Source organism: Trichosurus vulpecula, chromosome 6 (genome assembly GCF_011100635.1).
Source record: "Trichosurus vulpecula isolate mTriVul1 chromosome 6, mTriVul1.pri, whole genome shotgun sequence".
In the NCBI taxonomy this organism is placed as follows: domain Eukaryota; kingdom Metazoa; phylum Chordata; class Mammalia; order Diprotodontia; family Phalangeridae; genus Trichosurus; species Trichosurus vulpecula.
Window position 1 is genome coordinate 220,506,621 of NC_050578.1, and position 101,795 is coordinate 220,608,415.

General features: G+C 39.7%; 2 protein-coding genes across 5 annotated transcripts; both read right to left on the minus strand.

The window, feature by feature from the left end:
* Positions 1-24,652: 24,652 nt before the first annotated feature.
* Positions 24,653-56,739, minus strand: LOC118853366 (L-lactate dehydrogenase A chain-like). 3 transcript variants are annotated; one of them, XM_036763386.1, is made up of 8 exons: positions 56,631-56,739; positions 55,414-55,550; positions 43,320-43,437; positions 39,174-39,347; positions 35,593-35,766; positions 32,527-32,644; positions 30,833-30,956; positions 24,653-24,933 (listed from the first exon to the last, which is right to left on the minus strand). In XM_036763386.1, exons 1-8 carry the CDS (start codon positions 56,722-56,724, stop codon positions 24,769-24,771), a joined length of 1,104 nt encoding a protein of 367 aa, XP_036619281.1. In that variant the 5' UTR covers positions 56,725-56,739; the 3' UTR covers positions 24,653-24,768. The 3 variants fall into 3 exon arrangements, with proteins under 3 accessions (XP_036619281.1, XP_036619279.1, XP_036619280.1); XM_036763384.1 differs by having other exon boundaries at positions 55,414-55,548; positions 56,561-56,651; XM_036763385.1 differs by having other exon boundaries at positions 55,414-55,548; positions 56,567-56,644.
* A 3,110-nt stretch (positions 56,740-59,849) lies between these two features.
* Positions 59,850-72,326, minus strand: LDHA (lactate dehydrogenase A). 2 transcript variants are annotated; one of them, XM_036763433.1, is made up of 8 exons: positions 72,252-72,326; positions 68,664-68,816; positions 66,138-66,255; positions 65,028-65,201; positions 64,381-64,554; positions 63,070-63,187; positions 62,330-62,453; positions 59,850-60,619 (listed from the first exon to the last, which is right to left on the minus strand). In XM_036763433.1, the coding sequence occupies exons 2-8, from the start codon at positions 68,790-68,792 to the stop codon at positions 60,455-60,457; spliced, it is 1,002 nt and encodes a 333-aa protein (XP_036619328.1). In that variant the 5' UTR covers positions 68,793-68,816; positions 72,252-72,326; the 3' UTR covers positions 59,850-60,454. The 2 variants fall into 2 exon arrangements, with proteins under 2 accessions (XP_036619328.1, XP_036619329.1); XM_036763434.1 differs by having other exon boundaries at positions 72,240-72,309.
* Between the last annotated feature and the right edge of the window lie 29,469 nt (positions 72,327-101,795).

Genomic DNA, 101,795 nt, shown 5'->3' on the forward strand with positions numbered 1-101,795 from the left:
CTAACTTTTTAAATTCCAAGTTCCATGATCTTTCACCTACACGGTTACCTAAGAGATAATGCAAAAAGAATTAAATACCTATTAGCACATAGTCTATCTTGGTTTATGTTCACAAATACTTAGATTACAAAGTTGATGTTATTATAAAGAAGACTAATAATGCCGGGGGGGCGGAGCCAAGATGGTGGCTGGAAAGCAGGGACTAGTGTGAGCTCCTCATCAAGTCCCTCCAAAAACCTATAAAAATGGCTCTGAACCAGTTCTAGAACTGCAGAACCCACAAAACAGCAGAGGGAAGCAGGGCTTCCCCAGGACAGCCTGAATGGTCTCTGGGTGAGGTCTGTCCCGCACGGAGCCGGGAGCAGAGTGGAGCAGAGTGGAGCAGAGCCCAGCGTGAGCGGCGTGGACCAACCAGACCAGGAGCCGGGTGGAGCGTGCCCTAGCGCCCTGAATCAGTGAACTGCAGCAGTTATCAGACTTCTCAACCCACAAACACCAAAGACAACAGAGAAGCTTAGTGCGAAAAGCTAATGGGAACAGGGTGATAGAGTTCACAGTTCGGCTACCCCGTCCTGGGGGCAGTGGAGATGGGGCACCTACAGAACTACAGCTGCAGTTGCTTCCGGCCCCAGGCCCACCTGGTAAGAGGAATTAAGTGGGGGATCAGAGCAGGAGTGAAAAGCCTGCTGAAGATCTAAGTCCAGTCCGGGTTGGGGGTTCTTGGGGAAGGAGGAGTGCTGGTGTGGCAGAGCTGGCTCATCCCCCCAAGCTTGGAACATAGTTCTCTAAACTCTACAAGCAGTCATAACCCACTGAAAAACTCAAGGGTCAAGTTAGCTGACTGGGAATATGGCCAGGCAGCGAAAACACACCCAGGTTCAGTCTCAGACTTTGGATTCTTTCTTTGGTGACAAAGAAGACCAAAACATACAGACAGAAGAAGTTAAAGTCAAAGAGCCTACAACAAAAGCCTCCAAGAAAAACATGAACTGCTCTCAGGCCACGGAAGAGCTCAAAAAGGATTTGGAAAAGCAAGTTAGAGAAGTAGAGGAAAAATTGGGAAGAGAAATGAGAAGGATGCGAGAAAACCATGAAAAATAAGTCAATGACTTGCTAAAGGAGACCCAAAAAGATGCTGAAAAATATACTGAAGAAAACAACACTTTAAAAAATAGACTAACTCAAATGGCAAAAGAGCTCCAAAAAGCCAATGAGAAGAATGCCTTGAAAGGCAGAATTAGCCAAATGGAAAAAGAGGTCCAAAAGACCACTGAAGAAAATACTACCTTAAAAATTAGATTGGAGCAAGTGCAAGCTAGTGACTTGATGAGAAATCAAGATATTATAAAACAGAACCAAAGGAATGAAAAAAACAGAAGACAATGTGAAATATCTCATTGGAAAAACCACTGACCTGGAAAATAGATCCAGGAGAGAGAATTTAAAAATTATTGGACTACCTGAAAGCCATGATCAAAAAAAGAGCCTAGATATCATCTTTCAAGAAATTATCAAGGAGAACTGCCCTGATATTCTAGAGCCACAGGGCAAAATAGAAATTGAAAGAATCCATCGATCGCCTCCTCAAATAGATCCCAAAAAGAACTCTCCTAGGAATATTGTCGCCAAATTCCAGAGCTCCCAAATCAAGGCGAAAATACTGCAAGCAGCCAGAAAGAAACAATTTGAGTATTGTGGAAACACAATCAGAATAACCAAATATGTGGCAGCTTCTACATTAAGAGATCGAAGGGTTTGGAATATAATATTCTGGAGGTCAATGGAGCTAGGATTAAAACCAAGAATCACCTACCCAGCAAAACTGAGTATCGTGCTCCAAGGCAAAATATGGATTTTCAATAAAATAGAGGACTTTCAAGTTTTCTCAGTGAAAAGACCAGAGCTGAACAGAAAATTTGACTTTCAAACACAAGAATCAAGAGAAGCATGAAAAGGCAATCAAGAAAAAGAACAAGAAAAAGAAATTGCAAGGGACTTACTAAAGTTGAACTGTTTTGTTTACATTCCTACATGGAAAGATGATGTGTATGATTCATGAGACCTCAGTATTAGGGTAGCTGAAGGGAATATGCATGCATATATATATATATATATATATGCATATATATACATATATATGCATATATATATACGTGTGTGTGTATGTATACACACATATATATGTTTATGTATATATGTATAAGTGAATGTTTATGTATGTATATATGTATATGTGTGTGTATATATATATATAGAGAGAGAGAGAGGGCAGAGGGTGAGTTGAAGATGAAGGGAAGATATCTAAAAGAAATAAAATCAAATTAAGGGATGAGAGAGGAATATATTGAGAGAGGAAGATAGGGAGAGATAGAATGGGGTAAATTATTTCGCATAAAAGTGGCAAGAAAAAGCAGTTCTGTAGGAAGAGAAGAAAGGCAGGTGAGGGGGGAATGAGTGAATCTTCCTCTCATCAGATCTGACCTGAGGAGGGAATACCATACATACTCAATTGGGTATCTTACCCCACAGGAAAGAAGAAGGAAGAAGATAAAAAAAAGGGGGGGATGATAGAAGGGAGGGCAGATGGGGGTGGAGGTAATCAAAAACAAACACTTTCGAGAGGGGACAGGGTCAAGGGAGAAAATTGGATAAAGGGGGATACGTTAGGAAGGAGCAAAATATAGTCTTTCACAACATGAGTATTGTGGAAGGGTTTTGCATAATGATACACGTGTGGCCTATGCTGAATTGCTTGACTTCTTAGGGAGGGTGGGTGGGAAGGGAAGAGGGGAGAGAATTTGGAACTCCAAGTTTTAAAAACAGATGTTCAAAAACAAAAAAACAAAAAAAGTTTTTGCATGCAACTAGAAAACAAGATACACAGGCAATGGGGCATAGAAATTTATCTTGCCCTACAAGAAAGGAAGGGAAAAGGGAATGGGAGGGGAGTGGGGTGACAGAAGGGAGGGCTGACTGGGGAACAGGGCAACCAGAATATACGCTATCTTGGAGTTGGGGGGAGGGTAGAAATGGGGAGAAAATTTGTAATTCAAACTGTTGTGAAAATCAATGCTGAAAACTAAATATATTAAATAAATTTAAAAAAAATTAAGAAGACTAATGATGAAAGCTGCCCAATAGTAAAATAAATGGTCTCTAGAGTTAGCAAGTTTCCTGTCATAGTATTTAAATAACATAAATGATAATCTGAGAAATAGTGTGGAATGGTGGATTCCTTGGAGTTAAAAAGACCTGGGGTTCAACTTCTTCCTCTAATGCACACTATGTGACCATAAGTAGTAATTCACTCAACATCTAAATAAAAATTTTTGCCATGAACCTCCTCTGGCAGTTTGGTAAAGTCTATGGACCCCTTCTCAAAATGATGTTTTTAAATGCATAAAATTGTATTGTTAATGTATTTTTGCTTAATGGGAAGATCTTTCCCATCCATTAATAGGCCCATGTGACCTGTTTAAGTCACATGGAACTCCAAGTCACATGAGTCTGTGATGGGAGGAGCTTGCTGACTGGGTAGAGCAGAACTGAAAGGAAATTGGTCAGAGCAGTTAGAGCTGCGGAAGAAAGAAGAAGCAGGCAAATTAGCTGTGCTGTGCATTTTTGTTTATGGGAAGGCCCCAGCAGGGCAGAAGGCTCTGGGATGGTGGTGCTCCCTGCAGTAAATGTGTATAAACTTCTTTGTTGCTTTGATGGATTGGGTTTTCTGGTGTTGGGATTTGGCTTTCTGGTGTTTGAATAAATGTTTTGGTTCTGTCTTCAATAGACAGTCTGTTATGTTTTGCGATTCAGAACTACGCCACTATGTTCACAGTTGCCTATTGATAATCACCATCAGCATTGTGAATATTGCATTAGTGACAGAAAAAATACATAGGATTTCAAGGGAAACTAATTATATTGAAATACATACACATATATATGCATATATATATGAAGTTCATATACACACATATATACATAAGAATGTGTGTGTAAAAAGTTCACAGACCCTAAGCTAGGAACCCCTCAAGCTCCAGGAAATTCTCTAAAATGATGTATTACAGGTGAGTTACTAAAGTGCATCACTGAAAGAAGTTTCCTACATTAATGAAAACACAGGTCCAGAACCCAACATCCTCTCATCTGCAACCCATGTCTTCTATCAAAGATCCTATAAAAGGGACTTCTTACTAGTGAGAGGCTAAAAGATCACCTCTAAAGCTGCTTCTAAGAGTCTGTGATTCTATAACCAGGATATCTCTACCTTTAGTAAGGACAATAACCCCTAGTAAGTCATAAGCTGCAATAATAAGCATTCAATTATAAACCTCTAATTTATTTTTTTTATTGTAAAATAAAGCACTTTAAACTTAAAACTGGAAAACAGTCAAGTAGCTGTAAGAGGTTTATGGATGTCCTCAGTGCTTTGTTGGGCTACTTTCACTGCTGAAAATACTGTATAAAGCTTGAGTTACACTACAATAAGGGAACTATTCTCAAAACCTTGAGAAAAACTTATACATCATAGCTAAATATTGGAAATCAGCTTTAACTCTTGCATAAGGAGACTCACAGAATACTGGAACCAGAAGTGACCGCCTAGTCCAAACTCCTAATTTTACAGATAAGGAAACTGAGGCCCAGAATGGTTAGTGACTTGCTCAAGATCACAGAGACAACAAATGACAAAATTTCCCCTTTTATGTGTTGTCTTAATTAGCAATGAAAATAATAATGATATTACATATTATTGATTAGTAAGACTGTGAACAAAAAATAGGAGAAAACAACAGATACCATAACCCTCATTCACATACTGATTGAGTGGATGCATGATGGGATTTGGGAAGGTAGAATGAGGGAGATGAAGAGCAGGCTTTGCTATATGAAGAAGAAAAAAACTATTGGCAACTGATGGCAGCTGCTGTCAGCCACCACCTATTTGGATTTTGCAATATAGTTTAAACCAGAAATGAAATTTACACACTTTTAGTCTTGACTAATTTCTGGAATGGAATCCACTGTATGAAGAGCTTGAAGTATTACCTGTAAATATTCTATTCCTATGCACAGAAGTCTATAGCCCAAGCAGTGTAGAGTTTAATACTGATTTACTGGCTTAAAAGAGGATTATATTCTAACATGAGGTGAGCAACCAGTAGGGTCCCAAGTTTCTCCAATGGAGCTAAGCAATGCTGGCAGGTATAACTAGGTAATGAGGTACAACTTAGAAACCTAAAGTTTATCAAAGACTTGGAGGAAAAGAGAAGACCAGGAAACAAAAAGCCTGCAGAAGTGAAAAGGAAAAAGACAAAACAGATGAAGTTCAAAGGGGTCAAGTACTACTCAGCTAGTACCCATGTAACAGGCTATATAACAGTTCTAACATGCCAGTTTCTTGAGTTTTCATTTGTGTATGAATTCCAATTCAGACTTATTCTATTAGAGCTTTACAATTCTGGCTTCCTTATTCTAGGATCTGATTTACTCTTATTAAAATATAGATGGCACATGCCATGCCAACTGAACCAGCCCCTGTAGGGGAGACCTTATTGCTGGGAGAAGAGTCTTCCTTAATGAGATTCTCCATCAGCTTATCCTTGACAGACCACCATCTTGGAAACCTGGCAAAGTGGAAAAAATAACACCTCACTCTGGTATGCTTAATTTCACAATCATCAAGATATACACAAAGCACCAGATTCTCTAGGTGCTTCTAAGTGGCAATTCACAGATAACAAATTTCATAATTGGTTTTACACCCGACCCAAAATGAGAAGGTTGATCTGCATGACCCACTAAGGTCCCTTCCAGCTCCAAATGTGCAATCCTGTTCTATCTATCCATAAAATGCTGGTAGGGGGCAAATGAAAAGAGAAGGTAAGAAAAAGCTGAAGGTAAATTTGCATTCACATTGTGCTTTAAAGTTTGCAAAACATTTTACAACGATTATCTCATTTTTGCATAGTAATTTAAGTATTGTTATCCTCTTTTTACAGATAATTTACCTCAGGTTCTCTTGATTCCAAGTCAGGAGCGCCCCCCCCCCCCCCATGAAGTCCACTTCACTTTACAAATGAGGATACTGTGGACCCACAGGCTAGGTAACTCTTAAGCAGGCAGCCTGGGCCCTGAGTGCAAATGCAGACCTCCTCCCCTACACCAGGCTAAGGAAAGCTCGGGGTACCAAGGAGGTCCAAGGAGGCTTCCGGAAAGCCAACCTAGGGGAGACTCGGGCCCCGGAAGCGCCCTCCCGCACACCCACTGCCCATGGGCGAGGCTCGGGGCCTCCTCGCTCCGGGGTACCCATTCCTTCTCTGAGGCCAGAGGCCCTGCGACTCTCACAGGAGAGCTCCCCACCCTGTAAGGGCTCAGAGCTGTGCCTGGGCAAGTGAGGACGACACCCCTGCAGCCCACCCTTCTCCTCACACAGAGGGCCCCCAAAAAACCACCACAAGGTTATCTTCTCAGGGAGGCACAAGCTAAGCAAGGCGGGAACAACCCCAAGAACCACTGATTTCCACCGGCACCGCTGACCCCGCCCTTACGAGCTCCTGCGACAGTAGCTCCAGTGCTCACGTGTTCAGGGAAGGGGGCGGAGCCAAGGAAGGGACATGTGGGGGCTACGTGTAGGCCTCGTGAGTCAGCCGCATTTGAGGGAAAGTTTTGAGTCCCAAAAATGACCCTGAGTCATCACAAGGGGCCCTACTCAAGAAATCACTGGATCAGGAGGCCGTCCTTATGATTATAAAATTAATATATATTTATTTAGACGTAGTTATTCTTACATATGTATCATCTATTATATATATACAACAGAATTATGTAATTATAAAATTCTTATGATTCAAAATGCTTTTATTAAACATCTATTAAGTGCTAGGCATTTATGATAATTTTTAGAGGTGGACCTTTGATTTCATTGACTTAGGGAGCTCTTGGTGATAAAGCTCACCCTGCCAACCCAAATCAGCATCTCTTCTCCAATTTCGAGTCTTAGAGGGCACTGAGGGGTTAAATGACTTGCCAGCCAATCAGGAGTAGGACTTTAACCCTGGTCTGGCTCTTAAAAAAAAAAAAGTTCCTGCCCTCAGGACGCTTACTTTCTACTTTCCATGATAAAAATGTCCAGGACAATTAAGGAAACCAGTTTATGATAACTTCAGCATGTACAAAAATTATTCTGTTTTAAAACCAACCTCCATCATTTAAAGATTTCCTGCCAATACAGGGAATTCTGCTGTTTAACCGCATTTCCCAAAGGAACAAACCTGACCTTTTACCAACTCTTGTAGCCCCAAGGCTTACATACTGCCCCATTTCCAGTTCTATAGGTAAGCCTAGAAAGCTATAAAAAGCCAGCTATACCCTAAGAAGCTAATCTACTGCCAGCCTGAGCGGTGTTTCCCGGGACACTCATAAATTTATTTTTCAGTCTGTCTACTCTTTTTTTCAGTCCCAGTCTTGCAGACATGATGGTGGGTAAGATTCTCCATGAGCTCTCAAAGAACCTAGGCGGGTAAACCCCAACAACCTAAGTCTTGTCTCCAGGCCCTGTGCAGATTGAAATGATCTGTGGGGCTTTTACTGGCATAACTTTTGAGAATCTCAGTTTCCGCCTCATGCCATGGTGAGGCATCAAAGTAGGGTTAGGGCTTTTGTGCAGGATTATTATTATATTTCATGTAATTAGGTCCAATAGAGACATTCGCTTGTTGCAAAGCTCATCTACCTGTTGATTGACTTGTCAACCAAAATCAGTGTTTGCATAGAAAGCTTCTTTTTGTACTATAAATCAGAATTTGATGAGGAGAAAAAAGTGAATCTTCTCTCCTCTCCCCCTCCTAACTGCTGTCCATAACCCCTGCCCTCCCACAGCTACACCTGTACTACTTTTGATAGGGCAGAAAAAGAAAAAGGTAAAATATAAGTAATATGAGAAAGAGCTGAAAAGCAATAAAATGCTACATTTAATAGAAAATATCGTGTCTGTTAGAAACATACTCACACTGTCTAGGAATAAGCAAGATTCATTGGGAAGTCAGGAACATTTTAATTATAATTTACATTTATTCCCCCTGAATAAATGGGTACCTCCCCTGAAGAGAGTACAGGAGAAAGTACAAAGGACTCAGATGGACGCCAGTCCTTTAATAGACCCTCACCTCAAATCTCCCACCAGGCTCTTCGTTAGCCAGATACAACCCCCTGACTGCCTACATCATGCCCTCCTCAAATGGCTCATTTAAGCATGCTCTGACCTTTCACCCGACTGACCTGAGGCCTGGTTTCTGCTAAAGCTGAGGTGGGGGAGGGGGAAAAGTACACTTTCAATTCTGTGGAAACAAAACTCCTCCTTCTATTTCGTACAATGTCTATCACACCAGTTTAAGAAGTCTACATGTGAAAGACAGAAATATAATGGTTTACCTTTTGACCTTTTCCTCCTCAGAGACCAAAAACATGGCAATATTTGAATGCCCACAAGTTCCTAGTGCATTTAGATGCAAAAGGCTATGCTGAGCAAGAAACAAGAAAAATAAAGTTTTAAAAGGAATGCTTAATTGCATTGATTTGTTTTCTGAAGGTGGATATCATGGAGTGTGAATGCAAATTAAAGCATACTTTTCTAAACTTCATTTTTCTTGTTTCTTTTTTTTTGTCTGTTTCACGACATAATATGGAAATGTTTTGCATGACTGCAAATGTATAATCTATATCAAATTACTTGCCTTCTCAAGGAGGTAGGGAGAGAAAAGAAAGAGGGAAGGAATTTGGAGGACCCCAAAATTTAAAAAAAGAATGTTAATGTTTTTACATGTAACTGGGGAAAAAAGAAAATATTAATTTAAAAAAAAATTGTGCTTAGCAAAAAAAAAAAAAAATACTGAAGTGAAATCACTGAAGCTCCAGGGCTTTGGTATTCACTCTCACATGCTTATTCTCAGGGACTCTACTGCCACACTTCCTTATTTTCAATGGGGAAAAAAAAGTGCACCTACTTTGAACACATTCTGCAAATTTACAGTTTCCAATATCTAGATAGCTACTATTTATAATTTTAAGTAAAGTTCCATTTATTCCTATGCTCACTAGTGTTTTTAATAGGAATGGGTGCTATATTTTGACAAAAGCTTTTTCTGCATCTATTGAAATAATTATGATTTTTGTTGATTTTGTTATTGATATGGTCAATTATACTGATAGTTTTGCTAATATTGAACTAGCCCTGCATTTCTGGTATAAATCCTACCTTATCATAGTTTATGATCTTAGTGATATGCTGCTGTAATCTCTTTGCTAGTATTTTATTTAAAATTTTTGCATCAATATTCATTAGGGAAATTGGTCTGTAGTTTTCTTCTCTGTTTTAGCTCTTCCTAGTTTAAGTCGTTAATCCTGAAAGTTTGGTTAAAAGAGGCAAACAAGCTAGGTGATAGAAAAATCCATACTGTTTATTATTTTCCCTTAAAGCATAGCAGAGCTAGCTTACTTGTATGTACAAGGAGTCAGAGCGTAAGTTCTGACTGTCTGAACAAAGAAATGAGAAGACTTATATATGTTATTTTTAGCAGACTCAGCAAGCCTGTGTTACCTCACTTTTGTGATCCCCATGTACATTTAACCATGATACAAGAAGAGGATTTTTCCTTAACGGAATGGACAATAGTCAGGATAGTTGACAAAGTGTTAATTGGAATTACAACCCAGGATCTCTGTGTTTAATTTGCCATTAACATTCCACAACATAGTATATGTCCATAAAATATTAAGATAAGAAAAAGTCACATAATTTAAGATAGTTCCTCGGGGCTAAAGGTCTCATCCTTAATGGCCATAGGCAGAAGGAATAAATGTTCTTAAATCAGCCCCATCTGAGTTTGTTGACATAAGATAGAGGTATTCTGAGTTTACTCAGAAAACAAAGAGACCGTTAGGATCAGGATCAGGCTTTTCTTCTGGTTAATCAGTTCAGACTCTGAGTCTTATTGAAATTACAAAAATGATATAAAATGGTATCAAATGTTCCGCAAAGTGTTAGTACCATATCTCTGTCCTAAAAGGAATTTGGTAGGACTCCTTCTTTGCCTATTTTTCCAAATAGTATAGTATTGGAATTGTTCTTTGAATGTTCGAATTCATTTGTGAGCTGCTCTGGCCCTGGGGATTTTTTTCTTAGAAGTTCATTGATGGCTTTTTCAATTTATTTTCCCAAGATGGAGTTATTTAAGTATTCTGTTTCCTCTTCTTTTAATCTGAGCAATTTATCTTTTTGTAAATTTTCATAAATTTTGCTTATATTGTCAGATTTATTGGCATTTAATTGGGCAAAATATTTTCTAATAATTGCTTTAATTTCCTCTTCATTTGGTAAACTCTTCCTTTTTATTTCTGATACTGGATATTTGGTTTTCTTTTTTTAATCAAATTAACCAGTGGTTTATCTTTTTTTTTTTTAAATAAAACCAGCTTAGTTTTATTTGTTTAATGGTTTTCTTACTTTCAATTTTATTAGTCTCTCCTTTGATTTTCAATTTGGTGTTTAATTGGGGATTTTTAATTTGTTCTTTTTCTGTTTTTTTTTTAAATTATATGCCCAATTCATTGAACTGCTCTTTCTCTGTCTCATTGATGTAAGCCAGGGCTGTCCAATCTTAGGTTTTTATTGAAATGATAAACAATATATTTTGATTTGCCATTTTAGTGAGAGCTCTGTGGTAGCTAGGCTTCCTTTACTAAAGCATTTATGTAAATTTCCATGTTCATAGGTGGGCCACATAATTGCACTGCAGGCTGCATTTTGGACAGCCCTGCTCTAATACATGGTCAAATTTTGTACAAGTGCCATATGTTGATGAGAAAGAGGTATATTCTTTTCTTTTTCCATTCAGTTTTCTCCACAGGTCTATCATATCTAACTTTTTAAAATTCTATTCACTTCCTTAGCTTTTCGTTCATTTTGTGGTTAGATTCATCTAGTTCTGAAAGGCAAAAGTTGAGGTCCCCCACTAGTATAGTTTTACTGTCTATTTCCTCCTCTAACTCACTGTAATGGTGAGCAAAGTGGGACTTTTTGCTGTTTTTTCTTTTGGAGTGCTTCTTAGCACTAAGGCAACCAAATGCCTTCGATTGAGCCTTGCCTTTGTTTGCAGGAAGGCCCGCCCTTTTACTGATTCGGTCATGAGAGGCATGAAGCCATCAAGAGGTATGAAGCCCTTGAGAGGTATGAAGCACTCTGACCCTGAAAAAGGGTATATATACTCTGAGGTTAGCATTTTGTCTGGGGCACACTCATTGGAAGAGTGTTGGTGTGGTCACTCTGGGTAGCCATTAAAGTAACCCACAGCTTTGAAAACTCAGATGTTGGTGCTTCTGTGGTAACTATGTATGTATTGCTATGGTCAGACAGAAACTTGTTTGTTGATCTGTTTATATAATTTCTGCTTGTAATTTCTGTTTGTATTCTCTCTGAAGTTCAGAGTGCTGACTTTTCCCCCTGAACTAAGTGAATGATATACGTATGTTTAATTAAAGTAAGATTGTTAAACCCTTAAAGTTGCTTTCCTTAGAAAAGCAGATCAAAGAACCTGTGCTAGCAGCCCTCCTGTGTGCTGGTGGTTATTGGCCTTACACAGCCATAGTAGCGGCAAGCAGCATTGTTATACTCAACTCCTTTTAAGAATTTGGATGCTATACCACTTGGTATATATATGTTAGTATTGATATTACTTCATTGCTTGTGATACTTTTTAGCAAGATGTGGTTTCCTTCCTTATCTCTTTTAATTAGATCTATTTTTGCTTTTGCTTTGTCCGAGATCATGATTGCTACCCCTGCTTTTTACTTCAGCTGAAGCATAATAGATTCTGCTCCCGCACCTTACCTTTATTCCTTGCTTCAAGTATGTTTCTTGTAAACAAAATATTGTAGGATTCTGGTTTTTAATCCTTTCTTATTTGCTTCCATTTCATGGGTGAGTTCATCCCATTCATATTCACAGTTATGATTACTGTATTTCCCTCCATCCTATTTTTCTTCTTGTTTATCCTTCTCTCTCCCGTTACCCTTTCCCTCATCACCAGTGTTTTGCTTCTGACCACTGCCTCCTACAATCTATCCTCCCTTCTGTCAGTCCACCCTCTTTTCTTAACCCTCTCCCCCCTACTTCACTAAGATGGATTTCTATACCCAACTGATTGTGTATATTATTCCCTCTTTGAGCCAATTTCAATGAGAGTAAGGTTCAAGCAATGGCCACTGGCCCCCCTCCCATCTTCTCTTCCACTATAATAGGTCTTTTGTGCCTCTTCATGTGAGATAATTTACTTCATTTTACCTCCTCCTTCCTTCTGCTATCAGTGTAATCCTCTTTTTTTTCCTTTTTTTTTATATCATCCCATCAAAGTCACCTTATACTCATACCCTCTATGTATACTCCTTCTAACTACATTTGGTGATGCAGTTCTCAAGAGTTACAAGTATCATCTTCCTGTTTAGGAATGCAAAGTTTAGCCTTGTTGAATCCCTTATTCTCTTTCCTTTTTAACTTTTTAGGCTTCTCTTGAGTCTTTCATTTGAAGATAAAATTTTTGTTCAGCTGTAACATTTAAAATGTTCAAGAGACATAGTTTCTGGGTAATTTAATCATTTTATTAATGAGACTATCATGTTTATTAATAAAAAGATGTTAGTAACACTCCTGAATGCCAAAGACCCTTCATAGTGGTGGGCTCAGTTTATATGCCCTTGGAAGAACGGATGTTCCTGAGGATGGCAATCAACTCCGATTGGTTAACAGTTAATGAGAGAATGAATATTACAATGATGGGCTGGGCTAGATTCCAATGACGGTGTTAAGGGTATGTGACTTGGATGACAAAAGTCTCAGTGGTCAAAGAGACTTATAGATTTCCATATCACCTGACAAAAGGGAGAATTAACATTTTCCCATACCTGAGTAAACAAAATGATCAGAAATCTTACCATTAGCCCAAACTTTTTCTTTTACTAAATGATTAGATCTTGGCCTAGGTAAATGTTTGAGGGATTTGCCACACTAGTTGATTTTTGGATGAGGAAGTAGAAAAGAGAAAAAACCTTGGTCCTGATTCAATAATTAGTTATTCACACAAGAGACAAATAATTTCTCTCACAGCTCTGGTCTTTTGGGTGAGGCCCAACCCAAACTAGTTAATGAGCAGATGTCTTGGAGGCTAGGAGTGATCACATTACTCAGCCATACCTTTCAGAGACTGGCCTTTTCAGGAGTAGGGTCTTGACAAAGATTGAAGGAAAAAAGATGGATCACAAATTAATAATTGGTTACTAATATAATTAACATATAAATTTCCCTCAATGGTCCAAATAAAGTCTTTTAGGAAAATTATGCAGAAAAGCCTGAAGTAATGTTAAATGCATGTTTTCACCCAGGCCAATATTAGTTTGACTGCCCCAAGAAGAGTTGGCTCAGCCCGTTTTACATACCCTCACACCTAGTCTGTGCCTGTTGCCTTCTGTGTATTTGAGCAGGAAAGGACATCTTTCAGTTCTGGCAGAACTGCACCAGATTGGAAAGAGGCTCCATAAACCACACAGGCGAGGAAGAAGATATATCCCCATGCACTGAGGCCAGAGGGGCCTGGAGTGGAGGAGCAAACCTTTATTTTCCCCTTTTGATGGGACCCGCACATCAGACCTCTAATTTAGGTACCCCACCAAAAGTGGGAGGGGCCTCTATTAACTCACTATGGGCTCATTTTTGAGTCCTTCATTTTTTATTGTGTAAATAAAACCTATTTTATGTTTGATACCTCACTAGAAAATCACTTTCTAACAAGTCACTGTTATAATTATAACAATATAGTCACAATTATAACATTTCTAGACAATAGACAAAATTTCACAAAATGATAAACCATAGTAACAGAATTCAGGTTCAAAGTTTAGTTCACAATTTGTTTCATCAAACAATAATCACTTAACCTTTGGCACAGCAAACACAGTAATTCAGCAGCAGAGGCAGGCACGAGAATAGTTCCGCTTAGCAGCAGAGCCATCCGCCCAACACAGACATCACACACAGAAATGAACTTTGTGAGGCCAGGCTTAGAGAGAGAAAGGACATTAAAGGCTGCAGTTCCTGAGATTTGAGTTGCCTTGACCAATGTGTTTCCCACATGGATGCCTCACAACCCATAATGCTTTTAAGTTTTTGCATCCCATCTACCCTTTTACGGGTAGAATGTTGTATAATTATCGGTGTTGCTTTGCCTTTTGAGTAAGTGCCTTTGCTAAGAGTTAATTGAGTTGGCTGGTTGAATTGTTATTAGGAAGCACACTAGTTGGGGGCTCATAAGCTATAGCTCTAGGAATAGGTACCCACAGGGTTACCCCTTGAGCCCTAAGAGTAAAAGCAACCATGTTCTAGGAAACCAACCTGCTTAGTGTAGGCACAAGGCAAAGACATGAGCCCAGAGAGAGGGAGGAATCCCTTTACATATACATATAAAAATTAGTAGATATTCAAAAGTGAAATATTTTGACATCTGAATGAAATTAGTCTGTATATTTATTAAAGGTCCCTATGGGGGATGGTGAGTTGGCCTGTTCACCTCTACAGGAATAGCTCAGCAAATAGGGTAGCTCCTGCAATAAGGTTGATCCATGAAAGAAATTTTGAGCAAACTATTTTAACTGTTTCAATTGCCATCTCATGGCATACATGAATACAGTATGACTCTAAGAGAACGGTGGGACAAACAGGATGTTAAAATCAGTCCTTAGGTTCCTCTGAGCTCCTTACTCCATATCCCACATAAGCATCGCTGAGTACAGAAAAATCACTGAAACTCTGTCAACATACAACAATGAATAAATGGCTGATTTTATAAGTAAGATTTTTTTCCCTACCTCTGTATTTCCATTATTGTGGACTCAGGGATACATGGTGATATTGGAAGTTACAAAAAAGCATTTGGTTGTTAGGAGAATTTACTGTAAGAGGAGGAAGAGAGGCAATGTTGTAACAACATTAAACTGTTCTGTCAGGTCTGAATCCAAAAATAACAGACTGACCTTTCTTAGCTATGTTGGAAAAAGACACCGTCAACCCTATCTGATCCTGGGTAAAGGTCAGAGATCTTTTTGGAAGTTGATGTATACATTATAATTTCATAATATTCAAGGGACATAGTACTCAGGCCTGTAGTCCAACAGGTGGACAAAAGGGAATAAGCAAAGTAACAAAGGAAATGGTTCAATGAGGTCCTACCACTGCTTCTGCAGGGTTGTCCCTCCATCATTCCCAGAAATCTACATCTGCCTAGAACTAGTTTCAATTTCTGAGGAGGAGTCAGGATGGCAGAGAGTAGGAGGAAGAAATAATCCTAGCTTCCCCATCAAATTTCTAAAGATCTAAAAAATGTGACAGGCCAAATTTTGATCAGGAAAAGTCAAATAAAATTCGTAGTGAGTCATTTTCAGCCCAAAGTGGCTTAGGGAGACAGACAAGTAAGTCTGCAGACACTGGAGACAGGGTCTGGCCAGAAGACCAGGAATGTGTGCCAGTGCCCAGGGACCGAAAGACAGCTGAGACTGTGTACCAGCATAGGAAGCACTGGGACAAGAATAGATCCTGGGGGATCCCTGAACTAGGGCAAGGTTCTCTACTATCTTGGATACATGCCAAGGGAAGACAGCAAAAATGTTGTAGTCAAATTGATAAATGGCTATCCCCATATCCTTAAACATATAATCATCAATTATGATAATTTTTTGATTCTTCCTCTGACCCTTACTGGATGATATCTCACTTTATATCTTTTATTAACTGTACGGATCATTCTCTGAAGGATAAGCGACAGCTCCCTCCTTAGAGCTTCTAGCTTCCTTTCTTCAGGAAGATCCTCAAATTGTTTTTTTAGCTACATGTGTACAGCTGTCCTTTTCTTTCTGCTTCTCCTCTAGAACACTTCCACCCTCCAACCTCCTGACAGGGGCCAAAATTTCCCTGTCCCCTCCTCAAATCCCTTTCCTTTCCACTGAAACCTCACTTCTTTATCCTTTAGGACTATTTCATTTCCCTAGTATCCTGGGGTTTGGAGACATGCCCCTAGAGTCCCTTCACTCCCTTTTTCAGGAAGACTAGGCTACATTTGGAATATAGATAAGGCACTGAGCTGTGACAGAAATATGAAATACACCAGGTGCTAATCATTTCAGAATTTCTATTATTCTCAATACTGGTTGACCTTTCAGCCTTGAAAACAAAAACAAACCTCCTGGAGGCAAAGTCAAGACAGTGGAGTAAGAGTCAGGATGCCCAGTTCACCCAGCACATCTCTTCCACAAAAATCTAGAAAACATGCCAAACTGAATTCTGATCAGGAAGGCCAAGAAAAAGTAATAGTGAGTCATATACTAGTCCAGGGTGGCTTAAAAAGGCAGATGGGGAGAAGCTGAGATGACACATCCTACCTCCTCATTGAAACACTAGCCAATCAGAGGAAGATACACCTATGTTAACCATCAGTATGGTAGTTGACCTTGATGTCATCTTTTGCCCTCATTGAAGGCATCTGACAACACTGCTGAAAACATGCTAAAAAGCACGGGAGCAAGTGTATAGCCTTGCTCCACTCCGTTGGTGACTGGGAAAGTGTGAGAGAGAGCATCATCCATTATCCAGAATCCACTCAAGCATGCCATCATGAAACTGTCATACAATACTGATGAACTTCCCCGGGCAATCAAACTTCACCATGACCTTCCACACGCCCTCGTGACTGGCAGGATCAAAGCCTCGGTTAAATTGACCAACATTGTGTATAGACCTCTGTTCTACTCCTGGCATTTCTCTTAGAGTTGTTTGTCAGCCAGCAAACACCATAATAACCATTCCTTGACCCTTTCTGAAGCCACTGGCTCTCAATTAAATGGCTGTCTTGCAGGTGAATGATCAGCCAACTAAGGAGCACTCTGGCAAGAATTTTGCCAGCAATGACTAAGAGAGAGTCTCCCCTGTCGTTGTCACAGAACAAGCTATTTCCTTTCCCTTTATATAGATGGATAATGTCTTGATCTACTAGGGGATAGCCTTCTCTTGCCATATAACCTGGAAGATTTGGTTCAGCTTTTGTGTGAGCAGTGGACGTCCTACCCTGTAGATCTCTGCTGGAATGAAATCAGCACCAACTGCTTTGCCATACAAGAAGAGCCTAATGGCATTCAAAACCTCTTCTTCCATTAGAAAAAGACGTATTGACTTCGACCAAAGGTACACAGTCAGTGGCTTCGGCATTGGTTGATGACGGTCTGTTGAGAACACTATAGATGTGTTCAGAACATCTCTCCAGGATCATGTCCTTATCACTGATCAGTGTTGCTCCATCAGCACTAAGTCTCTGAGAAGCACCAAAGGTATAGGGCATTGTTGCATTGTTACTATGAGCATAAAACTGAATCTCATCTGAATTATTGAGCCAAGATTCCTGCAAGTTTCACTTGCACTTTACTTTTGATGGAAATAAACTCTGCCTTCTTAGAGACAACAAACTATCCTGCTGGTAAACCCTGTGTAGTCGTTTTTCTGTTTAGCAGCTTCTGAATTTCCCCCATCATTTTTATCAAAGTAGTCTTGATGTCTGCAAGCATTCTGGTCCACATGACTAAATGCAATGCTAGACACCAAATACCCCCTTACCTCTGAACAGACAATGCTTTCTCTCACGCTTTCCCATCACCAATGGAGTGGAGCTGGGCTATGCACTTGCTCCTATGAAATGTTGTCAGACACCTTCGACGAGGTCAAAATAACATCAAGGTCAATTACCACACTGATGATCAATTATTTAACTTGAAAAACCTACAAGCCAAGACTAAAGTGGAGGAAGAGTTAGTGCATGACTTTTTGTTCACAGATGATTATGTGAGTTTAAATCCATCACCCCTGCAAGTGTACTCAGGTAATCTTAGGTCATTTGGGTCACAATTCTATTCTTGTGATTCAGGTAACCTCAAGTCACTTGGGTCAGGATTCTAGTGACTTGCATCCCTTGTACCTCCACTCTTGTAACATCATTTACCCCCCACATTCTTGAAAAACTTGCCTAAAGGTCAATCTCATCAATCTAAACCATTATAGCAACTCCCATCACCTGTGGGCCATTCCCATCTCCCAATGATGTAATGGGGAGGAGCTCAAATGACATTCATCGCACCTCCTCATTGAAATATCTAGCTAATCAGAAGACACACACCTATGTTGCTCAAGACTTTGTTCTGAATCTTACTAATCACTATAAGGTACTATTATTATCCCTAACTTGGGGATAGTCTCTGGCTACTGAGAATCTGTTGACCTCTTTTATTGGCAAATGCCAGCCTTGCTAATAAAGAGAATATGCTTAGTACTTTATTGTCTCAGTTTACCTTAATTTTTGTTGTGATACCTGGAACATTCTTGCCTTATCTCATAAAATCCCTAGCTTTCTTCAAAAGCACAGCTCGAGTACCACTGCATACCCTAGATATATAAGCTGTTTCCCTTTTGAAGTTTCTTTTGTATATGAATGTATGATCCCATCCCACTCCAAGGAGCATAGAGACTATTTTGGTCTTTGTGACAGCACCTTGCACACACTGGAAATTTAATGTTTATTGACCTAAAATGAATTATGATCTAAAATATTTTCTGGGGTTTGGTATTATCAGAGATTTGTGAAGAACCATGCCATCACAGCAAAGCCTCTCAAGCATCTGACTTTTGTGCATTTCTCTAGGAAGCACCACAAACCTAAAGGCAGAAAGGAGTTTCAGAAACAGCATCCCTTTTGTATATACTGTTAAGACAACAAATATGACTAGCCCGTAAAGGACTGAAATAGTCTTGTATTTGCAAGAATGTTGGCTTTTGGGAGACAAAGGTATAAACCCTTTAGAATTTTCTTTAAATTGGGGAACTCTGAACCCTGGAGCTATTTGGTGATGATTGAACAAATGGCCATTGCCTGGTTAAGAGCACAGAAATGAAGGTTTAGGTGGCCTATGAGATAGTCAACATAAATTAGGATGAGTTTCTCATTGAGAACATCCAGTCTGAAACTAGAAAGAATTGTCAAAAAGGCCAAACGTCTGCTCACCCATGTTCTGCCAGGGAGGTGACAAGTCTTAGGGTTGAGTCCCTTTGGGAGCAGAATTGGAAAGGTTTTCACCAGTCCTAGGCTGAGGGTCACTGCCAGGGATCAAAGTTGAGCCTGAAGCTGAAGATGGTGGAGACCACAGCTGCCTCTTGGCCAGGAATCTTCTCTCCATTTCTCACCAGCCTCACTGCTTTTGAACTTGGGAACTAGTTCTCCATTAGGCCTTCCTTACTCAGGAAACTCATCATTGAGAAATCTCACTGTGCTGCAAGACTGAATCTGCCTCATGAATCTCATCAGTCCCCTCTGGACTCTTAACTGGAGGGTAAGGCCATGGACTCCAGTGCTTCTATTTAACAAGCAGTTTTTCTCCCCATTTCCCACCAGCTTGCGCTTCTTAGCTTTGACTCCATAAACTTCACCACCTCCCAAAAGTCTGCCAGTCCCCCAACTTTTCAGCTTCCTTTTATATGCAGTCTTCTCCCACTAGATTGTAAGCTCTTTGAGGGCAAGGGCTATCTTTGTATTTATTTAGCTATATTCCCAGTGCTTGGTACAGTGCCTGGCACATAAGAGGTATTTAGTATTTATTGACCAAACCCAGAGAGTCCAGCAAATTGACTTGTCCAAAAGAAATGGCAAAACCATTCTGTAGAGCAATTTGTAACTGTACCCAAAGGGCTCTAAAAATGTGCATACCCTTTGATCCAGCAATACCACTTCCGGGTCTGCATCCCAAAGAGATCATAAAAATGGGAAAAAAGACCCACATGTACAAAAATATTTATAGTAGCTCTTTTTGTGGTGGCCAAGAATTGGAAATTGAGGGGATGCCTATCAATTGGAGAATGGCTGAACAAGTTGTGGTATATGAATGTAATAGAATACTATTGTTCCATAAGAAATGAGCTGGCAGACTTCAGAAAAACCTGAACTTATATGAATTGATGCTGACTGAAGTGTGCAGAACCAAGAGAACATTGTACACAGTGACAGCTACATACCAATTTTGGTACTTAATTTTTCTCAGCAATACAAGGATCTAAAACAATTCCAAAAGACTCACGATGGAAAATGCTATCCACAGCCAGAGAAAGAACTTTGGAGTCTGAATGCAGATTGAAGCATTTTTCCTTTCTTTTTTTGTTTCTTCTTTCTCATGGTTTTTCCCTTTGGTTCTAATTCTTCCTTACAACATGACTAATGTGGAAATATGTTTAATATGATTGTACATATAGAGCCTTTATCAGATTTCATGCCATCTTGGGGAGGGGAGAAAATTTAGAACTCAAAATCTTATAGAAGTGAACGCTGAAAACTAAAAACAACAGTTAAAACAGGAAAAAAGATGCCAAAAACTGTGAGAAGCAAGCCCAATGAACAACCTATCCAATACAATTGTAACCTCTGAAGCTCTGCAATTCTGGAGCTGTGAATTACCTTAGCCACATGTGTTTCCTACACATGTGCTTCACTACCACTGTACTTTAATTTTGTGCCCACTCTCCACAAAGGCAGTGGTAGAGCATACCTGAAGTTTATGTGGGAGGGAGAAAGAATTAGCTACTGCTCTTGCCCTGCCATCTGAATAAATGACTTTTCTAAGAGCTAGTTGAGTCTACTAGCTGATTATTAATGGGAAACACACTGGTTGGGGCTTATGAGCTACAGTTTTAGAAGGGTAGTACCATATAATACATCCTTGAGATCTGGAACTATCTGACCTTCTAGAGACCCAGCTCTTGAAAATGAATGCAAGTTGGAGGAATATCTCAGAGGGAGTGCTCCATGAGGAAATCCTGGAACCAGAAGGTAGAAACATGGTAGGAAATATTTGAGTTAAGGCCAAGTGAGGCAGAAATAATAGCACTAGTGTCATCATTACACATTCCAATATAATCCATTATTGCAGTATAATATATAATAAGGCTGGAAAAGCTTGCTAGGACAAGTTACAAATATCTTTAAATGCAGACATTTGTATTTGGTCCTAAATACAGAGTTTTTGGAAGCTATGTGGAGGCTGGATTGGAAGAGGAAAAAAAATCTAAGGCACAGAAAGCAACTGGGAGGTTATTGCAGTAGTTAAGATGAACTAGGGTGGCAGCTGTGTGGCTATATGGAGAGAAGGGGTCAGATGTGAGCAACATTTTATATTCATATAAGGTTTTGAATAGTTCATTTGCATATGAAAAGACCAACAATGATGATGAACTTGGCCCCAGTGTATAGTATGTTGTCTCCTTATATATACTTAAATATGTATATGCTATCACCCCCAAAAGAATATAAATTCCTTGCAGGAAGGAACTCCTTCATTTTTATCTTTGAATCCTCAATATATGGAAAATTGTAGGTGTTTAATAAAAGCTTGCTAATCAAAGTAAAATACAGACCTCCTAGAGAGAATGAGGAAATTAAGAATTTGAGAAACATAACAAGCTCAATATGGAGGCATGATAATAGTAATGGACTTCAATTATAGCCATTTAATCTAAGTAAGAGTTCTATCAAAAGAAGACCAAGTAATGTTTTGACTTGTATTAATAATTTATGCTTCAAAAGGTGAAGGAACCAATGAACAGAAATGCTATTCTGGAATTGATTTGCACCAAAAAGTAACAACTGGTTGCTGAAGGCGATGGGAACCTTGGAAGGAAGTAACTATTTCATCTTAAAATTTATTCTAAAACAGAACCAGGAAAACATTGTACACAGTAACAGCCACAGTGTGCAAGGACTGATTTTGATAGACATAGCCCTTCTCAGCAATGCAAGGACCTAAAACTTTTCCAAAGGACTCATGATGGAAAATGCCATCCACATCCAGAGAAAAACCTATGGAGTCAGAATGCAGAGTGAAGCAGACTCTTTTCTCTTTTTGTTTTGTTTTCTTTCTCATGGCTTCTCCCATTAGTCATAATTCTTCTGTGCAACATGAGTAATGTGAAACTGTGTTTAAAAGGAATATATGTGTATAGTCCATAGCAGACTGCATGCCATCTTGGGGGGGGGGAGGTGAAGAGGGAGAAAATTTAAAACTTACAGAAGTGAATGTTGAAAACTGAAAATAAATATTTTTTAAAATTATGCTAAAAGAGAGATCAGACTCTAATAGTTTGGAGAGAACTAATTTGAAAGGGTTCTGAGAAAGGGCAGGTAGGTTTCAATTGCTTAAAATTCTACAAAAGAGGTCATCACACAAGGGCTGGGAAACTCAAGAAAAAATAATTAAATTCTGCATGGAACAAAATTCCAGTAAGGAGGACGTAGGAAATTTATCTAAAAACATTAAAGGAAATATTCAGGGAACTTACAAGCCAAATTAGATTTTAAAATGACAAGTATAAAAGATTGAAAGATAGGTTATAACAGAAGATAAACACAAAATTATAGCATAGTCCTGTAAGAAGTGTCAGAAATGCTCATTTCTGACACTACTTTGTCAATTGTCTTGTACTTATTCAACTAAGAAACTTCCTTTCTCATGATATGAAGACCATAAATTAGAGTTGGAATTGTTCTAAAGCATATTTAAATCTTCTCATTCTTTTGTCAATCAGTCAGAAGTTTCCTTCTGGCTCCATGATCATGGATCTGCTAGCTTTAAGGGAATAAATAATATAAATATATATTAAAAAAAAGAAGTGTCAGAAATGCTAAAGCTCAGAATGTCATAAGGCTGTTGAGAAAACCTAAGCATAATTTTTTAAAAAATGTAAAGCTTTATTGTGCTAAAAAGGATCAAAAAAAGGGAAGAAAAAACATTATTAAGAGTAGATTGGCTACTTACAAGGTGATGATAAAGAGAAGACAGAGCTGTTAAATCATATTACTTTTCTCTCTCAAGAAGAAAATCTTTGGCCTGGAAATGGAAGAAAAATAACTAAAAGGAAGTGAATACCCAAAATAAGGAGCTAGTTAGAGTACCTAGCAGTCCTTGAAGTTACCTGGTTCAGAAAAACTATGGAAGGAACTGGCAGATGTGATCATTGAACTGTCTTTGAAAAATTGTGGAAAATGATTGGAGGACAAACATTGTGATTTTCTAAAAAGACAGACAGAGAGAGAGAGAGAGAGAGAGAGAGAGAGAGAGAGAGAGAGGAAAACCTGCAAACATAGGCTTGACTCAATTTCTGGCAAAATTCTAGAATGTTATGAAAATGATTAGTGAATATATAGAAAAGTGATCATTAGGAACTGGCATTGTTTCATCAAGAACAGGTTAAATACTTCCCTTTTTGATGTGGTTATTAAACTAGTACATCAGGGAAATGCTGTATAGTTTACTTAGATTTTAGCAAAGTATTTCACAAACTCTAATGCTATTCTTGTGTAAAAGATGGAAAGATACAGACTGGTCCAAATTTGGAACCAAAGAGTTGTAATCAATGGCTTGAAGTTAACTTGAGTGAAAGTCTTCAGTAGAGTGTTCCAGGAATCCACTGTTAACACTGTGCCATTTAACATTTTTTTAATAATGAATTGGATAAAGGTTTACATGGCAAGATTGTCAAATTTTTAGAAGAACTAGAATGATTATATGACAGGATTTTAAAAGATCTTGATAAACTTAAACACTAGGCTAAATCTAAAAAGATTGAATTTAATGAAGATAAATAGAAATATTTTAAAAGAGGGTTCAAAAACCAACTTCACAAATATAGGATAGAGAAGACATAGCTGGACAACAGTCTGTGTGAAAAAGTTTTAGTGGATTGCCAGCTCAGCATCAATCAGTATGACATAAATCAAACTGACAAGATCAAATCTGTGTGACAATGTGAGAAAAGCTGTAATGTGGAAGTGATATTAGATTTGCTCTACTTGGCCCTAGAAGGTAGAACTTGAAGCAATGGGTAGAAATTACCAAGGCAAGTTTAGACTTCAGGCAAGGAAAGTCTTCCAAATGGGGAATGGAATACTTTGTTAGTGGGTTTCCCCTCAATAGGAAGCCAGGTATATGCAAGAAGGGATTCTTGTTCAGGTGTGGGCCAGACTAGATGGCCTTTCAACTGTAAGATTCAGTGATTCTGGGTGCTAAATGCTGATGTCCCCATGTTTCATCTGGTTAGGGGCAAAATGAGCTATATACTGAAGTTCCCAAAAGGTCCACCTTGGTATGGGCAGGTGAGACAGAAAAAAGTGAAGGGTGCTCAGTGTAATCCAGGCTGTGTGTCAAGAGGGAGTCTGGCAAAAGGGTTACACCATGAAGTATTTAACTGAAGACAGCACAGACCAAAGTATTAACTTGGGTGTTTTGTATCAAGAAACCAGAAATTTTCTAATAAGTGTGAAGACATTTCTGGACTGAAAGATGATTGTAACACATATAAGGGGCAGGCAGTGGTACCCTGGAGGTTAAATCATCTACTTAACGACTCCATGATAAAATGTCATCCAGCATCAATACACAGAACATTAGGTTTTAACAAATTGGAGGGGGGAAAACAGAAGCTTCTTTACCATTTTCCATTTCTACTATTAGAAGATAATAATTTGCCCATGGTTTTACATTTCTATTTTACTCTTGGTGTTTAATCACAGATCATATGAAATGTTTACTTTATTTGAATAGTGCATCATATATAATCCTTTAACTATTTTCATACTGTCTGCTGAAAAGGGTTTAGAATTTCAGATCTTTCTGAATATCCCAGAGGGTATCTGCACTCTTCTTTAAATGATGTTCCTCCTCAGGATTCAGATTTAGCTTCACTATATCTGTGATACCACTGTGTCCCAAGATACAAGGGACGCTAAGAAAGATTTCTTCATTTATTCCATATAGGCCCTGAAAGGCAAAATGAAAGTTTTTTTTTCTAGAACTCATTTTAATAATATTAAAATTGAGGGAGTTTTGTAACAGATCATCACTTCAAAACGCTCCTTTCACAGTATGCCTTCCTCAAATATGCAGGAACAACTCAAATAGCAAGGTCTTCACCACAGGAGAGGATCTGCTAAACTAACACCATACTCCAGTAGTATGAACCTTAGAGATGCAAGGGAGATTTGAGGTCACCTAAGTTCAACCCACATTGGAAATATTGTCTCTATGGCATCCCCTAAAAGTGGTTAGCCAGACCCTGCTTGAAGACCTCCAATTAATGAGAAGTCACTACCTTCTCTATAGTAGCCCATTCAATTTCTGGACAGCTCTTGTTAAGAACTGTTAAGAAATTTTTCTACACTCAAACTAAAAATCTACCTCTATGTAATGTCTAGCCATTTTAACTCCAAGTAGATCTTTCTGGGCAAGCAAAACAAGACTGATCTATTTCAACAAGATGGCTCTCTTGTCTCCTTTTAAGGTCTTATCCCCTCTAAGCTAAACTTGTCCACTTCTTTCAAGCTTACCCTTGGTCAGCATATGGGCTTTCACTCCCTTACTATCCCAGTTGTCTCCTCTGGACATGCATCAGCTTATCAAAATCCCTCCTGGCACGTGTTGCCCAGAAAGGAAAATGCTAAATCACAGGTGATTTTCCAGGTCTTTGACTGTAGAGGTATGTATCTCAGTAGTTCCAGTCACAAGTTCCCAGTTCATATTCTGGTCCTTCTATTTACCTACCTGTGAAACTTTAGTCAAGTCATGCAACCTCACATGTAAAACGAGAGGGTTGGACTAAATGGCCTCTAAGGTCCCTTCCATCTCCACAACTAGGATCCTATGATTGATTAGCATCACCTAATCCTAAAACCACATTTTTTCAGTTGTCATATCACATGCTAACCCACTGAACTCACACTCTCATTTTCCTAAGCACTGCTAAAACTCTGATACTGTACTTGCACAGTCAACTTTTTTAACCAAAGCACATGACTTTACATTGTGCCTTATTAAATTTCATTGTATTGAATATGACCCATCTTTCTGGCCTATCGAAGTTTTTTCCTCCCAAATTCTGTCACTCAATTAACTATCCCTTTCCAGCTTCACTAGTAAATGCTTGATTGATTCAATGTAGCTAATGCGAGCTATACTGTGGTATACTGAATTATATATGTAAAATTTGCATTTCAAAAAAAAAGTTGTTTTTATGTTGTTGAAAATGCCAAATTAAGGATCTAAATATCAACCTTTACAATCCTTCTCAGCTCTGAATAATGCACCAAAATTTGTTTTGCCATTCCCTAAACTATGGGCATCTACCTTGTTTCCAATTCTTCACTAGCACAAAAGGGCTAAAATGAATATTTTCATATAAATGAGACATTTCTATCTTTGACCTCCTTGTAGATCTAAGATATGCCTAAGATGAAGTCAAAGGTATGGACAATTTAATCACTTTTTTAGAGTAACTCCAAATTGTTTTCCAGAAGGGTCATTCCAATTCATAGCTTCATCAACTATTAATGCCTAATCTTCCCACAACCCTCCCAACACTCTTAAGATCTTCTGCATTTTGCCAATTTGTCGAGGTATAACATACCACCTCAGAGTTGTTTTAATTTGAATTTCTCTTATTCATGATTTGGAGCAAATTTTCATATGGATGCTGATGCTGATCATCTGCTTTTCTCCTGAAGACTTTGTTAATAAACTTTGACTGCTTCTCTATTGGAAAATGACCCTTGGTCTTATATATTTGGATATTTCCTATGTATCTTATCTATCAGACTTTTACCCGAGATAGTAAATTCAAAGAATTTTCTCCTGCTTGATAATATCTTATCTAGCTGCACTGATTTTGTTCCTGCAAAGTTTTTTTTCATTTTATGTAATTGAAGTGTATTTTATCTTTTATGATTTCCTTTATCCCTTATTTTGTTAAGAATTGCTCAGTTGAGGAAAGACAGGCAAATTAATATATTGATTTTGCCCTGCCAAGTCTCAGCTTTGGATTATTTGCCACCATTTTCTGCCTTCACTCCTATATTAATATTTAATAATTATTATTTAATGCTGCTAAAATGAAGCCATAGAAAATCATGGAACCATTATACTGGGTAAACTACAAATGTTACATAAGTTCATCTGGGCCCTCACTGTGGGAAGGCAATCCTTTTATATCTCCCTAATGGATTCACTGTCCCCCTTCAAAACCTTTTTACCCCTTCTTAAAGCTCGCATTGCTCCGACACTCTTAGCTGAGAACTTTGCCTTATATGGCACTAAAAAAATCAGGCTAGTCACAAAGAGCTACCTCTTATCCCCTCTCCTCTCACATCACTCAGATGCCTTCTGTGACTATATGTTCTTCACCCAGCTCACATAATAAGGTGGCCCTTCTCCTTGCTAAGGAAAAACTCCTCTACATGCACAAGTGATCCCATTCCATCCCATCTTCTCTAGTAGATTGTTCTTCCTCTACCATATCTTTCTCTTACTAATCTTCAATCTTTCTCTGTCTACTGGTTGTTTCTCTGCTGCCTACAAATACAGCCATGTCTCTCATTTAACCTTAAAAAAACTCTCAGTTGACTTGATGGCTCAGTGGAAAGTGTGCTGATCCTGGAGTCAAGAAGACCTGAGTTCAAATCCAACCTCAGATACTTACCAGCTGTGTGACCCTAGGCAAGTCACTTAACCTCTCTTTGCCTTAATCCACTGGAGAAAGAAATAACAAACCACTCCAGTATCTTTGCCAAGAAAACCCCATGGACAGTATTGGTTTGCCGTGGTCTATGAATGTAGTCATGAAGAGTCAGTCATGACTGAATGACTGAACAATAAAAACTAGCATCCTGTATCTCTTTCTTCTCTTTAAAGGTTAAACTCCTTGAAAAAAGTCATCCACAACTGGTGCCTCCACTTCCTTTCCTCTCACTTTCTTAACTGACTGTAGTCTGGCTTCCAACTTCAGCATTCAACTGAAATAGTCTCTCCGAAGTTACTAGTGATCTCTTAATTACCAAATCCAATGACCTTTTCTCAGTCTTCATCCTTACTGACCTCTCTCCAGTCTTTAAAAGTGTTGTTCACCCACTTTTCATTAATACCTTTTCATTTTTTGGTGATACTGTTCTCTCTTAGTTTTCCTAACTGCTCCTTCTCAGTCTCCTTTGATGAATTGTCATATAGGCCATACTCACTAACCATACATATTCCCTCCAAGACTCTGTACTGGGCCCTCTTCTACCAATATATTATTTTGTTTGGTGACCTTATCAGCTCTAATTCAATTATCATCTCTGTGCAGATGATCCTCAGATCTACTCATCTAGCCCTGATTTCTCTGCTGACTTCCAGTCTCTCACCTCTGACTCTTAGACACCTTCAACTAGATGTCCTGTAGACATCTTAAACTTAACAACTCCAAAACTGAACTCTTTTTTCCAAAACCTTCTAATTTCCCTATTACTGTTGGAGGGACCACCATCTTCTAAGTAACCCAGGCTCAAAATCTAGGAGTCATCTTCGACTCCTTACTCTCACTCCTCCCCATATCCAATTAGTTCCCATGTCTTATTGATTCTACCTTCATAACATCTATTGTAAATGCCACTGCCATTATACTGGTACAAGCCCTCATCATCATGCCTGAACTATTGAAACACTCTGCTGATTGGTCTTCCTGCATCAAGTGTGTCTGCACTCAAGTCCATCATCCACTCAACTGTCAAATTAATCTTCCTAAAGCACAGATTTGACCTGGTCACTGCTCCGCCTTCCCCATTCAATAAATGCCAGTGGCTCCTCTAAGATAAATATAAAAGCCTCTGTTTGGCATTTGGCTCTCCATAACCTGAAACCTTCCTACCTTTCCAATCTTCTTACAACCTATTCTAATACACTCTGAGTGACACTGGCCTCCTTGCTGTTCCTTGAATAAGAAACTACATCTCTCAACTCCATTCATTTTCACTGGTCTGGAACTCTCTCTTCCTCATCTCTGTATCCTGACTTCTTTCAATTCCTTTAATTTCTACCCAAATCCTACCTTCTGTAAGAAGTCTTTCCTAATCCCCTTCCCTCTCAGATTATTTCCAATTTATCCTGTATATCTGTGTATATATGTATTGTTTATACATAGTTGTATTCATGTTGTATCCCTCCCCATAAGAGTCTGAGATCCTTGAGAACAGGACTGAGTTTGTTTTTTTGATTTGGGGGTTGGTGTTGGTGTGAGGGAGTGTGTGTGTGTGTGTGTGTGTGTGTGTGTGTGTGTGTGTGTGTGTTTGGCCTTTCTGTGTATCCCCAATGCTTAGCACAGTGCCTGGCACATAGTAGGCACTTAATACATTTGTTGATTGGTTGATAAATGAGAATAAACTTTTCTCCCTCCTTTTTTTGTAGAGGTAGGGAATTACACTGAATATGTTGCACTTAGTTAATATGTTGATTAGTTTTGAACTTCTTTTCTCTTTTATACTTTGTTATAAGAGATGTTAGGTTGTTTGGGGAAGAAGAGAGGAATATATATTGGAAAATGCAGGGTAAGAGAAACACAAAATAACTAAAGATTTAAATTTTTTAAAAGAATTTTCTCCTACCCAGTTCTTAAAAGCACCTCCCTTCTTAATTTTTTATATGACCTCATACTTTAGATCATATATCCAATCTGGATCTTATTATGGTTATAAGGTAGAAGATGCTAGTCTAAACCCAGTTTCTGTCAAATTACCTTCCAGTTTTTCTACCTATTCTTGTAAATATAGAGTTCTTCCCTCAAGAGTTTGCATTTTTGAGTTTACTGAACACTAGGCTGCTGTATTAATTTACTTCTGGATCTTGCTTATCTATTCTGTTCCAATAATCTACTTTTCTATTTTTTAGCCAGTACCAAATATAAAGTGAAGATTACTGTTTTAAAATGTAATTTAAAATTTTATGGCCCCCTCTTTTCCTATTTTTTTATTATTTCCCTTACTATCTTTTTTTGTCTCTCTAGAGATAAAGTTGCTTTCGGTGAACTTCAGAAAAACAAACATAAAAGCTTGTTATATCATAGTCCCCCATAGGCACTGTCAAAGATAGAAAAACAAATTAAAGTCACTGCCCCACCATTCAAAGAAATTACAATCTAAGAGGGAAGATAAGCTAAATAATATACAAAGCATTATCCATCAAAATCTTATGTCATGGTTCATAAAATAGACAAAAACCAAGTACTATGAGAGTTCAAAGGAGGGAATAGATCAGTATCAGCTGGGGTTATAAAGAGATATCTACATGGAGACGGTGGCATCTGAACTGGATTCTGATGGATGGATAGGATTTCAACTGGTACAAATGTGGGAGGAAGGAATTCCGGGTATAGGTATAGGGTAAGCAAAAGGGGCAGAAGCAAAAATCATGGAATATGTTTGGTGAACTTAACTACACAAAGGCCTGGAAAGGTAGATAAGAGACTGTTAAGTGTTTTTAATATCATGGTCAAACTGCTTGGACTTTATTTAGTTGCTAATAAGGAACCATATAAGGTTTTTAAGCAAAAGAGTGATATGATCAGATCTGTAGTGTTAGGAATATTACTCTGGTAGTAAGAGTGAAAGAGAATGAAGCTAGGGAGGTTAATTATTGCAATAGTTCAAAAAGAGAGCTATTGGGATGGTAACAGGAATGGAAAGGAGAGCAGAATTCCTTATGAGATACAATTGATGGGATTTAATGCCTTGGATCACAAAAGTAAAAAGGAAGAGTGAAAGATGACGCTAAAGTTTCAGGTATGAATCAACAGCAGCAAAGTAGCACAATTAACAAAAATGACGAAGTTAGGAAGATGAGAATCATTATGTACAAGTACCTTGATCATGGTGCAAACCGGATGCACTCTTCTAAGATTATTCATCATAGTTCTTACCAAATCTGCCACAGACAGGCCAATTGCCCACGAAGTATATCCCTTCAGCTTGATGACCTCATAAGCACTACAATGGTAAGAAATACAATGTAACAAATATAAGCTGGGAGTAAAAAACAGTACTCACTGAGCACAACTGCCTACTGGACATTTCAAACTGACATCTCACAAACATCTTTAACTCAGTATGTCCAAATAATTATCTTTCTGCTCAAACCCATCCCTCTTTTAAACTTCTCTATTTCTGTTAAAGGCACCACTATCCTTCCAGTCTCTCAGATTTGCATCTTCAGTATCATCCTAGATTTTCCGCTCTCCCTTTACTCTACATATCCAATGAACCTTCCAAACGTAGTTTCTATTGCCATAGCATCTCTCACATCTGCCCCTTTCTCACCGTTCCCACGGACACCACCTTAGTGTACGGCTAGACCACTACAACAGCCTCCTAACTGGTTTCCCTACTTCGATCCTCACTTCTACCTCTTGGAGCATCTGGCACTCTTGACAACTAAAGTCTCCAAGTTGTTAATGCTCCCCCAGCCCCTAATCACAAGGTATTTATTTTGTATATATCTTGTATTCATTCATCTCTGGATAAATTGTATTCCTCCCAGTAGAACCTAAGCTCATTTCTGTCTGAGAATCATTGGTGCCTAGCATATAGCAGGCACCAAATAAATGTTCAATTATTGTCTATAATCCTTTCTTCCTACCTTTAAGAGTTAACTCTCTGTAAACTTTAAAACATTATATAAATGAGTGATTCTTATCTCACCTTACCAAATGCAGTCCCTCTATTTTTGCCCTTGATTTTATCCCTTCCTGCCTCCTCTGGTATCTTTCCCCATCAATCCCTTTTTCTCTTAAAATTTTCATCTCTTCCTCTTTGATGGCTATTCCTCCTATGCTTACCAACATACTCAGGTCTCACTCCACTTGAAAAATCACAACAAAAACTCTTTACTTTTGAACCCAATTATCTGTTCTCAAGCTATCTCATCTGTCTCATTCCTGCTTCTGCCAAGTTCATCTTCTTAACTCCTTGTCATCTGGCTTCTACTTCCACTACTCTATTGAAACTGTTGTCTCTGGAGTCACTAACACCATCACCTGGTTGCAAAATATGATACCCTTTTCTCCATTCTCCTTAACTATTATACAATATTTGACAATGTCACAAATCATAAAGTGCTATGTAAATACAAGTTATTATTACTATTGACCATTCTTTCCTTTGTGTGAAGTTCTCTCCCTATTTTCCTGTAGTTTCTATGACACCACCCTCTTTCTTTTTTATCTTTGTAACTTCCATCTATCAGTTTGTCCAGTAATGTGCCCCAAAACATTGACTTTCCCAACCCTCCAATCAATACTTTCAATCATTTTTAACTCTTAGTACTTCAGCCAAGATCTCTTGAAAATTCATCCTCTCTTCTCCTTTCTTATGGTCAGTATCTTGCTACTATCTTGTTCCTTCTTCCCAGGACTATTCCAGTAGCCTCCTGATTGATGACCCTTCTTATCATTCTCTACCAACTCCACTCCTAACCTTAAAAGTACTCAAAATTTAAAATGGCTCCTCTTCCCCCCTTCAAGCACCTCAAGAACTAAGAAATGTTTAACTATAATTTTACCTTTCAACCACCTGTCTATGAACAGTTTTCCAGTGCTCCTTATCTTCATCAGTTCCTAAACTGGGGTGTAGACTCTTCAAGGAAACACCAGCGATATTTACTCCACTCCATACAGGCACTAAGAGAAATATATCCCAGAATTAGCATATTTATTCAGGTGACTTCAATAATTTCAACCCATTTAAGTATTTTTCCATCTTTAAAGGACTTTTCTATTTGGTGTAGCATCTTCAGAGATGGAGAGTGTTGGCCCCTACTACCAAGCTCAAACACTGAGATATTCCAAAAGATTTATGATTTTATCAACCCATCCATAAATGCCTATCTTATATAACTTTTTTTTTGAAGGGGGGGAAGGCAAGGCAGTTGGGGTTAAGTAACTTGCTCAAGGTCACATAGCTAGTGAGTCAAGTGTCTGCAGCCAGATTGGAACTCAGGTCCTCCATACTCCAGGGCTGGTGCTCTACTCACTGTGCCACCTTCCTGCCCCTCCCATGTAACTTTTAAAAAAATGTATTCGTTCTTTCTTTTTACATCACCCCCTTTCCAAATATAACCCTGTAATGGTAATATAAATTTGAAGATCTTCCCATCCATTAATAGGCCCATGTAACCTGCTTAAGTTACATGGAACCCTAAGTCACATGTGGTGGGAGGAACTTGCTGAATGAGTGGAACAGGAAAGGGTGGAGCATGAAGGAAGTTAGTAGAACTGAGAGGAAGGGAGGTCAGAGCAGTCAGAGCAATTAGAGCTGAGGGAGAGAGAGAAGGCAGGCAGCTTACTGTGAGTGTTTATGGGAAAGACCCAGCATGGGCGAAAGCTCTGGGATGGGGTGGCTCTCTGCTGTGATAATGTGTACTAACTTCTTATTTGCTATGCTGGATTGGACTTACTGGTTTTGGGATTTGGCTTTCTGGTGTATGAATAAATCTTTTGCTTTTGTCTTCTACATGAAGAGTCTGTTATATTTTGCAATTCAGAACCAGGCCGGCATACTCATAATAATAGCAACTGTTGTGAATACTGCCTTGGTGACACAAACCCCCACTTTCAAGAAAGCCATCCCATGTAACAGAGAATAGAGGAGAGGAAAAAAAATTCAGCGAAACTGCATCAATTGTGTGACAGTTTATGTACTGTTCCATAACCACACTACAGCCCCCCTGCAAAGAAAGGAGGAAGGTACATTTTCTTCTCTCCTCTTCAGGGCCAAGCTTGATGATTCTAATTTTTCTTGCCCACATCTTCTCATAAGCTCGCCACAAGGAGTATACCTAATGTTCTTGGGGCTTCTAATGAAGGACACAAGTTTTTAAAAGCTCTCTCTTATTCTTTCCAGCCTAATTTTTCTCTCATAACATGTCATGTCCTGCTCATTCCTCCACAGGTCTCTCCATTCCCAATTAGGTGACACTTAGCAGCAATTTTTTTTCTCTCTTGTTTATATCAAGACTCAGCATTGCTATAACTCAGTTCCTTTGAACAAGGGGGTCACATTTTATAATAATAATAATAGCCAAGCTAATCTACATAGATGGTCTAAAAGCTAATTATTCTAATAATATGTTTTGCATGATTTCATATGTATAATGGTTACTTATATACTGCTACACACTGCTCACTTACTTTCTCAATGGGTTGAGGAGGGGCTAGAGGAAAGAAGAGAATTCAGAACTCAAATTTCTTTAACTAAAAAAAAGAAAAGGAAAGAAAAAAAGAACTGCCTGTTCAAGAAGTATGAAAAGATCAATATGAACTGATGCAGAGTGAAGTAAGCAGATGCAAGAAAACAATATAAACAATGAGTACAACAATGTAAATGTAAAGAACCATGCACAAAAACCAAAAGTGAATGTAACAAAATTAAAAAGATCAAGGAGGACTCAAATGAAGAAACATGAGAGGATATCTTCCCCCTCTTTGAGAAGATTTTAGATGTTGCACATGTTTTCAGACCTTTTCAATGTGTTAATTGATTACACCGATTTTTCCTCTTTTTCTTGTCTCTAAAAAATATTATTTGTTCTATGTGATGGCTCCTAGGGAGAGGGAGAAATACTAGGAAAAATTATGATGATGTAAAAAAAATCAATAAAAAATTTTAAGAAAAAAAAGGAATTGGCTGTTCACATCCTTTGGACATTTATCAACTGAGGAAAATCCTACGTGTTCAAGGTTCAGCTTAAGTTCATTTCTTCTCTTTTATGAAGCCCTCTTAAGCCCACAACAAATTCTTACCATCTAGTACCTTCTAGTCAGGGATAAAATGTCATATTTATCTGTTTTCTAAGAGTGTATTAAACATTCATTCCGTTCCTATAGATAGTTTTTAATAGCAGCAAGAACTATATCTTATACTCTTTGTGCCCCTCATAATATCTAGAATGGTGCTAAAAAAAAATAGGTTAATAAATGTTATATACAAAAAATATGTTTTTATAAAAGTATTAATTGTACAATTTACTTAAATAATAATTACATAATTTAAAGATCAAACTTAGCCCTGACTTCTCTCCCTTCAATGTAGAGGTGGGGAACTATGAGCATAGAATACTGTATATGCTGTAAGACAGAGATATCAAATTTGTGGTTGGCTCTGCTCTGGCAAAACCCCAGAGTGAAGCCAGAACCGGATTAAAATGTAACTGGGAAATGTTTAACAAAATAAAAATACAACATAACATAGATAATGTTAATTTGTGGTTTTGTAAGTCAATATTTGGCCTTAGAGATCCATTTCTATTTGAATTTGACACAAATGCTCTAAGACAAATTGTGTCAGCTGATTTTGTTGAACTACTTTCTCCTTTTTAATCTTTGTTACAAGGGAAGGCGTCATGGGTGTTGGTATATTCTTAATCCTCTGACCAAATCTGTGCTTTTATCTCCTATTAAAAGGTAGTTTTCCTGACAAGTCATTCTAGCCAAATAACAATCTATCCTGTTCCTAAATATCTCCTGGAATTGGAAAAAACCCATTTTAAGTTTGAATTTAATAATCTAGTCTGATTCTTAAAGACAACACCTTTCAGAAAGCCTGTAGGCCAAAGGTTGTATTTACTTACCACTAGAATCGCCATGCTCCCCAATAACCCAACCATGACAGCTTACTGGATTGACACCCAGTCTACTCCCAATTAGGAAACGGAAACGGGCAGAGTCCAAATTAGTTCCACTTCCAATAACTCGGTTTTTGGGCAAGCCACTCAGCTTCCAGGTGACATATGTCAGAATGTCCACTAAAAACAGGAAATATTAGAAACAGACTTTATCTGAGATAGACTTATCCATCCAAATAGTCATGTCAAATAGTGAGCTTTTGTCCCAACAGGTTGGATCTTTCTTTTATCAAACACCAAATTACTATGGTCATTTACTACAGTGTATTGTGTACCAAAATCGATTCCACTGATCCATCACTTTATTTCTTAGCCAGTACCAGATTGTTTTGATGAATACCACTTTATAATACAGTCTGAGATCTGAGACAGCTAGGTCACCATTCTTCACATTTTTCTGTCATTGATTTCCTTAATATTCTTGACTTTCTGTTCTTCCAGATGAATTGTTATTATTTTTTCTAGTTCTATAACATACTTTTTTGGTGGTTTGATTGCTATGGCACTGAATAAGTAAATCAATTTTGGTAGAATTCATTCTTATTATATATTCTTGTTATAAGGCTCAGCCTACCTGTGAGCAAATAATATTTTCCAATTGTTTAGATCTGACTATATTTATGCAAAAAATGTTTTATAACTTTTGTAATTATGTTCACATAGTTCCTGGTTTGTCTTGGCAGGCAGACTACCAAGTATTTTTTATTGTCTACAGTTATTTTAAATGGAGTTTCTCCTATCTCTTGCTGTTGGATTTTGTTGGTAATATATAGAAATGCTGATGATTTATGTAGGTTTATTTTATATCCTGCAATTTTGCTATAGTTGTTAATTATTTCAATCAGATTTTTTAGTTAATTCTCAAGGACTCTCTAAGCATACCATTATATTATCTACAAAGAATTATAGTTTTGTTTCCTCATTGCCTATTCTAACTCCTTCAATTTCTTTTTCTTCTCTTATTGCTGTAGCTAGCATTTCTAGTACAATATTGAATAATAGTAGTAATGAGCATCCTTGCTTTACCCCTGACCTTACTAAGAAGGTGCCTGGCTTACAGACAATTCTTGCTGATGGTTTTAAATACTACTTATCATTTTAAGTTCCATTTATTCCTATGTTCTCTACTGTTTTTAATAGGAATTGATGTATTCTGTCAAACACTTTTTCTGCATCTATTGAGATAATCATATGATATCTGTTGGTTGTGTTATTGATATGGTCAAATATGCTGATAGTTTCCCTAGTATTGAACTAGCCCTGCATTCCTGGTATAAATCCCACCAGGTCTTAGTGTGTGATCCTTGTGATATATTGCTGTATTTTATTTAAAATTTTTGCATCAATATTCATTAGGGAAATTGGTCTATAGTTTTCTTTCTCTTTATTCACTCTTTCTGGTTTAGGTATCATCACAACATTTATATTGTAAAAGGAATTTGGTAAGAATACTTTGAGTCAGAGCTACTATTGGTAAAGTGGACTGGTATATGGAGAACTATGGAACTATGGAAATTTGGAACTATTCCCAAAGGGCTTATAAAACTGTGCATATCCTCTGACTCAACAATACCAAAGAGATCAAAGAAAAAGGAAAATGGCCTATATTTAGAGAAATATTTATAGGAGCTATTTTTGTGGTTGCAAAGAACTGGACATTGAGGAGATGCCCATCAACTGGGGAATAGCTAAACAAGTTGTGGTATATAATTGTGACAGAATACTATTGTGTTATAGGAAATGATAAAGATGGGTTCAGAAAAAACTGGGAGGATTTATATGAACTTATACAAAGTAAAATGAGCAAAACATTGTATACTATATAACAGCAATATTGTAAAAATGATCAGCTGTGAAAGATTTAGCTATTCCGATCAATACAGTGATTCATGACAATTTCAAAGGACTCATAATGAAAAATGCTATCCATCTCCAGAGAAAGAACTAATGAACTGAGTTAAAATTGAAGTATATTTTTGACTTTATTTTTATTGCTTTTTTTAGCAACATGACTAATTTGGAAATATATTTTGCATGACTTTACATGTATAATTGGTATCATACTGCTTGTTTCTCAATGGGTAAAGGAGGGAAAGAATTGGTAACAAAAAATTTTTAAATGAATGTATTAAAACACACATACGTACACACACACACACACACACACACACACACACACACACACACACCCATGAAGCAGAGCTGGCAGTAGTGGATAGAGAGCTGGGCCTAGAGCCATGAAGACTTTAATTCAAATACTGTCTCAGTTACTTACTAGTTGTGTGACCCTAGGCAAGGCACTTAACCTCTGTCTTTTTCAGTTTTCTCAATTGCAAAATATAGACAATAATATTTGTAAAGCACTTAGCATAGTACATGACATGTAATAGGCACTATATAAATGATTATTCCTTTCCTCCTTCTCCTTTTCATAGTAATAGGGATCCATGTCATATTCTCTCATAGCATTAGCATAAGACCTTCTTTTGGATATGGTAGATGCTCAAAAAATCTGCTGAAGTGATCTGAATTGAAAGGGGCAGATTATTATGGCTCTTTCTTCTGGACACCAGACTAAAAAGAGATTAAATACTTATCATACTATGAGTTTGTTTCAGAGGAGCAATGAATGTTTAAAGAAGCCCTTCAAATTTACTTACTATCCTACTGGGGCAGGACATATTTTTTCTTTCAGGGAGTCAAGGTATATTTGTATTTGGGAATTTCAAATTCTTTTAAATCTAGTTATGCTGAGGATTTCTTCTTTTAAACTTTTTCCCCCATGCTTATCTGCAAATTCTATCATACCCTTTATTAGGCTGTCTCCCTATTTGTGGTTTAGCCAAAAGGACAAAACTAATTACCTTTTTCCAAACTTGGCTAATGAAAAACAAATATCCAAATGAAAAATATAAATCTCTCTTGCTAACATAAAGAACCAGCCTTATACTTATTTCAGTAATTCAAGGATCTGTGGTTTCATCAGAATGAGTACACACTCATCCAATGCAGTACATAGCACCCCTACAAAAAAGAGATGCAATCAAAAAAATTTATCAGCATCTATACACAATAGAGTGATGAGCCTCTCCTAATCTTAGCTTGGCTGGTTTTCAAATGATAGACAGACATCATCATCTGGCCTATACTCAAAGCCTTTCCAGCTCCAGGTAAGCTCTACATAATTATCCTTAAAGAACCTAGTTTCAGTGGCAAGAAAGTGCAAGATGTAGTAGTGGAGGAGGTCTTTAGTGTAGGCTAAGTATTCTTATCCCATTATTATGAACTTCCTTATAGTTTCCTTAAAGTCATAGTAAATAAGGAAGTATTCTGATTTAAAAGGCCTTTGCCAAAGTTAAGCAGAATGTTTTCCATAAATAAGATCCTTGTGGATAACAGGGTTAGCAGCGTAAAAAAAGCAAACATTTAAAAAATAAAATCTCTTTAGAAAGTTACCAGGGATTATCTTTTCACAAGGGGTGATATGGAAAGGTCTTTCTAAACAGTAAAAATGTAAAATGTCTGACCTGGATTAGAAACAACAAGGAGTTTGCAGTTAGGACTACTTTTTACCATATCAGGAATAATACTTTTCAGGATGTTCACATTACGCTGGACCAAATTCAGGCGACTTTCTCCCTCCTGCTGGCGTGCACCTGCAGTGACAATTATTATCTTGGAATTGACTGATACTCTGGAATCTAAATAAAAGGTAAACAGAAAAACCAATCAAAGGGTGAAATATCCCTGCTATGTATGCCTTGTCCAACTAAGAGACCATTCTGTTTTCCCAGTGTCCAAGTTCCCACTCTCCTCCCTCTCTGGGGACCATAAGGCTCTGGAGAGGTCCCTGTGCCGGTACCACTGTCAAATAGTAACCCTTCTACAGACCTGGCCTTTGGACCCAATTTCTCAAAGGATAGTGGCTCTAAAAACACAAACATGTTTTCAGCATCTTATAACCTAAGTTTATTCAGGCCCAAGGCAGGATGGTATAGCAAAAAAAAAAAAAAAAAAAAGGTTAGGTTTGATGTTAAAAAACCTGCCTTAGTTTCCTCATCTGTAAAAAGGTGTTCTCTCTCTGGCTATACCCCCTGAGCTCCCTGAAGATAGCTGGATATTCTCTTCCCAGCACCTTGCTTACTCTCAGTTTCCGCTCCCTCAACTACTTTTGTTCCGTTTGGAGTCTTGTCATTGTCACTGCTTGTTCTCAGACAAGGCTTGTCAACAAGCATGGCATCAATTTATCCCCCTTTGTCATATACAGCTTCATTATTTGAAGTACAGGGAATTTTCAAAACAAGACAAATCCCACTACAAGCTGTAACGTGTTACAAAGCCAAATATTCAAGTGCTCAATAATCAAGCTTCAACCTACTTTCTTACTACTCCCTCATAACAGAATCAAAAGGGACCTCAAAGGTCATCTAGTCCAACATCAACGCAGAAACACCCTCTAAAACATGCCTGACAAGTTGGACTTTGACCCTCTACTCTGAAGCCTTCCAGTAACAGGGAATTCATTACCTCCTCAGGCACCTCATTCCACTTTTGGAGGCCTCTAATTGCTGGTAAGTTTTCTTTTATATTGAACTGAAACTTCTACTCATGAATTCCAGCTGACTTTGGGAGCCAAGAAGAACAAAAGTATCCCTTTTCTAAGTAACTGCTCTTCAAATACTCAAAGATAGGTATTATGTCCCCCCCAGACATGCCTAAATCTTCACTTCTCCAGGTTTACCATCTCCAAAGTCCATCAACTAAGTAGGATAAGGCACTGTATCCAGGCCTCTTACTGCTCGCCACCTTCCTCTGGAAGAAGTCGAGATTGCCAAGAGGCTTTCCTAAGATGGAACCAAATAGTCCAGATGAGGTCCAACCTGGGCAAAGTATAACGGGATTATCACATATCTTCTTCTGGACACTATTTCTGCCAATGAAGCTTAGGATGACATTAATTTTTTTTGGCTGCAATTTAACATGACTGACTCACTACGAGTTTAAAATCTAGTGAAATTCCTATATGTTCTTTTTATTTTTATTTCTCTAGCCAAAATGGAATACAAACCATCTTACCACTAAGGTTCACATTCTAACACTGATAGGTTAAGTCCCTTTGTTGCTCTGGGTGTCGGTTTTCTCCTCTATTAACTAAGGGAGATGGGCAAGATAATCACTAAAGTTCTAATCCTGAAGTTGTTTTCACATGAAAAGTTGTCTAGATTCACTTTCTCCAGCCTTTTTTTAAAACATTACACTTATCACTACTTTGTCTTATCATATTCTGCCTATTATCCTAGCCTGCAGAAATTTTTCTATATTCTGACTTCCTGATAGTCTTCATGTTAACTGATCCTACAAGCTTTCTTCTTCTTCAGATTTTGAACATTCCAGCTAAATTCATCAAGACAATGATAAAAATGTTTTTAAAAAATAGACCCAAGATAAAAAAAAACAACAACAAAAATAGACCCAAGGGGCAGCTAGGTGGTGCAGTGAGTAGAGCACTGGCCCTGGAGTAAGGAGGACCTGAGTTCAAATCCAGCCTCAGACACTTGACACATTTACTAGCTGTGTGACCTTGGGCAAGTCACTTAACCCCAATTGCCCTGCCAAAAAAACAAAAACAAAAAAAAAGCAAAAACAAAAAATAGACCCAAAGGGCAGCTAATGGCACAGTGAATAGAGTGCCCACCCTGGAATCAGGAAGATTTGTCTTCCTGAGTTCAAATCTTGCCTCGTTTACTTACTAGCTGTGTGACTCTGGGCAAGTCACTTAATCCTGATTACCTCCAAAAAATCAATAAACATTTTAAAAGAATAGACCCATAGATATACCCTGGGGCACAATACTCAAGACCTCTCTCCCTCCAGGATAAGAGACAGGGTAGATTACTGAAATTACTGAATGACTGGACAAAACACACACACACACAGGTATGTAAGCTCAACAGTGAGATTTATTAAGGGTATCATCAACCTCCCAGTACCCCAAAGCTCACAACCTAAGTGTCACCTTCACCTTGTCACTCTCTGTTATCCCCACATCCAAATCAATTACCAAGTCCTGTTTTTTCTACCCTCATAACATCACTCACACACACTTCCCTGAACCTCTGATGCTTCTACAATCCTGCTGCAGACTCTCATTACCTTATAGCTTACTGCTTGGTCTCTCTGCCTCCCCACTCTAATCCATCCTGCACTCAGTTGTGAAACTAACCTTTGTGAAGCACAAGTCCCTTTATACAATCAATGCCAGAGGATCCTTACTGCCTCCAGTATCAATGAAAATTCCTCCTTTGTCCTTTAAAGCACTTCATAGCCTGATGCATTACTATCTTTCCTGTTTTCTTACTTGTTCTCTCCCCCACCATATACTCTGAGATCCAGTGAACCTGGCTTCCTTAATGTTCCTTCTATTAGACCCTCCATCTCCCAACTCTGGGGATTTTCATTGGCTTTTCCTCATTCCTGAAATCCTCTCCTTTGATATTTTAGCCTCCTAGCTTCCCTGATATCTCAATAAAAGTCCTATCTTCTTTCCTTTTCTAGTGCCTTCCCTCTGAGATTATCTCCAATTTACCCAATATATCCAATTTGTACATAGTTGTTTGCATGTTATCTCCTACAGTAGACCTCGAGAATAAGGTCTTTTTTGGTATTCCAAGTGCTTAGCCCAGTACCTGAAATATACTAAGTATTTAATAAATGCTTGCTGATTTGTGTTTCTATTCCCAGAGTTTAGCAAACTGCCTGGCACATAGTAGTCACTTAATAGATGCTTGCTATTTCATTGATTGAAGGCAGAATCTGCTTCTCTGCAACTTCTACCCACTGTATCCCATTCTGTCCTTTGGGGCCAAGCAAAGCAGGGTGCTTTCTCTTCTCTAGGAAAGCCTCTCAAATGCTTGAAGACAGTTGTCATGCCCAATAAAAGCCTTAGCTTTTTCAAGCTAAATATCTTCCAGATCTTTACTGATCTCATATGGCATAGTTAAGAGACCCTTAACCATCCTAGCCACCCTCTTCTGGACACTGTTTATGCTTGTCAATAATAATGCCAAAGACTGAATGTGATACTTAAGATGTGGCATAATTAAAACAAAACTATAATCTCCTTAATAAAGAGAAATGAGTTTCATGTGAAAAATATAAAAGAATACAAATAAATTTGAGCTAGACAAATATAATGAGGGAAAAAGGGCTCTCAGGGATTTTTTATCATAACAGGGAAACAAGTATAGATTGATAGATAAATATCTATGTAGACACACCTATCTATCTAGATCTCTATCACATGCATGCATGTATGTGTACATGTATAGACACACACACATACACATATGCGTATACACACACATATATATACAGATACACACGCATACACACTGACACCTTCAGTTGTGGCACACCCTAGCCTTCTGACCTTGAACCTAGTTGTCTCCAAATACAATGCTCCTTTCACAGCACTGCAATTATCTCACATAAGCGTCAGTGTCTTCTACAACTACAGAATGTATCCCTAATTCTAGTTGGTCACTGGTCACCAAGAGATTGGAAAATAAAAAATCAAATGAATTGTTACTAGGGAAAAATAACTGCAATACATTTCATTTTTTATAATAACTTTCAGTAATGTGATTGATTTATGAAACTAAATTTAAATGAACCTTTGCCAGAGACAATCTTTGGGGTACTAAAGAAAAGGCTGCCATGTTGGAGATCCATCATCTCTCCCTTCAGTTTGTCTTCCATGACGTCAATAAGAGCGAGTTCATCAGTTAAGCCCTAGAATACATAAAAAGTCAGTTACCTAGCTGTGTGACCTTGGGCAAGTCACTTAACCCCAACTGCCTTCCCCTCTCCTCTCCAAAAAAAACAAAAGAAAGTCAGTTATAAGGAATAATGTACCTAACTAGATTTTTAGTTGGATAAGAATGTCCATATTTTCTGACATATAATCAAAGTTTTCTTATATTCAGAAAACCAAAAATTGGCCATTTTATTACATCTCAATGTGTCAAAAGCATATTATATATATATATATATATATACAAATATATACATATGTGCCAAAAATGTCTACAAAGTGTGGCAAAAATTACAAGCCCTTTTAAATGATTCATAACCTTGGAATTATAACAAATAACTGATTTATCCTACCTTTACGTAATGTCATCATAGTCACTGAGTTTAAAACTAGGGAAAGTGTTCTCTTAAGAGCTCAACTAAATTTTATAGCTGGTGGTAAATATTTAGTAACTAATAATTTCTTAGTTCCTGAATGTAAAAACACCAATGTCAAAATTCCGGTCTGGGGTTCCCCAATTATTTGAGATAGAATGGGGTTTAGGACTCATATATTCACATTTTAAATCATTCTATTTATTCTTTTTTCACAATTTTTAATATTTTATTTCTTATTTTAGGTGGCCAGTTTTATTTAAAAGTTAACATGCTGTTTCAACACAAGCAGCTTCTCAAAATACACCCAAGTAATTCACCCTACAAAATTCATCCTCTCTTAAACAATTTATCAGTTGTTTACATAAAGAAGAGAAATTAATAATAATTAATAGGGCATTTTGGTACTAACACTTGACAAGAATTTCGTTGCCTTTCCATGTTACCTGTATTTACTTTGTTGTAGTCATATATGTTGTTCTTTTGACTTTGCTTTGTTCATTCTATTATCACTTCCTACAAGTCATTTAATGTTTCTCTGAATTCTTCAAGTTTGTCATTCTTTATAAAAGGGTAGGGATCAACACGCTGATCAATTACTCCATCCCACTTAAAGTAACTGACATGATGCTATATTCTGATACCTTAAAGAGAACATGTCTCAATCTAAAAATAAAAGACTAAGCACAAAAAATGTCCTTGAAAACCATGGGATATATTGGAGTGATATTGCACACAAAGTATGTTTGGACTGGCTAGGGAAAACTCATCATATCCTGTGGGTCATCTATAAATTATCAAGCTAGTTACAGAACTGAGATTTGAGCAAGTGGTACGCAAAGAGAGAGCAGCTGCAGTCAAGGCCCCTGAGTTGTTGTTGCTTGCAGTAGTGGGGAAGAGATGCGACTCTCCTTCTGTAGTCTCCTATTTGCCAACCCCTTCTCCTTTGGCCAGAGGTTAACTTTTATGAACTTTGGAGGGTTACTGAAGATTAAAACAATTCTGAGTTTTCACTTCATACCATTCAGATTGGCAAAAAATGATAAAAAAAGAAAAAAATGACAACTGTTGAAGGAGCTTAAGGAAAACAGGTACACTAATATACTACTGATGGAACTGTAAATTAGTCCAGCTATTCTAAAAGCAACTTGAAACTATATTCAAGGAAGTCACTAAATCTTGCATACCCTTTGGTCCATAGATACCACTACTCAGGCTGTAATCCATATAGATTATAAAGAAGAAAAGGACCCATTAACAACATCAACAATAATAGCTGGCATTTCACAAAGCGTCTTACATCTATCTACTGATCTTGTTTAATCCTCATAACAATCCTGTAAGCTAAATGCTTTTACAGATGAGAAAAACTGAGATCTTTTGCTGAGCATTACAGAGATACCTAAGTATCTGAGGCAGAATTCAGACAGGTTGAAGAGTACAGTTAATATCAGGTTTTTGGAATGATGTTTAAGACCCAAACAGCAGTAGCTAAGACAAGGATGAATTCATCACCTATGCTGAATTCAAATGCTATGCATTTGGAAGTGAACCCAATAGTGCAAATGCAGCAGAAACTCCATTATGTTTGAGCCTACTCTTCTCAGAAACTGAAATGGTTTAAGGAAGCGTCATAAGTCACTCTACCTTGTTCTTGCTGTATCTTCTCAGTAAATATTTTTTCCTTAAAAGATAACTGATGTTACTTGGTTAAACCAAACTGGGGAGCAATTACTGGCAGCTAACAGTGTGGGTGGGAGGAGAGGCATGGAATGGCAGAACTGGGCTGAGTGCATTAAGAAAATACTCCAACTCTTCAGGGGTACTCCTAGAATTCTTAGGGGTAGATATAATTGACTTAGCTCTGAAGAGTAAGTTCAGAGCCTTTACAACATATGTTTACATGTTCTTTATCCCATACTCATTATATAAGGTAAAGTTCCACACAATATTTGCTTCCTCCTCTGCCCTATTAAATATTGTTAATTACAAATCTCATCTACTTCTTCCTTTCCTATCTTTTATATTCTCAGAAATACTAACTCATGACAGAGGAGGAGTATTGATGTAGAAGTCACTCTTCATCTTAACTCATAGGGTACAGTCATGCTCATGCCCTTACATTTACCATTTGTTCCACAACTCTTCAGGAGCTAAGTCAGTTATACCTCCCCTTTCCATCCTGGATGCTATGGGGGGGGGGGCCTATATATATCACCTTTTCCTGGAATGAATGGTGGTCCTGGGCATCATGAACCTAGCTGGAAGAAAGGTTCTCCTAAGATGCCTATTTCTTCCCAAAATGGCATCTGTTCTGGGGCCCCCATCACACCCCACCCCCTCTGTAGGAATGCATCAAATTCCCTTCTGCCATTACCCCTTTTAGGAAGAGACCTACCTCCTACTCCCCCCATTCAAATTCCTGCTCTTAGAGTACTCTCTCTCATGGCCTCCCAGCGGGTAAAGACAGAAGAAACCTCTTCCTTCTCCCTTAGGTCTCCCCTCACCATACATATACTCCTCCACAGCTGCTTCCCCTCTGCAGTCAGGAGCAAAAGTTCAGTACTCTTCTTTGCTGGTTTATGTGTGAGTGTGGTAGTGGTAGTGCTGGTGAAGGAAACTCAAATGAGATCAGCTTAACAATCCACATATTAAGAAACAGATGATGAATGCCTAGACTATAAGATGCTATTTGAAGGGCAGCTAATGAAATTGGTCTATCAGTATATATCTCAAACAGGTACTGCAGATGGACAATAAGCTCAGGCCAGTGTTGAATAGGAAGAAAAGAACAGACTAGATTGCATTTTGGAAAGCACACAATGCTTCCAATTATCCCAATCTGTTCCTTGACACAAAAATTCATTTTTCAATCCCAATATCATCTCAATGTTTCTGTATGGCTACAAATTGCCTACAAGTTCTAAAAAAATAAAAATTGCAAGTGACCAAGGTATTAGAGAAGTGCATGATGGGCTTAAGTAGGTCTCAGCATATCACCAACTACAATTTGGGCACAAGACATGGCATAAAGGTTGCTTATATAATGAGAATGAGCCAAATATTTTAAGACCCAAAGGTAAGACAGTAGTGCAATTGAGTAGATCGTGTATAATTAATAGAAAGATGTTAACAAGAACCACAGAAAGAAAAGGCATGGATAAATTTTACATGCAAAGCAAAAACAGTGCCCATATTGACTAATATAGATCTACTGAAGTATAATTTCCCAAACAGTGATTTCAAAACATCATTAGTGAGATGTCAATAGATGAGATATTTATGGTACTTCAGCTTTAATACACACACACACACACACACACACAGTTATGAGAAACCACGAGGAGGCTCCAGAAACTATTTATACATGTAATAACTTTGGTTAAGGTCAATCAATCAGCAAGTATTAATTAAGCATCTTGTCAGTCAATAATCATTTATTGACCCACTATGTGTTAGGCACTGTGCTAAGTACTGGGGATACAAAAAGAGGCAAGAGACAACTCCTGGCTCAAGGAGCTCACAATCTAGTGGGAGAGACTACATGCAAATATGTACAAAGTAAGATATATACATGACAAATGGAAAATAATTACGAGGAAAGGCACTAGAATTAAGAGGTTGGAAAAGGTTTCCTGTAGAAGATGGGACTGGAACTTAGAGGAAGCCAGGGAAGCCAATAGACTGAGAGAAGAAGAGATAGCATTCCAGACCTGGGGGACAGTCAAAGAAAATGCCTGAAGCTAAGAAATAGAGTGTCTCATTTGTGGAAAAGCAAGAAAGTCAGCATCATTGGATCAAAGAATACATGCTGAGACATAGGGCATATGAAGATTGAAAAGGTAGGGGGGGCTGAGTTATCAAGGGCTTTGAATGCCAAATAGAGAATTTTGTATTTGATTCTGTTAGTGATCAAGTGCGACCTTTTGACTGAATCCAAATCTCACAGAACAAATCCCCTTAAAAGGATTTGTTGTGTGAAGTTCAGATTCAGTCAAAAGGTTGCACTCAAGGACCTAGAAGCCTACATGTGGCTTCAAGACTGCAGGTTCCCCACTGCAGCATAGACACTGATGAGCTCAACAAATGAAATAGTATAGAGAAAAAAGAGAGCCCAGAATCCTGTGGAATACCTAGTATATTCCAGGCTCTATGGTAGACGCCATGGCTACAAACACAAAGAATCAAACAATCCTCAAATAACTGCTTTTTGAGGGACTGGAAATAATTCCTTTTCCCCTATACCATAGCTTCCTTAAGCTTTACTCTTTATTTTACAATAAATGAGTCAATCAATGAGCACTTAAGTTCTTACTATGAGCCAGGCACTGTGTTAAGAACTGATACACTGAAAGGCAAAACAAGGTCCTCGTCCTCAAGATCATATTCTAAGAGTTAGGAGAAAACAGATAAATAACTGCTCATCCAAGATATATATAGTGCAGATAATTTCAGGGGGAAGGTATCTAGCGTAAGGTGGGATTTGAGCTGAATTCTTGAAAGAGACCAGAAAACTGAGAGGCAGAGGTGAAGGGAAGAGTATTCTAACCATGGGGGAGAAGAGGCACATAAAGGACTTCTTTCTGAAAAATCTCCTCAACTCATAATTTAGTTTTACACCAATGACTTAATATTTTTATTTTATGTTAAATTAAGCTTAGTTCATTCATAGATGTAAGATGGATTTTGGTTTAAGCAATAATTCAAACTATGAAAAAGCCTATTTACAAAAAAGAAATTGGAGGCAACCTAGTATTTAAAAATCTGATTTGTACTCCACTTTACAGGTATAATGTGATTATGTACAGCAAAAAAGCATTTCCTTTTTTTTATATGATAATAAAAAGTGTTTGGCATTTTCCCCCCTTGAAGCTGATTGGGTTACTCTTTAAGAAGTAACTTGTAACAATATAGACTTCTAGACTGCCAATCATCAAAAGCTGTGGCTGCCAGTCAACTTTAGCCTGAGTCAGCAAATCGAGTAACACAGAAGTCAGCTGTCACAAACTATTTATAAAGTGAAGCTGGGCTGAGTCAAAACATCTTCCCCATGTTTCCTCTTCTTTCCTTTTTCTCTTCACTCTTCTCTGCCTCCCTTTGCTACCATATTCTCCTTCTTCCTTTCCCTATTTCCCACACCTCAGTCTTTCAGGATATTTCTTTTATACATTCAATAAGCATTTATTAAATGTTTACTATTTGTCAGTCACTGTGCTAGGTATGAGTTTCTATGGATAAAAATGTAAATCTAAAATAGTCTCTGCCTTCAAGGAGCTCATATTATATTGGGAAAAACAATACATACATGTAAGCACAGACAAAAGATATACAAGGTAATGGGATAGTGGAAGGGGAGAGAAGAACTCTTGTACCTGGTGAGGGGAGGGGTTACAGAGGTTTCATGTAGAAGGTGGTATTTGCACTGTTTTATAGGAAACAAGATCCTATAAGGCAGAAGTGAAGAGCAGAGTGCATGCAGGCATAGGGGCTATTCAACGCAAAAACAGGAGTTGTGCGTATTGTGTGTGAGGAACAGCAAGAAGTCTGTATAATATATAATTAAGGCTAGAAAGGTAGTTTGGGGCCAGGTTGTGAAAATGAGATTAACAACACACTTACCTCTCAGGGTTGTTGTGAAGATTAAATGAGATGATATTTTTAAAGTGCTTAGCACAATGCCTGACACACAGAAAGCACTTAATAAATGTTCATTTCCTTCCTTCATTACCTGGATTTAATTAGGCCCTAAAACGCAGAAAGAATTTCGAGGGAGGGAAGTGGAGGAGCTAAGATTACAAGCTGTGTGAGAATTAGGGGATACTACTAGACAGCATCCTGCAATATAGGCAGCAGAGTTATTTCCTGCATAACTGAAAGTTTTGTACTGGTGAAGTAGCTCCTGGCCTTCCCATTATCAGATAACAAAGCACCTCCCAAGGAGTACACAGTGCCTTCTCTCACCTGGCAAACTCTTCACTCCCACCCCAAGTGTTGTAAAAGAAAACAGGAGTCAAGGAAAGGTCATGGCACTCAAATGAACAGAACCAGAACTAACAACCCATATCCTCACAAAATACATAAATCTTTTAGAGTTCTTTGCTTGTGTCAGGTCAGTCATTTATATCACTCCACTACCTAAGATTAGGATGGTTAGATAGTTGCCCAAGGCACATGGTCATGTCTATAGTTGAGAAAAATTAACTCTGGCAAATATGTAAATTGGAAAGGGAAGAGCTGAAACTGGGAGATCAATTAGACTATTAGGTAAATTTATAGAGAATATGACTACGATCTTGATTCAAGGTTAATTGAGGCAGCTAGGTGGCACAGTGGATAGAGTGTAGGACCTGAGGTCAGAAAGACTGTATCCAAAGGATGTATCCAATGCTTTCTCTCTCTCTAGGACATTCAGCAAGGGAGTAGATGGGATTTCTCTCCTCTCTTTCTCTCCCTACTATTCTCCCCCAACTCTCCCCGCCCCAACTGTGGCTACACATAAGAACATGTATTTATCTAGATAAGCTTGAGACTGAACATCAAGTCCCAGGCTGCCACTTCCACTTTGTCTCCTTCCTTGAGCACAGATCCCACAACAACAATCGAGAAATGGATTTATAGCCTTGCTACCTTGTTAGTTCAAGAGGTTCCAAGTCCAGTACTGGCTGCACAGTAGGAAAAGATTTTCCAAACTGTACCACTTCACAAAGAAAAGCACTACTCTGAGAACCCTAAAGCAGTAAGACTAAAGAGAACCAAGTTATTCCCTGGTTGACTAGAAGATATGGGCCTTGTGAGATTCTTGGACAGTGCAGATCCTAGTTAAATATGAATTAGCAGTCCTGGATATTTTAACAATTCCACAAAGTTGCCTTTACTTTTCCAGAGAAGTGTCATGAGTACAGCAAGTTTTTTTGAGATAGTTTATGTTCTTCTGTAATAACTAATGTTCCTTTGTGGGGGACAGTGTAGGTTATGTTCAGGGAAACCTAGTACCTCCACTATGAAAGCTGCCAATCAATCCCTTTTCAAGGTTGCTTTCCACCTTCACCAGATTATGCCACTCTTACCTGTGGCTCTAAGAAGCTGTAGCATGTGCAGTGAACACACCCCAGTAAACCGTTTAAGCACATGGGCTTAACCAGGTTGAGGGTAACCCAAGGATCTCAAACCTGTTAATGAGTTAAGGGGGTGTCTAACCCAAGCATGTGAAGACTTCCCCTGGTGGAATGGGCAGATGATTAGAATTAGTTCCAAAGGACATGAAGGTGGCTGAAGCAGGCACTGGAGGGGTCGTGAGTGGAAAAAGTTTAAGGAGCCCTGCTGTAGAGGACTTAGAGCTTGGTTAGATATCAAAGACACCAAGGTCATCCACTGCATCTCAAGCCATCACCAGTCATCTTGACTTTGTCTTGCTAGTAGACTTTGATGACTCTGGAAGAGACAGTGATACCAACGACTTTGAGCAACTCTGCCTCAATTAAATCCAATTTAAGCTCAAATCAAAAAGACATCACCCATATCATTTTACCATTTTTACCTATCTCAAAGTCCTGTGGTAACAGGCAAGTGACAAAGCAGCAAACAGGGAGCTGTAGTCACAACCCTGCACACAGGCAGCCCTGGCCACAGGTTCATCTTCTCAAATGAAGCAGAATTCAGCAGCCCCCTGGGTGTCTAAGCAGTCTTTTCTTAAGATTAAACTGCTCACCTCATGGTGTAAGGAAAGGGCTAGAAAAGGTGCCTTAAAAATTGTCTGCTTCACCCAAACCTGGCCTGCTTATCTTGGTGGGAGGGATCCCATCCTGTGGTTGAAACACAAAAAAATGTACACTTTTGCAGAGATGATTCCACTATCAGTACTTGCTTATATCAGTTCATGCTTATACACAACATGAAATCCAGTAAATCTGAAAGATGAACAGCTTGCTGCTAGAAAACTCACCAGGTACCAAATCCAAAAAGCAGCCTTAAGTTAAACAAGGATAGCAAATAAAAGCCAGCTTACCAAAGTTGGAGCTGGATATACCTTTTTCGGGAGTGGTCTCAGTGAAGGGGAGCACCAGGAAGCTGGCGTAGGTTTCGTAATAAGAAGCTAACCTAGTCAACAAGCTTGTATGCCTACCAAAAGGTGTGAACAACATACTCATAATAATGCAATTGCTACTTGCAGGAAAATGCCATGCCACCATCATCAGCGTGCATGCTCCCATCATGACGAACCCTGATGAGGTGACAGAAAAATTTTATGAAGGCCTGGAGACTCTCATCATCAATGTGCTGAAAGAGGTCAAGCTTATAATTCTAAATGACTTTAAATCTCATAATCCTAGGTGACTTTGATGAAAGAGTAGGCACAGACTACCAGATATAGCAGGGAATCCTTGGGAAGAATGGAATTGTAAACAGCAACAGCAATGGTTACTTACTACTGAAGACTTGTGCATCTCATGACTTTCTCATCACTAAAATTTCTATTTACCTAAACAGAATAAAACTTCATGGATGCACCTTCACAGCAAACACTGGCATTTAATAGAGTGTATCATTGTAAGGAGAAGAGAGACAGGGTGAGAGTGAGGAAAGTGATGTGCAAAGTGCTAGACTGACCAGAGACTTATTCTCCCCAAGCTAAATGTTAACAGTCAACAAAAGTGGTGGCCCAAAGGAAAGACAACTATCAGAAGACTTCATGTCAACAGATTAGAGTGCTTTTCCAAGCAGGAACAGTTCATTGCTAACTTGGAGAAAAAGCTGAGCCAATACACAGTTGGTAATAGTGGAAAAGAAATGGAACAGCTTTCAGAAATTTGGTGTACAGCACTGCATTTATTCATCCTGGCCAGAACACTCACAAACATCAAGATAGGTTTAATGAAAACAATGGGGAAATTCAGAAGCAGATAAACAAAAAAATAGAACTCCCCAGGATTTACCAGCAGGATAGTTCATTGGTCTCTTAGAAGGCAATGTTAACTTCCTTGAAAATAAAGTGCAAGTGAAGCTTAGAGAGATGCAGGATTCTTGGCCCAGTAAGAAGGTAGATAAAATTGAGTTTTATGCCAATAGTAAAAACCCAAAGCACTTTTATGATGACCTTTTATGGGCCAAAGATCTATGGTGCATCTCAACTACTCAGTGCTGACAGAGCCATATTAATTAATGATAAGGATATGATCCTGGAGAGATGGGTTGAACATTTCCATAGCTTTTCAACAGACCATCAGCAACCAATACTGAAGTCACTGATTATATACCTCAGGTTGAAGTCAATCCCTTTCTAGCCGAATTTCCAACTGATGAAGGTTTTGAATACCATTAGGCTCCTCTCCTATGGTAAAGTGTCTGGTGCTGAGATTTACAAGGCAGGGGGTCCACTGCTCACATAAAAGCTGACTGAAAATTTCCAGGTTATATGGTAAAAGGATGCTATCTGCCCAGGATTTCAAGGATGCCTCCATTGTCCATCTCTATATAAAGGTAAAGGAAATGGATTGTCCTGTGATAGTCATGGGAGGGGGTAGGGTAGGGGAGATGGGGTGTCTCTCTTAGTCATTTCTGGCCAGATTCTTGCCTGAGTCCTCCTTAATAGACTGATACTTCACCTGGAAGATGGTCATCTACCTGAGAACCACTATGGCTTCAGAAAGAGCCAAGGAACTGTCAATATGATGTCTGCTGCCCAACCACTCCAGGAGAAATACTAGGGACAGAACAGAGATCTATACACAACATTCATCAATCTGATCAAGGCCTTTGATACTGTTAGTCATGTTGTCTTGTAGAAAATTATGTCAAAATTTGGTTGCCCAATCAGTATTGTCATGTCAATTTCATGATGGCATGCTTGCCTGGGCTCTGGATAGTAGACAATGCTCTCCAGCTTTCCCAGTCAACAAAGTAGCGAAGCAGGGCTGTGTGCTTGGCTCCCATGCTTTTTTTTAAGCATGATGTTTCCAGCAATGTTGTCAGATTCCTTCAATGAAGACGAAAATAACATCAAGGTCAACTACCAAACTGATAGTAACTTGAAAAGGCTACAAGCCAAGACTAAAGTGGAGAGAGAGTTGGTGCGTGATTTTCTGTTGTTGTTGCTGTTAGCAGATGATTGTGCATTCAATGCAGCCCCTGAGGCTGAGACGCAACAAAGTATGAACTGATTCTCTGCTGCTTGTGCTAATTCTGGCCTAACAATTAACACACAAAAAAAAACAGAGGTTCTCCATCAGCCAGCACTGCACCATCCATACAAGGAACAATCAGTGACAACAAATGGAGAAATTCTGAATGCTGTGGATAAGGTCACTTACCTTAGCAGTACACTTTCCAGGGATGTATATACATAGATGAAGAGGCTGACACAAGCAGTCAGAGCTAGTGTTTGGGAGGCTCCAAAGGAAAGTATGGGAGAGAAAGGTATTAGGCTGCCTACCAAAGTGAAGGTCTACAAAGCTGTTGTGTTGTATGCCTGTGAAACTAGGACAGTATACCAGTGCAATGCTAGAAAACTGAACCCTTCGAATTGTCTTAGGGAGATTCTGAAGATCACCTGGCAAGATAAGGTACCAAACACTGAGGTCCTTTCTGGAGCTTAATTACCAAGCATTCAAATTCTACTGTGGAGAGTACAATTCCAACAAGCTGGACACATTGTTTGCATGCCAAATACATATTTGCCTAAAAGACTATTTTACAAGGAACTCATGCAAGGCTGGCATTCACATAATGGTCAGAAGAAGTGATACAAGGATGTTCTAAAGGTCTCTCTGAAGAACCTTGGAGTCCATTGTGTGACATGGGAGACACTGGCATGGCCCAACATGGTGTGCCAAGACTAAAGATGGTGCTGTTGTCTATGAATGAAGCAGAACTGCAGTAGTTCAAAAGAAATGTGAGCTATGCCAATTTAGAGACGTCTCTATACCAAATCATCATACAGACTATTTGTGCCCGACCTGTGGTAGGGCCTTCCAAGCTTATATTTGTATGATCATATCAGACATACTATACCTTGACTCCAACATAATGATGTCATTTTGGTCCTCTTTGAGAACAAAGGATAACTACCAACCAATGTTCTTTTGGATCTTTTTTTTAATTCAATTTTATTTTTATTTTTAGTTTCAGATTCTCTCCCACCTTCCACACCTCTCCCACCCACTGAGAAGGCAAGAAATGATCTTCTGAATGTTTAAGCATTTTCTCTGGCAAAAGAAATCAACAGTACAAACCTAACACAAATACAGTACCTTTTTTAGAAGGGAGCTAGTTACCTACTTTTGGGAAGACCCAAAACATGCACCTTACCTAAGGTCTGTTTTAGAGATTCCCTCACGTATTTCAGGGTGAGGGCAATGAGCCAGAGAAAAAGTCTAAAACCCCTCTTTTGGTTCAGGCTTCCTCAGGACTAACTTTCTTCAAGTAAGTACAAAGCTCCTTCTGGGAGGGGGTCCCTTCACCACAAAATCTTTCAGTAAATCACATATACACTCCTGAAGATGCTGTCTCTAACCTTATCACTGTCAACATTTATCAAGTGCCACCACGTGTGCCACTTTATTTCATGCTAGGTCCATCACTTACCCTCATTAAGATACTGATGGCACATGCCATGCCAACTGCACCACACCCAACAATGGTGACCTTATTTTGAGCAGATGTCTCTTCTTTAAAAAAATTCTCAATTAGTTTTTCTTTGACTGATGCCATTTTGGAAATCTGAAAGGGAGATTTCAAGTAATTTTAAGCAGTAGACATTGAACAGTATCAGCAAATTGTCATCAACATTTTAAACTTTTAACCATCCAACATATTAATCTAATTGTTTAAAATGCATGATATCCAAAGGTATAAAAAAAAAATCCAAGATGTCTGAAGGTATATAGAAGAACAATACAACGGGGAAGCAAACAAGCAAAACAAGAGAAGACAACCAGGTCAGAGGGACAAACTGGTATCTAGTCAATTTGGAGACAACAGTGGGTCTACTCATCTTTTCTCTGAAAATTTTACTTTACTATCCCTCAAGTTCTTCCCCCCACCTTCCTCATCCTTCCCACTGCAATCACCCTAGAATAATTATGCTCCTAACTCATCAGCCTCTTTCTTTTTATGCCCTTCTTTATGAAACTGGCAAAGTAATCTGCTTAACACCCTTGCTCTGGTTCCACTCAAAAACTTCCAGTGCCTAATAAATTAAAAGATTTTATTGGTCGGGAATACAACTGGAACTGAAGGTCCTTTGCTATCCAGCACCCACCTATCTTTCCAGCCTTATTTTGCAGTATTTCCTTTTGTTTACTCTGCTTGGAGGCCAAGCTGGACTATCCGTCCAAGCCTCTATCTGAAAGGGATTCCCCATCGTTTGTATGCTGCGTCTCATCAAACTGTGAGCTCCTTTCAGGCAGGGGCTGTTTTTGTTAATGGGTTGGGTTTGTGATTTTTTTTTGGGGGGAGGCGGTTCCTTTGAATTCCCAGCATTTGGCAAAGTGCCTGGTACACAGTAGGCACTTAATAAATGCCGGTTGGCAGCGCTCTGCCTGGTTCTCTCACTTTTATCAAAGTTTTATTTCCGTGGGAGGAGCCTGTTCCCCCCATTCCACGGCACACCCATCGAGGCCAGGCCCCGCCACCCTCCCCTCGCGGACGGGCCTATCCCGGGCCTTGCCCACATAAGGTGCTCAAAAGACGCTGGCTGAAAAGAAACGAGTCCCATTTCCCCCTTGCTCACCCTCACCCTCGGGGCTTCTCTCCCTGACCCTGGGGTCGGTCAGCTGCGGACCCGCTACACCAGTATCTCTCGCGACACCAACTGAGTGGCCGGTTTAACAGAACAACTGCGTGTAGAAGGCCTACAGCTACCGTTACCCGCCACGCGCCCTCCTGCTCACGCATGCGCACAGTCCTTGGCGGGCTCCCTTCCAAGCCTGCCTGCGCTTGCGCAAAAACCAGCTGTTCCCGCAGAGCCGACTGCAGAGCCAAAACCCGGAGGGGAGGTGCTTCCGGTCTGAGACGCCTTAAGGAAGCACCGTACGCCGGTGCGCCTGCGCAGCAGAGCGCCCCCGGAGCCGGGGAGCGAGACTGATGTCTCCCACCCCTGAAGTCCCACGTGGTGATGGGCATTGCCACATTTCTCCAACAAGCTGGAATACTTTGGGGGTCCCTTCATCTCCCTCGGGTACAGACCGCCTCCTCCTGTGAGAGCCCCTTGAGTGCCTCCATGTGCTAGGAGGAAGCCTAAAGAATAGTCTTTCTATTTCACATTACCTTTATCTCTGAATTGGAGATACTATTGTTAGTTTGTTAAGCCAAAATGAGACTGGAGAGGGAAAAGCGCTTTGGAAATGTGAACTCCATTAAAAGAAACTTAGAACCCTCTCTTTCTTTAAAGCAGAGTCCAGAGGATGTAGTGGAATATTATTTCTCCATAATAAGTGGAGACAGTTTCAAAGAAAGCTGGATAGGCTTAAGTGAACCGATGCAAAGAAGTGAGCAGAACCAGAACAATTTATACAATGACTACAACGTGGAAAAAATAAGCCACTTTGAAAGATTTAAGAACCATGATTGAGCAGATGATGAGGCAAGATGCTACCGAAGTCCTGACCAGAGTGGTATAGCACTCTGGGTGCAGAATGAGATGTCTGTTTTTGCACTTGGTCAACGTTAGGTTTTGTTCTGTTTGACTATGCATATTGGCTTACGTGGGTTTTGTTTTGCTTTTTTTTTTTCCCCCAACGTGCATTAAGGAGGAAGGAAATTGGTTGGGAGAAGGGAGGTTAGAGGTAGTTTTTCCTAGAAAGAAAAGTATCATTTGAATGTTTTTTTTTCCAAGAATGAGCGGAAGAAAACCTAAGAAAGGCTAAGAGAAATCACAAACAGGACAGTTTTGAAAGTTATATGTTGAATTTATACATACTTGAAAAGCAAGCTGTAGTAACACATTTGCAGTTTCTTGTATGATCTTTTTTCTTTTGTACATTTGGAAGGGCTTGATATTTGAGAATTTCAGAATTTAAAAAAAAATCTTAAGTGCTACCTCCTAGAACATGGCTTTCCTGAAACCCCTGATTGTTGCAGCTATCTTCTTGAAATTTTATATGTAATAAAAATGCCAGGAGAGCAAGAACTGTATTTTTGATTAGTTTTTTTGTTTGTTTGCTTTTTGGTCTCAGAACTCAAACTCAGAATTCAAGTAATTTGAAAAATGTTTAAGAACAATGCATATTCCAGAGTATGGATAACGTGAACTTCTAAGTTTTTTTTATCTTTTGTTCTCATATCACCTTCATCTTCCAATACGGTCTTCTCTGCCCCCAAATAGCCATCCCTTATAACAAAGAAAAAAAATCAGCAAAACTAACCAAAACATCAGAATCAGACAACATATTAGTAACCTCCTCACCTCCAAAAAGAAGAGTGTGAGGCACATTTTCCTATCTCTTCTTTGGGGCCCAGTCGGTCCTTTTTTAGCACTGTGTTCAGTTGTTAGTATTTTGTTATTCTATTTACATTGTTATAGTCCTGGTACTGTTTCTTTTACTTCTAATCAGGTAAACTTGAATTTTTAGCAAAGTGACAACTCTGACCTCACAGAATAGGAATTGATTTAAACATGACATAAGCACATACTTTATTAAAAAGAAACACATTTTAAAGTATGTAGATAAAAAATATTTGACAGGAGACCTAGAATCAACATCAAGGATGCACCTGCATCTACTTTGCTAAGATTGCTAAAATTGACATATTTGTTCCCAGGATCATCAAATCACAGCTCAAAGGAACCTCAGTGATTATATCTAGTTCAACTGTCATTTTATAGAGGAAAATAAGGCAGAGGTCAAGTAACTTACCCAAGGTCATACAGTTCAAAAAAAAATTAGTGCCAAGATTTGGCAGTTTTTGCTTGGGTGTGTTTTCCACACCCTTTATTCCCTTTCTTCCTTATTGCCTCCTGGGTCCCCACCCTTGATAACCTATTAAAGCCCAAGGCCTAGATAAAATATTCCTCTATGAAACCCTGGTCCTTCTTCCGGATGCCCCCATCCAGAAGTGATCGCTCCCTTCTTTGAATCAATTTATGGCATGTAGCATTTCTTTGTATTTCCCCAGTGGGAAAAAAAATGTGAAAGTTTACTACAGCGCATCTGCGCATCATAGGCTCTCCAGTATTTGTTGAAAGCTATTTGAGGATCCCTGTTCTTCCTCTATTCTTTTTGTACTCAACTGGAAGTTAATTCACACCCAAGATTTCAATTATCATCTTTGTGTAATAGTTTCAGTAATGACCAACTAAAATGAACAAACTAAAAAAAGGGCAACAGAAAGGTACATATAGAGAACTAACTGCAATACTACAAAGGAAGAATGCAGAAATGGTACAAGATTTGGCAGAGAAATGTACGACCAAAAAAGAGATGAGCTGGTACGTGATGGTAGGTGATTGGCAGTAATATGGGCAGGGGGGGTGGGGTGCAGTTTGTTTTATGTACACACATAACTTTTTGTATTTCACCATTTTCCTTTTTTTTGTATTTTTTTTTAAGTTTACAACAGTCAGTTCCACAAGTTTGAGTTCCAAATTTTCTCCCCTTCCCTCTCCTACCCCCTCCCCCACCCGGCATGTAATCTGATATAGGTTCTGCATATACCTTCACATTAAACTTATTTTCCCAATAATCAAGTTATAAAAAGATAACCAGTGAATGTATTCCATTGGTATCCACTTGATGTCAGAAGAGCTAGAGGGAGGTTCCTAACAAATTAAGCAGATCCTAAATTCAGGACATGGGAGTTACTCAAGACAGGAAGGCATGAATGGTTGTGAGCCACACTGTTGGAAGGGGAAAGAGTACCCACACTGATGAGATTACACATCTATTGAAGTGTCTGTGCCAATGCTGACTTGTTATACCCCTCTAATCTTGATCTCTATTTTTTTTTCTTTTCTCAGACTAAGCAACATCTGAAACTTTTAAGCCTAACATCTCAGCCTAAAATGGAATAAACTGATTATCTCTTTGTTGAATTATTTATTTGTTGTTTATTCAGTATTTAGGGTTAGTATGACACTTGAGTAATTGATTGCATCATTGTACATATACAGATCTTTTTATATAATATGGAAATTTACAACTATTGAGATATATATATATAAATATAGACAAAATCAGGTCCTCTGGAAAGGTGATACATAGTGCCTGCTGTAGAGCCCTAATGAAGGGGAACACAAAAGTAATCAATGCATCAATAAAGAATTACTACTGTGTGGTGTTTTGTATCCAGGAGTGTTGTCTTCTGGACCTATGGGAATCTATAGCACCTACATACATGGCAGGTAGTTCATATACCTGTGGGGCGCCGGCTCTGCTTGATGCCAACTACTGAGACTATACAAGTCACATCCAGCATCAGATGCAAACAACAACAGGGTTTAACAAATAGTAGTCACACTGTACTATTCCCCATTTCTAACTTTAGGAAGAGACTAGAGTGTGTTCACAGGTTTTACATTTCTGGTGTTCAATCACTAATCAGAGGAAAGATTTGACCTATTTGAAAAGTGCGTCATACATAACCCCTCAACGACTGTTCTCTCTTGATGGCGGCACATTAAAAGGTTTTAAAATTGCAGCTCCTTCTGGATTCCCCAAAGAGTATCTGCGCTCTTCTTTAAACGGCTTTCCTCCTCCGGATTCAGGTTTACCTTCACCACATCTGAAATGCCGTTCTGCCCCAAGATACATGGGACACTAAGAAAGACATCCTCATTAATGCCATATAGGCCCTGAAAGACAAAATTAGATCATATTTTCTTACATACCATACTCTGATGTCTTCTACTCTGTCCAACGGACAAGTATAAATACAACAAGACAGTTGGAATCGTTTAATTGGCTTTTTTAGCCTAAGATGGGCTTGCAGGGGGGTCAGATCACCATCAACAGGTATGTCTATTAACCTCTATTATCCACACTTCCCAATCTATTCAAATAAGTACCAGTATGCTTTATATAGATATCCACATAAAATAAATGTGGTTTTTATATTTTATTACTATGTATTGAATTCCAATGTATACATTCTAGTTTACTGTCCATAAATGATACATTTCTTTTTGTGCACTGCTTAGCAAATTAGACATTTTTCATTTCTATTCTAAATGTATATTACCAAAACGCAATTTGCAAGCTGAAGCCTTTTTTTATCTCAATGAAATGTTCCCTATGAAAGGGGAATTTTGAGCGAAGCAATGTTCAATTTCTATAACCACCTGACTATAATTTATTTTTTTTTAACTGGCAGCATGCTCAAGGGACATTCTTCCTAAAGTAAAACTATTTCATGAACTAAGAATTACTAAGCTGGAAAAGAACCTCTGATTATCTATGATATCTATAGTCTATCTAACCCTTCCCCAAATCAGGAATCCCACTTACAACATTCCAGACAAGAACTGGAAAATTCACTACTACCACCACTACTTCTGCCCTTTGTCTGCCCCAAGCACCTTATTTTTTTAGCCAGCTCTTATTACTAGAAATTTTATTCATGTTGGGCTGAAACCTGCTTGCCTTTAAGTTACTCCTAATTCTGACCTCCATGACCAAGCAGAACAAGCCTCATCCTCTTTTCACAGAACAGTGCACAATTACTTCAACCAATGCTTATATGGCTTTCCCCTCATCTTGCCCTCTTCTCCTGGACATGTTCTAGAGCAGGGCTTCTTGAACTTTTTTCACTCAACTCCTTCAGTACTTCTTAAACTGTTTAAGAAGCGCTATTCTAGAGCTTATCATGTCCCTTCTAAAACATAGGATACCCAGAACATATACTATTCCACATGTGGTCTAAGGCAGAGGATGATGGAACTCAAGTCCCCTCCACTCACTTCTAGACACTCACTATATATACTCACACTTACAACTCTTTCTGAGGCCCCATGGCATAGTGGAAAGAATACTAGGCTTGGAATCACGAGACTCAGGTTCAACACTTGAACCTGAAAGTTACTAGTCGAATAAGTCACTTAACCTCAGAACATCAGTCTCCTCATCGGTAAGATGGGAGATAAAAATACTCACACTCCCTACCTCACAAGACTGAGAGGAAAGCTCTGTGCAAACCTTAAAATGTGAGTAGTTTTACGTTCTAGCCATGTCTCCTCTATTAATTATATTAATTATTATTATATTAATTATAATGTATAATTAATATAATTAATTCTAATAATCTGTGGAGTTGATTTTGTAAATCTAATTGCAGGATTTTACATTTATCCTGATTATATTTCATCTTGCTTCACACTCTACTATTCTAGCCTGTCAATGTATTAGTGTTCTAATGCACTTATCGAAAATAAAACACTCATTGACTACATTGTCAAGTCCCAAAATCTATAGTCGTGACTATTAACTTTTTTTTCCATGTGTAGAAACACTCAAAAAACAAATACAACAACTCCATTTAAAACCATTTACCTGTAACAGGTACCTACCTTAATCATGGTGGAAATAGGATGCACTCTCCTAAGATTTTTCATAATGCTTTCTGCCAGATCTGCCACAGACAAGCCAATGGCCCAGGAAGTGTAGCCCTTCAGCTTGATCACCTCATAAGCACTGCCAGTAATAAAGAAGGGGAGGGATTGAGCAGAAATAGTTTTCAAAGAACAGTTAGGTAACGCAACAAAGCAGAAATCTTCCCTATTCAAGGATTTCACCCTAACATTATTCATGAGCTTTTTAAATGAAATTTTTGGTGCTTTTGCTCCATACTGTGTTGTGTTGTGTGCGTGTGTGCGCGTGCGTGTGTGTTCAGCAATGTCAGGAAGACCCTACAATAATAGCATTAGACATAGAGAAACTAGGAACGTTTTTCTCTTGAGGATAAAACTCATACTGCACAAAAAGACAAAATAAGTTACTTGTTCCTTTTACATAATGATCTCTGAAAACAATGATGGTCTCCACCATGAATGAGAACGGAAATCTTTGGACCATTTATGGAAAAAAAAAATGAACTAGAATCCTACAGGATAAGGCATAGGCAATACTGCTGATAAAATGATGAATCCATTAAATGTTTTTGAGCTTTAACATTTCTTAAAAAAAAAAACACATTCAACGGACTTTTTGGAGGTTTTTTCCACATAAAATCATTCAAATGGAAATTGGAATTTCATATTTTACAAAGATAAAAAAATTGCTACTAAAGTATTACGAGATCCTTACTAACCTTTCAACCACCTGTTTATGAACATCTTTCCAATTCTCTGAATCAGCATCACTTCCCAAAGAAGGATGAAGACCCTTCAGAGACACACCAGCAACATTGACACCACTCCATACAGGAACTTAAAAAAAAAAGTCCCAACACATACAAATTAACTTCCAAGCATTCTATTAGGAATTATGGCTTAATTGTGTATTTTCCTCTTAATTTTACCCCTCTGTATTTCATTCGGAGAACCTTCTTAAAGAAATGCAATGCTGCTCCCTTACATAATCTTTTTTTCCGTAATAATATTTCATAATATGGAGATAAAACTACCAATATACTTTCTCTTTTTTAAATCAAGAATGGTATGATTTGTATGCAACTAGACTAAATAAATGCATTATCTGTAATGCTGTCAATGTTCATTGCTTTTTTTTGTATTTCCTTTTAATTCTATACTCAAAGGTGTTGTTCCACTCTCATTTAATTATGGGAGTTTTCTATAGCTCCTTATTCCTGAGCATCATCTAACTGCCTTATAAGATCAAGAAAGGAAGCAGAAGTAATTTCTACTAAGTTTCTACTAATTATACTTTTACCTCCAATGATCTTGATGGCATTTCTAATATCTCTATAACGTGCTGGACCCCTACCCCACCTCAAAAAAAGTGAAAGGTTTGTATAATTGACTATTTGGTTAAACATTTTTAGGGGTTCCCTGAATAGACATTCTTCAAATATTTAATAGCCCATATTTATATACTACTTTAAAGTTTAAGTACTTTTCTCAGGACAATCCCATGAAGAAGAATTATCATTCTCTTTCTGAATATAAATAGGCCCTCTAGGAGATAAAACTTGCCCAGCTCATGCAGCAAGTAATTAGCAAAGACAAGAGCTGAACTTGGATCTTTTCTGAATCTAAATCAAGTACTCTTTCCACTGCATCATTATATTTCTCCACATAAGGAGAGCTATGACAGATGTGGGTAGAATTTAGTCCATAAATCATATTCTACTTGGATTACAAGGCTGACCTTTTCAGAGCTAGCCAGTTCAAGTAAAATATAAACACCAGTGTTGCTGACCATTGCAATCAGGTTAGTAAAAGTTGTACTGATGACAAGTCGCACTTTTTACCAACTGAATTGTAGATAATAAAGCCAAAAACATAGCCCATTCCTTAACAAAAGGTGGGGTTTCATAAAACCATTCATTACAGATAAACAAGACCTCAGATTTAGTTCTAAGCAGCTTTAAAATGTCACTTAAAATAGAACCCTTGATATTTTTTAAGAATATATTCTGGGTTCTATGGGATAGTCTTACCACTGGAGTCTCCATGTTCCCCAAGGACCCATCCATGACAACTTGAAGAATGGACACCAAGTCTCTCCCCCATTAGGTAACGGAAACGGGCAGAATCCAGATTGCAACCACTTCCAATAACACGATTTTTAGGAAAGCCACTTAGCTTCCACGCCACATATGTTAAAATATCCACTGTGAAGAAAAAATGTAGACAATATGTTAATGTCCTCTGGCAGCTAACTGCTTTGAGTATAAAAATAATGCCTAATCAATACTCTTGGTATCCCTGTAATATCTATAGTACAATGAACCTAGCAAACATTTATATAAAGGTGTGGTCTAGTACAATCCAACGTAACTCTGGTGCAAAAGATTATAACAGAAGCATCACATTAACACCAGGATTCCCCCTTTAAACAAGTAACTGTTTATGGTAAGACCATTTTCCTGAGAACTACACGAAACTCTGTATTGTAGTTTTACCAGGGCATAACTATTTAAAAAACAGAAATAAAATCCTAAGGAAAAAAAAGGAAAACATGAACTGATAAAGTAAAAATATATTTTTACAATATGACAGACTCTCTTAAGGTTTACTATAGTTCAATTTTGAATTTTAGACAAGTTTGCGTCAAAAGATGTCTTAGGAGTCAAATAAATCTTACCTGGATTGGAAACAATAAGCAGCTTGCAATTAGGGCTGTATTTAACAATATTGGGAATGATGAATTTAAAGATATTCACATTACGCTGGACCAAATTAAGACGACTTTCTCCCTCCTGTTGACGTGCCCCAGCCGTAACAATGACCAGTTTTGAGTGTGCAGTCACACTGTAGTCTAAAGAAAAGGGAAAAATATGTAAAACATAATACCTTCTACATCTTGACTTTCCTCATCATGGTTTCAATATATTGGAGAGTCAGCATAAGAAATTAAATGGGAATTTTGTTAGGAGTTTTGCAGAAGCTGCAGATGACACATTTTCTAAGTTTAGAAATTCAAACGCATAAAATATATATGTATAGTATTGTATAATACCAACTCAAATTTTATAACAATGTACTAAAGAAAAAATTGAGATTTCTCTGGTAGGGAGGGTCAAAAATTTTAGGATTTCCCAGATAGAGGGGGGAGGGGGGCAAGGTCATGCTCCTAACCCCTGGAAAGTGGAAGGGACAATTTAGCTTTATTTTGCTTAATAATAAAGCTAAGAATTGTTTAAAATCTGATAGCCTACAAAATCTTACATACACATCCTTGAATTTCCTGCAACCTTGACTTTTTTCTATTTCCTATTCAAAGTGAAACAATGTCAACCCAGAAGTTAGCAGAGGAACATTTACACATAATTAAACAGATGTGAAACCTACAATTATCTGGGGGGAAAAAGTAATGACTATATCTCTTCCATACCATGGACAAACTATCTTAATTCAAAAAGTTTACAGGAAAATGAAATAGGTAGTAATTAATTATCTAACAGAAATCAATGCCAAAAATATAAATCTTTGAACTCCTAAAAATTACTTTCCACAAAGATAACAGAAATTAGGTTGTGAGAATTACATTATGAAACATTGAAGAGGTGATAGAGTAATGCAGAAGGAGACATTTTTAGATGTGGCTAATATGGGAGTTGGTTTTGCTTGACTGGGTTTGTTAAAGAGTTTTCTCTTTTTTTGGTCTCTGGGGGGAGGTAGGAGGAAGAAAAAACACTTCATAAATGAAATAAGTAAAATTCAGTTAAAACCAAAAAAAACAACAAAACCTAACCTTTGCCAGAAACAATCTTTGGTGTTTTGAGGAAAAGGCTGCCATGTTGGAGATCCATCATCTCTCCCTTTAGTTTGTCTTCTATCACATCAACTAGGGCAAGTTCATCAGCCAAATCCTGGAAGAGATATTTTCAATTAAATTAATTTCAGTTCAAATAATTCAATTAAAAGGAATTTTCTAGATTCCTCAAGAACACGGAAAATCTCTTTCACACACACGCGTACGCACACACGTGCGTGCATGCGCACAAGGCCTTTGACTCAAATCCTACACTCATGCTCCATCATGACCTTGGATTCTAGAAAGCTGACTCAGTGCACCACAAGCTATGTATGTCAGATCTACCAAGCTGGAAAGACCGCAAGAATTTGCACAATGACAGCTTGCCATCAGAGGACCAGAGACACTTATAACCAGAAGGTTGCCAACTGTGTGATGACATTTTTGGGGGAGGGGGGGAGCGGCTGGGCAATTCACAAAGAGGGCACTAAGACCTTCAGGGAAGGAGTAGCCATACTACCAAAAAGTCAGGTCTTAGAAGTTGTAATATTTAAAGAACTATACTGTGGTATGAAGATCAAAAACCACATTGACCTCACCCTAAAATTGGTTATAATTTAGTAAATCTGGGCTACAATGACTCATGTTTGAATCCTATCTCAGACAGTAGGTCTGTGAGCCTGGGTAAGGCACTTAACTTCTTTTTTTCTCCTACCTCACAGGGTTGTCTTAAGGATGAGTGAGATAGCATTCTGCAAACTTTCCAGCATTATTAGTAATGGGAGTGTTAATCCTAGACAAAGTGCTCTAAGAAGGTTTGTTAGGAGGTACTGTTAAATTTCCAGATACCAACACCTGGATCCAAGGTACAACAAGCTAGCCCTCTCCCCTCTGAAAATTTGACGTATTATAACAGATTAATATGCTGCTGCTTCCCTTCTGTCCCTCTAGTTCCCATCGGCAGCTGAAGCCTTGCCCAGAGTCCTCACTGTCACTATTGTGAAAACCAGAGTTGAAGAAGCCCCTACAATGCCTTTCACAAAGGCAGAACTTTATTACCAAAACACTGGAACTTCTGTTGCAAGGGGTATAAAATCTCCTTTTCCTGACTGCGGCTTCTACCTACTCATAACCTCAAATCCTGTAAAAATCCCTGCTAGAAGATGCAGCTTCTCTGATGACTAGAATTTGTGGCACGAATTTATTTTTTTTAAATCTTCAAGGAGCTCAAAACCCACTTTCCTAATAGAAACAATGTTATAAAAGGTGGTTAGTTGATAAAGAATGACCCATTCAGCAGCAATGTTTCAATTGGCTTTTGTGCTAGTCCAGCAACCCAATTTACCTTTTATTAACATTGTTTCTATGGAAAAAATTCCAAGCTCCAAAGAGACAGTTTACACACTTGGAATTAAATTCATTTTCAAGTTGAGGACTGACTCAAATGTGTAATTGATTACATTAAATGTCTCTTTCTCTTGTTCAAACAATTTTTTAAAAGAGTATTATGATCTGACTTTTAACTTTCTGTTGATTAAGCCAACTGGTACTAAGATTTCAAAATAGCTCACTCAGTTTATTCTTTTATTGTCTGTCGCTAATATGAAAAAAACCATAAAGCAGTTTCACATCTGAGTGTGTGATACCAGGGAAAACAGATAAAATCATTACTCAGCTTTTAAAAATGTTTCCTGCAGTTGAATAAGAATTTACCTTCAGCTTAAAAAAATTACCTTGACACATAATAGAAGCATATATTTATGATTCATTTTTACCTTTTACTAAGTGCTTTAGTTATTTTGATGTTTACAATGTTGTGAATTAGGTAAGTAACCAGATTTGTGCCTATTACCCTATGTTGCCTTCTTATACAAGACAGTAAACAGGAAACGCTTCAAAATTCACACTATTGGCACACCTGTGCTGAAATGATCTGCTTTAAAAGGGGGCAAAGGGAAGAACACTAGCACTGGAGTCAGAAGACCTGGGTTCCAATCCTACCTCTAGGTAGCCCCAAGCACTTACATCCCACACCTAGCTCACAAGCTCCAATTGACAATAGTTGTGGGGTAAATTGCAAGTGTGGAGAGAGGCCTTGTAGTTGACAGCAGGTTCCGCTTCAGTGAGTAAGAAATATATCACAGGACACAGTACAATCCACTCTAGTTTAGACATAAATAAACCTTAATTACTTTATATATAAAGTACATCTAGATATCTGAAGATCTACACAGATAACATGAACTATGTAGATTTTTATCATATTCTCCCCCCTCCCACACTTAAGGAGCTTCAATGCAAACTTCCTGGTATGGTATTTAAATCCCTTTGTGAACTTCTGCAGATGCTGTCTTCCCTCAAGAAAATAAGCTCCTTGTGGGTAGAAACTGCCCTTATTTTTGTCTTTTTTTTTATTCTCAGTGCCTAGCACTTAATAAAATGCTTGTGGAGTCAATCAGCTCCTACTAAGTACATGGCATCATTCCTATGAATGGGCCTCTGACCCACAGGACTATTACTTACCTTTGTTAAAATACTGATGGCACATGCCATGCCAACTGCACCAACCCCAACAACAGTGATCTTGTTCTGGGGAACCTGTTCTTCCTTTAGGACATTCAAAATCAGCTGATCCTTGACAGTAGATGCCATTTTGGGAGATTTCTGGGGAGATATCTGGGAGAATGAAGGTTTAAAAAAAATCATGTCATTTCACTGTTGGAGCTAATCACACTATTATCATGAGTTACTTAACCATACTAACTACACTGACTGTTGGCAGGCTTGCTCAAGTCTGTCCTTGCTATTGTAGGCATGTAGCTTGTAAAGACAAAGGAACCTCTGAAGTGAGGGAGGGGACCAGATAAAAAAAGGAGGCAAGGATGGGGGAGGTAGTGAAAGGTCTAAGTTGGGGGGCAGTGATGGGGAGGCTCCAACCCCTCACCTTTGCCTTCACACAAACAAAGGTTGTTTGTTGATAAGTGTAGCCTCCTGAAGCCATCTTGCCCCATCGACTTCCAAGCTGCTTTTTAGAAAGGTATTTCACTGTTGCCTTTGTCTGTGACAAGAAGTTGAATGGCACTCCTACTCCAGTTCTCTTAGCACAGGGGAGCTGACAACACACTGCTCTGTCTGGCAGTTCACGTGGGGAACAGCGTGAGTAAAGGGAAACTGCCATTAACGGTCTAGGGGACAAGACCCCGAGGCAGGCTACCACCAGCATTGCACATGCGCAACTCTTGCCTCCCTCCCCAGCTCAGGCCAAGTCCCAGGGGACTGCCTCTGGGCCTGCGCAGGCGCGGGGAGGGGGAGGGGGGGAAGAGGGGGCCAGCATGGTACATTTGCGTCTTCTCTTGGGAAGGGAGCCCAGTTCGGCTTTCATGGGTCTATGGCCTACCAGAGGGAAAGAAAAGGGCCTAGGGGAAGGGAATGGTGGTATGCATAACTATCTCCCCCGCCCCGCCCCAATTTCAGAATTCAGAGATACAGGCTTCCTTTTTTCAAGGGACTTAGCTCCGGCGCCCAGGACACCTCAAGGAATGGGATGCTGCGGGTTTCAATGAACTCCTCCCCCGTAACCATAAAATTCTGCTCCCTTTGGAAAAACTCAAAAGCAGGGGCAGTGACTATCGGTAGCAATCCCCTCCAAGTCAAGACAAGAAAAGCTGATTGTAGAAGACTTGAATCGGGTCTAGCAGCCTCAAACTAGATGTAGGTCGGACAACCAGGAAATCATTTAGAAGGGTATTAAACCGGAATCTATAAACTCTCCGTTTTATTCTGCAGCCATTATTTTATTATTGCAACACACCCTACAATAAGCATATAGGCTGACAGTAAAGCAATATTCTTCAAAGGAAATTCAGAAATAGTTGCAGGAGGTGAACCAGCCTCGAACACTGGAGAGGAAATTAAATTTCTTCCATTAACGCTGTATTTGCAAATACAGCACTGTGGTTACAGGAATTAATTTCTTTGGATTTCCCAGAACTTTAGGATAGTAGAATAGGAAAGGGATTTTGAAATCTAATCCCTCAATCTTTTAGGATTTTGTGAGTGTGTGGTTGTAGCTAATGATAAGCTAATAGGAAGCACATATATTGGGTGTGGTTAAATGTAACACCATATCTAAGGTTATCTAGAACTATATGTATTCCTATAATAAATCTCATAATAAAAGTAACCCTACACATAATGAACATAATATGTATGGTATCTATAGTTCTCCGTATAGTATATAACTACATATATTAAATGTCATAAAAAGTAATACTCCATATAATAAATGGCATTTACAGCCTTAGGCAGTGCCTGGAACACATATATATATATATATATATATACACACACATACATATACATATGTGTATATATATACGTATGTATGTATATATATAGGCGGCACTCAAATAGTTCTTAGTTGATTGCAAATGCATCTTGTCCAAGCAGCAGACACTCGTAAAGAATGAAACTGGCAAGATCAAGAAGCAAAAACTACTTCCAGAGTTCAGTCCAACAGCCAAAGCTCTATCAAGCCTCAGCCTTAAGCTGTAATTCTAAACCAAGTCAAAGCTCCAAGAGCCTTTAAAAGATCTCCAGTTCGACCTCTTCCATTTACAGAGAACTAGAAATAATCCCGTAAAGACTAAGTGACTTGCCCAGTACAACACAGTTGCAGGGGGCCTTGACCCAAATCTCCCGGTTATTCCCAGTCCGTATTATTAGTGATGTGGAAGAACACTTTAAACCAACAACATTCTCTCATTGCTTAAGTTCTGACAATATACAGGTTGCGTGCAAAATTCAGAGCCATCGATTTGGTTATATGAAATGTCGAATTGAGTTTTCTGTGACTGGTTCTAACACAGTACGGGTTAAAGATGTCGGAGACTTAACACTAGACAAAAGGTGGGGGGGAGGTTCCTCTAAGGAAAAGGTCAAACCCTCAAGCACCATCACGGATTTATTTTACAAATCAGTCCAGCAAAAACCCCCAGGGGAATTTAAGCCGCGGTCCCTCACTTGAAATCAAGTCTCCCCGTTACAAGGCAACTCTCGCCAAGGGGGATTATCCTGCCGTTAAGGAGCTCATCTTCCGAGCACATTGGTCCTGGAGCTCCTGCACCTGGCACAAAGACGTTTAATAAAAGCATGGGTTGCTGGGACTTAGGACTCCAAGCCAAAGGCTTCAGCGCTTCAGCAAGCGGCCAGCAGGGCGAGGGTACAGGATAGAGAGACTTCCCTTTCATCCCCTCCCCCACCTCGGTGTGCTTTTAGTAGTCTCTGCCTTAATAACCCATTCTATCTCTGAGCATGCTTTCCCTCGGGAAGTCTCCGGGCAGCTTTCGCTCTCAGATCAGACTGAGAAAGCAGATTGGGCTTTTCCTCTCTAGTAGTCCCTCTCCTCCCCTAGGCAGCCGAAGCTCCTTCAGGATCCACAGTACACTGCACGTACAAGGTGGGGAAATGCACCACCCTTGCCCGGATTCCTGGGGGACTGCCATTTGGCCAATGGGTCTCTGAAAGCCTCTCCACCCCTTCCCCCGCTCGGCGCGTAGTGGGACGGAAACAAAAAAGCAGTCACTAAAGTAAGTCTATTGGTCCGACTATTCAACCCCACATGGCCCAGAGGTCCAAAGGGAGTGCCAATCACAGGCTCCGACTCTTACCCCGTCCAGGTGAAAACTCGCAGCCTCAGCTTATACCAAGGGTACACGAGAACTAGGGGGCTGGCCACAGGGAAATAAAACTACGATATGAGCTTTGGCACGCTGGGGCCAGAGGTCAATGGAAACCGAACAGAGTGGGCTGCGTGGTCCAGAGCACGAGACCATGCCAGCATTCCTAAGTCATTTCTGGACAGACAGGGTGGCCCAAAACTGATCCATCCCATGCCTTGGCCGGGGAAGTATCGAGTCGGCTCAGAACCAGGACCTCTTTGGACCCCTAGGCCCACAGCACACTAAGTTAGACCACCACCACCCCACTCCCGCCAGTAAAAACCCTCCCTATCCCTCCCCACCCTGGGAGCCAGATCCACTGATCTCCCGGTTGCTTTTGCATCTTTCCCTCCCTGCCCCGTTTGCTTCCCCAAAATACCCAAACTCGAACCGAGGTTGCTGGTCAGGCTGCGAAAGTTCTGATTTGGATGTGAGACTGCCGCTCCCAGACTCGCGCGAGTCTGGCTGGCGGGAGGGGCCTTATATGTGCCTGAGAAAAGCTGACGTCAAGGGGGCTGGGAGCGGACGTGCGGGAACCCACGTGTGGATCGGGTGGGGCCGGGCTGGGACTGGAGGAAGGACTGAGAAGTGGCCTTTAATGGAGGAAGACACATGTAGATTGACTGAGAGACCTATCCAGACCGGGTGGATCCCTGCCCCAACCAAGTCCTTCCGCTCTTGTCCACCCAAAGCCACCGAATGTAGTCCCATTTGCTGCTCCATTCCTTTCCCCGCTTACAGACAGCCCAGAGTGCAAAGACCTAGATCAAGGAGAGTCCACAAAGAACCGTTGGTATTTTCTCTCACCTTTAGAGATCACAGAGCATAGCTGTATAAAGGGGAGAATAGCACCTATAATACCTTGCCTACCTACCTACCAGAGTTCGCAGAATCAAAGGATCGTGGATTTAGAACTGCAAGGAACCTTAGAGGTCATCTAGTTTAACCCTTTCATTTTCACAGAAGGAAACTGGGGCCCAGAACGATTAAGTAGGTAGCAAGTGGCAGAGTCTTGATGCAAATTTGGGTTCTTTAGTCCAAGTTCATCACTCTTTCCTTGCACCCCCAGCTGTAATGATCAGATGAAATAGTGAAGGGAAGTGATTTGAAAACCTTAAAATAATGTTTGAAGGTTAGTTTTCATCAAAATCACACAGCACAAACACTGCACCTAGAGGATTTGGTGAGTCAGGCAGACTACTGATAGGGAGGAAGGATAGCTATGCTATAGAATCTCAGTCATTTTCTTTACCTTTAGTGACCTCTGCTGCAGAGGGTGGAATGGCTTTAAGTTACTCTGAGCCAAATCAGGGCCATTTATGGCCTCCATTTTACTGAAATCATGCACAATCCTTGACACCTGCCTTGGTATCCGCACTTTCACAGGAAATCACCTGCAGACTTCTCAAGCTGACCTGCTAATAGCAATGCCATTCTGAAGGAGAAGCAGGCTAGGAAGTGAGACCCTGAAGAGCCTGCCTCACAGGACACAATCGAAAATATTTACTCAAGAAATAGCTGATTGAACATCTATCACGTACATTGCCTAATGAAGGCTGTAAAATCAAGATCCCTGTGCTCAAGTCACTTATGATATTGTAGGGAAGGCATGTATACATTTAACAATATGTGGTAATATGTGGCAGGTGACATTAGAGAGTTATAATGTGCTTTGAGTGTCGAGAGAAATGAAAGATCCTTCTTAGCTTCCCAGAGAAGTCAGGGAAAAGAATCATTGAAGAGATTCCTCTAGCTGATAAATAAAAAAAATGAACAAAAGATATTCCATGAAAAGATTAATTACTGACATTTATATAGCCTCTAGGCTTTGCTAAAAAAAACCCTGGAAATTCTGGAAGCTAATCCAGGTCAGTTTCTTCTCTACTTCCCAACCTACTTCAGTTCCAGTCCTGGGCAGCAACACCAAGGGTTCTGAACTGGGCCTGACTTGGCAGTTTTTATTCGATATTAGAATGAAAGGAGACACTTGTAAGTCATTCCACGGTTAACCAAAGGAAATTAACTTAGCCATATCAGGAGAAGGATATTTGATAAAGACATGCATCAAGGATACTGCAAGACGAATGAGATGAGTGAAGCTCTTCTGCCTCTGAGCTGCCCATCCTGGTCTAACTGGCCAAGCATCAGAACCTTCCTTGAGCTCCTCTTGGCTGTTTGTAATTGATTAACCAGGAACTGATGGTGTTAATAGCCTAATCCTGTAGTCTCCTGAGCCAATCAAGTCTCAGAAATAGTTTTTAATAACTTTTAAGGAAAGATTAGCCTGATTTGTATAGAGGCAAGGAATTATATTATATTATATTATATTATATTATATTATATTGCTTCCCCATGGTGGAATTTTTGTGCCAACATTTGTACTCTTAGTACTTAGCAAAATGCTGGCATACAGTAGGCATTTAATAAATGCTTATTGACTTGACTTGGATACCTAGTCCCTGCCTCAGCTGTATACGCACACATATAGAGAGAGTCCAATATGTGTATATGTGTGTATATTTATACATATGTATGCACATGCATACATATCCCATATATTTTTTTTTGGAGGGAGGAAGGCAAGGCAAATGGGGTTAAGTACTTGCCCAAGGTCACACAGCACATCCCATGTGGTGTGGTGATGTGGGGAAGAGTGTAACCTTGTGTGGCAGTGGAGGAGTGGGGTTTGTTTATAGTTTCTTGTAATTGTTTTGCTAAACTATTTAATTATCTTTTCCTTCAAGATATGTCCTTTGGGGAGCTGGGATTTTGGCTGGATCCTGCTAACTGGGAGTATATCTTGATTGTGGGATAGCTTTCAGGAGGCCAGTCCATGATTAGGGGAGGGGAGTAGGTGCTAGCTTTGTTCATCCGAAGTCTCCATGTAGTTCATCCTCCCCTCACCCCAATCATGAACTGTCCTCCTGAAAAAAAGAGCAGTACAACAAAACTAACCAACACACTGAACACTAGCCCAATTGTTTTAAGATAATTTATATTATTGAAAAAGGCAGCATGACTATTGACTATATGGCCATCAGCCTTAGAAGGCAACCTTCTAAGATGAGCTGATGAGATCTATATCTGAAGATGAGACATAGATTAGGATGAGGGCTGCCCTAGGCCATGAAAGACCTAATGCATGCCTTTCCAACGGTTCTTGGATCTTTTCCAGCTAGATTCATAGTTAAGGCAAAATTATACCATGCTAGACAATGGATCCCAAGTATTCTAGTCATTTTATGAAAGACTTTGGGTAGGCCTCTCTCAAGACAATTTGGTGGTGACTATTGGCAATACAAAAGCATCTGGTTCCAGCAAAGTCAAGATACATCTCATTTTTCTTCACCTGTCTTTTCCTACTGGAGAAAAAAATAATTTCATTCCCCCCAAAGTCAATCTCTCATAGCTGCTTTGGAAGTAAACTGAGTTCTGAGGACCCTACCCAAAGTAGACCCCTTCCAGCTTTATGGATATTTGTGTGTGAACGGAGAAAGGTTTTCTGGAAATGACATAGCAGATGAATATTTAAATAGTCTTCATTGTATATGGATGTAGCTACCTAGTTAAGAAGTACAATGAGGAAGCCCAACTGTGTGGAAATGAAAACCCAGGCATATTCCTGGAATTTTAGGATTATCTAACAATTGTGCTAAAGGAATATATATATGTATATGTATATGTACATGTGTGTTTATACATATATGTCACATATCAGGTGACCCTGTCCCAAAAGTCTTAGTTGTTCAACGGGTACATCTCATTCTTCTTCATCTGTCCTTTTAAATTTAAAACTACGCTAAGACTATTGGGACATCCTGAGTATAGATTTATATTATGTACACATAATGTACATAATATGCATACATATATTATGTACGTGTGTGTATGTGTATAATGTCTGACATTTGAAAAGCCAACCAGAGTTGTGCCACATGGACTTTATCAAAGATTCTCTGGGAGAGACACTTGGGACGATACTTACTCTCCCTAGGACCTTGGAGACCATTCTGGAATTGATAACATGAATAAATATGCCAGTTCCTTCCCAGTTGATTTGCTGAGAACAGAGAGAGCTACATCAGTTTAAAAAAATTTTTTAAAGAATGATAGCTTGCCACTTCCTAACTGTGAACATAGCCCTCTCTCTCTCTGGAACTTCTGATAAGAGGCCCCTGCAGAATTCAGGCCCCAGACCCTGTCTTAACCCCAGAAGAAATAGGCTACTGCTTGTATCTGGCAGATAGAGCACACGGAATGGGCTAGAAGAGGCAATAGCTTGATGTCTTTTGGTTTTTCTTTTTGTCTTTGTGTCTTCATCTTACTGGTAGCCTCTTGAGCTGGAGATGTCAGTAGCTCCTAGGTCCTTCAGTGGGGGCTGCCTGCCAGCAGAAGGAATTTCCTACATTGGAGAAGATGACTGACAGAAAGAGGAACCCAAGACCTTGCATAATCAGCCAGAATCTCTTCAAGTTGCCTGAGTCATGCCATGTGGAGATTACTGACCTTATTAACTAGAGTGGACCAGCCAGGGTCAGTGACACTCTGAGGAGAGGCACTCATCGAAGCATAAGGGAGCAGAGTCAAACCTAGGCCTGCCGGGAGGTGACAGAGAAAGACTCTGCTGCATCACAGGAGGGGTAGAGTCAGGCCCCAGCAGCAGTAGCAGAGGCCAATTGGCGGTGATGCTGGTCCCAGTAGCAATGGCAGTGGCAATAGCACCAACCAACAGATTTGGCCCCAGCAGCAGAGGTAATGGCCCTTAGGTAGATGGGACCCCCAGCAGGAGTGGCAACCTAGTGACAACAGCAGCAGGGTGGCCATTGGTGTGGACAGTATCGCACTTTGTATACTATAAATATAGACCCTTCCACATTGCTTCTAGTACAATATTCAATGGTTTTTGGATGATTTCTCCTCAGTGCAACTTTCGAGGACCAAGGGGGTGGCATTATGGGTAGGTGGCTTGCTTTCCAGCAACAGGGAAAATATAAAAGTATCTACCTCACTTCCAAAAGAAAGGGGGTGGCAGTCTCTTAGAGAGGTCTAATGGGTCAAAGATTTGGTACCCTTCCCCAACCCCCAGGGGTCTCAGGAATGAGGAATAGATAATGGGCTAGGAAACATTAAGTCCAGGGTGATGGTACAGGGCAATTATTTCTGACCCATAATGAGGATTAATGACTAGGAAGGATCAGTATCTTTGCTGTAGCCCTGATGTTGTTCTAGGTATGGCTCTAGCTCATGGACTCGTCTTTACATAGAGAGCTCTTATTTGGCATCAAGTACCACATAGACCTGATTGTTTAGATCAGGGACTTAGTACTTCCAAAGTCTGCTGAGAACATCTAGGATTTTTTGTCTTTATTCTCTCGTATTCGGTCACTCCTTCAGAAGGCTGTTACATTATTTCATTTTTGCTCTCTTTCTATTTCAATTTATCTTTTCCTCCTTCAGTGCTATGTCAGGCTTCTTGCATCTCTGAGGTCAAGGATGACAGTAGCAGCCAGAAGCCATTTCTTGAAGTGGTAGAGTCTGGGGCAGCTAGGTGGCACAGTGAGTGAAGCACTGGCTCTGGAGTCAGGAGGACCTGAGTTCAAATGCGACCTCAGACACTTGACACATGTACTAGCTGTGTGACCTTGGGCAAGTCACTTAACCCCAATTGCCCTGCCCCCTCCCCCCAAAAAAAAGAAAGGTGGAAGTGATCTTACCACCAAGGAGTGAAATATGGTAGGAGCAATTTCCTAACTACTGCCTCCCTTCTCCATGCAAATCATGCTAGCTTTTCCTTAAAAGGTATTGATATCACACAAGGAGACTTGATTGGCTCAGTGGGCTAATGGCTTAAATATTTAGCATAATTTCCTGGTGACCAGAGTAAAAAATATCTAAGAGCAGTTCTAGAAGGGCTCTGATGTTTGACTGGTGGAAAAGAATGGGCATTTCCCAGTCAGGGGAGAATTGTTCAGCTGAATTAAATTGTGGTGTCTTCAATGCAAATCCTTGTTAAAAATATTTTTTTTCCTTTTGTTTTCCATCAAATTGACTTACAAGTGTCTCATTATATCAAACATAAACTACCTGGGCATTGGCTTGATTGAGACTCAGCCCACGATAGCATCTGTGGACTGAATGAAGATTACCACCCATATTTCGGTAAATATCTGTATGAGATTGAAGTTCCACATGTGTGTCAGCAAAAGGGTAGAAACTATGGCTTTGATATATCCAGACCCAGCAAACATTTTTAAAACATTGGCATGGAAGTTTCAGTGTTGGTCCTGTTTCTCAAGGGGGTAGACATTGCTACATTAGGGGTGGAAGACTTCATCCTTTGCCTCACAGGGAAGAAAGACAAAGACATTTATATTTATATAAATGACATTTATATGGTACTTTAAGGTTTGCAAAGCATTTTAATAAGTATATGTCATCTTATGCAAGATTGATGGCAACTAAGATAAGAACTATATTTCTTTTTTTTTTTCTATTTTTGTTTTTTTTGCGGGGGGAAGGCAGGGCAATTGGAGTTAAGTGACTTGCCCAAGGTCACACAACTAACAAGTGTGTGTCAAGTATCTGAGGTCACATTTGAACTCAGGTCCTCCTGACTCCAGGGCCCATGCTTTACTCACTGGGCCACCTAGCTGCCCCCAAGATAAGAACTATAAATATTAATTTCCCTACCTTGCAAATGAAGAACCTGACACCCAGGGAAGCAAGCTTCTTATCTTGCCCGTGATCATGTACTTAGTAAGCATCGATGACAGGATTAAAACCCAAGTCTTTCTTGACTTACAGGCCTTAGTGTACTTTCCTTTATTTTTGTCGCTGTTGTTCACTCATTTCAGTTGTGTCCAACTCTTCATGACCCCATTTGGTATTTTCTCCGAAAAGATACTGGAGTGGTTTGCCATTTTCTCCTTATTTTACAGATGAAGAAACTGAGGCAAACAGGGTTAAGTGACTTGCCCAGGGTCACATAGCTAGTAAGTACCTGAGACTGGATTTGAACTCTGGTCTTCCTGACTTCAGGCCCAGCAGTCTATCCACTGTATCACGTAACTTCCATGTATAGGTATAGAGACTGTGTTGCACAAGAGATAGAAGGGCTGACTTTGGAGTCAGGAAGACCTGGGATTCAAATCTTGCCTCTGCTGCTTAGTATCTATATGACCTTGGGCAAGTTACTTAATCTCTGTCTGCCTAAGTAACTCCCCAAGAATTACCTACTGCTAAAAGTACCAAGTGGGCAGTGGGAGATTCCTACACTAATGAATTCAAACATCTGACCATGTGTCACCTGAAAGTTAGCTGCTTTGGAGTTCCATGGTGGTTTACGAAAAGGATAAATAGTTAAGAGGAGGTGGTGTTGACCACAGAGGACACTGACCAATCTAATGAATTTCACAATCAACCTGAGATTAGAAGGCATGCTCCTTTGTTTGAAGGCATCAATGGAGAGGCCCCTCCCCATGGAGTACCCCATTGGCACCTTGCTGAGAGTACATAAGAAACGCCCAGTTGGTTTTCAATTGAATTCGGGAAGATAAACTTGCCTCAGCAGGATTGGGCTTCTTTGTAAAGGTGAGCTAATACATAAACTTTTATATTCCTTGATTCTGAAGACAGATTGGGCATAGGGAGTGGAAGTACAGAAAGCTTTATCCCTTACGAGAATTTGATAGTGATTTGTGGCAGAAGCATATGGCAGAGGGAGTCATTTGTTTGCATGCAGCCTGAGAGAAGAGTGCCTGAGAAAAGGCTTTTCTATCCAGGATTTGATAGCTGTCTTGTAGAAAGAAGGCATAAGCTTGCCTATGTGGTCTAAGAGTATAGCTTTTAATTCATTACAAATCCAGTCATTCATACAGATAAGAGAGATTTCTTGGTCGGGGTAACTTCAGGGCCAAGAGTTCACAAGATGGGAAAATGAGCCAAAAAGAGATAAAGACCCTATTGAAGACCTAAGAATTTATCTCAGTCGGTATGATCCCTGGCCTCCCTGGATTCCTTCAAGATCCAGCTAAGATCTCATCTTCTACAGGAAGGCATTCCTGATCCTCCATAATTCCAATGCCTTTTCTCTGTTGATTATTTCCAAGTTATCCTGTATAAATCTTGTTTTGTACAGAGCTGTGTGGTGTTGTCCTCTACTGTTAGATGGTGATCTCGTTAAGAGCAGGGACTGTCTTTTACCTTCCTTGGTATCCCCCAGCACATAGTAGGCACTTAATACATTTTTATTGACTGATCGAAGTCAGAACTTGTGGTAACCCTAGGCTGAGGATTACATAAAAAAAATGGCTCCTTAGTTCCGTGCTAGACCTTTTCCATTTCAGCAGTGACTGGTGGACAAGTGGAAAAGGGAGCCACATGCGTTCAGGAATCAAAGCTTTTGTACATTTACCCAAGTTACTTTAACTGTGGGGCATAGGTCACACAATGAATTCCAACTGCCAATGAACTGGCATATTCTCAGAGAACCTGGAGAAAGCTTCTAATTGGGTGGTTTCTTCATGATGATGAAATCGCAGATGCGGACCCCACAAAGGACCAGACACCCATCCTCTGAATATACAAAGATGAAAGCAAATAAATGCCCTCAAAGTGTATATGTTTTACTAAAGGGGACAAAGGGTACACAAATAAATATAAGATACAAACAAAATAAATACAAAGTGCTTGGGTTAGGGCACTAACAAATTGAAAAATCAGGAAAGATCTAGGTAGGAACAGGGGAAAAAGTAGAGCTGAAAAGAATGGGAATGTGGGAGCTGAGAGTGATAGTGGGGCTTGTAAGCATTTGCCTAGGAAGCCTTAGATTCAACATCCCAGGGATTCTTAAATAAGGAGAGAGTTTGCTAACTTTAGGATTATCCCACACTTTCCAGTGGTAAGCATAGCATCTCCTCTCACTAACTCTCCCAATCCCTGTTTCTACCACCAGGATGAGTACCCAGAGGGCAATTGGCTACTTCTCCCTTGAGTTTTCTAGGGATAGCCCAGACTGGTTCTAATGTTATCACTTGGGAGCCCCAACCAATATGTTCCTCAAAGGACTTGGTACTTTGGCTTCTAGGTCAATCCACTGCTGGGATAGCTTAAGCAGGTCACCTACCAGCTGCTCTGGCACCTCACCAGAATCATGCAAATGAGGGGCTTATTGATCCTTTCGTATATGAATTCAGTTCCAGCTGAAAGACTATTCAGAAGACTATTCATCATCACATAGTTTATGGCCACTCAAATCACTTTTGGCAAGAAACTAGCTTCACAAAGATGCACATTTTAGATTGGTGGTGTGCAGAGAATATTGCTTGTACTCTATGGAATCAACCAGGAATGGCGTCTCTGCACATGCTTTATAGACTGGGACTTCACTAGTTAATCTGTTATTAAATAAGTCAGGGTGTCTGTGCTCCAGGTTCAAACAAGGATGCTGATTTGATGTTGTCTCCAGGCAGGGATAGGGCAGAGTTGGAGACTCCTAATCTTTGTTTGGGTCTGAATCCTGGAAGCCAGGCGGCTTGGTAGGAAGCCAGATGGCAAAGGACCCTGGTATTTGGGCTTTCCAGTTAAGTGGCAGAGCTCAGGCCTTTTTACTCATAGTGTAATGATCCTTTCTCTACCAGAGGTATCAAATGTGGCCCATAATACTACTGAGGGCCCAAACCAGATTAAAATGTAATTGAGAAATATTTAACAAAATAAGTAAAAATATGATAAAACTTAGCTAATATTAACACATACTTTGCTTTCTTTCTTTTTTGGTGTGGGGGGGGGGGCAGGGCAATTGGGGTTGAGTGACTTGCCCAAGGTCACATAGCTAATACGTGTCAAGTGTCTGAGGTTGGATTTGAACTCAGGTCCTCCTGACTCCAGGGCCAGTGCTCTGCTCACTGCGCCACCTAGCTGCCCAACACATACTTTTCTAAGTTAATATGGAGCCTTTGGGGATCCTTTTGTATGGTTTGCTGGCGCTTGTTTATAGTTGAGTTTGACACCAGTGGTCTAGACCATACATACTGCTTTCCTCCATCTTTGCACTGGTTGTCTGAGTTTTGCAAACTTTAAGCAGGATGCTCTAGAAGTAGGGATAGGAACAATAGGCAATGACCTGGTAAAAAAAGAATCTGCCCAGACCTGTTCCTTGTTCTTCTTGGCACCTAGGAATAAGGAAAAGATGCCACAATCTCCTGGATTGTGGAGGGATAGATAGGAGGGACAGATACTTTGTCTTTTGACATTCAGTGTAGTATGGGAGAAATTATAATATAAATAATAAATAATCTATAGCACCTATTTTAGAGAGGAGGAAAATAAGCCTGAGAGAGTCACACAGCCATCAAGTGTCTGATGGGGCATTTGAACTCACGTCTTCTGAATGCCAACTCCAGTGTGCTTACCTGCTTCAGGACACAACTGCTGAGTCCTGGTTCTGGAATTAGAAGAGCTGCCACTCAATCACTTAACCTTCCTGGGTCACTGAGGTCCCTCAGGGTTGTAGATCTAGGACTCTCTAATCTAACCTTTTGTACTCCCTGGCATTCTTTCAGCCTCACAAGCCAAATCCTCTCCCTGGTTCCTGATTATACCAGGCTCAAGAGGCTGCCCTTTGTACCAATTTGTTTCCTGGGTTTGGGTGGCCTCCAAAAGTACTTTAAACTTTTATCTCATTGACCAGTACTTTAAAAAAAAAACTACTAGGGACAGTCAGAGCCCAGGGGACTCAATTGGGCCTCAGCCATTATTTCTGACTTAACCAGCTTTCTCCAGAGAACCTCCCCTCTCCTCCAAATGAGCCTCGTGTCTCCAGAAGCCTTCCTGGTAGCCTGAAAGTGGAATTCCCAGGGAAAGACTCCCAGTCAGTGAGAGCAGCTATGCACAAAGTGGAGGCTGAGACCTGCTGAGCTAAGTGTCTATCTCTATGTCTGTGCCCCAGGGCTGGGCTTTTCCTTCTGTTCAGCTACTCCTCTCCTAACTCTTGGGTTTTTTCCACAGCTCTTCCTCCTCCCCACTCCTCCTACAAGGCTGCCAGTTCAGTTTTTGCAGCCTCACTGTGCAGCTGGCCCCACCTCCCAGCCCTTAAAGTCCAACAAACAGGGGACTGTTCCTACTCCAGATCTATCACACACGCGCGCGCGCGCGCACACACACACACACGCACACGCACGCAAGCGCGCACCCCTGTGGTCTTCAGGCATCCAAAGGCTCTGTCTCTATGACAACCGTTAACCAAAGCAGGGGCCCTGGTTTCAGTTCAAGCTTAGGCTTCAGACCCACGGCCCGCTTTCATTACTGAGTGCTGGAATGGCCCTTGATTTATTGGGGCTGGGTGCTTGGAGGCCTCAGAAACAGAAAACTGATTCCTAGTGACTCCCTGTTTGGTGTGAGTCCCCCAGAGTGTGTGTGGGGAATTCTGGTGGGGTGTGTGTGCATGCGCACGTATGTGTTTAGAATGCTGCTCTCTGTTCTGAAACATTTTAGCTACCTTAATATGCCCTTCCACTACATTCTAAATAAATCCCTTTTGGCTGCTGTCTACATATGCCAGCGATGGAACCCACTGAGTAGAAGTTGACAATCCCAAGGAGGGTTTCTGGCCTTTAGACCCTTGCCCCTTTCTGGGTCAGTGAAAATGACAACTGGTTGGAGAGAGACGTTGCTTTTTCCCCCAATCACCCAATACCCAGGCAACCCCTTCATTTTAAAGAGATGACAGACACCTAGCCATGTGGGGAAAAGAACAAACCAATTTTGTATCTTTGCTCTTTCTCTGACACTAACAATCCAAAAAGAAAGGAAGATTCTGAGCTCTCTTAAGAACAGCGTTGGCTGGCTCCAGACATGGTGCAGGCCAGAGCCATAGGGAATAGTATGAAGGTTTTCGTCCTTACAAACTTTCTCTGTTCCAGGAGGGTTGTAGGGGAGAGAGAAGGGTGGGTCTCTCAGGAGTCTAGAGCCTCAGGAGCAGACAGAGGAAGCCAGTGTCATTGGTTTTATAGAGGGAGCCAGCAAAGTTTTCTCAGAAAGATTTAGCTAAAGGGAAAAAATATAGCCATGACTCATTGTGGAGCTCAGTTCCTCCCACTCTGTTCTGTCTCTTCTGAGCACATCTAGGCTGCCTTCTTAAGACAGCCCTGAGTGCTGCAGGGAACAGATGCTGAAGATACTTGGTCCTGAATCCAGGCACAGAGTATAACATAACTGATGTATTAATAGTCAGAGGAGACCAATATAATAATAACAACTAGCATTTAGATGGTACTTTAAGGTTTGCAAAGCATATACATATATTAGCACATTTCACCCTCAAAACAACCTTATAACGCATTACTATCCCCATTTTTATAGATGGGGAAACTCAGGCTCACCAGGTTAACTGAGTCATCCAAGATGACGTAGCTATTTAGTGTCAGAGGGAAGACTGGAACTCAGGACTTCTTGACTCCATGGCATATAGAGTGTAGGACTCTACCCAACTATCCTACTACCTAGCTTCCCAATGTAATGTTAATGGGAATTGAAAATCTTCCCTGCCCATTAATAGGCCTCACATGGAGCCCCATAAAGGAAGCTTGATTAGAGGAGGCTTGTTTGTAGGCCCATACCTTTTGCTAATTTCTAATTAGGCACTGGGTCACAGGGTTGTGATGCCCTCTGGCTCTGAGAAGTGTATATATACTCTGAGGTTAACATTCTGCTTTGGGGCTCACTCATTGGAAGAGTGTTTGTGTGATTTGGCCAGATAACACTCTGGGTAGTCATTAAGGAGCTCCCTGACTTTGAAAACCTAGATGTTGGTGCTTCTCTGTGGTAACTATGTATGTATTGCTTTGGTCAGACAGAGACTCTGGTGATCTGTGCTATTTTCTCTGCTTGTAATTTCTGTTTGTATTTTCTCTGAAGTTCAGGGTGCTGACTTTTCCCCTGGACTAAGTGAATGTATATATGTTTAATTAAAGTAAGCTTGTTGATCCCTTTAAAGTTGCTCTCCTTTTAAAAAAGCAGATGAAAAAACCTGTGCTAGCAGCCTTCCCATGTGCCTCCACAGCAGCTGCAAGCAGCATTGCTGTTACATCCAAGAATCATAAGCTGCATTAATTATTTGCTAAAGTTATAAACCAGATTAAAATAAATTTAATCTTTATTTAGACTGTAATAGTAGCATTTATATAGCACTTTAAAGCACTGTGTATTATTTTATTTGGTCCTTACAAAAGAGTTCTTATCACCATTTTTACCTATAAGGAAACTGAAGCCAGGAAAGGCTAAATAATTGACCCACAGTCACACAGCTAGAAAAGCACCTGAGGCAAGATCTGAACTCAACCCTTTCTGACTCTAAGTCTGGCACTCTAGCAACTGCATCCCATAGGAGCTACGGCCAATAATTGTGTAGGTGTGTTTGTTACTTTGTGTAAATGGGCACAAAATAGTAGAAAGGCCTCCTGGAACCGCTCCAACCCAGAAAACCTTAAATGCAATCAGGACCACCACATAGTCACACAGGAAGGTGTGACCATGCTGGAATCAATGGTACAAGATGTCTCATTAATTGATGATACCAGAGTCCTTTTGGAAAAAAGAATCCTGGGAAATGAGTTTCTTTGGAACATACTTTACTTCACAGATCCTCACTTGATGGCACCCCATGGCAGTCAAGTGTCAGAACCCTGCATTGTATGGTCTCTCTGCAGTGGGCCCCTGTGTGGTGGGGTCCTCAGGTGCCTCTGGAAATAAAACATTTGTACAAATGCAAAAGCAAACGAGTGTGTATGGCTGTCTCTGCACGTGTAGATGTGTATGAACATTGGGATGATTAACAGTTTCTTGTACACAGCAAGTAAAAGAGTAAGAGTATTGAATGCAGAATCAGAGTATTGACTGCGGAATCTGAGTTTGAATTCCAGCTCTGCTATTTGTGTGATCCTGAACAAATCTCTTTGTGTTTCAATGTCCTTATCTGGAAAACAAGGAGGTTGGACTAAGTGATCTCTGTGACCCTTTTTAGCTCTATACCCTGTGATTCTTTGATTAGATTACTGTCTTATAAAATAACACCTTTGGAACCTAGAATTAAAGTCTTAATGGCTTTGAAAATGTGAAATCTATTCTATGCACCCTCCTTCAGTCTTGCATACAGCATTTAATAGCCTGGCCAGGATTCAGGAATATTGCTGGTTTGCAAAGGAGGGCAAGTTGCCTGATATGAGAGCCTACGTGTATAAATAAAAACATCTTTTTGGTCTTGCTGTCACCTTGTGTCAGAGGAAAACCTCTCACTACTAGGGCCTGCTCAAGTGGGTTCTCCACTACGTCTGTAACCACTTATTGGCCTAATGATGCAGAAACTTGAAAAAAGAATTCCATGAAACATTAACAAGGAGTCTTTTTTTTTTTTTAATCTTTTGATGTTCTGGACATAAGGAATGTGCTGCAGACTGCTGTGACCATCTGGTAAGGCTCCTAGGAGACTGCCTCAAACAACTAGAAAGAAAACATGACCCACCTCTACTCCCAGTTTTTTGCCTAGGTGTCTCAGTGATCCAGCCTCTCAATTTCATATTTATTTTCCCAAAAGCAAAAATGGAGAACCAACAGTAGCACTGTCTCTGGCACTGATGAGATAGAAGCTGTCTCAGAACACACACCATTCCACTATACCAAACACTTGCATATTAATTATTAGTAGCCAGTCAGTTTATTTGGTTATTATTCTGGACTAGTAGGGATCCTATAAAGTCCTCTAGGAAACCCCAAGTATGGAAACTCCCTTCATTGGTGCAGAACCTCTAAAATCCAGAGATAAATGAAGGACTTGAGCATGCAGATGATGTTTTCATCAATATTGCTAAGGACCTTAGAAGAGAAAGGGGGATATAATGAGTCAACAATTGCCCGAGAAGGTGGTGTTAGAGAATAGGATTTGTCTTTTGGGAACTATGGCATGAGATATAGGAATGATGAGACCAGGGATTCAATTCAATTCCACAAGTGTTCATTTAGTGCCTATGATGGGATATAAAGACAAAAACAAGATATTCCCCAATATCAAGGAGCTGACATTATACCAAGGGGATATAATACATATGAAAATAAATAAATACACGACATGCACAAAATGAATACAGAGTAATTTTTAGGGGTATGTGTGTGTGTGTGTGTGTGAAAATGCTAATTACTGAGGGGGATCGGGAAAAGTATTATGTAGAAGATGGTAACTGAGCTGAGTTTTGAAGGGAAAAGTAAGTAGTCTAATTATCCCAAGATCATTTATTCAAGGGAATGCTGTAAAATCAATGTGGAAAGATAAGTAGTAGACAGATTTAAAGACCACGCAAAGAAGGTGGATCATAGCAACAGGGAACCATTCAAGATTCTTGAGCATGAGAGCACCATGGTCAGAATTTTGCTTTAAGAATGTCACTCTGGCAGTTGTGTAGCAGATGGATGGGAAAATAAAGGGACTGAAATTAGGGAGATTAATTAGAATACTTTTGTGGTAGTCCAGCTGAGAGGCGATGAGGGTTTAAACAAAGATAATGAAAGGGATGAATGTGAGAGATATTGTGGAGGTAGGCTGAACAAGACTTGACACATAGACCTTGACTTGATGGTTAGATATAGGGTTAGAGGGAGAGGGAAGAGTTATGGATGATTCCAAGGATGTGAAGCTGAGTGACTAGAAAGACTGGTAGATTGACAGAATTTGGGGGCAATATAATAAATTCAATTCTGGATATGTTAATTTTTAAATACCTATAGGACATACAGGTGGAGAGGTTGAATAGGCAGTTGGTAATCCAGGAGAGAGATTAGAGTTGGTTATGTAGAGTCCCATCTTCTGAATCATTTCCTCTTCAATTTCTCTCTATTCATTGGCTCCTTTTCCACCTCCTGCAAACATGCCCAGACCTCTCCTATCCTTAACATACCTTTACTTGCCCCTGTCATACTCTCAAGATGTTTGGACTATTTTACCATATTCCCTTATGTCACTGATATCTTTTTTGTTAGTTTATATGCTTATGCTGAAGATCTTTAAATCAGTTTTATTCCTCATGGGGTCTTTGGTAATTTAATTTTTTTCTTCTTTTTCCCCCTATTTTTTACTTTCTGACTCCCTCACATTTGATGGTGGTTCCCTGGGGGCTGGACCTCAAAATCATCTCAATCTCCTCTCATGTTGCACAAGGGGTAGCTGTTAGAGTTGAGTTCTATTGCAAGATTTTGCATTGGCTTGGGCAGCCTTTTGCTGGAGCATGGTAGTCCATGGGGTAGGGGGCTGGCTGCTGAGTGATTAAATTAGAGGTGAAGGGTTACCTTCCTTCTCTATTGTTCATTAAATCATTTCCTTTTTAGGATTTTTACTGTCCTACACTATGGAGACAATTGAAATTGTTTTTTTTATCATGTGTATAATTCCTATTTTGGAGAGGTTTGTGAGGTTGTGGCAATTAGGGAAATGCCTAGTCCTTGTCTTGTTGGTCATATGACCTAGAAGTCCCTAGTCATTGATTCTTATCGAGGATCAAGAAGAATTTCCCTGTACTATCACACATGTAGTGTCCCCTAGCCCAGCAGCCAGGACCTCCCATCCCTGGAAGCCTTTTGAAGGATACTGAATCTTTGTCTCTGAGGGACTATTCTCATTCTTCCATAGGGGCTCTGTACACTTTGACATCCTCCTTATTATCAGAAACTAACAATACCATCCTGTAGTCCTCTAAGCCCTCCCTGGGGAGGAGTTGTCCAGTGACCCCTGGTTATTAGTTCTGCTGGGCCTGACTCAGGCCAGTGCTTTGGGAGTTTAGGTTCAATCTGGAACAAGTGGAGACATTTAGAGATCTTTCAACAGTTAACAAAAGGAGATCTATTTAGCTTTAGCAGGAGAAAGATGTTCAATAAGCATAGACATTGAGAACCTTTTGCGTTGATTTAGCTGAGGGAAATTGCCTTGTCTGAATTTCCATCAAAATTTACTAACCAAGTATCTAAGAGCCTTTCTGGAGCTTCTTGTGGCTGCTTTGTATTTGGGGGACCAGGAAGTGAGCCAATGATACCCTTTAAGGGAAAATTAACCTAACTTGCAACGAGGATAGAGTTAGGATTTTGATCCTACCTCAGTGTGTTGTTCCAGAAGTAATGTGGAAGGGCCAATTAGTTCTAAAGGATTCACCCTGGGCCTGCCTTTGCCAGTGTCCACTTTGCTTCCACCTATGAGTCTGCTGACCCCGTTACTGAGCTACTGATGTTGCCTTTGGGGTCTGGAGGGATGCCTACTGTTATTGTCACTGGTGTTGGCTGATCCCATTGCCCTCTCTACCAGGGTCAACTGTTACCCCCATGCTGACATGCTGGCACTTGATCTTTGCCCCTGGTCAATGCTTTTACCACCCCCCCACCCCCCACCCCCACGCCCCTATGAAGGGGCACAACAACAGCCACTACTGGGGCTCAATTCTTCCCTTCTCTGCTGGGGGCAGAGTGTTGCCCTGGGACAGGTCTGCAGCTGTTGGGGCCTGACTCTCCTTTAACCCGCCCCCCACCCTCCCCCGCCCCCCACCAGGCGCAGAGCAATATCTTGGGTATACTGTTGCCACTACAAAGCAAAAGAAAAATAAAACACAAAAGCCAGAAAGTCCTTTATGCCCTCTACAGAAAGTCGTCAGGGCTGGGGAGGGTGCCTAAGTTTTGCACTAGCCCTCACAGGAAGTGCCAGAAAGAGTTCACAGCTCGGCAGTGGGAATGCAAACAGGATCTCTTTTAAAAGGGGCTTTCTTTATGTCCCAACTAAAATTCCACCAATGTCCCCAACCCTCTTAATTCTAGTGCCTTCCCTAGGTTAATTATTTCCCATTTACCCCATCTATAACTTGCTTTCTGTATATTTGTTTGCTTGTCATCTCCCCCATTGGATGGCAAACTCCTTGAGGGCAAGGACTGTCTTTTGCTTTTTTTTGTTTCTCTGTTGCTTAACACAGTGCGGGGCACACTGTTGTTGTTGTTTTGTTTTGTTGTTTTCAATTGTGTCTGATTCTTTATGACCCCATTTGGGGTTTTCTAGGCAGATATACTGGAGAGGTTTGCCATTTCCTGCTCCAGATCATTTTACAGATGAGGAAACGGAGGCAAACAGGGTGAATGACTTGCCCAGGGTCACCCAGCTAGTAAGTATCCTAGGCCAGATTTGAACATAGTAGGCATTTAATAAATGTCGATTGATTGATTGATGGATGTAGCATTCCCTTTCTCAGCAAAGCAGCTGGGTTGCATTGGCAATTTGTTTATAACCCCAATTCCATAAAAAGTCTATGGGCTTGGGGAAAGAATCAAGCATTGTCCTTTCAAGTGCCTTCATTCAGGGGTACCAAGGACGAAAGAATCACAACACAGTCCTAGTGGTGAAGTTCCCAAAGGCTCCTCAAATGCCATATTAAAAAAAATGACCCTAAACAAAGCTCTTTTAGCACAGTTAGACAATCCTAAAATTCCAAGGACACACTTTGGTTTGCATTCTTTCACTAGGGGGTCTCTCCAAATGGAGGGAATTTCTACCCAGTTCCATTAACATTTCTTAAGAGTCATTTAAAACTAAACGATTCCAAGACCTCTTTTATCTCTTGGTAAGATCTGAAGGGTAGGGGGAGAAACAATTCTTTTTCAACAAAATTTGCATCAAGAAACTCTCTTAAAGCTGGGATAGGTTTTCCCTAAATTTGCCCAAAACAATAACACAAAGACCATTAGCAATATAAACAGATTAAGACCCCTAGAAGGGTCAGGCACTTCTCTTCCTCTACAATCTTCGGAGGAGAAAAATCACTTCCAATCCCCTAAATTCAAAGCTTCTTGGCAACCTTGAAAGTAAGCATAATTAAAAAATGTGACTGTGACTGGAAGCACCGAGGGCTCCCGGAGCTCTGGGGCCCTGCTTCCTCAGCCTAGGCCCTTCCTATTCCTCCTTTATTATCCTTTATTGTCAAGCTGGACCATACCAACCTTTCTCTCCAGACCTGTTTCACATTTCCCTAACTGCCTATCAGACATCGCGAAATGGATGTCCAGTAGTCATCTTAAACTCAACATTATCTAATACTGAATTCATTATCTTTTCCCACAAACCATTCCCCCTTCCTATCTTCCACCATCCTCCCTGTCCCCCAGGCTAAGCATCACTCTTAACTCCTCTTTTCACTTTTCCCTAACCCTAGTTAATCCGTTTTCAAATCCTATTGGCCAAGTCTTACAATTCCGAATGGCTCCTCAAATTATCTTTGGTTTTTTAAAAAAATTTATCTCTAGTTTACAACATCCAGTTCCATAAGCTTTTGAGCTTTACGTTTTCTCCCTCTCCCTCCCCACTCCCCTTCGCAAGATGGGGTGCAGTCTGATACCTGCTCTACATATACATTCATCTCAAATTGCCTTTGTAAAAAAACATCTCTAGGATACACTCCCTCCTCTCTTCTGAAACTGCTGCCACCCTGGTGGAGGTCCTCATCCCCTCACACCTGGTACTGCTGAGGTTTAAGGGTGCTGGGACCCCAAAATAGTGACACGTGGGTCCTGCCCGAATGAATTCGATCCAAGCATTCTTTCAGCCAAAGAAAAACAAAGTTTATTAAAAATCCACCATATTGACCAGACTTTCAAGGAATTCAGCACTTCCATGGAAACAAGATGGATCTTATATACAGAAAGACTGTGGGAGGGATCTAGGGTTGGCCACGTAGTCTGGGGTGACTGGAGGAGGGGTCTAGAGAGGATCTTGATGGGAATGGCCAATAGGTTGGGGTGACTGCGAGGGAATGCCAGAGATCTGGACCATGTGGCCAAAGCAGAATGAGGTCAAGGTGAGTTCAAGGGTGGGAAGGCTAGGGTGGGGCCAGGTGAGATGCCTCATTTGAATGCCAGATCAAATGGGAAGATTCAAGAATTCAAGGTGGGGTTTTCTAGGGCCCATAGACAAATGAGACCCGTCTCAGCTTAGGCTCGAACCCCATCAATACCACTGCAACAGTGGCTGGGGGTGGGGGGGATCTCCCTGCCTCCAGTCTCTCTCCATCCAGTTTGTCCTGTACTCAACAGTCCAACTGATCTTCCTGAGATTGAATCCTTATCACATCACATTCTCCACCGTGCCCTTGCTCCACCTTTTTTTTTTTCCTTTTTTGCCTTCACCTTTCCAGTAGCCTCCAGTGGCTATTATGTCCATGATCAACTATAAAATCTTGTTTAGTTTTTTAAGGCCCCTTTCTACCTTTCCAGTCTTCTTACACTTTACTTCCCTTGCATATTCTGTGATCTGATGCGGTTTTAGGGGTGCAGGATGCCAAAATAGTAAGGTTCAGGTCGGAGTGGTCTGGAAAGAATTCGAGGACTCAAGAAATCTTCTAGTTAAGTGGCAAAAAGTTTATTGTAATGCTCTATATGGGACACAGCTCTTTTAGGGAACTTGAAATCTAACAGGAGTGATGGTAAAACTTTTATAGGAAAGGTACAGTGAGTGGTGTGCCAAGCATGGTAATTAGATGGTAATATACAGTCTCTGTACCTTAGTCACAGGAGTCATTCACTACTGGCATGGCTTGGGGGTGGGGTGGAGATCTGTATGTAGCTTGACCTTTGGATTGCACCTGGTAACTGTGGGAATCAGTACATGATAGTTCTGCTGGTACAATTCAGTCCTGTTCATACAAGGGAAATTCTACAGAGGTCAGCTTATTCTTGTAAGTAACAGGGAGAGATAGTTTGCCTCACTTGGTCCACTTGTGAGTTATTGCCAGAGACAGGGTCTTTGGGCTGGGGAGAGATATGGTCCTAGGGCTGGGGTCCAAGCACAAGCATAAGTACAAGCATCAGATCCAGTGATTCCTCACAGCTCCTTCTACAAGACACTCCATCTTCCCCCTCCTAAGAGACTTTTCAATGGCTGTCCCCTATACCTGGGATACCCTCCCTTGTTTCAGCCTCTTAGTGACACTCCTTTTCCCGAAGAGTCAATTAAAATCCTACTTTCTATTAAAAAGCCTTACCTACTTCTCCCTAATGTTAGTTCCTTGCTTCTGAAACGGTTTCCAGTTTATCCTGTATATATCTTGTTTGGACGTGTTGTTCATTTGTTTCAGTCATGTCTGACTCTTCCTAACCCTTTTTTTTTTTGGTGGCAAAGATACTGGAATGGTTTGTCATTTTCTTCTCCTGTTCTTTTTTTACAGATGAGGAAACTGAGGCAGATGTGGTCAAGTGACTTGCCCAGGGTCACACAGCCAGTATCTGTCTGAGGCTGGATTTGAACTCAGGTCTTCTTGACTCCAGGCCTGATGCTCCCACTGTGCCACCTGGCTGCCCCTTGTACATAGTTGTTTGCATGCGTCTCCCCAATAGACAAGAGCTGAGTTTTTTGCCTTTCTTTTTATCTTCAGTGCTTAGCACATTGCCTGACTCATAGCAATAGGTACTTAAAAATGCCCATGCTACATCTCAGGGGCTTAAGCTCCTTGTGGCTATTTTTACTTAGGTATCCCAGAAACTGTGCCAACCAATCAAATATCTGGGATGGTTCTGATGGGGTGCTTGGGTAGCTTGTGCTTGTGCTTGGACTCCAATTCCAAGATCACATTTCTCCCTAGCTTCAAAACACTATCCCTGACAGTTTTCTCCCCAACCCAAGGACGCTATCCCTAGCAATAACTCATGAGTGGGCTCTAGTAAGACAAACTACCTTTCCCCACGATTACTCATGAGTGGGACCAGTAAAACAAACTATCGTTCCTCATCACAAGAATAAGCTGACCTCTCAAGAAATTCTCTTGTAAAAACAGGACTATCTTGTAACCGCAGAATTATCATGTATTGATTCCCAAAGTTATCGTATACAATCCAGAGGTCAAGCTATAGATATCAGCTCTCAAAGCTATCTTGCTACAGATGTAACAGACCAAAAACCCCTTCTCCTAGTTTCCAGTAGTGAATGATGCCTGTGACCAAGGTTGTAAGTTATTACCTAATTAGCATATATGCCGGATAATCCACTACTTTTCCTATTTAAGCTTTATCATCACTCCTGTTAAGTGGCAAGTTCCTTAAGGAGCTCTGCCCACCATATTGGCATTACAATAAACCTTTGCCCTTTGCCACCTTGCCCTAAAGAATGCTTGAGTCCATGAATTCATTCCAGATGACCCTGTCCAGTACTTCAGTCCTTGAGGGAGTCCCTGAACCCCTTAATAAAGCCTAACTTGCTTTGGGAGAGAGTGGGCAGGGTTGGACTATTATTCTCACCACAGACCTTACAATTCAACGATAAAAAGCTAAGTTCAGGTTAACAGTAACAGCCATCATTTTTACAGCACTTTTAATTAGTAAAGCACTTCACTTGATATCTCAATTTAACCTCACAACAATCTTGGTGAAGTAGATGCTCTTGTTATCTGAGAGAAATAATTTATCAATAACTAATTATTAATAAGGAGGGGGAAATCCTGCTTTCCCCCTCCTCCCCCATTTCCTCATTTGGATGACGAGGCCAAAGCAGCTCCTAAGGGACAGGGCTGATGATGAGATTAGATTAACATTCTCCTCAATTTTAGACAAAGACCCCACTCTACTGTGAAAACTTAGTTTTGATTAAAGGGTAAAGAGAATCTGATCTAGGTAAATTGGGACCCAGTGTTCAACTACCTAAGTGGCTTGGGTAGAGATTTTGTCTAGAGTACCTGAGGCCTGCGGTCTGGGTAGAGATGAGTCTCTTTGTCCAAGAGTAACATAATCAAAATCATGCCCCTCAGCCCCTTATTAGAATATGCCTATCTCTCATTGCAATATTGATTCTCTCATTAATTGTTAATCAATCAGAGTTGATTTCTGACTGTTGGGAACACCCCCTCTTCAAAGGGTATTTAAACTCTCATAGGGCCCCCAAAGTTCCTCTTTGGGTTCTGAGAGTGCCACTGACCTCATTTTATTAATTTGCTAGAAATAATTAAAAAATTATAAATTACCTAGAAACTATGTCTCCCTGACTTTTCATTTGTTACATATCCTTGTTTTATAGATGAAGAAAACTAAAGCTAGTGGAAACAAAGTGACCTGGTCAGAGTCTGAGGCAGGATTCAAACTTGGGTCTTCCTGACTCCAAGACCTGCCCTCTATCCACACTGGCCCCACCTCACTGCCTCTGAAGTTTGACTGCCTATGACATTGAGGAGGATCTGGGATATTTCAGGATTGTATGCAATCAATGTTCTCCTGGAGGACTTCACTACTTGTACAGAATCCCTTTCATTTGGCCTCTATGCAGGATGCTATGATGCTGGTAAAGACTTTTGGTTAGCATACATCTATCCCCTTGTCATATGCTTTGCTCAATGCTAATAGTCAGGGGATCATTAAACAGTTTTCTCTGGAAGCATCTAACAGGAACTCTAATACAATCTGAACATAAATGTAGAAGATAACCTGTTGGAGGGGAAGCTTTAAAGACTTTTGTTTTGCTCAACAGAATCAAGAGGATTTTCCACCTCTGCCTTTCAGTATATTGTGTAAAAAACTTGTCTATGAGAACCTAGTTCCTTCTTCTGTCTTCACTAAAGATGTTCTTAACTTGTGTGTAGATCATTTGCATAAAGATTTGATAGAGGAAGAAGTGGGAATGTAGAGATGAGTAGTTGTTGAAATTCTCTGAGTTGTCGCCTTTTTTAGTGATATCATTTCTGATTTTTTTCCCAGATATTTAGCATATTCTCGGAGATATCTTGAAAATCAATCCCTCAATATTTTCAAAGCAAAATTGTGTTGCTTTTGGCACCAATTTTTCCTGGGTATATTTGGTCTGTATATGATGTAAAATTAAATTTAATCATTATTAAAAAAACCAAAAATAGGAAGCAGATACCAGAAATCATATTGGCACTGATTATAATAATGTAAGTTTAACCAACCTAAATTTTTGTAAGAAGATCAAAAGAGCCCAAGAAGATACAAGTAAACATCTGGCTTCTTTGCCAAATAGAGATGGTTGCCAAATGCAAAATTAGGTTAGAATGTAAATTTGTCTGCAAAATTCTTCTGAATAAGGATGATGGATTATGAGCAGTATAATCTAATAAACAGTCACAGTATGTGTTAAAACCAGTTTAAAGAAAGCTTGGTAAGATTTCCAAAAGGCAGGCAGATAAGCATTGATTAAACACTAAATATTTGCCAGGCAATCTGCTAAGCTGGTCATACAAATAAAAACAAAAAGAATGACAGTCCCCGTCCTCAAGAATCATACATTCTAACGGAGGAAGACAATACATAAATGGGAGCTAAAGAGTGTGTGTGTGTAGGGGATGTTACAAGGACGGAGGCATGGAAGCAAAGTCTGGCCCGGGTTCATCCCCAAAATGGAAGCCCCTGAGGGAACTCACCAATGGGAAATGGGAAAAAGAGGATGAGGTGTTGCAGGGTGAGGACACAGACAATGAGGGAAGTTCCAACATGAGAAGGCAGCTGAGTCACGTTGATGAAATGGCAGAGTCAGAAGCAGTTATCCCAGGGCATACACAGGTGATAAAAGCAGTACTACAAACTGAAGAAAGTTGGAAAAGATTTGCCTAAATCATTTCAGCATACCCTTTTGTCTACCAAGGATAGTGGAACCACCACACTTGGACCCTAACATTCAAGTCCCCAAGGTATTTAAAATGTCACTGAGAACAAAGATGGAAAAAGTAGCCAGGATGTATCGAATACATGTAGAGGGTAGTAGGTTGGATTATCTTTGGGAAATTGCAAAGCTCTTTTACTGACCCTATTCTTCCCATGAAAAAAAAAAAGGCCCATCTTTCCAAAAGGGCAGCTAGGTGGCACATTGGATAGAGTGCCAGCCTTGGAGTCAGGAAGACTCATCTTCTTAAGTTCAAATCTGGCCTTAGCCACTGTGTAACCCTGGGCAAGTCACTTAACCTTGTTTGCCTCAGTTTCCTCATCTATAAAATGAGCTGGAGAAGGAAATGGCAAATCACTTCAGTATCTTTGCCAAGAAAACCCTAAATGGGGTCATAAAGAGTCAGACACAACTAAAAAATAACCGAACATCTTTTCCAAACTAATTCAATAATAGTAACCATAACGACAATGATAGCTAGCATTTCTATAGTGCTTCTGGCAGCTCTTTCTCAGTACCTCCCAGGGAAGTTGGTATGGTCACAGACAAGGGGTGGTAGTGGGGACAGTTACCACTTTGTGTCTGTATTTCAAAAGATTGTCAAATTGGAGTTACAGTTAACACCCTGGTTGGGGGAAAAGAACAACCCAGTATGGGTGATCGATCCTACCCTTGAGGCAACCAGTTTGTCTATATGGGGCACACCTCTTAGACTTTGAAGCAAAGAACATATAGAACTGCTGGCTGTGAATGGTGCAGAACATTTAATGTAAGCATAGAATCACACCTCTAACAAATTCTAGGTAACAAGGCAAGGCGGTAAGTATTTATTAGTTACTTACTATGTTCCAGGCACTCTGACGAGTGCTGGGTGGAGAGAGAGAGCTATGGTGTGGAAGTCTGCAAAGCTGACGAAGAGAATGATGCTTGGCCAGCGTGGACCCCTCTCCGAAATGGAGGCCTTAGTATGAGTTCACCAATGAGAGAAAGGGATAGACACAGTGATGTGATGTTTCAGGTTGAAAAGGCCCCAGGTGTGAAGGGGCATTGTGCTGAAATACACAAGGTCAGAAGCTGATCCAGGAGGGGAACAGATCTACTCCAAAGCCTCTGTGCCATGTGATTATACTTGAGGGTTCTGCCAGTGTGACCCAAGCTCCAGCAGGTCCTTTTAAGCTGGGAAGGTTTAAAATAATGACCTCTGTGAGGAGGACCAGATTAGCAAAGATCAGAGAGAGGTTTATCACCACGTTGGCTGCTGGGTAATTAATTTTTCAGCCATAGCTACTGATAGAAACCATCTAGATATTAAGGCTTTGAATTAGTGAAGGGATTATCCAGATATGAAATTACAGATCCCTGAAATATTAATTAAGGCTACTCATTTCTAAAGCTCTTAAACGTTTGCAAAGAATTTTCCTCACAACAGGCCTGTAAGGCAGGTAGTTTAAGCAATATTACTTCCATTTTAGAAAAAAATGTGGAGATGTTGAGTGATCTGTCCAAGGTCAAACAGACAAGTGTTAAAAGTTAGGGCTTAAACTTAGGTTTCCTGACAAGTCCTATGGTCTCTTTCTTACTGTACCATGCTACCTAGGAGATTTCTAAAATTTAAATTTTATTAGTTTTATCTTTACATTGTTTCTGTGAGAATAAATTTATACCCCTGCTCAATTTCATCAGGATCTACTCAGTTCATTGTTATTTAACGGGTATCAGTGATTGTATTAGTGAATTAAGTAGAATAGGATTAAGTTTGAATAAGTTTTGATGGTTAATGCTATTAGGATAAAAGTTGTGATTGACTATGCATTGATAATATTATTCATGTATTGATGATTATAACTAATAGATTTATACTATGTAGGTTTAGTTTGTTATTTAGGCCTATACCTGTTAGGTATAGAGATAGATAAACTTTGGTGGACATCTCCCTTGAGCAAATGGGAGTCCTTTCCTTTAAACATGGAATTCCACTTCTTCCCCTTGACAAATCATGTGGATGTTCCTCTTCTGGAATTGACCAATGGTAGAACTGTACCAAGGTACATCTATTTTTGGCATTCCCTCAATTGTTATAAAAAAGCCCAGCTCCCAGGTAAAAGGGTCCATGATCGCAGAGGTGAGACTTGGATCCATCCAATTTTTAAGGGACCACTGGTTTCCCTAATAAATAAAAAATGCTTGGAGTACCTCAGTGTCCTTTTGTTGCATACTGGGTTGGAATTTTGAGGTCACATTTCTGAATATACCAATCAATAAACATTTATTAAGCACCTAATATTTCCCTATTCAGTAAACTATATTTTGTAATAAAAAATAAAGAGGAAAAAAATAGTTCAGCAAAACCAATGCATCAGCCCTGGCAATAAATGCAATATGTTAAACCTATAGTCCTCCATCTCTGCAATTAAGAGAATAAGGTACATTTTCTTAACGCTTTTTTTTAAGGTCCAGTCTTGGACACAGTTTCTTTAAGAATAGAATTTCATCTTCTTAGACCTATTGGGGACCTTTGAGGCCATCTATCCCTTAGCCAAGTGTGATTACATGCTACAAGGCAATCCATTACATTTCTGGACCATTTTGCAACGAGGTATGATGGATTCACTGTCATTGACGGTGAAAAATTTTGTTATAAGTATCTACACATCTTTTCCATTGTCTGTTGCTTTTCTTCTAGTTTCATACCTAAATACCTTTGGGATGGTTTTGCCCCTTTAGGTCTCTCACCAAGCTACCAGCAAACCAGCTTTTCCTTCTTCTAATTCTTAAGTTTCCATGTGACAATTAAAAAAAAAAACTCTCCCTCTCATTCCTCCCTTCCCCAAATTAACAATATAAAAAAACCTCACAAGCACACATAAATTTCTGCAAAACAACTTCCCACAATGACCATGACTCAAAAATGTCTATTTTATTTTATATTTTAATTCTATCACCTTGTTGGCAGCAGGTGGGTAACATGATTCATCTCCAGTTTTCCAAATTTGGTTTATTATTGAGTTATTTGGCATCCTAAAGTCTTTCAGTTTTTTTGTTTTTGTCATATAAATTGTTCTCCTAGTTCTATTTAACTGTATGAGATTCCAGAAGTATTCATCCTTTCTTGTGGTGTGATAATATTCCTCTATATGAATATACCACAATTTGTTTAGCCACTTCCCTGGGGGATAGGACTATCTTAGTTTCCACTTTTTGCCTGCTTGAAAAGAGCTGTTATTTTTGTGCATATGGGTCCATTTCCTCTTTCTTTGAGCTATATGGGGGACAGAGAGGGAGATCTAGCTCTATTAGGTCTAGTAGTATTATAGTTGGGTCAAAGTCTAGTAACTTTTGGGGCGTAGTTCAAAATTGCTTTCCAGAATGGCTGGACCAATCCACGGCTCAATCAATAATAAATTAGTGTGTCGTTTCCCATTGTCTCTCCAAGTCATTTCCCTCTTTTGTCACCTTTGTCAATCTAATGATGAGATAGAATCTCAAAGTTGCTTTGATGTGCATTTCTCTAATTATTAATGATATGAAGTATTTTTCTTATGGTTATTGACAACTTAAGATTTCTTCCTTTACAAAGTACCTGTGCTTCAACCAATCGTCTCATGACATGAAACAGGTGGGTGGTTTAGTGGACTAATGTCAGATTTGGGAATCCCTAAGACTTTTCATCAACTAAGAGTTTTCATCTGGCTGGCTTAGGTTAATTCTTAGCTTTGTGACAAATTACTCAACCCCATGCCTCAATTTCTTCAGCTGTAAAAACGAGAAGATGTTATTTGATGGCCTCTAATGTTCCTTCCAGCTTTAAATCTAGGATCTTGTGGTTTTGAGTCCAGTCTTTTCTGAACACACATTCTATGAATGCTTGTCAATATTTTTTCTTAAATGGGGTCCCTAGAAATAAATCAAATATTTCACATGTGGTCCGACCAGGGCAAAGAATTTGCATAAGAGAGCATTAAATCCAGGTGTCTCAGGTGAGTCATTAATAGCCTCAATGAAGAGAGAACCAGGCAGGAGGAGTGTGGCTAAAGCCTGTACTGACACCTTCCTATTCTTGAATAATTGTCCCTAGGACTAACTGCGCCCCCTAGTGACCGGAAGCAATCAGCGTCCCATTAATAAAGTGAGATGCCAGGCTGTTTTTATTTACCACCCATTTAACACTGGACACTTTGCAGCTAGAAGTGATCTCTTCCTCATTATGTCCTCAATGTACCTCATTTGCTTATTTCCACGTGGGCTCTCCTTACACTTTAGACCCACTTGCCTTCTTCATGAACCACTGGCTAACTGTGTTAATGAGGTTTTGTGCAGCTAGGATGGTCTTCAGCTGAACTGTACCAGATCCAACCCAGATCTTCCCATTTTAAAGCCCTATCAGGGTCTGCAATCTGTTGCCACACATAGCCTCAAGAATCCAGTGTTTCCTCTACTTCTTGGGGAGGAATAAGGCTTGAGTCTTTAGCTAACTTCTATTAGAGTTAATGGTGCCAGTTCCCCTATTATGCTGTAAGCGCAAGCAGAGGGACAGGACCTTGGTTGATAAATGTCCCTTGACATGATTCCAGAGGACTGATGATGGAAAATAACACCTATCCCTTGACAGGGATGGCCTCACAACAGATCTCATATAATATTCCATCTCCCATACCTGGAAGGTACATTGACTTTACCCCTTTGAGGCTTAGCTTGAGTGCCACCTTTTGTGAGACGTCTTTCCTGGTCTTTCTAGCTCCTTGTGTCTTTTCTGAGGTTGCTTTGAGTATACCTAAAATGTCTGCATTGGCTGCTGCTAGAATGAGGTTTGTCAAAGCAGAGAGAATTCTGCCTTTGTCATTGTCTCCCCAGTTATTAGCAGAGTGCCCAATCCACAAGAAGCTCCTAATAAATGCTTGATTGATTCAATGTAGCTAATGTAAACTATCCTGTGGTATACTGAATCATATATGTAAAATTGACATTTCCAAAAAATACTTGCTTTTATGTTGTTGAAAATACCAGATTAAGAATCTAAACACCAACCTTTACAATCCTTCTCTGCTCTGAAAGCTTAAGAATACTATCATCTGTATTGGGGGAGGGCGGGAAGTCACGTGCATAAAAGGGGAGGAAGTGTGGGTCAATAGGGGTAAGTTACTGGCCTTGAACAAAAATGGGCTAGAAAATACATCCTGACCATGCCTGATGGGTATCTTCAAAATATGCCCCTTCTTGCTTTCTCAGTGCCAGGGTCATTACATTCTCTGCTTGTATCCCCATGGGCAGGAA

Bases quoted from the DNA above. Each gene is read 5' to 3' on its own strand.
- LOC118853366 (XM_036763386.1), bottom strand. From the start codon at position 56,724: ATGCGTGAGCAGGAGGGCGCGTGGCGGGTAACGGTAGCTGTAGGCCTT. The intron at 30,957-32,526 runs GTAAAATTATAG...TTACCATTGTAG, and splicing joins CATAGACAGGTGGTTGAAAG to TGCTTATGAGGTCATCAAGC. The intron at 24,934-30,832 runs GTACTTGTACAT...TTTGCCTTTCAG, and splicing joins CGGTTTGCACCATGATCAAG to GGCCTATATGGAATAAATGA.
- LDHA (XM_036763433.1), bottom strand. From the start codon at position 68,792: ATGGCATCTACTGTCAAGGATCAGCTGATTTTGAATGTCCTAAAGGAA. The intron at 66,256-68,663 runs GTAAGTAATAGT...TATCTCTTCCAG, and splicing joins CCATCAGTATTTTAACAAAG to GATTTGGCTGATGAACTTGC. The intron at 60,620-62,329 runs GTAGGTACCTGT...TTTGTCTTTCAG, and splicing joins CTATTTCCACCATGATTAAG to GGCCTATATGGCATTAATGA.